Here is a 115,402-nt window from a genome sequence, read left to right on the forward strand (position 1 = left end):
GGCCAATTACATACTTACGTTATACAAATATGATAAGGACCTAATTAGCACTTAATTCCCGCGACATTGCGAGTAAATCGAGCGATATTATATGCGTCTGTCGCACCCGGCGATGCGTAATTTATACTTGATTTAATAAATCTCGATAACTCTCAATCTGTTTCAAACATCAACTCTGCATTTATTTTTCTATTTGAATAATTATTGTATTAAAATAAGTATTAAATAATCTACGTCTTATTTCAACGTGAAACATCAAGATGTCTGAAAAGTTCGGATTTAGCCGGCGTCTTGTTAATTTATTATTATTTGATTTTAATTTAATTGTAACAGTTTTATGATTTTTAAACTATAATTTGTAATATTCAATTATATTTAATTTGAGTTATTTTTATTTATTTTATTTTTAATTATTCCGTGGCGTCCGTTTAATCATGTCGCCACTGCTCCTACTCAATATGTCATTAATTTAATTAACATTGGTTTTTAACAATTTAACTAAAAAATGTATGTGATTAAAGTTGACGCAAATTTAGTATTTACTATAGTTTATTATTTCGCAGATGAATATATTAATATTAATACTATTTATCTTGAACTTAAACAACTTAAAGATAAAAATGGATTGATTAGATACAATTGTTTTAATCACTGTTATATATTCTGTATTAAAATACATCTTAGCACATAGAAGTATTGACATGTACAAGTTAAAAATAATACAATGTTATTACAAACTTAAGGAATTGGATGTACATAACATATAAAAGCATTACTAGACGAAAGGAAAACTTATTGTTAGTCAAACTGAAAATCGGTAAATATGCTCATTTTTTGCCGAACTCTGCTCTAATTCATAAAAAGCTCTTATTCGCGGAAATCTGTCAGTCATATGCACATATGTTTTTAAAATATGAATATTCTTCAAGTAACACGAAGAATTTCTATAAGCGAGATAAACACAAATAAACTAAATGAAAAACAAAACGTTATCTTTCAAAGAAGAGCTAATAAGAAATATATTATATTCTCTTAAAAGAATGTTATAAACGAGGAAGAGTGAATTAATAAGATATTACATATATCTCAGAAGAGTTAATTGGAAAATAATACATTGTCACGTACGGTCTTAATAATTTACGTTCCGGTAAACGAAATTATGATAAATATATTAACCCAACAAGTAGACATTTTTTTTTAAATGCTTTTTTAATGCTTTTTTAATAATATATTTTATTGAAAATACGTTTAAAAAATATTGTCTGATCATTGAAAAACGTCGCTTGATTTCAATTTAAAAACAATAATGTCTAACAGCTTTCACTGGAACCATCTGCTTCATTAAATACTAACTTATGGAAGAACACGTGAGTTTCTACAGATTGCAAGAAGACTTTGCACCGTGAATAAAAACAATTTTCAAGATCACATGTCAACAAGATCGTTGGCCCCATCGTTGATATGTGTCACGCATTCAAACGCGTCGCAAAATGAAATAAAACACTCTTTTTCTTTGTGTAGAAGTATTCTTATTTAATGTGTTATTTAATTTTCCAGAAAAATAAAATCAAAGAAAAGAAACAAAGTTTTTTTTTAAAAAATATATAAAAAAGAAAATTATTACAATGACAAGATACTAGTGTTTTCAATTTTCTAAAAAAAAATAACCATTAAAAAAACTATTCCATTTTTTCCGAAAAATACGACTGTGATAATGGTATTTCATTGATGAATTATTTATTTATTAGAGCTCTTAAATGTAGAAGAAATCTTATCATTGATGTAGAGAACAATAAGTTAATATTATAATAAGAAAACTTAAAAAATTATGACAAAAAAGAAAAGTTTTTCCCAAAATTTCCGAAAATTTTTTTCGGTTGAGAACTAATTTGCAACTCGCATTGGTGTAAAAAAATATTCTTCTTCTTTATTACACAGATGTATGTGTTATTTTCACTTTAATGACGTACGTTTTCTCCGTAGTGAAGAACGTAATATATGTTGATTAAATCTGGAATTTCAGTATTATGCATTTTCTAGAAAAGTAAAGCAGGATATTTACTGCTGTTTTTCCCCGGTTACATTATTTCTGCGATTGCACAAATTAAGAAATTGCTATAAGATACAATCTATTAAAATTAAGATCTTGGCCAAAAGATCTTAAAAATAACTATATTAAAAAAAAGAGTATTTAATACTTGTGACTTTAATTAAATATTACAATGATTGTTGTTCAAATCTTTATGTTCCTACTTATTACATCTATAATGTTAGTAATATTAACATATACAATGTATTACACTGACAAAAAAATGTCAATTACTTAAATATCACACAATTACTTAAATATTACAATAACTTAAATATAATTGATATAAAAAATGACTGTATAATTATACATTATCTATTCTTATTTTACAATATTTTATTATCTATTCTCATTTTACAATAATTTATTTTACTATATTGAAATAATATTTGTTGATAAAAATTGCATTTTTTGGTTAGTATACACATTGTATCCTATTGTTATTACTAATATTATAGCAGTAATAACTATAAAAATAAAGCTTTTAGCTATAATTGTTTTAACATTCAATTATAGTTATAATACCAAATATTTTTTTCTCTGTACAATGGACACAAAAGAACGTAGAAACGTGCCGACATTATTAAAATTAAATAACAAATAATACTTTACATTTGTTAAAATTTATGCTACGCAGAACGATTATTTTATTAATTGGTTCTATTTCAACTGAAATATAACGTACTAATTAAATGGAAATTTTTTCTCGTTTTTAACGAAATATATCATGCGTTGACACGTTACACATTTATGAATAATTCATAAAGATCAAACCCTTTGTTTACACAATTGCTTCTGAGAATAATATTTCTCTCTCTACTAGTCATACACATTTTTTCCTCCAATTTATTGTGTCGTCACCATGTTGCTGTTGATTTCTCAAGCCTATATAAGCGTGTAACTGCGTTATAAGCTGTGATAAAGTCTTCGATCCGGGGTAAGAATCGATCCGAAACGACCCCGGGAAAAAGTTATCTTCTTACGTTATCTGAAGCTCAAGCAGCCATTTCGAAGTGAAAAGGGAAAGCGACGTTGCCAGTGAGTCTGGAAATCTGTACTGTTCTATATAAAGTGACTATGTTATCAGACGAAACGACCAGTTTGTCTCGTCAACAGTATTGATTCTTTTCACGAAAACATCAGTCAAAAAACGTCATTTTGAGTGAGTATATTTTTTCTTATATATTAACGGAATGTGTTTCGAATATCCGAGTATGGTATAAGCATTTTAAAAAATTAAGATGCAGTTAAAATCGTTGAAAGGGTGGTGACAATCAAATTTCCCAAGTGCATAATGCGTCGCGGTGAGAGATAAAACGTGAAATATGTACTTACTGTATCGAATAAAATTACATACCGTTTGTGGTGAACACACCTGACGCCCCGACTGTTTTGAAACGTTAGATAAACAAAGTTTAGTTCTCTTTTTTAAAAATAAAAAATATCTTTTTTTAAATTAATAATTTATTAACTTAAGAAGGAGATAGAAATGCGCTACCTTATTAATGTTGTTTTTATTCATATATAAAAAAACCTGTTTCTCGTTTGTGTCACACAAAGCGTGTTAAAATCCGGATTTTGCGATCAAAATAATTTATGCACATAAATGGATATAGCCAAATCAGAAATAGTTTATTTTTTTCACTTGTTTATGGACGTTCATAAAATATAAGTGTTTAAATTAATTTCCATAGTCTACGTTAATTCTGCCAATTAAAAAGTACGGCTTTACTATTAAAATAAGACTTTTTTTATACAAATACAAAGAGAGAAAAGTTTCTTAAACATTTATAATTATTATAATGACTTATAAAAATGTTTGCATGTCTTTTTATTTTTAAACACAAGTATATACAATTTTCTTTCATCTACTCGATCTCATTAATGCAAAGTGCAAGTTTGTTCTTGACCTTTTCTGACATTCCGCATATTATATCTGGATGATTTATCTTAAGCAGATGTGCCAGTATATTACATATAAACTGCACATAAATTTAATTATTAAACTAACATTATGAGAATAATAAGAAAAAAAAATGTAAATATTTTTTAGAACAGTTTTAGTGCGTTACAAGCATCTAAAATGATCTAATGTCAATAATATACTCATTATTATAAAATTTTATAATTTACAAAAACAATTGTAAAAATTTTATTTCCGCATTTAAACAAATTGTTTTTATTTTTAGATTTCATATAGAAACGAGCCACAAATATATGCATTAGAAGTTTTGAAAGTTTTTATTTTTTTAATTACCTAAGCATATCATGCTTCTACTAATCTTAAGAGAATCTTAAAGTCATGTGATAGAACATGATTATTTTCTGCACGCTGTATTTCTAATTGCTTTTACGGATTTAAAAGTCCTTTTTATAATTAATTATAGGTACTAATATCCGAACACACCGATTTTTATATTGAAAACAAAAGTAAATTAAGAAACTTACATTTGCTTTACTTATTCTTAACTTAATATGGCGTGTATAGCTATTAACGTGTACCAATATTTGCTTTATACAAAAATTCTGCAGTGTATTTGTTCAAAATAAAAATAATTTGAAATGCGGATTACACGAAAATTCAATGTTGAGTTTTTAACATTATGTTAAATGTTTAATATAAAAGATTAGTGCATTTAAAAATTTGCATATGGACAATACATGCGTGCAATATTAATTTGATATTATAGTAGTATGTAGTGACGTATTGACGTTTCGTAAATGGTACGCATGTATTGTAAATCGCATGTGTGTAAGTCGCTATTCAGTCAGTAAAATTCGTGATTTTAGACTTCTCTTAATAAAATGCAACATTTATTTAAGGAGAAAAGAAGGTATCTCTTTAAGAAATCTATGTCAGTAGAGATAATTTTCTTCTAAATAGTTACATATACACTGAGAATAATTATAGTTAAATTATGATAATTGTAAATTTTTTTTTTTTCCAATGTAGTATTTTAATACGGTATACAGGATGTTCGATAATGGTTGTCCCCATGTTTTACCATAGGAGCATGATTTATCGACAGACATATATTTCTAACATACTATATTAGAAATTACAAATGCGTGTTCCTATGTTAAAACGTGGGGGCAACCATTATCGAACACCCTGTATACAACATATTTTTCCTTCCTAAATTTAATGAACTGAATTTCAATTTATGTGATAAATGCTTAAAAAGTATCTGTTTAAATCGTTAGATGACTCTGTAAGTCACAATGTAGTTGCAACAGGTTTTGTATTATATTTTCTGATTTCTTTTTTAACAAAAAAAAAACAATTTTTAAATAAGCTTCTTTAAAAAATTTTGTTTTATAGAAATTTGAAACATAATGAAATATAAAAAACAAATTAAAAAAATATTTTCTTATTAATCAGAAAATTATTAAAAGAGTTTATTAAAAGATTGAAAGATTGTAGCTATAATTGATTTTATAAATAACTTTATAGATGCATTTCCAGTTATCAAAATCAGGAGAAAATTATACTTCTATTTATCAATCGCAAGAGAGATGAATAATGAGTGAAGAGAGGAAGTAAAATTGTATAGCCGATTGATGATTTCTGAAAAAAGAAACAAAATAAAAAAGAGATTAGCGAAGAACAATTCACAAGAGCATCGCATAAAATGATTAATTAACACGGTCGTGTCACATGCTGGTCACCGGCCAAAGTCTTCATCGATCGCTTCTTGTTGACATTCCCAGCAATTATTCGCACATAGCGGTTAGATCGAGGCTGAATTTATTACGAAATCATTTTGTTCTCTTCCAGAAATATTTTTAATAGCGGTGATTAAAGGACCGATTTAATTCTATACTTTATTTAAATAGTTACTAAAAGCAACATCAACTCCAAAACCAAAAATTTGTTATTTAAACTAAAGTTACAATTTACTATTAAGGTAGCAAATTAAAATTAATGATTTTGTAACATTTTTCTGTATCAAAACGATTAGCATTACAACATCAACATCTCTGATACAAGTATTACATTAAGATTCTCCAGCTTATAATAATTCAAGGAAGTTACGTGATTCTTCAATGCTAGAATTTGAACACTTTTGTTAATTTTAATAATTAAATTTTTAAGAAAAAATAAATATATTTACTAAAAGTCAATATTTCTACAACAAAAGACTAATAATTTCTAACAAATTTCTATTTTTAGTAAAACTTTGTACTTATTTATAAAAATTTTTTTCTCAGAGAGCAAATTATTTAGAAACATGTGGAATTTGTAGTTTGTTGTAGTTTCACCGAGATATTCGTAGAAATCATAGAAACAACACATTACAAAGATACAAAAATTTACAAAAATTTAGAAAAATACTCCAATTTTGGTATTTTCGTATAGATTTTTTTAACATTTCTTAAATTTTTGTAGAATTTTGTAGACTTTTATAGAATAGATGCCGCTAAGGCATCTAATGCATAACCTGGTTTTCCTGCTGAAAACGCATGCGCCAATGGGGCATTAAAAAGCTACTCGACTGAGCAGGAGTAGGGTGAGAGAGATGAATAGGGTGATTGATGCGGTTTAGGATTCTCCATGGCTTGGACAACGTAACTCCGTTAAATCGAAGAAATTCGCAATTCCATGTCAGTTAGAATATTTGCCTGAGGGATCTTCGCGCAACGGTTCTGGAAATGTACGGAAAAGGGCGCAAAAGAGAGTAGACGCGCGAACCGGTAGCCGGGTATATTGATCTGGTGTGGACATTTGGCGTATCTACTATATACATAGCCAGTGCGCGGTGACGTGTTCCCGCGAGGAGAGCTTCGTCGCCGTCGATCCAACTCTTCCGCGAACAAGCAGGGCTCATCACGGCCCGCTCGACGTTTACTTCAGAGGAAAAAAGATGGGCATTGAGGTGTTCGACTGCTTGAACAACGATTTACAAATAGGGGGTTGCAAGAAGTCGTATCTAGGTAAGCCCGCACTCGTCAATGTGATGGGATGCGTCTTTGCGACGCGTGGAAGTTCTGTCACTCCCATTGATTAGTTGTCGAATTGTTAAACCAAAGTAAACCAATTTTTTTCCAAGAAGCTGTCGTGTAATTCTGTGTAGTTGAATGAGAGAAAAAGAGAGAATACAGCAATTAAGGTAAACTTCTTTATTAATTTGCTGTAATGTAATCTGAATGAACTAGGGGTTAAATGAAAAATGTGAGGAAAAGGTCTTGACTCTTCTAATTGGCATCTCTACTACCTCTGGTTATCCTTATAATCATCAACAAAAAGATAAATCGGGAAATGAAAATATTTACCAACGACAAAGTTCATCGAATTATTATTTATGTTGTATAAGCCGGTGTTAGTTGTATATCTATGGTATTAAAATATACTAGGGGAAATATAAATAAATCAAACCGCAATATTGTTTATGTAGGATTCACATTGAGATCTACGACGTATTAACGGTCCGATATCTAAAAGAAAATAGGATTTTTAGATAATAACATTTTTTTATCTCTGAAAAACGTATTCTTCTGGATATCTTACGTTGGATGTCACATTCAATATAAATCTTTCATTATAATTGATGTTATATTCCCGTCTATTTACGTGCATATGACATTGATCGCCTGCAGTTCTTTTTATATACTTTCCTCAGGCAGATATTGTTAAAGATGGATTGTTAAAGATCCGAATGCAAATTTTCGTGACTGATAAATAGACCCAGTGATAATTAAAGAACGATAACATTACGCCTGTTTTAGCGAGGATCATAAACTGCCACACTCAGACAACACATATATCCAAAATCGGCAGTCATTAAAAATATCTTAGAGATATCTTTAAACAAATATGTCTAAAATACATTTTAATGATGTCTTATATGTTCCAGTTTCTGAATGTGAGTGTGTGAGGATTATTGTTTGGGGATTGCGTTTGTTATCCTCCGTAAAGATAAGAAAATCGATAATGTCATCGTTCATTCTATAATGTTATCTGTAATCAATCGGTAATGTCATTCTTCAATTATCTTCAGGTTTCATCAGTCATGAAAATTTGTTTTTGGCCAGCTGTCTTTAATAACAATACCTCGTCGGTGCCTTAGATTAATTTTAACAGTTTTATCATCAAGGTCCTGCTTAATCGAATAAGTGCCAGAACTTAATATACATACTACTATTCTTTCATTAGTAATGATACCTTTTAATCGAGCCTTTATAATTTTCGCACGCACATAAATGCAACTGTCATGCGTGCAAAATACAGTGCTGTTTTATATACAAATCACTTAACAGTAATTTAATAAATTGTACCAACAATGAAATTGAGGATTTGTTTAGCCAATCGTGCGATAATGTCAGACATGTGGAGCAATTCATCTCGATGCCAAATCTAGAAGCGTCATTGAACTTATTTTGTTTAAAGATGCTGCTACTATTTTTAGAGTTTGTTTAGATCAAGACTAAAAATATACAAATGTCATCAGTCCTATTACAGTTTTATTTTCATCAAAGAAAAATTCTGTTAAAATTTGATAGAAACATTATTGTTTAACTGAAAGTACTGTGTATATTTGGAGTTTCTGGGACACCCTGTATATTTCTACGGCGAAAGTAGCGGAAAAGTACTGCGAGAACCTGTTGGGGATTGCACGAAAGTAACGGAAAACCTTTATGGGTCTCTCCATAAGAAGACCTAAAATAAATTGAAACCCTAAGACATATTATGTAGAAGCATAAAAGACAAAATCCCTTTCCATGTCTCCAACTAAAGATATAGATTTCATACAAAGTTGTTATTGCATATCTTATCAAAAGTCAGATGACAAATTTTAGCCACGATGGAACTAGCATACTCCGTTGAAAACAAGGATTTTGGCATATAATAAAAGTTTATTGTTTCCTCTTTTATCATTTCTCTTGTTCCTGTTTTAGATAAGATTTACAATTTAATTCTAATGTTTGATAGAAGCAATAACATTACAAATTATTTTTCAACGTTGAATATTAAATATAATATTATTGATAAAAGAAAATCCCTTAATTATATTGAAGTTAGAGGTGAGAAAATAAAAAGTATTTCGGCAGAGAAAAATAACGTCAATTATAAGGATATGTAAACTTTTAGGTATCTTTTTCGTATTCTTTTTTTTCAAGCATCTTACATTTAAACTTTTGGTTAAAAGAGTATTGTCAAAGTAAGAAATAAGAGCTCTTAACGGCAACGTTCTGACAGCCGGCACGCAACGAGTGGTGGAGGAATGGAGGTGGACGAGCACGTGCTCACCGAGTGATAGAATTTTTTTTCTGAGTCAAATAAGGCAACTCGCTCTTGGTAGGGAAGTGACGAGCCAATGGAAACGCGAACGAGTCATCACGCAAAGAGAGATGAATGAAAAGAGCGAAGGAGAGAGCGAGTTGGAAAACCTTTAAAGAATCAACGTGCGTAACGTGTGCACGTGATCGAGAGAGATCGATGGAGGAAAAGAGAGCGAGGATGGAGCGAGACGCTAAAGCGGATTTAAGTATATGAAGAAACGAGTAGGAAGATCGCGGTAAAACATGGAAAGAAATAAAATGGACAATATATATATGCAGAGTAACTCAGTAACGTATCTAGGTAGCATCACAGCTGGAGCTTTATCGCCCGAAAACAGAGTCTGTACCGTTCTATTGATTGAAATATCTAGATATTTAAAATATTATTGCCTATGGAAAAAGAGAGAGAAAAAAAATATTTATAGTAATTATTAATAGTAATTATTATGAGTATTTATTATAATATCCAAGTATCTGGGTAAGCGCGTACTCGAGTACTATCAGTTCTGATCAATACTCCAATTCAAGTCAACTCGCGTCGATCCTGAGATAAAGGAGGGAGCAGGATGGAGACGCATAAATAAATGAATGGACAAGATAGCAAGATGGTTCTCCACAGGCACGCGAGCGAGATGGAAAGGCAGGAATAGAGAGGGGAAATCCATGTATTCGCAGTATGAAACTTCATCGTTGTGTATCGCTACCGTTGAAGTGCGTCTTTATCGGTCGCCACGCATTCACCTTCTCGCGTACACTTGACGCAGGTGTATACTAACGAACTTAAACCTAAGGCGCGTCGTGAGTTTCGCATTTTGTTCTCCCAAAGCTGATAAATTCGCGAAAATCAGTGAAGCAGAACAGAACTGCGAGCTGTGTGACACGACTGTGAATCGTGCTAGAGAATTAATTAATGTGCAACCGTAACGAAGACCGCGTCTCATTGTACCTGGCTGCGTTATAGGAGAATGTTCCTCATCACACCGGTCGACAACAATCGTTGGGTCTATGCGATGCACGGATTAGAAAAGCCCATGGACCATGTGTCCGGTATGATTTGTCAACGTGTATTTAGAAGCACCGATAGGAAACATTAGTATCGACAGACTGGAGACAGTGTTGAGACTTAAAACATTTCTCCAAAAAATGTATAAGCGATACCACTATCGCTGATACATTTTTAATGTAAATAAATGAGGCTCCTACACCAGTCATTGAACAATCACCAATACATGCTTAAGAAAGATATTAAAATAATGAGAATTCAAAATGATGAATTATAACTTAATTGATATTGTTGAAATCCCATTTTCATATAGATTTGTTTAAAATATTATTTTTTATTTGAAACTATAATTATGTTAACTTGGTTTTATTCATTGACTGGTTTAATTCTTTATTTATTCATCAACTAATGTAATGGACTTTACTTTAATAACACAGTTATACAAACGCGGACTTTTTTTGACATCTGAATAAACAAAATGTTTTCCAATGGAATTGGAATTTGTTTTCAGCAACCAAAAGTCTATCGGAAAACAATTTAATTATTCAAGTCCCAAAAATGTATTGAACTGTGTAATCGCGAATGAAACTATGTCACGTCGAATCGTTCTTCAAAAATTTTGATCTTCTTCTTTCTTGCGCAGATACGTGATTACTAAAAGTAATCGACAAAACGCGATTCTTTTTTTATTTTAGTCATTCTTAGTTGGAATTTGTTTACCAGAATATGCTAATATTAGCGACGCCATCATTGCCGTTCACGTGTCTCGCGAATGCACGTCTTGCATTTGTAATCATGTTGTTTCGCTGGTCATAACAACGTATGGGTATATTGGGTATGCATAGAAAAGATTTCTATGACGATATTTGTCAGGCAGCTATAATTTACATATGTGTCACGTATCAGTATTATCACTGAGTCATGTAAAAGTATTTCTTTCTTTTGATACGATCGCTTCTGAATTCGGAGCAATTATGATAAGTTTGAATAGTTCGAATAGTTTGAATACTAAAAAAATGTGCATCCAGTTTAATTATTTTGGATAGTTCAAATAGTTCACATTTCAGCAGTGACAGTTCTGTATGCCAATTCGTTCGTATCGCATGCTCCAACATACTCCTACTCACTCCAACGCGCTCTAATCATTTACAACAAACGTATTGGAGCGTGTTGGATTCTCTCTGAATCTAATTTGTCGATCTGATTAATATTAGCCTTCATTGTTTAACTTTAACCTTTGAAACCAAGCAAGTCTTCCATTGTAAAATCGTAAAACCTTATTGTCTCGTTAAACGCGACGCGTTGTCATAACGCTTTTTACATGCGGCTGACAATGAGGAGCGCAGTATCAATGTGATAACGAACATAGCAAGCTACATCTCTGTAGCCGTGTGTAACCCACGTGAACAGTTGCACTGCGCGCGTGTTTACACATTAACGGGATATGGATAGAAACTGCACACAGACGCGTATCGTTTCGCTGATAGTCCCGCTAAAACGCGGTTCTATAAATAACTAGAGAAAACATGCACGAAGGTCGTAGTGAAACATAAAAGAATTCGCGGTTTGATATCTCAAGCGGATGAACCTTTCGTAAATTTGAACGCACCTTAATGGATTGTCTACATTTCACGTTGCCTTCACAAGACAAGAAATACTTTTATTTTTTAATTGTACTTGTGAGTTTTCACTAAAATTATGCACAGTTTTAAATCTATTTAAGTCTTAAATGGATATGTCATCGTTGTTTAATGGGATAATGATGTACTTCGAATCGTTACAAGTTCATCGAGGTCAAATGATTCTTGATTTTGCATCGCATTGCATAATTTAATGTCTCGAGAAGCGTACTGACAAACATACTTAAAAAATGCTTCCATTTTTATGCAATATAGTTCCTCATATACATTTTCTTTACAATTTTCACTGATAAATTTTATTAATTGTAAGTTGATAACATTACATAAGTTAATAACGTTTCGATTATTGTAGCAAAATCTTGGCAATATTTTTTTAAACATTGGCATTTTATCGATTAAAATCTCGATATTGAATGAACACGTGAAGACACAAAGAATATTTCTATCTTATGAATAAGAAAATAGAAATCTATTCTAAATAGATACACATACATATATACGTGGGTGTGAGTACAGATATAGCGTTTAAATGACACCAGTGCGATCACACCGATGAATGAGAGGAATCAAATTAAAAAATAAAACATATGTTTGTTATTTAAATTAATAAATTTAATGAACTTAAAATCTCCCCCTTTTTCCCCGCTCTCCCGGAAACAGATCTATCGTTATTATTTTTATATTATTATATTAATATTTGTATTATTATTTCTTTAATTTATATATATATATATATATATATATATATATATATGTATATCCGGTATTTGTTGATGGGAGAGTGGTTTCCGGGACGAGTGCTAAGCGGGGCGCAGTGACATCCTTTCGGACACAGCCGTAAGGTATTAATATAACATTTTCATTTACGACGAGACGTTCGTTCTCTTTAACCGTCGCGCATGCAAGTCAACGTGGAACGATCGTATGAGTCACGTTGAGATACAAGAAGAGCGTGTCTTGGCAATCTTACATTAGTCGCTTCATTCCGTTTTGTGCAGCCGGCAGTGTCATGGCGGGCTCCATTGCCACTTTGGCGATCCTTTGGGTGTCCCTACAGACGATGGGGCTTTTGGGTCACTCACATTCGATCGACACCTACAAGTTACCCGAATCTCTACATAATTACCTTGCCAGTTATACCGGTAAGTGACAATCGAATTTATGAAGTAGCAATAATAAATTTGTTGCCGTGAAGTAAAGAAAATCAAACGCAATTGTGCACAGAAAACAATTAATGTCAAATTAAAGTTGATACATTCTTTTTAACAATTATTATCATTCTAAATTATATTCGAATATATGAAATCTTTAAAGAATTTGATAATCTTAAATTTCAGTAATATAATATATTTTTATTTTAATATAATAATTATCCAAAGATCATAATATGAATGTTTTGATAATAATAGAAATTTTAAAAATGTCAATTCTTGATTTGAAGAATAAAAGATAGCTATCATAAACACTTCCATGAATACGTTAAAAAAGTCTCGGTGTACAATTAACGAAGTCGTGTCAAATTGCGCGTTAGACGTTGTATCATACATTAGATCATTCATCTTGCAGAATTACATGTTATCGAAGAAATAAGTTTGCAACTTTAACAGAATTTCGTCTATTATCTATCTTTGATCGCGATTTAGTAATATTTGGAAACAGTCCAGACATGCTCATGTAGACTTGGCTGGTTTATTTCGAAACGAAGGCCTACGTTAAATCCAAAAGATTGTTTTTTTCGGATTATATTCGGAAATACATATAATTTAGAATATTTTTGGATACCATTGCTGAAAAAAAAATCTGATTACATATTTGACATTTCGCAGATTGAAACGCTTACCACAAATGTCTTGTTAACATAATCAAAACATTTTTCTCAGTGATCGCATTCTTATTTTATCCAACGTTTAAATTATAATTTTATTTACTATTCCAAAATATTTCAAAAACATGCTTTCAGGACTGCCATCTAATTCCGAAGTCATCGTAGATACCGGCCGTTTTCAAAATCGGAGGTTTCCCAGAATAGATGGAGCAACCCTAAACAACTCGATCGCATTCGCGCGAACGTTAATCGGTCGCATGAGTACCCTTGAGAATAATATCGCGAATGCCGGTGTCGAACTCGCAGCACAAAGTCCAGCCGAGAAACAATTCTGGAATTCTTACCCTTCTACGGATGCTTTCGACAGGAGCATCGATGCGTTCGTAGCGACAAAGGCGTCTTCGTATCTCGTACAACAAAATTGTCGAAGGTATGTTTCTGAATAGCAGCTTCAAGTTGTTTTCTATTACCTTAAATCGTCACCTTAAATTATCTCTTTATTAACATATTCCGTACCGCGCTAATTTTAGGTAACTTGTCCGTTATGTCACGCGTGAATCATCGGTGATTCACGGTATTTTCGTTTGCATTTTATGTTTGTATTTGTTTATTAAAATGTGTTTATAACATTAAAATCTTTAAAAATTATTATAAAAAAGAAAGCTTAACATACCAATATTGTATCGTACATTAGTTATGTATCTATGCATAATATTAGAAATTATTTTGCAATTACGTTTCTTTTTATAGTCAGAAAATATAAAACGACACAAATAACCAGTAGATTATCGATGACCACGCGACACGGAATATATTAATTATTAATTATTAAAATTTGATCTGAGTCTATAAATCTCATAGAGTAGTTTCGCCACTAATATTTTAGAGTGATTGTGAAAGGGTTGTTAATGTGAATAAGCGCAGACACTTATAAGAGTAAACTTATCGCTAAAATTTTTAAAGAAGTTAACACGGATCTCGCGCTATACCTACAAGTTCTATTTCTATGTATTTCTATGAATCGACTATGAATACCAGTCTTAAACAGTATATGCTTCACACGTGAATTCGCATGCATTATCTTGCTTTTAACTCATGTTTACATGGTTGCATTTTTCCTTGACATGAAAAGAAAATGCGAATAATATTCTTGTATAAATTCAAACTTCTTAGATAATATTTCGTACAAAAAGCAAAGTAGTACAGTCCATTTACTAGCAACTTGTTACGTTGCCATTATAATGACAGAATTATTTGCTGAATTAAATTTTTGCTTGCATGTGTCCAAAATAATATTTTTACCTCTGATATTGAGTAAAGTTTTCATAATTTTGCCAAAATATTGCTATAATCATACACTTTTACCACATTTATTGCCGTAAAGTTCCTGTATTCGGTTTGCGCGTTTTATTTTGCTTGCAATATTGCAATATGTATCAAATGAGGAATCACTTTGTTAGCAACTTGCTTGCACAAATTGTCAGTAAAATGTCGATAAAATGTTGAATGGGTTGGTCATAATGTAATCAAAGTAACATGAAACATGAACAATGCTTTTGAAGAAGATACTGTAAATAATTGAACCACCAACCAATCACGTTGGTTTGAAAAGTTTTGCTGATGATACAAATCTCGATAATTTGCTTCACGGCTGTGCGTCATTAGTGATTGATGACAATGTCTTGAAATGGTTAAAGTAGACTTGCGTTTGAGTCGAGATATTGCATAGTTTGAGATATTGCACAGCATCAATATATTTACTATTTGACTAGCTGTTTCTTGACACTTTGAGGTCAAGAAGACAGTAAAAAAGCTTGACAAGTGAGTACCACATAAACTGACTAACAAAAGAACATTTCAAAGTGTAAAATTCTGGTTTCAATGAAATTTTGTACACGTATAGATTACATAAATAGATGAATTTAGAAAATATCAGTTGCTGCCCAAAAACTGCTGGTTTTAAGGGCTAAAATTACCCCTATAAAATTATTTTCGGCTTTTTTTGTTATATTTCAAAAACTATTAAAAGTATTCTATCTATCTGTTAAAATGGCGAGTCACTCAAAATGCACAAGCTCGATTTCCACTCGCTCTTCGTTACAATTATATTTCTCACTTGTTTCTTTCTATAATACAAAATTTAAAGAGTATGTAATTTATTTTACACTAAAAAAGAAGTTAACTTAACTAAATTTTTTAACTTTAAATTAAATTTCTTCAATTCAAGTATTTTCATGTTTAAGTGCAATAAATTAAAGAAATTTAATTGAGTTGAAAAATTTAGTCTAGTTAACAACTATTTTTTTAGTATAATATTACTAATTCATTATCTTAATCGGCTGTCACTATTACATAATTGAGTTTCAAATTGGTACTTTTTACTAAAGGGTTAAACTTCATATCTGATTGTATCCTATCACAGATTCGGCTTAGATAAGAACGACTGTGCCCGTTATATATCGACGCTGGGTCTGCAGAGCACCCCTCTCGGTGAGTCTTGTGCCGCGGTGCATAATGTAGAATGCGACTTGACGTCCAAGTACCGCAGCATCGAGGGCACCTGCAACAACATTGAAAATCCGAGCTGGGGCAGCGCAATGACCGCGTACACCAGAGTACTGTTCTCCCAATACTTTGACGGTAAGTGTCACATCTCATTACGCGGTCGTGCCTCCCTTTTTCTCTAGTCCGACACCCCCCGATTTGTCAACTGCATTAGCTCGCGATATGGCATCGTTCTCATCACTCGTCTAGGACTGAATTCCAGCCGTACGTCGCCATGTTCTAGGGAAGTAATTGCTAACCGCGCGTATCATACTTTCGATTCCCGTCGCGAAACCGTAAACAGCCCTCGCGCGAGAATTAATTCCCTTCTCCTCCCCACCCCGGGAAGAACTTTACACGGGAAGAAATTTCGTGATAAAGCGATTTATTAAAAATGCGCGTCTTCTTTGCGTAAAATCTTAAATATCATTAAATTTGTGTGGAATAATAATCCTATAATTATTTGCAGCCTCTGAACGTTTGGCGCTTTCCTTTCTCTCCCTCAATTTCCCACTCAACGCCCATCCTATCCACGAAGGAAAATTATTCCTTCTTGTAAGGCTTAGCTTCGAACAGAACGAGAATCTCTTTTAGGTAAAGTAAATCGCAGTTGTACGTGAGCTTTTTATCGAGTCAAAAAATGTTCTGAAACAATGGCGGCATATTAGAATGCATAATGCAAAAAAAGTATACCGGATTGCGATCATTACAGGAAAATATAATTTTTATCCTAATTATGCGCGGACTGGAAATATTTATCCCATCGCATACTGTGATGACAATAATCAGTTGAATGTTACATGAGATGTTTGTTCGCAGTTGCATATTAGATTACCACGCGTGCATCGAGAAGACGTAGCGATGGGAATGCGTCATCGTGTAAATGATACACGATGATAAAAGTTCAAACCGTTTAGTCACGCGCGGACTTTTCGCTTGCGAAAAAAATAAAAATAAAAGTAATAACGTGCAATGTATGTTATCGGCTAGGACAGTTATTGCAGTTGAATAATATAAACATGTGTTATATACTGCAATTCTGTTAACGCGAAGATAAAGAGAGATACACGGTTTGTTTTCACTCTCGAATCGGGCCATTCGGGTCAGATAATTCCGATCGTTATTGTATCCCCTTTCTGCAAACTTGCAAAATTCTCGAGCTTCTCGTTACGTGGAACGAAAAGCTTCGCTAAACAACACATTGCATTCCTCGCGTTACGTAAATGTCTTTCATATTGATAGCTTCTGCGTTTCTACATGCTCTTCGAGATATGATGAAATTCATTTTAGACGCATCTTAGAGCATTCAGGTTTCAATTAAGCGTTGCGTTACATACACACGCACACAGAGAGAATTTTCTTTGAAAATTTACCCTCAAAATGGTATTCGTGGGACTTGGGACAACGTATTTCGAAGATTTTTATAATTTCCTTTAATTTACAAATATCTATCACAATAAAATATATAAAATACACTGTTAAAAATAGGCAGCAAGATTCAACGTAATGTAACAAATCAATTTTTAAGCAGTTATATTAAAAACATTTACTTAATGTTGTTAAAAGTGCATTGCAAAATATCATACACATACTTTTCAGTTATATACATTAAATTTAATGTGTTTGTGTAACTTAAAAATACATTGCATTTTATGACATGTTTAACAGTGTATGATAACTTGGGTATTTACGCCGCATGAAGATTTACGCGGCAGAAGTCAGAAAAAAAATTAATGAAGATAATTTGCTCGCAAACACTCTGTTATGCTTATATGTCTGTATCGTGCTATGATTTCATTTTTTTACTGTTGATATTAACAAAATCATCGTAAATTGAATCAATTTATCAATATATTGTGAGAGGCGTAGCCATGTATTACAACCTAGATAAAATAATACATAAGTGCAGAAGAATAGTAAAGAATAAAGTCCAGTACCAAAATACCAGTGCTTAAGTCTTGTATTCTTTATTCCGTTTTATTTCTTGATTATCCCACTTGTAGTAAATTTTGCAGTAAAATATAATGAAAAATTCTCTTTGTGTACTTTAACTCTAGAGATATGGATTGATACGATCTCTGTCGGGACAATAATTAATATTTATATTAAGTTAAACAACCAATATATTACAAAATTTTTTTTAAACTCATTGAATGAGAATAACTAAAAATTATAGTAAATTATAATTTGCTATAATTAATTTGTATTCTAGAGTTAAATACTGATTAGTTAATCAGTCAACATCATTGTTTCTCTGTACCTCTTTTGTCTCTAATGTTAAAACTGTAGGTTAAAATGTCAAATTCACTCGTTAAAACGTAAAAATTAAAGCTATAAGAAGAGATTCAGAGATAAGACGTGTATTATCAAAAATATTGGATGTGGATGAATGAATTCGACATTTTACAAATATTGTACAATAGAAACGTAGTATTATTGTTTCAGTCATCGTGCTCACTAAAAGTAAACATCCAAGATATTTGACATTTTTATTATAATACGACTATAAATAGCGCAACGATATTGGAAAGTGTTAAAAGTTTTACATGCGCGGAACTCACGATGATAATTTGACCTAGAGAAGTTCGCGGAAAATGTGTATCTTATGGAAGATTATCACTTGCGCCATTTGCGTCACAACAAGCTTTTTATTTCTACTTTTTGAGTTTCGACATAATCTAAAGTTTAACGATTAGAAGAAAAGTCGCCGTTTCTTGTTTTGATTTTATAATCTGAGCACAACGGCGTCTTGGATGTCCAGTCTCATTAACCTCGACCTACTAATCCATCTACCCCACTTATCACGACACCTCTGTAATATACATTCACACATATGTGTATTTGTGTGTATACGTGTGTGCGAATTTGTGTGCGCGCTACACATACATCTACGTGAATGCATACACGTGTATACGTACATACATACAGAAATGTACACACGTACACTGATCCTTGGGCGCTAATGGATAAACGTTCGTCGATTGGCTTAACAAATTATATTCTGTGATTTGCATTACAGTTGTTGTGCGATAAGGCACATAGAGCATAAAATGCCTGAGTGTGGCAGTGAATAATACTGCCTACAATAGGGTGCCCCCGGTCGGGAGATTCTATCCAGCAGTAGAATGTGTATGTAAACTAATTCGGATATACCTAATAATGTATCATATTTATTATGTAACACTAGTTCGAGTTGTTTTTTCTGTTCAATTCGCGGTAATACGCGGCTCGCGTCAAGGTGTACCCGAACGAGGGGATTCGGCTTGGGAGTGTGCAATTCAGTCGCTTAACTCTTATCGTTAGATAGTTATAAAACTCAACATTTGACATGAATGCAACGCATTGTGACTTATAATTCTAAACAGAAGAAATATCCCGAATAGGATTCACTTTAGTCATACATGTAGCACAAACTTTTTGTTTTAATAATTAATCTATCATAGAAATTGCTTTTGAAAACTGCTAGCGCTTCCATCAAAGTCGCAGTGCATCTTCGATACATTTAGGTCGGTATTGATAGTCAGTTCTTATATTTAAGATAGTCTTAACTAGTGTTATAAAGCACAAGATGTCATAAAGATCCGCAGAGCCGCGTTAACATCTTAGGGCATTACTTAAGACAGTCTTGAAATAAGAATCAATTATAGGTGAATTACAGATACAATTAGCCTCCACAATTACTGTCTTCCGAGTCTTCAAAACTACTGAAATCGTGGTGCTCTGCCTCTCAGGGGACAGTGAACCATAGGGCATAGGAAGAAGAATCGACTATGAATACCGCCCGTAAAGTTACATTCGGAAATCTTCTCTCTCAGCTCAGTTTGCTCGTTCGTACGCCTTAAATCGATCATCTATAGATAAGTTCGCGGGGACGTTTCTGCGAGCGTTTTCGATTCGAGCGGCCGTAACTTCGATGCCAGGACGTCGATTATGATTATATCCGCAAGCCGTTGTTTCGCGCGCAGTCACACAATCGCATCTTTGCCATGCTTGAACGGCGACGCGACAGATAAACGGCTCGTCGTTCGATAACGCATCAGAACGTTGAAATCAATGTAGTCGAGGCGATTATATTTACTAGCACGGTCTCGCATTGCAGCACGAGATTTAGGATTCTTCAGGGACCGATCAGCACCAGGAGTTAAATTACCCGTCTTCCACGAATGCAAGAATCCCCGATAGTGACGATAATTTCTACTTACGGACGAAATTACTCCTCTGATCGTTCCCTGAATTTATCGCGCGGACGAGGCAGGTTGTAGGTGCAGTCAGGATGTCAAGATTAGCACAGCTGATGATACTCGCCTATTTATAGTTAGAACAGATTATTTGTAAAGCTATAATCATTATATGATTTCCTTTCGTGCTGCATTGCCAAGCGTACCACTTTGAAAGCGCGCGCGCGCGTCCGAGCTCGCTAAAATCGGAGTAATCACGACGATGCGTGGATATGATTTGTTATTTATCATTCGGCTGATCGATTAACGAATTACCGCGGAATCGTATTGTATCGTTTCCCGTTGTGTTTTTTATTTGCGTCATTCGACGATTATAATTTGTTTTATCTCGCAAGAAAATTCTTCGAAAGCACTACGTCGCGCTAAAATAGCACCGCTTTACTCCGATTTTGCGATTTCGAGCCAACTTAACGCGACAGAGATCTAATGTGCATTTTGGGAAGCAGGCATCCAAGAACCGAGGCGTATCGGACAAACGAAGAAACCACTACCAAGCCCGAGGCTCGTAAGCACCGCTTTGTCCACTGCAAACGATCAATCGGATGCTAGCAGAACACTGGCTGTCATGGAATGGAGCCAATTCATCGCTCATGACATGGCCCACACGCCAGTTCGTAAGATGAGTAAGTATGCCTGCGTGGATAAATTTAAACAATTTTAACTGACACGAATCGACCGACTTCTCATTTGTTGCGTAAGAAAAGTTATCTGCGAATGTTTAGCGATACGGCATAGTCTTACGATTAAATTGAAATGTACATATGATAACGAATTGTGTTACTTTTCTCTTCTATGAAAAGTCAGCAAGTCCGTATTGCGTAACGCATAAACTCATATAAAGTTCTTACTTCTTTAATATTGTTATAACTCAGAGACTACAAGATTATAGTATTCAAAAAATATCAATTTTTGATTCATATTAAAGGAACAAAACATCATAGAGATAAAATTAAAAGACGATTTAAAGCATTGAATTTTGCTCTTTGCAATAAATGTTCCAAAATATCTCTACGACTTTTTTTTCATCGAAATATTTAATTTTTCATGAGATTACAATTTCCAAACTTTTAACCTAGAGTGTCAGTTGTAAAGATAATTATTATTAACGTAATTAGATTGTTAAATATATTATTCTTTAATTGCAGTCTCAACTGGAAAACCAATCTCTTGCTGCCAGTCAGACGGAGACACTTTGTCACCGCGTCACATTCATCCAGATTGTTCTCCGATCAGCGTTCCTGATCACGATCCCGTTTACGGCGAACATTACGTTCGATGCATGAATTATGTTAGGTCGTTACCTGTCTTAAGATCGGAGTGTACATTTGGACCTGTGGAACAGGTTGGTGATTGTCATGTGTTGAATCGAAAATCGTTGAACTTGAACCTTCGTTTTTAGAAAGTTTAAGGAAATTAATTTAAAAATTCAAGATTGCTCGATTAAATAATCCGTTATAATTGAAAATTTAAGTGTAATTTTATACGAATTCGTGTATCATTTGCAGATGAACCAGGTGAGCCACTTTCTGGACGGTTCCACTATTTACGGTTCTATCATTAAGAAATCTCGCGAGCTTCGTACTTTTGAGGGCGGACATCTTCGCGTTGACGTGCGAAATAACCATACGTATTTGCCGAGAGGAGATGTCGAGCTCATGTCGCAATGTGGAGAGAATTGTTACAATTCTGGTGAGAGTCTTAATTCTACACACATTTGTCTAACTATATAATTAACTAACAATCAATTTGCAAAATTTGCAACGCAAACTTAGTTTACATAGTTTAAAGCGCAAACTCAGTTTGCCATAGTTTGCAGCGCAAAATTAGTTTGCATAGTTTGCAGCGCAAATTCATTGTAAATACACGTAACATTCGTCACAAAATATTTATCCATGGTCATAAAATTCTTGATTTAATTATTCATACAATAAGTTCTGTATAATTTCATAACTTTTTAGAACTTTGATTTCTTTATACGAATTGAAATACTTTTCAAAAGTTTTGAAAAAATCTATACCTTCTCTAGAATACTATATATGTAAATTTTGAAATATTTTAACATTTTTTATTTTATAATTTCTAAAAAAAACATAAAATGTAAAAAAATTTAAGTAACATTTTTTTTTTAGTGTAATGCGTTTAAATAAAAGTATTCTAATAAATTTAATGCGTTTACCAGGTGACGAACGAGTGAACGTTCATCCTCAGTTAGCTGTGATACACACAGTTTGGCACCGTGAGCACAATCGCGTCGCAGACGAACTTGCCCAGTTAAATCCAGATTGGTCAGACGAGATTTTGTATCAGGAGGCCAGGCGTATCGTAATCGCAGAAATTCAGCATATTACATACAAGGAATGGTTGCCCATTCTATTGGGCAGAAAATATACTCGCACCATCAGTCTCATCGTAGGTAATGGTTACAGCCGTAACTATAATTCCGATGACGAGCCGGCGGTTAGTAACGAAGCCGCCAACGCAGCGCTACGTTTTCTGAATTCGTTGATGCAGGGACAGCTGAAGTAAGCACACTGCAACGCGCCGGAAATAAATTTTACGATAATTTGCAGAGCGAAATGTATATAATCTTTTTGTGTTTTAGCTTACCGGACAATCTTCGCCAACAGAACAAAACGCTACAGTTGGCAGAGCATTTCTTCAATCCACGTATAATCGAATCGGAGGAGATATTTGATGGATTGCTTCGCGGACTTGCTACTCAAACTAGCCAAAAGATGGACATTAATCTCATTCCAGACGTAAGTATGCTTTTAAATACTTTTTCTACTACATACAAATGCTCATTGGATAAGCAGGGAGAATCTTTTTAATTCAATATTCAAAATAATTATCAGCCAATGTAATAATACCAATATTATATTTCTGTAAGGAATTTCTGAAAAATATTCTATTTTCAATTTATATAAAAATCTGAGAAATTTTCTAAAAGTTATAAAATCATACAGAAATTCGGAAAAATTCTGAAAGTTATATAGAAACGATCAACGTTATAATCATATTCTTCTTCGTTTACAGATGACAAGCAAATTGTATACCAGCAAAGGCAATAATTTAGGTTTAGATGCCATTAGTTTGGACATTGAACGTGGCCGCGATCATGGCCTTCCAGGTTACAATTATTACCGTAGATACTGCGGGCTTTCTACCGCTAAAACTTTTGATGAATTCCTAGATTATATTCCTGTGGAGGTAAGTTCGAAACAAATCACTTCTTTATTATTTAATATTTTTACGATTATCATCAATATGTGATTGTCGTTGTTCGATTATTAGATGGTGAGAAAACTACGCACGATCTATTCCCATCCTAACGACGTCGATCTTATCGTGGGTGGTATGGCAGAGAGACCAGCTGACGACGGCATGATCGGTCCGATCTTCCGCTGTCTCATTTACGAGCAATTCTCCAGATCCCGACGTACCGATAGATTCTTCTATGACTCTGCGACGCAACCGCATCCTTTCACACCTGGTATGCTGAATATTTATATTTTCAATGAACATTCTACTGAAACTTCTTATAATATTTTATCAGAATTTTTTACATAATTTTCTAACTTTTTAAAGATTCTCCTTTTATACGAATTGAGAAGAACATTCTTTAAAAGTGCTGAGGAAATCTAAGCTTTTCTAAAATTTTTTATATATGTAAATTTTAAAATATCCTAAGATTCTAGTTCTAAGATTTCTTTTTTTGTAATTTCCATAAAAAAAAACTTAACTGTAAAATATAAAAAAAATTTAAATATTTTTTTAGAAATTTTCATAAATTTAATTTTAGAATACTGTTGTGTGTGAATTCTCACCTAAGTTCTAATTTAAGTCATAGTGTGGATTATGTTGTTAAAATATGATCAGTTTAAGATAATATTTAATAAGATTTTGGATTTAAATAAATTCAAAAAGTCAGAAGCTCAAAATTGAGAATGTCGAAATGAATTTATTTTTATTCATTTCATTTTTGTTTGCAGATCTGATCGATTATTATTTCTTTTTACAGAGCAACTGGCTCAAATACGTAATGTCACTTTAGCACGAATATTCTGCGATAATGGTGATGGCATTACTCATATGCAGCGCAACGTGTTCCTCAAACCGCAGGCAGGGTAAGTTTAAGATCATATATGGTGTATAACTTAACTAATAAAACCTTAATTTAATTTCTTCGTAATACTTCAGGAACGAATTGAGACGCTGCACTGACTTTGAAGCGATACCCAGTGTAGACCTTTTCGCCTGGGCGGAGAGGGCAAAAGCATATCGTTGAAGTCCCTAATTAATTGACTGGTCACACAAGAAATGCATCCGTTTGCCCGTAGATGTAGTGCGGGTCTGAGGGAAAGAAGACTTACGACAAGCTCACTGAGGAAACAGGCGCATTGAATAAACGATTGTACGAGACTATGTAATAGTCTCATCAAAATCGTCGCGTATGAGTGTCACAATGTCACGGCGACGATGTCGCATACGATGAAGCAGTTGAGATAACTCGGAACAAAAGTCAGAGCAATAGCAAAAGCACGTGACTAGTCGATTAAAATAATATATAGCAACTGGAATGAGACTGAATGAGATGAAGAAAGTGTGAACCGATGACGACTGCAATTAAACCAACGGATGAACGATCGTTTCTCGGCTCGATCGAGAAAACCGACATTAAAGTTTATTTTGCGATTGGTTTCGCTTGCAGAACTGCATTTCGCTCTGCGGACGGTTTGATATTATAAAGTCTGATACATGTGTAAGAGCACATCCGTTTGTAGCCTTGTAAATATACTTCTTGAGATGAATGTGTGAAAATAGTGAGTGTTATCGATTAAATCATATTTATGATTTCGTAGTCGATTATAATGACAATAAGTCGAGGCTAAAATTGAATCTATTTATCAACTGAATTTGTGATGATTTAGGATATAGAAATATATATTATTTTTATTTCTGAGCAATAATTGCATTGTTGTTCTCATTATGTAAGATTGTAATGATTTATTGTAAGATTTGTAATCAATAAATATGGAATACAAAGACTCAGTATAAATTAAATATGAATATTATACATACAAAATATTAAAACAAATAATAATTATATAATATATTTACGAATGTAAATATACCCCAGCAAACGCCAAATTACATGTAATGCAAATGTTAGTTGTAATTTCTCACTCAACAACATGTAATTGTTACATAACACACTCATTATATAATAGTTACATTGTTGAGTAATGTAACTTGGTGTTTGCTGGGAAGATACACAGAACAAAGGCATGAAGTATTATGAAAGAAATGAGAAGCATTTTTCACTTTTAAAAATAACTCGAGAAATAGAACAAAGCTATAAATAGAAGCAATAATTTAATGAACGTATTATGTAACATAATTAGTATGAAAATTTTAACATTTTAAGATATAATAGAGGTCAGAAACCAATTTCTTACTTTTTATATAATTTTGTAAACGTTCTCAAAAGATATTTTTACATTAAAAATTTGCACATCGGGCAAAAATAATTACTCAACTTATTAAAAATTTACAAAAAACTTAATAAGCGTTACATAATCGATTATACAATCAATTTGTATAATCGATTTATGTACAACTATAATCAATGATTTTCAATTTTTTAATTTATACATTGTAGTTGTATGTATACTGGAAGATACCAATAATTTATTATTACAGTTACTTGAATCAGATCGAGCAACTTGTAAGAAACATTGTATTAAATAAATTACATTTTATCAATAAAAATATAACAGTGTAAATATATTTTACTTCTTTAATAAGCGCGGAGCATTTTTGATCTCGGAGTTCGCTAAATTTTTAATACGTTTAATATTATAGTTTTCATTCTACTAATACGCAGTAAAATAATTCTATCCAATACACAAAGATAAAAATGACTAAAAAAAACTAGGAATTTTGAATAAAAACTTCAATGAAAACAGTTTTTACTCTGGACTTAAAAAAATTTAGTCAGGGCCTGAGCAGAAAGACGATCGTCATAAAGTCGTAGTCGTAGACCGCATTGAAGGACTGATGCATTTTAAATGCAAATGGGTATGCTAATTTTTTTATCACTATGAATTTGTTGCTCTTTTTATCCATTTTTAATCTAACAATACAAGTATATGTGATTAAGTTTTCATTTTTGAAAAGTATTTTTTAAAATGATATTGATTGGATTGATCTTATATTTATTTTTGACCAGTTAATTTAGTAAATAAATTATTTTTATTGTTTTTTATAAGGTAAAGCTTTTTGTAGTCCTTTCTGTAAAGTCATTTTTTTAGGATATACTTGGCCTATTTAATTGATTTCATGTTCTTTTTTGACCAGGAAACTTCGGACCAAATAAATTTCTTTTGCAAACACAGATATGATTTTTTTTTTTTTTTGTAAGTTCTATGTTGTTAGGAAGATCTTTTTTTATTAGGCTTAGAAAACATTTATGGCTTATGTTTTTTACCTTTGTAAAGTCTTTTGTTTAGGATTTTACTCCTTTTTGATTTTTTTTATTCATTTTATCTAACTTTTATTTATTTACATATGTTTTTAATGTATAAACATTTATCAGTTCCTACATATGTGTGTGTGTGTGTGTGTGTGTGTGTGTGTATTTTTGTTAAACGCAGAAACATTCATATCATTAAGTGAAACAATTCCTTACGTCAAACAGCACTGCCCAATAAATTTGAATAATCTAAGTAAGCATGAAGAAACTTTTTTTATGTACTTAGCGTCGCGACGCTACCGTGACGCTCGATTATATAATTATTTAGACATATAATTCTACATAACATGTAAAAATATCTTTCTTTGATTTACATTTCTGCCGAGCTTTCGGCAGCGTGGGGGTGTCGACGAAATAGTATGTATCCCTTTACTTTCTCTTGTCATTTATAAAGTTTGACTCGTATCTGTTGCTCGTTCAGTTGCTCTCGTCAACACGTGTCGAAGCACCTAGAAATTATCGTTGTTAAGATTTACTCGTGATTTCAAGTAATTTTCGCATTTTTGTTGCCTTGTGAGATTGAATTAAACAAAACGTATGAGATTCGATCTGCCTCATTGTTCAAAGACGGAAATCAATAAAATTTTGGTGAGTTATATTTTTCACAGACGAAATTTACACTGTAAACAACAAACATAAGATTCTAATGTTTTCAACAAAAAAGTGTGAAATTTAAACGTATTATATCAATTTTAATCTATTTTTAAGTTATCGTATTTTGTCCGTATCCTAAATGAGCTTTAGATTTTCGTTTTTTGTTGCATGTAATATTTTTTATCTAAATCCCATTTTCTTTCTCATATGAATATTCTTATAATTAAATTTTCGAAAAATGTTGTTACTTAACAAATTGAAAGTTCTGAATATTTTAGAAACTTTTCTCTGTCAAATTAGCAGATTTCTATAAAAGTGACATTTAATCATGTTTCTTTATGGTTAAAGAGATAAAATTTTTTTTAAAAGATATATGTAATAAATTAATCAAAGTAATTAAAAAGATTGTGTAAAAATTATTGTTACTTTTTATGTACAAATTTTATGTACTACCAAGATACCTAAACAATTCAGTTGGACTTTGTAAATCTTTATGCGGCACACAAAGTAATTCCTTATTAGCTGATAATCACGTTTGATCGATAATTACAAAGGTACGTCGTGCAAAGCGTCAACTTTGTTTCCTACACATTTAAAATATTTTAATTACAGCCAATTTTAACGTTCTGATTCATCAAGTAACAAAGCAAGCTTTTAAACTTATTGTGAACGTAAAAAATTATTTTTATAATTAGTTTTAAACGTCAGAAAAGATGTTTCAAACTGATGTAAAGTATATAATAATAGTAATTGTTTATAATAAAAAATTGTAAGGATGTAAAAATTTCACTACGCTTAAGATTTTTTTACATTTCAGAAAAGTATCTCAGTAATAAAAAAAATCATGAAGAAATTTTCAAAAATGCATTTTAAAGAGCAATTCGTTTAACTTTGTTTAGTTTTCGTAATGTTTAAATTAATTTACATTAAATTAAATTTACTAATTTAAATTAATTAATATTAGCTTTCACGTTTTTGTACTAGATATCTCGGTTTGATGTAATTTATGTGATTTCCTGCCGTATGTTTTGCAATGTTTCATAATAAATTTTCACTTAATAAATCTTGAAGATGAGTAACCCGTTTACATTTAACTGTAGCTACTACGCATTTCCAGTTACCTCACAGTTTCTTGCTCGTTAAATGTAAATTTGCAAGTTCTCTAGTTCTTTTACGCGTGCATGAGCACGATTGAGTCGCTTACTCGAAATTCGCGCTCATTACAGGCTTACTGTCAGTTACTAAAAATTATATTTCTAACATTAGTTTATAGTTTAAAATTTTTATTTTCTTATTCCACTACGATCAAAAACATAGAATATGGATTGCGCCATCCGTGTGGTGGGTAAAATTATTCAGGACTCAATACGAATTACAATTCGGCCGATTTTCAGCTAGCGCTATTTTCCTTATTTCACTAACCCACACGCAATTCGAGTATCAATCGGCATTCAGATTGCGCGTGAAGTAATGAGGTAAAGGGAAAACGTCAAGCTGAAAATCTGTCGAAATGTGCAATTCGTTCCTGAAATTAGTCGACAAAAGTGAGAGATAGAACGTCAAGCGGCCAGTCTCTATCTCTTTTTATTCAACGGTATTACAATCTTAAAAAGAGGGATATTAACTGTCTTCACACTTTCTTTTTCTCATTTGTTAATCACATTTGATATATTATTTAGATATGGATGGCGCAGTCCAGGCTCTATGTCTTTGATTGCGATCATATTTTATCATTGATACATTTGAAGTAAGAAATTATACACCTTTTATTTGCAATATATTTATATCAAAATAAGTTAATTTCTTAGTATATACGTTATGAATCAACGATGCTGTAAAGAAAAAGAAGTTTCAAGTCGTTATAAATACTTAATTGAAATTTTTAGAAAAAACTTAGAAAATAATATAGAGTTGCACAGACTTAAAACAAATATTTTTATCTACTGTAAACGTATCATATAGCACATTATGAAATTTATATCTCTCTCGTACGTGATAACACCCTCTTTTATGAAACTATTCTGGTTATGATGATGAAACTTTGTGTAAAGGATGTTAGAAGGATATGAAAATGATCTGAATGGTTTACGAAAGTTTTAGAAAAATCTAAGTTTTTCCTTCAACTCTGATGTTCTGTATAATCATCGAAACTAAACTATTCGCACATTTTTATTTGAAATTTTTGCTATGAGTTAATGTGAGGAATCATAACTTCAAATATTTTGTAGTATTCAACGACCATGCTGTATAATTTTTTGCTTATATATGAAAAAAATCATCTTTTTTGTATACAATTTAATCTTCTTTAAAGATTTTGGTAATCTCACATTTCAGCAAAATTTGTAACATTGTATTCGTCTAAACAGCACAATATGATAATTTTGAAAATAATAACATTTAAAGTAAATACCATACATCTTGTCATTTAATTGGTTAAAATATTCGTACGGATTTCTAAAAAGTCCAGGTTCAAATCCTGGCTGAAATAATATTTTTCGTAACAAATTGTTTACACTATTTTGAGCTGGAGAAGATATTATATGTAGATGTTTGATGACTTCATTATTCTTAATTTAATTATCCATTTAAGATTGTATATTTTAATTCAATTTAAGAGCTGCGTTTGAAGATCAAAAGTCACGAAAGTCGCGGCAAATCAAAAAACTAAAAAATGTGTATTACACATGAAATATTATTTGAGCACTAACCATTGCTTTGAGCTTATTATATATTACATTTTTTTTCAAATTAATTGTATCACACACATACACACACACACACACACACACACACACACATTATCATAATCTTTTACATGCATATACTGGCAATTTATATTTATTATCACCGAAGAATGTTGCAAGTAACTGATAACGATTTTAGGAAACTTTTTTTAGTATTCACAATGATTATTTGTAGATTAATAGTCATTTTACTTTGTAATGCAATTCTTCAATTTTCGCAAACAAAAAGTGTCGAATAATACATGATAATATCTTCTAATTAAGAATTAGAACTTGTATATTGATATTAAATAAAGTTATAATTCTTAATTGGAAGATGTCATATCTTATTCTATATTTTTTTCAGTTAAACTCATAAAAATAATTGTTGAATAAATTAAATATATTTATCTTAATAAAATTATGTAAAATTTCTTTATCCAAACAAACTGTATTTATTTGTCGCTATATAATCTCTTCCCAATGTTTAATATTTTAAAAGTAAAGGTATTTTTAAAACAAGTACATTCTTTCCTTCTGTGGAAGCGTTTATATGACACAAAGAATTTGTACGTACGAGTATTTCGTTCGCAAAAATTGAAAAATTACACTGCAGAGGAAAATGACTGCTAATCCATGGATAATCATTGTGGTTACCTAAAAAAGTGTAGCTGGAATCAGCATCATTGCTATTCGCAACTAGCATTGGCCTTCGGCAATGAGATACGAGTTGCCACAGATTGTGTAAGTCATTGCCAATAAACAGAGAAAGCCAGGCGGTAATGCAGATTATTAACATGTACCTTTATATGCGAAGACTGGCGTTGCAATCGAAAGACAGAGCGCACCATTATGCTTCAGAGCTGTCAATTAATTGATATTTAAACGTTCTTTTGTACGACATTTTTCACGCATAGTTAAGTAATAATTAACTAAAAAATTAAAAATTAAATAATAAATTTAAAAAAATAATTATGTTTTTTATTAAACTTAGTTAATTTTTAACTTCAACTAATTATTTTTAAAACACCCAAACTTAGTTTATTAACTTTGTTTCTAAGTTATAAATATATTTATATAAAAGACAAAAATTATAAAAAAGATACAAGTAAAAAACAATATTTCTTTGTTATTTATGAATTTAATTTATAAATATAACATATTAAATTAATTTAACAATCCATGCAATTATTTTGTTATTTAGAGTAATTTAATTTTATAAAATTACGACATACTAATATAAATGTATAAAGTTCTTTATTTTAAATATATAATGTTTTTCAAAATTAACTTTTATACTTTAATTTAATTTAATCTTAATGCAGATTTTAACTCAATTATAAATTTTTGTTTACGTAACTCTTAATGTAATTAAGTTATTTTTATAAATCATTAATTTTAAATTAATTTAGTTAAAATAAAAAAAGTATTATCTAATTCAACCTCAGTTTTGCATAATATGTATAAAATAAAATATTAGCTTGAAAAACGTAATCTCGCATCTCTCTGTGGAGTGGATATTTTATATATAAAACTCTATCAAGAGAGAAAGAGAGAGAGAGAGAGAGAGAGAGAGAGAGAGAGAGAGAGAGTGTACCGAACATCGTTGAGCATCCAAACTGAATTTGGACATAAAATATAATTTAAGAAGGACTTTAATGCTGTTAAAAAAAGATACAAAAAACAATTGTTATCCCAATTGTTATATTGCGATTGTTTCTTATTTCTAGATTGACTATATATAACAAAATAACAACAGTAATAACGTCATGTCCTTCAAATCGCGATCATGTTATAAGAAATTAGACATTTTATATCATAGAAATATCAGGAGACAGGTAATGCACGATGTAGACTTTAATCTCTATTGTTACTGTTACGCTATTACGACACTAGTTTCTGATACCGTACGCGTAGTCAAGCGTTACTTACTTAGAACTTTTATAAATGATTTAACGCTGTCTCATAATGTATTGCAATATAATAATACGTAAATGTATCCTTGTAACAAAAATAACTCAAAAGAAAATTACGTATACTACACCTAATCAGTTGAATTTTTACAAGCTAGCATTAACTTTCCAATTCAAACACTAACTAAGCGTTTCTTTTTTGAACTTGCAAAAACACATTTTAATTATATATGTTGAAAACTATATTTCCAAGCACATAAAAGCATTATGCACATTGTATTAGCGCAATAAAAATCTACCGCGATTTAATTGTAATTAAAAATATAAAGTCGAAGCACGCGAGTCTCTATTTGCGTAATGTGTAATTAATTAAATAATCATTTTCCTTATACTGTATATTTTTAAATCTTCGTGCAGTAGTAGACAATAATCAATTTATTAACATAAAAAAAAGATATTATATTTTGATTAACAAAATTAATTGCACATATGTAAAGTATTATAAAATTATGTGTGTGTGTATGTAAGATGTAACAAAAATTTTTCTATATACATATTGATTAGATTCTATCGTATCAACTTAGATTAGAATTGGGTAAATAATATATATTTTTTTAATTACATTAAGTTAAAATTAATTGTTTATAAAATTAATTTCCTTATTGCAGCTACGCGAACAAAAAACTAATCCAAGTGAAAAAGATGTTAAATATAAATTATTGTTAACTTTTAATTTTTTAACTAATTACTATTCAACTTTAATTTAGACACACTAGACTACGTATAAAATTATCACAACAGTAGTAATTGTAGGCCAATTTAATAAATTTACGTTCATAAAAAAGGTATCTCAGTTTAATCTACCAATTTGTTAATAATTTGTACAATTACAATGATAATAAAGCAATATGCATGGATGGTGTAGCAATGTTCCATGCTCTTTACATACATATACGCCGCGTCATATTTCACAAACTCCATGATATGTACCATCTCAATGCATATATTAAGGATATCATCAATACCCGGAAGATGAATGCAATTAAATTTCTATATATTAACAAGAAATTGAATTATTGTCACAATGTCAATAAATGGAAAATTAATGTATAATAGAAAGACATAAATACTGTTAGGAAATTTCTTTCGCACAGCACTTGTATTTTTTTAATTTCTAAATTTACTGCAGATATTGAAATTTTTAATAGCAATTTAAAAAAGTGGAGGTTGAAATTTATATTTATGCTCCTTGCATGAGAAAGATATTCTAGAATATTTAATTTTACTTAGAAGAGTTGCGCGTGTAAGTCTCAGAAGATATCACCACATATGAAGATGAAAATAGTACCAAGGTAATGCAATGGCGTTTGTGCCATCTGCTTCATTGTATCGTAAATTTAATTACTTTTCGATGTACACGGAAATTAATATGCATTAGAGCCTATTTAATAGGAATGATATTCAACCGGTATTGTATAAAAGCAGCTGCTTAGCAAACTTCGTAAAATAGTTTTAATTGAAGATCATACCATATCATATGGAACTGCACTTAATTAATTTGCATAACGATTACATAACGTTTGATACATAATATTTTCACGACTAAATCAGTTAGAAGTTTAAAGTACTTGATATTGTTAATTATGTGCATGGAATAAATAATTTCTGACTATAATATTGCCAAAATATTATACCGTATTATATTTTAGTAAGTTTAACTAGTGTTATCCGGTAAAAGACAAATTATAAGTGCTAACAATCATTAATGATATCTAAGAAATATACAATTTTGTGTATAGTGTAATATTAGAGTGTGATTATTATTATTTCATTTATCTCATACATTTATTATTATTATAGCTATTAAAATTAAATATAATTTTGTTCTTACTATTTCAGAAACATGCAAGATCACAATAATTTCTGGATTGTAGTTCTCCTCATTGCAGTGCTTTTGCAAGACAGTTCGCTAGCAATTGTAAATACCGAAGATGCCACAACGCGCCCGAAAAAACAGACTGTTTCATCGCATATTGGTAATTTTTGCTTCTTTCTCAAGCAGAGAACTTATATCACAAAGTTTTATATTAATTTAATAAAAATTTAATAAATTCAAGTTTTAGTTTTGCTAAAATATATTTTTGTAATTTTTTATATTATTACAAAGAATATATATGAGAATGATTTGAACAATATCAATAGAAATTGATTCTTTAATGTATTGAAAATAAAAATTTAAATTATATATATATATTTATATATTTTATATTTTTATATCAAAAATATTCAATTACTTAAAAAAAGCATTACATTTATTTTACAATCTTTTTTTTCATTATAATTATTTATTGATTATAATTATTTTATTAAAACTTTTACAAAACATTTTAAATACAAATACTTAACTATATTAATTTAAAATCAAAAAAAGAAATTGTATCATATAAAACGTTCTCTGATGTAAAATTATGCAATTTACTTCTGGCACACATCAATCCTGAGACATTCTTTTTCCATTTATTTTTCAATTATGATCAGATTTACATTTAAGAGGAAGAAGTTTTCTTTTGTTTTCCACGATAACAAGAAAATCAGTAATAATAACGAGATAATAACAAGATCAATTGTAACATGCGACATGGCGTAGAGAAACTATTACTGTACACTGAGAGAAAAAAATTTTTTTTAATGAGAAAAATATCAAAATATAAGATTTCCTAAAACCATACATTTTGATGCAAACATTTATTTATTCTGTTTAAGTAAAAACATTTACTTTTGAGTAAAAAGATATATTACCCTATAATTTTGTATTATTACATTTTTTACATTGTAATAAGTGATTTTACAAATAAGCTAATGATATTATTAAATTTAATTGAATTGTATTCTTGGATTAAAAAATCTGATTATCTTAAATATGAAACTAATCTAATAATAAATTTTCTAGAACTGCAAGAAAACAGTACTTGATTAAAAATTATTTCTTCATTCTATTTATAAAATATTTCAATGAAAACACATTTTAATTTGACTGTAAGTAAATATATTATTAAGACCCACCACAAGAAATAAGTTTTTTAAATCAAGTCTTAATATTTCTTTTTGTGTCAAGTAAAATTCTTCTGTTTTAAGATATTCTTTCTCTCAGCGTATACATAGATCACCTCGCTCGTATAACAGGTAGGAGTTAATGGCAAGAAATGGCTCATGAGATAGAAAATGAGATACAAAACAAGCATACATGCACGTTCGAGTGCGCGTTCCTAAAAGGCATGTTACGTTTTCAAGAGAATGTCTATCAACGCGATGCAAAATCGAGTAAATGAAAGGTTACTCGAGACAATCAAGGATTCTCCATCTACGCGTAGCTATCTAATCGCACGAAATGCACTCATGTGAAATTACATGCGCAAACTCACTGTGAAAAGTGTAACGTAAACACAATTCGATTTTTTCTGCGACGTGTAACTTATTATACTAACGTATAAATACACGTACCATAAACATTCGGTATAATAATAAGAATCTTCAAAATGGAAGTATTATTAAAGTACTGTTTCGTCAAAGTTTTTCTATTCCTTAATACGGGAGGTAATTTTTCTGTAAAAATGTTCAAGGCATTACGTCTATATTGCAGTTCAACAACTATATTCCATAAACAACATTCACGAAATATTTACCGAGAAATTATTACCGTGTGACCCAAGAAATTATCGAATCGTGACGGTAAAGCCTGTCGCCAGTCTAATATTTAAACGGTGAACCAAGTGTTGCGAAAGATTATTCCCTTACCTGTCGTATATAGTTCATTGATTATATCACTGATTTTACAAAAAAAGTTATTTCCGGGAAAAAAGTTTTTTTCTAACTGGAGAATAACGGCAAAATCCGATTAAACAATTTAACAAAAAAAACAATGTTTCTGTAAATTAAACATTTTACACAAAAAAAAATACTTGTAAAAATACCTTTAAATAATTATCTTTTCTTAAAATATAATTTCCTAACTTCTGAAGAAGTAATTATTTTTCCAAAAATTTTTTTCTGGTAACAATAAAATATTATCTTCAAAGTCCATAATTTGTTAAGAAAATAAAAATTTTATTATAGAAAAAAATATTTTCTTGGAGCACACAAAAACAGTTAATTTTTTTTTTTTCATAAAACTATTCAAAAATAATAAGTCTAATTACTTGATGACGGGTTTAAAAATTATAAATAAATCTTGTTCTTTAAGACGTTAAAACTAAAAATAATTTATATAGACATATCTTTTTGTTCTAGGAAATGTACGATAGTAACAAAGAAATTGTTTTCTTGAATGCATTAAATATTTTCCAAGGATTATTGGAATTATTTCCTAGAAACAAAATAATTTTACTGAGAAATAGTAAATTTTTTTCTTGTACCAATGCAATTGATCTATGTACGGCGGCACGAACCGATTATGTCTGACGTCGATGTAACATTTAACGTTCACAGTAAACGGTGAAAGGTTCTCCCGCGCTCGTGGATCTGTTTAAATCATGAGTCTACCGGTTTTATTGGTGAATCTACATTAATCGTCCTAGCTGCTGCGATCACTGCCGTATTCGAGATAGCAGATACGATAAACGAAAGGAGAGCGCTATGTATCTGTACGAAGTTTAAGATAAATGTCTTCTGTCGCGTATAAACTGTTGTGATCGCCTTACGTGGGAAAGCTTTACGGGACTTACTGCTCGCTAGCATTATAAAAACTCAATGATCGTTTGTGAGGTTATTGCAAATAAACTTTAACATTGTCAAAAAATTGAGAACATTGATAAAATGAAACTATGGGCATATATCTCTGTTTTGAATATAATAAAAGAAAAATAGTTGAAATTTGTAACTATAGTTGAATATTAAGTTATCATGGGTATCTCCATTTTTTTCATGATGAGCTTCTTTTTTATATAGTTATTACTGCTGTAATGTTAGTTGTAATATCAATATAATGTGCTACAAAAAAAATTTACTCAGGGTGTAAATATAAATAATTTAATATCAAAGGTTTCTCGCTCGTAAAATCAAAACAATAAATAATAAAAAGCCAAAACGCGAGATATAATAAATTAGTTATTCTTTATAAAAAATATATAAATTTATTCTATTAATAACGTACTGTTGAACGTTTCGGCCTCATTACAAATTTAAATGTTTAAATATTCCTTCATAATATGTCCCTCGTAATTGTTTGATCGTATAATCGATAATAGTAATTAATCATGATCACGCCCGCGCTTATTTTATTATTTATGGCTATAAATAATATATTTGTTCATTGAAGCACGGAAACATCAAAGAACAGAACGTTTCGACCTGACTTGGTTTTTTATAAGCTGTCAACTACTTAAAAATTCAATTAACTTTTTATAATTAATTTATTAATAATAATAAATATTGTTCTTCACATTTTATGTTTACCAACATAAGAATTAAAACACAGGCACGTCAAAGTTCGAATAAATATGTAACACGTGAGTACAATAATTTTCTTTTTTTAAAATCAGACGAACTGTTTAGATTATGAACCGTTTCATTATAGATCTATTATAAAATGATATTGTATAAAACTGTTTTGTCATTGCCACGCAAGACTAGCTTGAGTCTAGGTAATGGAATTATAGATCACGTTGGATCAAATAATGTAATTTTTGTTTTCTAATTGATTTCTAGAGAAACAATGCAAATAGTTGGGTATTACATAGATTATGGAATTTTTTGTGTGAATTAATAAGTTAAGGTAAATTTCCATGGGTATAACTGTAGTGTTCGATCTGTACGCGTCTATTTCGGTGGGAGTCATGTACATACATAAGTGAAAGTATGACAATACAAACAAGATGAATGTAGTTCAATAATGAATATTTATTCCCTTGTTGTTAAATTCTCATGTTTTTTAATCTAGAAATTCTTGGCAAATCCATCAAGTATATCAAAATAAAAATTATATAACAATTTATATCTTTATTTAAGTTAAGACATTAGTCTGTTCCTTTATGTATATAATTTATAAAATCAATCTTTTATTATATTTAGGTTCAAAATCTAAAATTCTAGTATTGCTTTAATCAATTAAATAATCATAATTAATGTAATATATATTCTGAGATAACTGAGTTTCGAAGAATGGAATTCTGATTGATATTGTTTATGTAGTTTTTCAATCTTGTTCTTAATTTTTTTTTATTTGTTCTATATGTACGAAGCGTCACAGTTCTCACAACACGTATCTTATATATTATATCATTGTTACAATATTGTTATGTGGAGGAGTTTTTATTTTTTTGTAAATAAATCTTCCAAGTTTGTTCAAATACTTATAGCTTACAAAAAAATTGTTTATTTATTGTTAATGTTACTAATTTAATTTGAGGAAATTTTTATATACGTGATTGTTCTATTATTCGTCGATTTATTATCACCGTGAATTTTTCGACATTATTAATCACTTTTATATAAAAAGGTTAAATTATGACAATTGCAACCATTTCTTTGTCAATGTAATACTTTGATGTTATTATTACTAACGTAATAAGCATATAATATAATAACTATAAATGGAGCTCCAAACCATAATTATTTTAAATAACATTCAATTATAGCCATAAATATCAAATACTTTTCTCTCAGTGTGTTGGTTTATATGTGTACCTATAATTTAAACTAATTTACAATCTGTTTAGAAGAACAAGAAAAGAAACTTCCAGATTTAGAAACATCGGAGGCTACATATTACAACTCGTTTACAATTCAAAATCATCTCTCTAGTTCCTATCGTCCATCTGTTTATCATTCTTCAACTCCAACATTTATGTACTATCCATCCTCGCCAGACGTCCAAAATTCCATGTAAGTCAACAATTAAAGTAAATATAAACGAATATACAAAGAATTAGGTTTAAATGCAAAATATTAGAATGTTAAAAATTACTTAGCAAACAAAAATAAATTAAGATGCATAAAAATTAATTTTGACGTTTTCAAATTTATGTTTCTTTCTTTAAAATTTACTTGAATCCAAAAATGATATGAATTCAACATGATGAATAGCTCATTTTAAATTTCATTTTATTTGAATACAAAAATAATATAATGAAGACATGAATCCATCTAAATTCAAAATGATGAGCGCATTTGATATTTTAATCCATTTGAGTTCATTTGAATCCATAAATACTCGGAGACTTTAAAGCGCAAACTCGGATAAATTAAAATAGTCAGCAATTTTCAATTTATTTGAATTTATGTTTGTTTGCTAGGTATTTTTCATTATTGTACACGTGATAAGAAAATTGCTATTACTTGATCTGTACTTTTCATTCAAGTTACCCTTTTGCTTCTGGTCCAAATACGAGCTTCGGTATTCATGAACAAATTAAGTGTGGCGACACTTTTTCCCAAGTCTGTCAAGATTCCCGATATCGAAGTTACGACGGTTCCTGCAATAATCTTCAAAATCCCACGTGGGGCCTGGCCAATACAAGATATGGAAGGCTCATTCGTCCTCGTTACAGCGATGGTAAATTATATTTTATTTTATAACATTAATGCTATTTCTAATGTTTGTTTTATTCTTTGGTACACGAATATTCAATTTTTAATAACAATCATTTAAAAAGACACGTAACAATGTATGATTTATAAATGTTAAATATCTTCTTTCTCACTAAATTCTAAAGTAAAATCTTGCCTTAATAAAGACTAGAAGTTTTCAAGAGATTTGTAACTTATTAATTATTTTGTTGAAATAATTGTATAAGAGAAAGAACTGTATATTCAACAGAATGTAGAATTTTTAGGTGATAGTAAAGAAAGCCTTGAATCTTAAGAAAAGAAACTAAGAATAAGGGAAAATTACTGGTATACTATTGAATAACTAAAGTTCCTCAATAGCATATCGATAACTTTTTCGCATTCTTGTAGGTTTTTTCCACAAGGGAGATTAGATAATCAATTTTCATTCGTTGCGTCAATCCTATTCCCTTCTAAATTTTGATATGGTTGGTTCGGCACAAACGATAAACAACTCAGATAACATGAACATTTTCCATAAACATCCTCTACCCTATTCAGCAAGAAAAACCTTATTGATCTGCGAATATAGATAGCATAGTACAAAGGACTATCCAATACAGATCGAGCCCTAAGAGAGATAGACATAAGATAGACTCCACATTCACTCTTTTGATTCATTCAAAAATTGGAGCAAAACGGCAAGAGAGGCAAGATATCGGGATTTGTGAATATTTTTTTGTGTGAATATTTAAATTTTCCAAATTACAAAATCAAAAGTAATAAAATTGTAACAACTAACTTTGTTTTCTAATTATGACGTTTAAGTATTCATGACATTTAAATATTCTTTACATAAATATTTAAATATATAATTAAACAATAAAGCTTTAAACGCAATTTTTTTAATTTTTATTTTATTTTATTAATTAAAATTATTTCTTAAATCTTGTATGTTACTGACCTTGTATATAATACCGTATTCTAATTTCTTCAAAATTATTTTAGCTTTGATGTTAAAGTGTCTACTTTCATTGTGAAAATGATTAATATTACAATACAAAAATAATTTTTTTTCTCACATTTTTAAATAATTTAGAGTTAGAAAGTTCTTGTTATGACATTCTTATTCGGAAAAATTTGTTTCCAAAACGTTACCATGTATTATGTTTTGCTGCACTACGAAGCGACTAATAATTATGTAGGTCTCGTTATCTTCCACAATTTTATTTTACTTACAAAATAGATTTCACTAGAAGATTTCACCAATACATTTTGACGATAAACGCAAATGTGAAATAAATTCGAACGCGTGTCGATTTATAGAATTGCGCGTCGAACCGTAACGTGACGAAACTGAAACTAGTTTTGACGTTAATTTCCGATATGTCTTAAAATTTAATGCAAACACACTTTCTAATATAATTAAAAACTTTTTTTATTATTTCTTAAAAAATTTTTTAATTTAAATTACATAAAACGTTTTTTTTATTACAAGAAGTTTCTGTATTTTTTACATGTAAAGAAATTTTTTAAAAAACAAATTATTTTCATTTATTACAACATTTCAAATCAAATAAATCAAAATTCAATTCAAAATGTGCGTAGTAGTAAGTGATTGGTAAATAGAATATATTAGTCTTAATCAAACACTAATGTTTGATACTGTTATTTTTCTTTTCTTTTTTTTCAGGAATTCGAGCACCATCGGGATCAGTCTTCGGGACAAATCTTCCGTTAGCTCGGGCCGTCAGTTACACGATGTTTCCAAACAATGATGTCGATGATGCAATATGGACCCTATTAGCAATGCAATATGGACAGGTTATGACGCATGATATGGGTTTGATCGATGGCACAACTCAATCAAGTACGTTTTACATTTTTATTATATATAAGAACTGTGTATCACTCGTTAATAAATGGTAGCTTTGCGCGCGGATTCTCGTAACACTCAATAAAACTGAATTTTTCGAAAATAATTGTTTCCTTGTAGTTTCACGGGCTACATTCGAAACTGTTTATTAAATTATTGTATATATACATAATTTTAAGAAATAAGAAATTAAAGTCACAAAAAAAGATTTTAATATATTTTGATATATAATTACTTATACTAACTATGATATGTGACGTGTAGGAGATATCTTATTGTAACCAAAATGAACATGTTAAAAATTTTAATCCTTAAAATTTATTGTGTCGGTTATGATAATTAACGATTATGCTTAAGCTACCAAATTCTAACAGCACATGATATCATAGAAATATTACGATATAGTATAAATATTCATACAATATCATGATATCGTACGAATGTACATACCATGTGCTGTTAAAGAATGTTTTTTTTATTTATGTTATTTCACAATTATATAATCGCAGAATCGCACAGCACACGATGTTGCACGTTTGACGGTCAGATAGCATCAGACTTTGCGACGAATCCCCGATGCTTCCCAATATTGATACCTGCGAACGATCCGGTGTATAGCGGATCTTCCATTCATTGCCTGAATTTCGTTCGTAGTACAACTGACCTTGATCGTGGTTGTTCGTCTCCGCATAAATCATACACAGCAGAACAGGTTTCACATTTGTATTTTTTGTTCATTTATTTTTGCTTATTTATCGCTCATTATACAGATATGATAATGAAAAAACTACAATGTACTTATTCAATGTTATACATATTACGCGATAGAAGAAGGTTGCAAACCTGATATCGCATTATCTTTGACATTTTGGTTCTCTTATTTTTAAAATAAAATATGTTTTAGATTATATTCTACACTGACTAAAGAAGATACTCAAATCAAAAATTCAGAAGATTATAAAAAAGACTTTAAAAAATATTTGATAGTTAATAAATATTGTCTACTTACTCAAATTTATTCTAAACTAAGCCTTGATAATTGATTCACTTTTTGTCATTGTTTCATTATTAAAAATTACATTTTAATAAATTTTTTAATCAATAAATCTTATTAAAAGAAATATATTTTCCCTGTAAAATTTTGTTTTTTCTGTTTTTGTATGTAAATAATAAAGTAAAAACAAAACTTGAACCAATTTTCAGAAATCCTTTATGTGTTGTCAAAGTTTTGTAATTCTCTGAATTTTCAAGTTGAGGTTTTTTTTATGAAAAAAATATTTTGGATAAACTAACAAGAAAAATACAAAAATACATTCTGGTTATAGTAAAAATTTCTGATTATCGTGATTAAATTTCTGATTACCCTTTTTTTCCTATTTTCTAATTTCTACTTAATACTTATGTCTAGATAACAAGTTAACATTATTTGTTATCACTTTGATGTCGAAATGCTGTCTAAGGCCTAAACATTATTTTAACATTAAAATGACGATCAATAATATGAACTACCTAAGTAGATTCTACTTAATAAATATTTAATAATAAACTTAATTGTTAATACACAAATTTAATTTTCTATTCAATTTTACGGTCAATCTTCATTTTTCTGTAGTTGTTATAAATAATAAATACTTTACTGATAAAAAAAGTTTTACGTTTAATTATAATTTGCATCCATATAATTCTGATAGGTTTCAATTTAGAAGATTAATTAATTCGCGGTTAAAATATGCAATACTTTTCAGCTGAATACTGTCACTCATTATTTGGACCTTTCGCTCGTTTACGGATCGAGCAATGAAGTTGCTGCCAGTCTACGAGCCAATTTCGGCGGTCGTTTGAATGTGGAATTAAAACATAACAAGGAATATCCACCATCGGCTCCTAATAGAACTACTATGTGCGACACAGTATATGAATTCGAACCATGCTACGCTACTGGTAAGAATAAACACGCCTTTGCTATTGCTATGCATTTCTATATGTATAATATTCAATTCAGGAGTGAAAATCTCGTATCAGATTACACATTAAAAATTGACAATTGCAAATTGATGATTAAATTTGACTAAACAAATAATTTTAAAAATTAACAGTTAAAAACTACACATATGTTAACTACTTAAGTGAAATATATTAAAACAGTATTGAATCCTGAGATAATTTTGTATCGAAAAATGAGTTCCCTATTTTAGTATTTTCTCCGTATACTAAATTAACACAGTGTTATTATGATACTAGTCTGATATGTATAATATGAAAAACAAACAGCTAAATTATAAGCAAATTAATTGATTGTGTAAATTACATAAATAGCGGGCAATATGGGAATATACTAACGAGTAAGTACCACGTTCATTGGTAATGACAAAATGTGTAGATCAATACGTTTGACATTGTTATGAATAAATAAATTTACAATATTATTTATCATAATACGATTTATCATAATACGACAGTCTATCTTAAATAGCTCATGATATATTGTATTATTTTTCAAATAATTTTAACTGCAATTTGTTTTATTCCAATTGATTGACTTTTAAAATTTACAATTTACAATCCTCAATCTTTAGTGCGCAGTCTGATACCGTTCCTTTGCTACAAATAACATAACTTAAAAATTATAATTTCTTAGTTGTCTGCAAAAAAAGATAATTCTGATTGAAGAATTGAACATACCGAATAAAAAGTTAATAAAGCTTTTATTAATCCAAAATTAGTAGACCAAAATTGTATTTAAAAATAATATTACTAAATTTTAATAATTTTAACTGAAAAGTTTTGACTCTGTGTTGTTTTTGTAGTAGATGGGTAATATCGGTTTAACATGTATTATTTCTGAATAAAGATACGCAGTTAAAAAAAATTATAAAAAAGTAAATTTTCAGGTGATACGCGAGCCAATCAAAATCCACAGTTGACGATTTTACATATCGTGCTCCTCAGAGAACACAATCGCATTGCTGATTATTTGACACATTTGAATCCTCATTGGAACGATGAAACAACATTCCAAGAAACACGCCGAATTGTGATCGCTGAGCATCAAAACATCGCATATTATGAATGGCTGCCAATCTTCTTAGGTTCGAGCATTTGGATTCTTTCGCGAGCGTTTAGTATTCTTCATATTTTACATCACTAAATAATTTTTTAATAAATCTCTCATCAAACTATACCGTTTTAAAATAAAACAAGATTATAAAAAAAAATACAGTTTTCAGTTTTATTTAGAAATAAAATTATGATAGAAATGAAAATTAAAATAAACCCAAATTTACATATCTCTCTTCTTTAAAATGTATTTTTTTAAAACTTTTCTAATAATTTTCTTCTTCACCGAGATATCTTTTTGAAAGATGAAAAAATTTGTAAGCATTTTCTAATTTATGAACGGTAATATACAAATTTCAATTTCTTTCTACAATATTAATAATGATTAACGTACATTGCAGGTATGCAACAAGTTTATGAAAACAAAATCATTTATAATACTCAGGATTACGTGGACGATTACGACGAAACAGTCAACGGTATCGTGCTGAACGAACACTCGAATGCAGCGATTAGATATTTCCATTCAAATATTGCCGGATTAATTAAGTAAGTATTAAGTATTTAACAATTTTAATTAATGCACGCTATCTTAATATTATCTTTTATATATTATCTGCTTGAATAAACATGTAAATAGAAACGATTATGAGCAAATTATGATAATACCATTTGGTTCTATATAAATTTACAAGTCAAATTTCTAGATAAAAATATTGATCTTCAAATTTACTTTTTGTTTATTCCGATATTAAATATCAATCTTTTTACGAGATAAACTGTGCAATCAAATTATCAGTTGACAGTTACTTAAATTAACATATATATTACTTAAATTAATATTGAACAAATAAATAATGAACGGTAAAATATTCATGATGAAATTATCATAAACTTTGCTATTAAAATAATAAAGTTTATTTATCAGCTTAGTGTTGGAAGATCGATCCCCCTTCGCTGCTCTGAGATTGAGCGATCACTTTAACCGACCTGGTATCATAGAGAAGGGTAACAATCTCGACGATTTAACGAGAGGTTTTACGTATCAGCCGCAAAAAAATACCGATGTATATTTCGATAAAGAGGTATCTATAAATCAAAGATACATTTTTACTTTTATTTTTATACTAAATGTTGCTTACCTACAATAAAAAATGTAAAATATTAAAAAGGAACACTCCCTTAGAAGACCGGTTTGCATTCAGTAACTGTTGTCTGTTAAGAAAACTCTAATAAATGTTAGTGCAAAAATTCATTATGATCATCTTGCTCATTTAAAAGTTATTTACTTAAAATTTCAGCACAAATGAATTTTCACACTACATAAGACATTGTAAGTCAAATTATTTGTTGTTTTATTCTTTGTAGTGATCCAAATTTGAGTACAATCACAATTTTTATCGTTCATGAGAGAAAAAGAAGATTAAATCTAAGAAGCATGTGGCTTTTAAATTTTGATAACTTTTAATTGGTATTATACAGTCAAAACTCCCATAATAATAATAATTACTTGCAGATCACACAATACTTGTTCAGGAGAGGAAGGATTCTCGGATCTGACTTGCGAGCGATAGACATTCAAAGAGATCGCGATCACGGGCTCGCTTCATACAATGATTATCGCGAATATTGCGGACTGCCACGAGCGAAGACTTTCTATGATTTTGCCGATTATATATCTCTTTCGGTAGGTAAATCGAATTTCTCTGCACAGATGCAACTTGGATTACAAATTTGTAAAATCGTAGGATATACAAAAACTCTCCACGTTATACGTTAGTCCGGATGACGTCGACTTGACCGTCGGTGGATCCTTGGAAAGCCATGTTAATGGAGCACTGGCTGGACCAACATTTCTATGCATCATGTTGAAACAATTTCAACAAACGCGAATCGGCGACCGTTATTGGTTTGAAGCAGGAGACCCGAAAATAGCATTTACTATAGGTACGCTAATAACATACTATAAATTGTAGTAATACTGTACTGTAACAAAATTATTCATGTTTATTACCCCTGAGTGAAAATTTTTTTTAAAATATTCATATAATTTTTCAGATTTTCGATATAAATTTTAGAACTTTCTGAATACTTTTATAACTTTCTAAAAAATTTCTCAGATTTTTATTAAATTGAAACATTTTTTAGAAATGCTGAGATCTACATCTTTTCTAGAACTATTTATATATGTAAATATTGTAAGATTTCTCATTCTATGAAATTTTTGAAGAAACTTATAAAGTCTAAAAGGTTTAAAATATTTCTTCAGATATCTTAATTGATTTAAAAGGACGAATTCTTAAAAATAGTATGAGATGTTATAAGAATTTTTTTTATTAAAAACTGTGCGTAAAGATCACATTTCATATCGATTAAACTTTGATTAATAAGACATGTGTCAATTGTGTGTGTGTGTGTGTGTGTGTGTAAAAATTTTATGTGTTTTTGTACGTAGAACAACTGAACGAATTACGAAAGTCAAGTGTATCGCGATTACTCTGCGATAATGGGGACAACATTCAACACATGCAAAGATCAGGATTTGAACAAATCTCCGAATCGTAAGTGTACTTGATATATTTTTAGTTTAAATCAAAGTACGTGTAATCAGTTCTGAATTGTGTAAATTTCAGGAATCCACTCAGAAAATGTAACGAGCTCCCACAGGTAGATCTTTCTCTCTGGAAGGATTACGGCTCTCCAGAGGATCATAGCCATACATATCATATTACACCTTTATATAAAAAAAGATGAACAAGCAGATGTACCACTCTTCTTGAGCTAAACTGATTGACTTTTGTAAATTTTATAATTTCGGTATCCGAGTATATAATTAATAAATCTTCTTAATTTTCTTTATTTTTTTTTATAGTTTCAACAATTAGGCTACGTTGAAATAACCCTTCAATTAAAAATAATTAGATAATTAATAAAAAATTTTAAACAAAGCGCTATAAACATTCTCAAGTTATTATCAAAAAAGTAATATTATAGAAACGGGAATCTGGGCGATTGGAATTGTGCCAATTATTAAACAATACATTGTATCAATCACTAAAAATAAATACAATTTAATGTAATTACATGTTTAATGTATTAGTTTTAATTGGTACTAACTTTTAATATACGTAATATTGAAAGACATAGATTTACATTAAACGTATTACAAAACGTGTACGATTAATAAACGTTAAGGTTTTATTCAATTCTCTTTGTGATTAATCCTTCAACAAGTGACCGCAATTTAAAACTTCAATGTGACAATTGCACGATTATTAAAGAATTTAAAAAACCAATTACTCTTATAACTATCACTCTTATGACTATTATTAAGGGGACACCATATCAAATCTTGACACACGTTATAGAGACAATGATACTGATCGATTCTTTTCTTATAAATTAATCGACAATTTCGTATAGTTTTTGAGACATATTCGTACTTACATAAAGCTCACTTACAAAATTTAATTATTTTCATTATATGACATCTTATATATAATGAGCAGTGAATAAATATGCATTTTAGATTATAATTCACTAATTTTATACCTGTCATTATGTAGTTTTATTTATATTCTTGAACAAAACAAAGATCTTGTTTCGTTTGGTAAACAAAGGGATAAAGAATGAGACAGACATCGAACATTTTCGCATAAAAAATCGGAAACTTAAATGGAACAGTAAAGGAAAGCCGCAAATGTTGGCATCCATATTGCTTTTGGATAATACATCTTAAACAAAAACTAAAAGTAAGATTTTAAAAACGTAAGTATAAACTAGAAAGTATTTTTTATCAAATGGTATAATTTTTATACCATTTTGATTAATATTTTAACTTGCTTAGGTTTAAATATAATAAGGTTGTAAAATACAATAGCTATGAAAAAATAAATTATAATGACTTACAGTGTCACTTACTAAATGCTAAGGAAACGTAATCTTTTCATTATTACCTGTATGTAAATAAAACATGATTCAATTTTACCATATTCAGTTCCTTTCTATCCATATATATGGATACCGACGAGAAACTGTTATATAATCTCTCTTAATAGTCTCTCATCAGTGGTACGAGTCAAGAATTTGGAATTAAAAATAATTAAAAATTGTCAATCCATTTTAATTAATTTTTGAGGAGAATAATGTGATTTATAACAATATAAGAAATGTGTAAAAAAAAAGCTTTAGCTAAAATAACACATTTGATTTTGCAGTGTACAGGGTGTTACGTTCACATACGAGGTGTGTTCAAAAAGTATCGCGAATTTTGTGTTTTTTCAAAAGTTATTTATTTATTCATGAATATCTATTTTGTCCCCTTCAAAGTAATCCCCATGAGATATTATACACTTGTGCCAACGGTTTTTCCAATCTTCGAAGCACTTCAAAAAATCATTTTTTTTTTATCTTGTTCAGCTCCTCCTTCGATGCCGTCTTTATCTCGTCAAGCGTAGCGTAACGTCGTCCTTTCATGGGCCTCTTCAGTTTAGGGAACAAGAAAAAGTCACAGGGGGCCAGATCTGGGGAATACGGTGGCTGCGGCATCATTAGTGTGTTGTTTTTGGCCAAAAAGTCGCGCACAAGCAACGATGTGTGAGCAGGGGCGTTATCGTGGTGCAAAAGCCAATTTTTGTTCTTCCACAAATCCGGGCGTTTCTGGCGGATTGCTTCGCGCAAATTGCGCATAACTTGCAGGTAATATTCCTTATTGACCGTTCTACCCTGTGGCAAGAACTCATGATGCACCACGCCCCTGCAATCGAAGAAAACTGTCAGCAAAACTTTCACATTCGACCGAACTTGGCGCGCTTTTTTCGGTCTTGGTTCGTGCGGCAGCTTTCATTGAGATGATTGAGCTTTGGTTTCCACGTCATAACCATAAACCCACGATTCGTCACCAGTTATGACCCTCTGGAGCAAATTGGGTCGTCGCGGACAGAGTCCAACATCTCATTAGCAATGTTCATGCGATGCTGTTTTTGGTCGCAATTGAGCAATTTTGGTACGAATTTCGCGGCGACCCGTCTCATGCCCAAATCATTGATAAAAATCGAATGGCACGAGCCAATCGATATGTTTAGGTCCTCAGCAACTTCTCTAACGGTGATTCGACGATTGGCCAATACCATTTTCTCCACTTCATTAATTTTTTCGTCTGTTGTTGAAGTGCTCGGGCGTCCGGCACGCTCTTCGTCGTTCACATCTTCTCGGCCTTCTGAGAACATTTTGTACCACCGATAAACGTTGCTTCGGTCCAAGGTAGCTTCTCCGTATGCCACAGTCAACATTCGGAATGCACCCGCGCACTTAATTTCGATTTTCACACAAAATTTGATACAGGTTCTTTGATCCATTTTTTTGAATAGGTAAAAATCGAAGACGATCCAAAACACGTGCAAGCAAAGCAGCTGTCAACAATTAAGTGAACATTCAAAATGGCCGAGCTTGTCGGCATAAGTGAGAGACATGAGTACCAACATAACGCCACAAAAAGATCGAAATTCGAATATACGTAACCCGCGAAAATTCAAAATTCGCGATACTTTTTGAACACACCTCGTACATGTCGGTCTAACTGGTTGCCTACTCGTACAGGCGCGCATGGTGGTTCACAACTGCGTACGCTTGCAGGACATGTCGGCAATATCACTCCCATCACTCTTTTTCGGAAATGATCACTAACAAATCTTCCCTCTACAATATTTATTTTGATATATTAATAATTTATTATTAAATTGATATTCAATGTAATAAATCAATATAAACATTATACAATTCTTCATATAGCGCGTGGCAAAATTCCGGAACGGTCAAATATTTCGAAAATAAAGTATTATCAAGAAAAATGTTTTAGATAAAAGTTGTATGGTTTGGAGAGGGATAAATAATGGTAAAATTAATTTTTGACAAAACTAAAGTTTTTAACATTATATAGAGGTTATCGGCATTTTTCAAGAGAATTATGTTATATTTACACATAATATATATTTCTTATTTTGTATAAGTATTGTAAGCTGAAACTGTCGAAAAATAAATAGTTTACTAGATATTTTACACTTTATTCTGGCACATTTCGACATAAAGTATAAGATATCTCATAAATTATTCAGTTTTTCGTAATTATATCTTAATACTTTTATGCGTAGTTATTTAAATAGTGTGTAGTACTAAAATTACGAAACATTTATTTCAATAGACTTCAACATTAATCGGTTAAAATGGAAGCCACAGTGACAAGGTATGAAAATAAATTTTATGAAATAATAAATGTGATAAACAAGGTTTAGTAATATATGTGAATGTCTCCTATTTTGATGTAAATTTGTCGAAAGCGCAGGTATGAGATAAATCAATAGTCAGTAACATAAATATTAAATGTGGTAATCGATAACTTTATAATAATATTATAATAATATTAGGTAGACGTGTTTGCGATTCTTAATATTAGGGATAGTCAATAACTTGATTAATATTTTTATAACATTTATAAACTTTATTGATGAACATAAATTTCTAATAATTGTTTTTACAGTAGGTGTTCGAAATATCCCCCGTTTTCTTCCGCACATAACGCGATTCTCCTCATGATGCTTCCTCGAACGTTTCTCAACATTTCAGGTGTAATTCTCTGACTCGCTTCTCGTATTTTTGCAATTAAGTCATTTCTATCGCGTGGCAATGTTTGATAAATGATGTCACGCATGTAGCCCCATAAAAAAGAGTCCATTGGCGTAAGATCAGGAGAGCGCGGAGGCCATTCCTGACATGGGCTGTGAATGCCTATCCATCTCAGTTGATATTCACGGTTTAAAACCGTACGAGCGAGAAGAGACGTGTATGCGGGATGCCCGGATCTTGTTAAGAAATTATGTTCGGCATAGCAGCAACGTCACCTAACAAAACGGGCAATATTTCCTCCAGGAAATCGGAATAAACTTGTTCCGTAATTGTCACATTTTCCGGAAAGAAATGCGGCCCGATCACTCGATCATCCAAATTTCCCATCCACACATTAATGTGGAATTGTCCTTGGATGTGCGTTTCCTTTCGGCAATGAGGATTTTCTTCCGCATAATGATGTTCATTACGTCTGTTAATTTGTCCATCACTGCGGAAAGTGCACTCGTCTGTCCACAGAATTCTTCTTAAAAAATTATTCTCAGCGACGTTGTTTATGTCAACCTGATACAAAAAATTATTTCGATTATGTAAGATACTTGAAAACGTCAAGAAAATTGTTAAACTATAAACTATCATCCCACGATATCTTTAATACTTTAATTTTTTAAGAATTTTTTAAGCTGTAAACACTTGAAATGTGATTTTTAAGCTATTTTATAAAAAATCGTTATTTTCAATCGTAGTGAGAAAACCATTAATTGGCATACATCTTGCTCTTACTTGCTCTGACAACCACTCGCAAAAAGCTTCTCGGCGACGCAGATCTTGAGGATCTCATATATTTCGTTTAAAATAAATGCTGTCAATGTTTCGCAGATGAAATATATGTCGATAAGTAAAATACCGGGCCCAGTAATTTTTACTTATCGACATATATTTCGTTCGCGAAACATCGATAGCATTTGTTTAAACAGCTGGTGAAGAGTCACGTTTCTGTGTGCTTGACGATGGAGCGGTATAGCAACGAGGAATTAGCAAACATGTTGCTTATTTTTGGCGAATGTCATAGAAATCAAAGGCGAGCTGCAGCCCTGTATGCGGAACGTTATCCTGATAAGCAACACCCTGGACACGGGTTTTTTCAATCGCTATTTGCAAGGCTTTGTAGGCATGGTACGTTACATGCCCCAACACCTCGATTGCACGTTGCAGCCAGATCAGCGGAAACAATTAATGCTGTCAGAGATGCTGTCGTTGCCAATCCGCACACAAGTACGAGAAGTATTGCACAGGATTTACAAATGAATCATGTCACAGTGCACAGAATCATCAAGCATGATCTTAAATGGCATCCATTTAAGAGGCACACAACACAAAGATTATTTCCTCATGATTTGCCTCGCTGAGTAGCTTTTTGCGATTGGTTATCAGAACAAGTAAGAGCAAGATGATGTATTACCAATTGATGGCTATCGTTTCTTACTACACAGAAAAAAAATTATTATTAAATCAAGATTCTTTGTTTCACATATAAGCAAGTATATAACATCGTTATGCAAGTATATAGATCTTCTTGGAAGAAATTATAATCTTGAACAGACATAAATTATGTCTGTTCAAGATTATAATTTCTTCCAAGAAGATCTATATACTTGCATAAAGATGTTATATGCAAAGAATCTTGATTTAATAATAATTTTTTTTCTGTGTACGATTGAAAATAATAATTTTTTAATAAAATTTTTTGTATCAGGTTGACATAAATAACATCGCTAACGATCATTTCTTGAGGAGAATCCTTTGGACAGATGAGTGCACTTTCCGCAGTGATGGGCGAATAAACACGCATAACGAACATCATTATGCGGAGGAAAATCCTCATTGCCGAAAGGAAATGCACATCCAAGGACAATTCCACATTAATGTGTGGATGGGAATTTTGGATGATCGAGTGATCGGGCCGCATTTCTTTCCGGAAAATGTGACAATTACGGGACAAGTATATTCCGCTTTCCTGAAGGAAATATTGCCAGGTTTATTAGGTGATGATATTTTAAAAGTAAATCACCTAATCGATTAATAAAAATGTTATGCGAACTATCTCAACTAAATCAGTTTTACCAACCAACAGGTGCTGAGATACCAAACATGATTTTCCAGCAAGATGGACACCCAGCACATACGTCCCTTCTCGCTCGTGATTTTTTAAATCGGCAATATCGTAATAGATGGATAAGCATCCACAGCCCTCTTCAAGAATGGCCTCCACGCTCTCCTGATCTTACGCCAATGGATTTTTTTTTATGGGGCTACATACGCGATATAGTGTATCAAACATTACCACGCAGTAGAGATGATTTGATTGCTAAGATACGAGAAGCGAGTCAAACAGTAACGCCTGTAATGTTAAGAAACGTGCGAGGAAGTTTCATGAGGAGAATTGCATTATGTGCGGAACAAAATGGGGGGTATTTTGAGCACATACTTTAAAAATCATTAGAAATTTATATTACGCAATACTTCTCGTACTGGTGTGCGAATTGGCAACGAGAGCCTCTCTTATAACATTAACTGTTTCCGCTGATCTGGATGTAACGTTCAATCGACGTGTTGAGGCATGCAATGTCCCATGCCTACAAAGACTAGCAAATAGCGATTGAAAAAACCCGTGTCCAGGGTGTGGCTTATCAGGATAACGTTCCGCATAGAGAGCTGCGACTCCTCTTTGATTTTTATGGCATTCGCCATAAATAAGCAACATATTTGTCAATTCATACATCAATAAAGTTTATAAATGTTATAAAAATATTAATCAAGTTATTGACTATCCCTAATATTAAGAATCGCAAACACGTCTACCTAATATTATTATAATATTATTATAAAGTTATCGATTACCACATTTAATATTTATGTTACTGACTATTGATTTATCTCATACCTGCGCTTTCGACAAATTTACATCAAAATAGGAGACATTCACATATATTACTAAACCTTGTTTATCACATTTATTATTTCATAAAATTTATTTTCATACCTTGTCACTGTGGCTTCCATTTTAACCGATTAATGTTGAAGTCTATTGAAATAAATGTTTCGTAATTTTAGTACTACACACTATTTAAATAACTACGCATAAAAGTATTAAGATATAATTACGAAAAACTGAATAATTTATGAGATATCTTATACTTTATGTCGAAATGTGCCAGAATAAAGTGTAAAATATCTAGTAAACTATTTATTTTTCGACAGTTTCAGCTTACAATACTTATACAAAATAAGAAATATATATTATGTGTAAATATAACATAATTCTCTTGAAAAATGCCGATAACCTCTATATAATGTTAAAAACTTTAGTTTTGTCAAAAATTAATTTTACCATTATTTATCCCTCTCCAAACCATACAACTTTTATCTAAAACATTTTTCTTGATAATACTTTATTTTCGAAATATTTGACCGTTCCGGAATTTTGCCACGCGCTATATGAAGAATTGTATAATGTTTATATTGATTTATTACATTGAATATCAATTTAATAATAAATTATTAATATATCAAAATAAATATTGTAGAGGGAAGATTTGTTAGTGATCATTTCCGAAAAAGAGTGATGGGAGTGATATTGCCGACATGCCCTGCAAGCGTACGCAGTTGTGAACCACCATGCGCGCCTGTACGAGTAGGCAACCAGTTAGACCGACATGTATGTGAACGTAACACCCTGTACAGAAGAAGGCTAGTGTTCCTAGAAGTAGAGAGTCTGGACATCGTTCTACGTGATTGGATGCACGTGACTGTACGTCTAAAATGGCAGCACCAATACAGAATCCTGTTTAATCCTCTTTAGCTAATGCAACAACAGCATACAACCCGTACGACGGATACAGTGCACACAATGATAAACGTATACACACATAAAGCTCACGTACATACACTGACGTATTCATCGCTCACATTTTAGGGGGAGATGTCCAGACTCTCTAGGGACTTTTAGGGACTCTAAAGAAGGCTAAACTCACTAGATTAATAAAGTACCGCAATTCATAAGACTCAATCCGTTTGTTTTCTGTTCCTGAACTCTCTAAATAAGTGTACACTTAAAATGAAATAGATAGATGTTTCAAAGTTAGCAAAAGCAAGAAGGAACGTTCCAGTGCAGTCTAGTGCAGGAACAGAAAACAAACCTAATGTATAAGGATTTGGAGCCAAAATGGCGTCGGAAAGTGTAAAGAGTGCACACTTTCATAATGTATGTATCTACACATTAAGTACAATTATTTACCGTGAGATGCGTTAGATTTGTTGTGTTATTGTTATACTCTGAGAAATAAAACGATATTAAACGTTTAAAAACATGCCTAAATTCGAATAAATTAAAAGCTTTAGACTTTATTGAAATATTTTTAAATAATTGTTGTACAGACTTTGTGCCATCTTGCCACAATATTGTTTTTAAACTTATCAAAACATTTATTATAGCACGCATCTATTTTATCTTAAAAAAAAAATATTAATATTAACGCATATAGAATACGCATATATAATATTAACGCATATTGAACACATATATTAGTAAAAGCGTTGCAATAAAATCATATGTGAATAAGAACCATTGTAAATAAAATTAATTTATATAATTTATAATTTTCTTTCTTATTTAAATATATTTATACACATATGCACGTTTTAAATGTGCCGCATGTTGGAGCCAAAATGGCGGTACTTTATAAATCTAGTGACTTTAAAGAAGGCTGGAAACGCGCGCTAACGGCTCTAACAATAGGTTCCCCGCTAGATCGGCGGAATGACACAGTATAGACGTCCTTTAGAAGACGCGGACAATTTTTATAGAACGCTGGCTCTATATAAGTCTACGAGTTTTTTTTACGAATTTTGCGGGCCCCATTATAGCCCCGGGCCCGTGTGCACCGTACCCACTGCACCCCCGGTATTTACGCCACTGTCAAGAGCGTTTAAGAGGTGTCAATTAAACGTATAATAGGTTGATGTTAATTAAAGCCCATAAGAATAAAAATGATCGGAAAGCCATGGTCTCCACTATTCCTCGTTTCTTTGCAAGAATGGATGAAAGTCAAATGGTAAAAAAATTGTTCGTCAAGCCGTTATAACGAGATAAAGGTCAAGAAATAGCGGGGATCATGGCCTTCCGATCACTTCTTATTTCTATGGGCTTCAATTAACATCTATACGTATTTATTTTCATTTTTTTATCGATTTTATTAGTAATTTTATTTATTTAATTATTTATTTTTGTATTTGTGTGTCACTTTGTCCCTTGGACTCTTGCTCTCGTTGTAAATTCTGTAAATTTGCGACGATAATTGAGACGTCACTCTAAATCTAAACACATAATTTTATCTTCTGTTGCTCTCGCGATTTCTTCTTTGTTTAAAAACAAAGTTGTTATTTTATTTTTCATGCAATCTACGCGCTTCATGCGTGACTCGGAACGCATCGAATATCTGGGAAGATGAAGGCCATCAACCGAAAAGGATCTCTGTAGAAAATCGAAATCAAAACCGGTTTTGTAATTCTATTCAGATACATATAATTATTTTGTATTCTAAAATTATATTTCATACTTGTACAGCCACGCTGTAAATCATCGAATATTTCACTGTGCTATCTCGGATATTTTATCACTGTGCTATCCGAGATAGCACAGTGATAAAATATTCTTTTCAAGTTGTCTCTTTTCCTAAATTATAATTCTTTAGGAATTTATAAACGAATAATCATAGAGTATCAATATTTTTCGTAAATGTCTCGGAAATACTTCAACTAAAAACTGAAACATTTCTGGCCGGAAAAATTCTAAGAAGAAATAAAAATGTAATATGAAAAATGACAAAACAACTTAGAAATAATATTAATGTAATAAACGCGCTCGTGTAATAAAAGCGCGAATCCACTACAGTAGATCCGCCCGTTTGTATGCATGTATGTATGTATGTATGTATGTATGTATGTATGTACACATACATACACACGAGAACAGAAATGCCTAGCCATCTGAATTTGCACGAGTATCAAGGCTAGACTATCAAGACACGCGCTCCTTTCTAAATATTCGTGCATTACGACCAATGATTATTTGAAAAGCGATAATAATATATTTTAAATAAATAAATATTTTAAATATTTTATTTTTTTATAGCAAAGTTTTTTTAAATATTGTGTGCTGTCTGAGATGTTATATTTATAACTTATAAGATAAGTATCATTTAAATGATTATTACGTTTACGTAAATATCGTTTATTCAATGCTTGATTTGATTATATTAATTAATACGTATCTGTTATTTTATAATAATTTGTTTACTCTATATTTAATTATTAAAACTCAATATTTTAAAAAAATTTATACTTATATAATAATTATATATAATTAATATAATTCTGTAATAGTTCTTCTACAGTATTAAATTGACTAGTGATTGGTTATTTGTTTCAAGCATTGAAAATACTATTGTTAATATTCAAAATAAATAATTAATTACTGTTTAATTAAATTTTATCAGTAATTTACAAAAATATCTTTAGATTCTTTTCTGCCGTATAATCTCTGTTCGTACGGTTAGAAAAGAATTAGAAAGATAATTTTTCGCATCGTTTCTTTATAAAAAGTTAGTTTGACAAAATGTGAAAGAATCGCGGAATGTTTTATAATAACTTAATTGCGGTTTTAGAAAACAAATAATACTACACATTATTTATAAATTATTTATTTATTATTACGCTTAATTTGAGTTCAGTTTAATTTTAACTTAATTTTAGGTTTACTTTCTAGACTAACTTGTTGTTAGTGTTGTTCAGTTCAGTTTAGTTTAAGTTCAGATTAGTTTACTAAATTTAGTTTTACTTGCTAATTTTTATTTAATTTAAGTTTACGTTACCGTTTTTCGAACAATCATTGGTCATAATGCACAAATATTTAGAAAGGAGTGCGAAAAGAGTCTTGAACTTGCCTCGATACTCGTGCAAATTCAGATGGCTAGTCATTTTTGTACTACGCACCAGCGTAAGTTGACGAAAGGCGAAGAAAAAATAATCCTAATGCAAGCATATTTAATGTTGAACGGGCGCAAACCATTATTCTTGAAATATTCTCTAAAATCCGTTTTCCAGAATATCTTTCCATTTTGTTTTAAGAGTAATTTATTTTTTATCGAAGATAATTTATTCCTGACGCTATTTTAAGCATAAAATATTCTTGAGTTAAAGCATATTTGTACTTTTTAAGAATTCATTTTTTTTGTGTGTGCTTAATAGCGCATTTATTTTGTCAACCTTTAATGTGGCTTACTGCGTTTACCTTTACTTTTAATTTTACTTTTAAAGTTAATTTACTTTTACTTTCCTAAAAATGTTTTTTATAGACTTTATAATGTATTGTCACTTTCGTTTAATTTTATATCGATAAAATCTAACTAACGTAGAGGTAAATATTTTTGTAAAATTATAGTAAGCATTGTAGGCTTTATATTTCTTTTACTTTCACAGAATCATCTGTACAAAATGTAAGTTAATGTATATGAGAATTCTTAGAAGTTCCCGAGCAAACAAAAATGAATTAAAATGGATAAGGGTAAATTTATTTTGACATTTTCGATTTCGCGCTTCAGATGATTCGAATTTATTCCAATTCCAAAATAATATATACTCGTCAACAAAAAATAGAGAACACTTTTCAGACATCAAAACTTATTTCTGCTTATCTTATAAGATACGAAAAAGTTAATTACTGCGGAATTTAAAACGGTATTACACTGTGTTTACACTTTGTTATAACATCTAAGAGGAGACACTTTCTAATTTGTATTTGTTTCTATAGTTTTATTTTTATTAAGAAATATAATCCAAAAAACAAAGTGAAAATACTTGATATTGATAATCTTTCTCAACTATTAAAGAAAAAGGATAAAAATACTATAATTACTTTTCTTAAGTAATAATATCGATTTTTTTGTGAGTAGCATATTTATGGAGAGTTTAATGGGGAAAATGAGATTTTATTTTATATCAAAGCGACATGTATTTTTATTTTTTTAATAATACTTAATATTGTTGTATAAATGTGCAATATTTTTAATACTTCAATCCGTTTTACAATAGATCTGATTATAAATAATCTATTGTATTAATCGAGATTAATAAATAGATTTATTTTATAGAAGATCTACTTCGTTTTGTAAGAAGCACTTAAATAACTCGTATCCTCTTTCATAATCCGTACCAGCTGAAACAATATTTTAATATTTTATATTATACTTTAATGAGAAAAATGTTTGAGAGAATAAAAATTATGTAATCACAGAGTTCTGTATACGGATAAAAATCTATCTTGATCATTCTTAAAATTATGTTATGCTTACTGGTACGATTGCATGCACTGTATATTTCATTGAATACTTTTTGTGGTACACCTGGCAACATAGAAAGAGTTACCTTCCAGTCAATGTGTCCATCTGCATTTATCTGGAATACACATAGAGAAATTAATTTGTTATCAATATATTTTCTTAATAGAATCATTAGAATAGAACGAGTCACTTACAATTCCCCAGTTTTTATATAAACAAATAACATAGGAAACAAGTCTTTCGTCAATATAATCAATTATGTTTTCCATTTCCTTTGCTTTTTTAATTATTGCTGAAATTCAAATTAAATAATCTAATTATTCATTTTACTATTTTAATCACACACACACACACACATGTGCGCGCGCGTAAACGCACACAGGCACACGTGTATACATATATATATATATATATATATATATATACACACATAGCTACACTGTATATATATATATATATATATATATATGCAATTAATTTATTCTTTACTCACTCGTATCAACATCATATTTGTTCATACATAATGTTCTGTAGCCTCTTAATTTTTCTGTTTCCTTCTCTGTGAATGGACTCTACAATTAAATAATATTTAAATATTACTAGTTACACTGTAATGTTATATTTAGTAATTAATACATTAACGCATTTTTAAATATTTGAAATACGTATTATGTGTGGAACCAGAATCACGATGAGATAAATAAGCATTTCATATTGCACACAGGACGCGTGCAGGACGCGTTCGCGAGAATGCAAGATTTCGTTTCGCCAAGTGCGAACGCGGCGTTGTGACGAGTTTCGGTTGTTAAGTCGATTGATTGATTGCTATCTAATCTGCTGTTTAATCAATATTAATTTATTCGTTGCGAACGGTTTAAATCTCTTTTAATTATATTTTCACATATGCATCAGAATCTTCTCTTGGATCACCAATATATGCTTTAATCGAAAAAATGTTTCCATACATTCCGTGAAAACTAAATACGAGTATGTCGCGAAAGAAGCAATATGCAATTAAAAATTTTAAAAATTACGAAGACATTGAAGTTTTGACGAATAGTTTTAAGCGTAGAATAAAATACAGTAAAACAATAATTTAATTAAAGACTCTGAATATAATATTAATTTTGTTCTTTTCTAGATTTTGGCAACCCTATAACTAAACTATGTCATATGAGAAATATAAGTACAATATCGATTGTCAGTTGAATCCGAATCTTGATATCTTGTTCAAAAAGGAATGTAAATTGATCAACTAATCATGTATAGTTTTCTAACTACATTTGAAATTAATTTGGATTTAACATTTTTAATCCGAGATATAATAGATCTTGTCTTGTCTATATTTGACTATTTTTACTCATTAATTGATTACAAAAATTTATTTTAATTTTAAGAAAGACGTGAACAGTTATGAACATTTTATAAATATTATTTTTTACTATTTGACAATGATTCACTTACATTTTCAGACAAGTATGTCTCTTTGAAACGAGTAATAATAACAACCTGAAATAAATAATGAAGACTATGTAAATAAAAAAATAAGTTTCATAATTTTGCAGGAAAATAAACAAATAAAAAGTAAACAAATTATTAGATGCAATCTTACCACAAAGAGGATATATATTACCGACATAAAGATAGCAATAGCATGAGTACTTGCACTATGATGCATTTTCGATTTTATCACGATGATGTTCTTATTAGTGTGACAAAACTGTGACTGAGTGTCCCGTGAACGTTTCGACTTTTAAAACATGCGACTTCAACGCGGGTGCGTTGTTGCGCATTTTATATGCAGATTTAAAGAATGGAAGGGGAAAACAATAAATTCATTTTTTTATTATTTTTCTTTTTTGGTTCGATACTTTATTTAAGATTCTTATAGCAAAAGATGTAATCAACTAAATACTCTGTATATCAGTTAAATGATAACGATAACATCCGATGCGCGATAATAAAGTGCGTAAACAACAGCCCAAATCGTGAAATTATTGATCGTCTTACGTAACAAATCAATAAATCAGCGACACCGTTTTACCGATTTATTCCTATAAACGCTAGAACTCTTTCTAGAACTCATCTAGAACTATAGATCTTTTAAAATGCTAGAATTGGGTCTGGAAAATTACACAGGACAAACTGAGACGCAGCGTGAACATGGCGTCTCACTTTGTCCTATGCGTTTTTTTCGCTTTAAAAGCCAGAACTATTTGTTTTATCTATCAGGAACTGTAGAACTATTCAAAATAAACCCAGAACTGTCAATGTTTAGTGAGTTTCCACCAAATGATATGCCAGCTTTACACACATTCTTATAAGATGTGTACGCTGAATCACATGCGACAGTGTACGATAATAGCATATATGTTTATGGAACACGATTGTATGCACCTGATATATCGATTCAATATCAATCGCAAATGAAAAAAACACTTGAGAGTCATATCTTGCTAACGTTATGTAACGTTGCGTTATACGATGTTTTGCGTTTTTTCGCATAAATGTTCGATAAATGCTGTTCTACAATGAGTTGAAAACGCTCCGTCGCCAGTTGCAAAGAATGGCAACTAGCGCTATTTCCGCTGACAAGAGAGTGTCGCGGTTGCCAAACGAGAGTTGGCCAACTTTTAACTTTGACGATAGCAACTGGCAATCGCACTACCTTAACCTTATAAAGTGAATTGAAAGAGCGTAGCGAAGCGCGGCAAAAATTACGACAAATGTGATTTATGGTAGGACAATTTTTGGTAGTAATATCTTAAATGTCTTCTGTTTTCTTAGCAGAATCAAACGACACTATTTTTGCTCGATGCTTGATAATGTGTACTACCAAAATGTGCAAATCAAGGGTACAAATTCTTAAATTGCACATTTTGGTAGTAGAAATTATTACGCATCGAGTAAAAATAATGTCGTTCGATTCTGCTGAGGGAAAAGTGTACTTTATTCTTCAAGTTGGTCTAGAATATAAAGGTGTAAATTGTTTTAAAGCTGATTATATTAATTAAACTTATATTATTAATTTATCTGCAGTAGTACAAAATCAGTACTAATTATATCTACTTTATTTTTATTTTTTAATTTTTTTTTTTGTTTTGCTGGCTTCATATGAATCTAGCAAGATCACAAATTTCTTCGAAACGGCATAGGGTACAAAATTATTTTTTATGATACAAATTAGTACAAAATGAGTACTAAATATTCCACTAAGTTTTATTTGATTCTGCCGATTTGATTTCGCTAGCTTCATAGAGGTTGTAAAGAGATAAAACGTCTCCTTACAATTTACGCTTAATATTATATATTATTTCTTATGCTTTTAAAAAGCGAGGTACTAGTCAGTTGACTACAAGCAAAAAATAACTTTTTCTCTTTATCCATGAAAAATAATTTCTGTTTTTCATAATAATCTATAATTTTTAATATACTTTCTAGCAAATTACTTAATCTCTTTTGATCCTCTCTCACAGCATTGTACGTTTTTTACGAATGCGCGAAAGAAAAAAGCACGCATGGTTACAGCACAGTATCATCATTTTACTTCCATTTTTTTGACTTTTTTCAAAATTAATATTATCTACTGGATCATAATTTGTAATTTGTACTTTTAATTTATAAATTCCGTCAGTGATTGACCCACAATCATAAGTTCTGTATTTATTTGATAGAGCATTGAAAGCTGATACGGTTTTCATGAAACCGTAAATCACTAAGAAAATAATTTATTTTAATTAATATATTTTAATTACTTATTATAGTTAATATTAATATATTAACTTAATGTTAATATATTAACTTACTAGATAAAAATATTTTTAAATGAAAAAATGTTGGTAATTTGTTTCACTTTAGGATCTCTTTTAAGACATCTTAATAGTCATCGTAGTAGAAATATTAAATTGTCATGTTATAATTAAAAAATAACACGTTGAAATTTCTAGCAGATTGTTTATCAATAAAGCGAATTAAGATAAAACAAAATATTATTTTAAAATAATTATAATTTTATTTGAAAATAAACTAAAATTATTTTTATTATTTATTTTGACTGTCAAGAAGAAATTAACAATAGTTTTGGTTCATTTTTATAAACGTTTTAAAAGTGATTTTATTATTTTGTTTTATTTAAATTCATTTATTTAGAAGTTATGTATAAGAAATTTTAATATGCTATTTTCTATTTGACATCATAATAAATATAATTGCCCAAATAGCAACAAAATATTTATAAAACATTTACTAAATATTTATAATATTTATTTTAATACTTTATAAACATTTATCATAAACATTTAATAAATGTTTTTATGGCCATAGATTGGACTGATCATAAATATTTATCATAAACGTTTCAAAAATATTTATGATAAATATTATGGTAAATGTTTTGAACACGTTTATTAATTATTATGATAAATATTATAATAAATATTTTGAAAATGTTTATTAATTATTATGATAAATGTTATGGTAAATATTTTGAAAATGTTTATTAATTATTATGATAAAAATTTGTAAAATTTTACTTTTTTTATTAAATTTATATAAAATTTTTTAGTATTAAAAATCGCATCAGCAAACAATATTTTTTAAATATTTATTGTTGTGTATTTTAAATATTTAAAAAAACATTGTCTACTGATTGGGAATAGTAGAATCTAACTAAAAATTATGAATTAATTTTAATTTTATTTATTATTTAATAATTACAATATTAATATACATAGACAATTCTTATGTCTATGTATCATTCTTGATTAAACGTTAGCGGGGATAGGTATTCAAAGGTTCCTTCCACATGTTCTGGGACTTAATTCGTGCGTAGATATCAATAAAAACGCCGCCGGCAGACAAAGTTCAGGCGCCACAACTCTCTTAAATTTATTTTTTTGAGGAATATATATACCCGGCATACACCGCCTATTTAATGTACTAAACCTCAAGGATTACTAATGGATTATACTCAATTTACTTAAGGGTCTCAAGGGCTTTCAAAAGGACCCATGTGGTTTTTCCCTTAGAACATATAGACATGGAAGGAAAATGCCTATTATTCTCGAAAGAAAAATATGTCCAGAGGAAGTGAGAAAAAAAATTATAGTTGCCTCTCTCTCTTGTGAGTAACTGCTCAACAGTGCGCATGTGTAGCTTACGTTTGCTTGGCCGGTTTTATCCATGAAAATAGGATTCTTTAAGGTTCCAAAGTTGTTAAACGTACTCTTTCGCGAACTGTCAAAAGTTAAACAATGGGCTTATATTGCATTTTATGTAGTAAAAAAGACAAAAATATCTACATATATCTATATCTACAGATACGATGCTTGTATGCGTCAAATTGGCGCGCATGCGCATTTTCGAGCAGTTACTCACAAGACAGAGGCAACTATGATTTTTTTTCTCACTTCCTCAGGACACATTTTAGTCTGCTATTCTGTTTTCATGTTATATGTTCTAAGGTTTTTCCACTCTCTCGGGATAGACAGAGTGATAAAGTGAACGACCCACCTAATGTCCGGTAGGGGCACTCTAATAGCGTTTTCGATTGGGAAAAAGTTAGTGCGCACCAGTGCGCACTCAGTTCACGCCAACACTGGACAAGTTCCATGAGTTGCACTGAATAGTGCAAATGCAAAAGAACACGCCCAAATTTTCAGTGCAAGTGTCACTTGAGTTAATTATAATATATAGATCACGCTAAAAAGAAAAAAAAGTAACCTCGAAAAAGTAATCTCGTGCTCAATAAGTAATGATTTTTACTATATGTAATTAAATAGTATATAATCATTAAAAAAATGCTATTAAAATGCTATTTTAAAAAAGGTATAAAATTGATGTACTTGTATAAAAGATATAACACTTACGGTGTCATACGATTATCCATTTTTTTTCACACATGCTACATAATTTACAGTTTTTGGAATTATTCTTCTAGTTCGGAAGATTGCAATTATTTCTTCTTCCTCGCTTGAACTAGAAGAAGATTCCAAAAATGTCTCCAAAATATTAAAAAGATCCAAATCCGGATTGCTCATTCTTTCAAATTTGAAACTTTGTTCGTTATTGCTTATAATAATGCACTGATGCTTGCATGCATCCAGTGCACTGAACTGGCACGGTCAAAATATCTCGTGCCACTTAGTGCGCACTGAGTACGCACTATGCGAGTGTCGTGCGTTCAAACGAACAAGTGACACTAGCCAAGTGCGCATTGGCACTGCCAATCGAACACGCGCCTGACACTGAATGCAGCTAGTGCATCCCAATCGAAAACGCTATAAGAATCAATGCACACAGAACGCGTCAACGCGTTACGGCGGATTTCTTATTTCTTTCTTATTTCTTTCCATAAAAGCAAAAAAATGATTGGCTACCTCGCCACACGTAACGCATTGACGCGTGCTGTGTGCATTGAGCATAAAGGAATCTGAACGCTCTTTAGGTGCCTGGGTGCACTCGGGTAAGGAATCTGAACGCAGCCTAATAAGATAGTTTTAAGTCTGTTCTTATTTTCAATAAGATCTGTTTATGAATCATGTCGAGACCGAACAAGACGGTTCCAAACAAGATCGTCTTGGACAAGTCTTGACTTGAGATTTTACACAAGCATTTGCTTGATTCATGACTATGGTTGTGTTCCGATATTAACTGCCAGTACTGAAAATGTATAGTATATGTGACGTGAACTATAAATTTTCAGTACTGCCAGTAAAAACGGAACACAGCCTATGAATCTAGAGGGTAACTTAAGACCGTACTTAATAGTGTTTTTCATTGGGAAAACTAGTGCGCACTGAGTGTGCACTCGCCGCTGGCAATTGGACGTTTCGGTTTGCGCCAATGACGGTGCCAACGGAAATGCCCAATTACCTGTAGCAAGTGCACTTTCCGTGCGCACTAGTTTTTCCAATGAAAAACGCTATAAGACGATCTTGAAAATAAGTCACGACTATAAATACGGGCCTATGAATACCGGTCACGATGAGCCTTATAACGTATCACCGAACATACATTGGCTTAAATGTTTTATTTTATAACAATCTATAATTATAGCAAATCACAAAATGATATAAAACTTTTTTGTTCCTTTTGATCACCTCTACGTTCCCAAAGCGACTTGTTGTTCATTTGTGGGACACCCTGTATAAAAATTCTACCTCATCGTCCGCTGCCAGCCAATCGATGCTCGAGTCGTGAAAGGGGGGTTTCGAACCCTCGACCGAAGTCTATTGACATTCCGGCGTAAATTTGTTTTGATTTTACGGTGTGAACAGTATTATTCAAGTACGGATCGCGCAGCGGCTGACGATACCTTATATTTTAGGTACCGCGTTCATGCATGTCAAATAATTGGCAATTCGGCATCGAGATCAATAAAGCGTTCGTATGTTGTATGCCTCTTTGACTTTCGCGTTGATTCTAACCTTGCCTCGACTTAAGCCGCAACACAGTGATTGCGGTAAAAGCGGTTTCGTAATCCTTTTTGTTACTCATTTTTAAGCTAAAAATCAATTTGTTTTTTCCACTGTTTGCAATTGCGATTTCCATATTTTTCCCGTGCCAAGTTACGCTCTATTACTCACGGGCTCGTAACTGGCAGTTAGAAACTTGTTCTAGAGAACGATTTTTGTTCTGTTTCAGTTCCAAAGAAGTTAATTTAGGGCGATGTTCGAGTGGGCATACGATGGTGTAAACAGCTCCATTCCACGCAATGTTGGTCCGGAATGTGCAAATTATTTAACATTAAAGCGCCGATTAATAGAAACCTTGTTTATATCTATATTCATCATATCCTGCATCATATGGGGTCTCAAGCGAATAACCTTGCCAAAGGAGCTGGCCTACGTCGGCCAGGACCGCGTCGGCAGACGAGTCCTGCTGATCGTGATGTCACTAGTCCTAGGTATGGAGATTGGCTTTAAGTTCACCAGCAGGACTGTTATTTATTTGTTAAACCCATGTCACATTACAACTGCATTACAGGTAAGCTTAAACCATCTGTAATAATTAAATTTGTTCTCACAAATGTAACCTATTTAATACATTTATGTTTTCTGTTACAAAACAGTTGTATTTGCTGGCTGCGGATCCTAGTCCAACAGTCACTGCTATTTTCAGGATACATCTGAATCTATTGAATGGACCTGTATTAGCATACCTATTTCCAGAAACAGAATCTCGGGTTGTAAGTTATTATTATAACATAATGAAACATCAAACAAAATAGAATTTGAAATAATAAAAGTTTTCTTCTTAGATATTTGCAGACAAAGCAAATTATTATATTCAACATGGTTTGATGCTAGTAATACCATATTATTTGTTGAGGATTGGAGGTAATTATCTATGTTTGAATAGAGATAACAGTAGATAATGAATAACCTTTGCTATTCTTAGGTGTATATAATATTGAGCCCCTATCTGATATGAGCTGGTCAATCCTCGGTTATGGCCTTAATGCAGGATATCACTTTTGGATTCTTCAAAGTGTTGCCTTGGTTCGTATATTGTGTCTTGTTATTTACATATTATGTACTTGGGTTTGTTTATGCCGATTAAATTAATGGAATGTTTACTATGGAGAAAATTATCAGAGTATTAAATTTTTTATCCTTGAAAATCATGAGATCAATTTCATAGGATTTTATCATTTATATGGGATTTTACTCCAGGAGAAATTTTTAGGAAATTTTATTTTTTAATTTAATTTTATCTTTTTCTGACAAAATTGTTTCTCTAATCATTTTTTATAATGTAAAATTAATTGACAATACATATGGCATACGTATTTATATATCTTATTATAACTCGTGAAGTTTTATAAAAAAATTAATAATAAGAGACAATACATCGTTCTAAATTAGCATCTAATCACTTTTCAAACTTTAAACTTTTGATGCGTTCAATTTGATGAGTTAATCTATATATTGCGCACAGATCGTTATATAAACGTATTTAGTTCATTTTATTTCTTTTTACTATCTTCCAAAATTTAATTCAAAATTCAAGTGACTTTTCTTTGTGCATGATTAAATAGCATTACAAGATATAATAAAATGAATTTATTTCAAAGCTAATTAAAAAAATTTTCTAGTCTTACCTAGAATTTTGACTCCTGAAACATCCAAAAATTTTTGGATAATTTTTTTACAAAATTTGAATAAAAACACTGTATTTAATTTTTATTTAGCTCACTATCTTTTGCTAATGGTTAGAACTAAAAAAAGATGGAAAGTAAATTAAAACAGAGATTAAAATTAAACTATACTAGTGTAAACGAGCCTAAATCTTCCCAGCAAAAAGAAATGGATTGAAATAGATAAAAATTCATGTGATTATTACCACAAATTCAAATCCTTGATTGTTTATATCTATTTCAATCCAATTAAAGTTTAAAAAATTTTTGAATCTATTTTATTCCCTGAATATAGTGATTTCTATTTTTCCTTCCAAAAGAAGTTTTGGATAGTCACGTAATCCATTTTAACCTGTGACTTAAAAAGTAAATTAGAATTCATTTTCTTCATTACAAATTTTGAATTATTTAAATCCATTTCTGTTCACTAAGCTTTGACTTATGTTATTATTAGTATAGAAGATTTATTTTATTATAATTATTTGCACTTATTTCAATTTAATTTATTATTAGAATATCATTAATTAGAATTATGTATTTTTTTACAGCCTGTACAAGTGAATCTTAGTCATATGTTGTGTGCAGCTGTCTTGGATCCATTTGAAGGTCAAAATTATCGATTATGGGCAGTGACTCATCAATTAATGTTATGCCCCATTCTGTGCAAACTGTTCTGTTATGGATCCAACTTTTTCTTAACTAAGTTTCCACCGACCAGGGTTAAGCCGTTGTTAGAATGCGCTCTCCCGAAAAAGAATTGTGCATATGAACAAAATGAGAAGTTACACGAAGAATCTAACACCTCAGGAAACGGCCATACACATTTTGATTAATTTGGAAAAGAAAATTATGTATTAGATGTGTCTAAACGCCTCATCTTGATTAAGTGAGTACATAGTCACCATTGTAACATCTAAGGTTATGTGAGATACTTACGGATTGATACTTACGGATTTGTAATATTTTTACATGATGTGCATTTGCGTTGGCAATCGCGCAGATATTCTATCATACATTATAAAAATGTCGGGTTTTTCTTCCTTGCAGACTACACAATTTATAATTTATATCTGTTATATCTTCTAAATATGGTCTACAGGGAAACTGAAATGGGACATAGGAAAAACTAACTTCTACAGGTTTAATACCTAATTACAGTCAATGTATACAATGATTAACATATTTTCACTAAGAACGTTTGTTTAAAAAAGTCAAGGAGGTTTTTATTTTTTAAGAATTGAACTCTTTCACACATACATTCTACCAAATAGATAATCTTGGTACAATCGTTGTGATCATATTAGTTTTAATTCAATAGTCCATGATACCAAACGATAAGAATAGTCAATTTGAAATATGAATTTCTGTCCAAATGCTTATCATGCCTAGCGCTGTGCATAGATTAAGAATCTCAAAGATAGTGTGAGGTTTAAGCTGACGTTTAGTAACAACAGTTACTCATTAAAAATATAATTGCATCTTTTATTAGATAAAAACGCATTGTAAACGAATCACTTCTTGCGTTTTTATATTCATTTTTACTTGCGCAGTAGAAATGAAGATATTCAAATAACGAAACTGCAATATTTTATCTGTATATTAAACGTAATAAATAAGCAGAGAAAGTTTACGAGGTTTTACGGTAAATCTTCTTAGTTGCACTAGTCTGAGATACGTTGAGACATACGAATCTATCTTAATATCTCACAAACAAAAAAATTTTAGTAATTTTAATTTGTCAACGACAAGTGTTTGTGTTTTAGAGGACCAACATTTTATTGAAGAAAAAGTGATTTCAGCAATAAGAAATTTATGTTTACCTTTCTATTTAATTATTATTTTAAATTATGAATTCTAATTTGCCTAATTACTAGACATTATAATTATTTTAAGTATTTATTAATTACATCAAGGATGTAATAAAATTCTTTTTAACTTTGTTTTTAATGTTACTTTTACAAGAGAGAATTTTGAGAAATTCTTATAGTTTATACTTTATTTATCATTCCATTTTATACTGTATTTCTCTGTCAAGTCTAGATTTGAGACTTGGAGTGATTGTTGTCGATAAAAGAGAAAGGTCATTATTAATACTGCCTACTTTAGAAGGTAAATCGTGAAACTTCGCGGACTTCTTTTAGAAATGCATATAATGTAGTATAAGTATTTTGGCCACAGGAATCATCTTCGGTTTGAACATTAATAACCTGGAGGCCATAAAAAGTTGACAAAGCATTTTGTGACACATATACGATACTCTTATTTTGATAAATCCACGACTCTATTTGCGAAACTAGTCGTATATATGGAAATATTTTTATATGACAGTTCCTATACTACTTATACTATACGAATTCTCGCATGCGGACGTATATCCTCGATAATATAATATAGCGAGGAAAATTTTAGAATTTAGAATGTGCTTTTTGCGAAATGTATAGAACGTTATGTGATAAATGATTAAACGCGCAGATTATAAATGAATGCTTTCGTCCAAACAGAAATTAAATTAAATTTCATGAAAATAGTGCTCTCACATAGATGAAAGCTAACGTCCATTTTACGTCCTTTCAATATAGAACATCTTTCATATAGAAACTATCTTTGATAGTTAGTAAACATTTCTGTAAACATTTGCCGCAAGTTGATAGAATAGAACGGCCTATGTTATTACTTGTACAGAATTAGACGAAAACAAAACTTACAAAGTTCCATAATTTCAGTAAGCTGCCATTAAAGAAAGAAACTTATTTTTTGATGAAAACAGCTTGATAGTACAGAATTTATGTTATCAATATCTATATAACAACATTGATAATAATATTAGTGACACTATATGTATATAGAATTGATTTATAATAAAATAATATAAAAAAATCTCACTTAGTGATCTTGTAAATTAAATATAAGAGTTCGATTACATAGATATCTTTGTAGGATATTATGAAATATACCGCAAATAACACGCATCAATCTTAAATTAAAAATCAGATGCTCATGATTCTTGCACGAGAATGTTCCAATTCTTGGATTAGATATATACAGTAATTTTTCGCAAATTAAATTAGTAACAAATAAGATTGTCTTTAGCATAGTACTACTAAAAACACTCTTATAATACTTTTTATTAAAGTGGCCTAATCGTGTGAAGGATTCTTTCAAAGAGAGAATAGGAACTAAAAGATCAGTATTTAAAATAACGCGATTGATTAGGTTATCGTAAAGTACTTTAATAAAAAATAAAAATGTATACAGATTGTATTGAGTTTTTGAAAAATAATATAAAAATTGCTACTATTTAGTAAATACTTTTCATTAGTTGCAACGTAATCGAGTAATCTAAAGATTTTATTGTTATATAAAATTTTTTATTCATTAACTAATAGTGCAATAAATTTATATACGTTTCGAAACGATGTAAAATTATAGTAATAAATCATCGTATTTATATAGATATATTTTGTTAACAAGTCAACAAAAATAAATATGTAAATATAATTCAATAGTTAAATAAGGTTCATTAAACAGAATGTTCAGGACGATACGTTAATTGTTAAATGATATTTACATATTTATTTTTGTTAACTTAACTCTTCTTTATTTATTTGCAACATGACATACAACTGTAAGATTTGCCTAACTAAAATATTAAGGAACTATTTACGCGAGGAAAAATCTTCACTTATCAAGATATACCTCATTTGTGTAACCTTAATGTAATTATTGTGTTAAATAAGAGAGTACAGCAAAATATATAATATATTAAGGAAACTTAGATAGAGCTATATTCAAGCATACTATACCAAAGAAATTAATTTGGTTTATTAAATGAGTTATAGATATGATATTTTTATAGTGTCGCTAGTGATACTTGTATTAATAGTAATTTATTGTTATTTAGAAATCAAAAGTGTTATTGCGTACTCTTCTATTTAAATGAGGTTCTGATCAATTTCACATGGCAGTTGCAATATTATTTTAAGAGTCAAATTATTATATATTTTCCTAATGCGCGACGAAACAAATTTGCAGTTTCGTTGTTTGTATAGCTTATATTATATGAAGAATATTATATAAAAGAATAATAACATATACGTAATATGCAACGTGTGTATGTGTGTATGTATATATACATACACACACACACATACACGCACGTAGTATTTATCTTTGCGTACTTATTTTTAAATTAGCATATTAAATGTATCCATTTATTATTGTTGTTATCATTTATTTTCTCAATTTAATCGATAATGAAGTTTTCGTCAGTTTCAGCCTCATTTATATAATGGTATTGTACGAATACCTGGCTTGTGCAAAATGCGTTGCCAGTAAACTGTTCACGATTTTGTACATGATATACTTCGCGCGCGTTGCCTTTATACATATTCTGTACAAAAAGAATACATTACTTCTTATTCTCAACGTAGAACATACAATACTTGTAAATAACGTTGACAAAGCCGATTACGCGGAATGACGCTCCGGCAAGTAAACGAGTAAACTTTGCGTTCCATGGCGAATCAGTTATATTTTAATAAAACAGGCATCTTCTCTGCGTGACACGCGAAAAACCCCCAAAATTAGTCGAATTTTATTTTAATAAAACGTTTGGCCGAATATATTTGTACTGACAAAAATGTGATCCAATGCATTCCGCAATACATACAATGTTAAATAATTTACACTAACCATTTTTTCAATCAAATTGTAATTTGAGGATGCGATTGAAAAAGGAAATAATATGAAGATTAATTCATTACATCAATGCTGGCTATTTACGCACAGCCTATATATAAAATATATAAATTATCACTTTATACACATGTGTGCAGATTATCTCATCATTATTCTTCTCGAACATTCATTTTAAGTTTACATATTCAATATCTCAATTATAAAGGATTAAAAATAAAAAAATAAATTAATTTTTAGAGATGCAAATACAGATTGTTTCAACAAGAGGTTTATTTGTTTTTTGAAATGAAACAACAAACAATTGTGATAATCAAGATTTCTTTATAGAGTATTCTAGAATAGAAACATGTAAAGGTGTGGAATTAAGTACATCATCATAAATGAACATCTCGACCTTTCTTGCAGATCCTCATACATTTCTCAAAGTTTTCAATAACTTTTTCGGAAAAATACGACTGTATTTTAGCATTAGCGGTTTCGATTTCAATAGCGGTTGGCTTTGAGAGCGTGAATTGTGGATTATTGACACAGTTTTTCCTTTTAACGTATCCCCAAAGAAAAAAATTAACTGCGTTAAATCGCAAAACTAAACGACCAGAGAACTTTGAGCACAATAAAGCCACTTGTTTCGCCACTTATGTGGCATGTGGCCTCATCTTGTTGAAAGTAGAGGTCCATATTTTCCAGTTTAGACCGTAAAGTTGATCAACATGTTTCTGTAGCATACTCACTATAATAGTCTTTCCAGTGTAATTTTTAAAGAAGTATAGTCCAATGACATTATCCGATCAAAATCCACACCAAACTGTCACACATTCCAGATGCATCTTACATTCCACATGCTTCTCCTGGGTCACATGCAAGTTTTTGAAGCTCGAGATGACAACTTTGCTTATTAATATAATCATTTAAGAAAATACGCCTCTTCGCTAAACATGATTTTTTTGCAAAAATCATTTGTAATAAAATTCAAGACACAATTACGATTATGTAGCACTCCATGAAAAATTCTATTAGTATTTATAAATAATAGTTGTGAAATAATAATTGCTTAACAAATGATAGTACGATACAAAAAACATGTGACAAGTGAAAAATGCTGCGCAATTAAAATTCTACACCAAAAAGGTGTCTTTTTGAAACATTCTACAGAAGAAACAAAATAAAAATTTTTTAGTTAATGTAAAGGGAATTTTATTTTAGTATTTTGCATTTGATAAGCATTTAAATTGTGCTAGATTTTTAATACAACTTTAAATTCATAGTGTTTCTCAAGAATAAAAAGACAATTAAAAAAAATTAAAAAAATACTGATGAGACAGTCTATGTAAATAGATGAATAATATGAAACCACTGCTCTTTATTAATTCGTTCATTTAAAGTACACATTAAATAATAATTCATGTCACGCGCGTAAATACCCAACATTGGCTGCGTCTAGTGGACTGCGTACAAATTTGCACACTGAGAATATAGTATTATTGTAACTAAGTTTCTTTGTCACTCTGTACAATATCACTCTCACCAAACAACTGCGCCTATTTAACAAGATTAAATGACATTTTTGAAATTTGTAAACTCTCGCATTTGAAAGCATTTCTCCACTCGAACAGAATTAATAAGAAGAGAGGCAGTCTTAGCATCAGTACTTAATTATAAAAGGCTTTTGATTTGATGTATCGCCATGGTAATCTCTCAAATCCACGAGTTAATATTCAGGTACTCAGAGATATCTGAGATAGATATATGTGTAACATTGTTACACTATCACTAGCGACTTCGAGTTGTGAAAACATTGTAAGATTTTGGGTAAAAATGAATAAAGAATTTGTCTGGGTCTAGCTGCGACTTATTTATGTCATACGATTTATTTATTTATTACGCCTATTTAATTAACAACGGTTAAAATGCAATGGAATCCTTATCAGAGACATGAAGGCTGCTATAAAAGTGAACGAACAAAACTCACAAGTACATACGAAATAAAGTTTATTTCCCAAATATTTATAATCACTATGTACACGATTTCTGTACAAAAGTTTAGAAAAACTAATTCACGAACACTACATACAGCAAACGCAATCATTACAATAAATATGTACAATTATAAATAATTGTCTTACTGATCACACCTAGTTTCACTCTAACCATCAGTATTCAATTTTATATTAAAAACAGCATTACTTATAAACACAGATTGTAATATACAATCTGTGTTTATATAAAATTTTATCTGTATTTATATATATTTTCATATTTATATATGTATAAATATATGTCATTAACATAAAAATTCACTAGATAATAAATGAAACGGACAGCCTTTAAAATATTATGTATTAAGTATCTTTTTTGTGTCATTCATTCATCCACAATAGTGGCATAAAAATTTATATAGCATATACACAAGATATTAAAATGATATTAGATTTCAGTAGTAACGTAGAATAAAATATATGATGACTTGAAATTCAAATCATATCTCTTTAATGTAAGACGTAAGGGTGTTAAATATTTAGAAATATGTAAAAAAAAAATGTTGCATTAGACAATGCTTTACGGTTATTGAAGATTTTCTCTTTCTCCTTTCTTTTTTGTATTTTTTTCTAATGAAATTATGTTAATGAAATTGTGTTTCTAATGAAATTATGTTAATTACAAAAACATGTAAATCATTATTTTAGAAACGGAAAACGTAAAATTTAATTATTTACTTAAAACAAGTAATTTTTATATCTACTGAATAAGGCCTTAAAAAAAAGCCTCTCAGTTCACTATTTGATTTTATTATGTTACATAATTATTTTCATAATTTAATCTTGTACAAAAAATAATGTAGCTATACTCAATGAACACTTGAAGTGGACACACCCTGTATACTATTACATGAAGAAACATTTCTGAAAGCCATTTTTAATTGTAATATAAAAAAATATAATCCATCATAAAAATTCTTAGTTTTCTATACATGAAGATGAACACACTAAATCACAAGAAATAAGCAAATCATATATTGAGCTTTACAAAGTAAGATTTTCTTATTGTTTTTTCTTTGGCTGGTGATGTATCATTTATAATATAAATTAATTACATAAGTTATATACATATACTAAAAAGAATATGAACATTGAGGAAGAATATAACGAGTTCATTAATTCTAGAAATAAAAAAGTAATGATATAACGAATGTCTTGAAATTATTATAACAATACCAAGGAACAAATGCAAACAAATGCAAAAATTATTTAAATATTTACAGTTATTTAAGGACAACTGATTGAAATCCTATTTGAAAGAAATCTTCTGAAAATATTATAAATTACATAAATAAACTGAGATTGTTATAAATTAATAAATATAAAACATTGCAAACATTTTGTCTTTCTGTATAATTATATAATAAAAATAATACTACATGGAGGCATTAAGTATAACAAATTTATATATGTACTTTAATTGTAGATTAATTCCCAATTTTATTTGAATGTAATGTAATTTTGTAGCATCTCATCTGACAAAAATATTTTAGTAAAAATAAAATAGATTAAATAATTAAAACATTTTGATAAATATAATGTATATAATAATTTGAAAACTAATGTCACTTAAAACTTCCATGTATAACATATACAATTACGTCAATCAAGTGATTGATTTAATCGTTTAAACTAAATGTAAATTTTGCAATTAAGTAAAATAAAATTTCTATTATTTACAGTATCGACCAAGTAATCTATATGCACACATACTCTGTAAATATTGTACAGTTTGTCATCGTGTGCTTTTTCTACTTAAACGTAGACAATTTCGGTATAGTGCAGAAAACTTGGCATTAAGAATGCAATGTACAGCCTCAAATGAGCTTTTTGAGGATATGTTCTTTTTAATATAATGTGTTAGCCATCCAATGGTGGTCCTAAATATACCATAGACACTTCTGTATTTCCATAAACCGCCGATACCGATGGATATAATCTTTTATCTGGTAACCCTGTTTATCAAAGTGACTCGTAAAAGCTTACATTTATATTATATTTAAATTTTAAAAATAGTGTGGTAAATTGAAAATGATATAATTGTCTTAAACCTTGGCCATTAACAACGATAGATAATAATAGATAATATATTGAAAAATGTAAAATAATAGATGAAATGTCATACCTCTAAAAGCGACACCCAGGAATTCATAATTCTTCTCAAAAGATAACGTATTATCATCACAATCTAAAATTACTCTAATTCTCTCCCCAACCTGTAAACAAAAATTATCACACTTTAAGAATATTTCTGGGGATCTATTCTGTAACTCTTAACAATAATCATAATGTTGTCATTGAACAGGTTTTTTATCATATAAAATATTTGTGCAATAACTATATTGACAGCGTCGTTACAAATTACAGAATAGGGACCCTGAAGAAGCTGAAAAGTATATCAATTCATGAAAAATATATGATTATATTATCATGGATATAATTTGTGACAGATTCAATACCTGATATTTTGGAGCATTGTTGAGTAAAGGATAATTTCCCTGTGGATCCCCATTATGTAGCAAATGATTATCGACAAGGTTCCAGCCCCAGGAATGTTCATCGGAGCCAAGCAATGCTACGTATCCATGACATAATAAGGGTGCTTCCTTAGTGGCTATTCCTATTACCGCTACTGTTCCTAATGGTCCTTCCCAGATAACTTCCCAGGCATGACGTCCATGTCGAAAGCCTATTTTGCCTCTACATGCATCTGTACTCTGCGCTACAGGATTTCTGCAATGATATGGTAACTGATGCGAGACATTTTGGATATTGCGTTTGTCTGATTAGTTCATGCTTCTATTGTAATTTTCATTTGTTGCTTGAGAAATTACATTGAGTTTATGTGTTACTTTCACAAAAATCAACTACAAGTCAGCTCCTTTAAGCAGAGAATACCTTTAAAGAGTCATTTTCCAACTACATAGTCTTACAAAAATATTTGTAAATTCTTTGTCTTATATGGCTGTTTGTTACATTAATTAACAGTTTATTTACAACAGAAAATAATACTAAACTGCAACTTGCTTTCAAAACGTATCTGTGTTAACCCATGAGTAGTCACTTGGAGTTATTTTAACATCCCACTAGCAAAAAAATGAAACTTACAATCAGTACAGTAGTTTCCGTTATCTATTTTCTAAACCAATTTTTGTATTTCTCTTTACGTTTTTTAAAAAATATCGAGTATAAATTTATACACACAATAATCTTAAATAAATTATATAACAGTTGATAGTTAACATAAAAAGTCTAGGCAACTTTCTCGGGTTAAAGGTACAGACGGAAGGTTTCGCTTTTGACGTGCGAGATGCGCGGCAGGATAACGTCGCCAGACACCAACCTGTGCAGGGTGAATCCGTTGGGTTTTATGTAAACGTTCCGCGAACAATCGTTCGGATTCCACGCGTGATAGAACGCTCGCAGCTTCGACTTGTACGTGGGCACCGACGACAACAAGTCGGAGCTGAGGGCCTCCTGGGCGAGCTTTCTTATGCAGTGCATTCGCCACACGTCGTTGTTCTCGTCGTTGAGGAAGCGATACCACCGCTTGCACACCAGCGAGCAGTTCCTCAGCGTGTGCAGGTCCAGATACGAGAATATCACCTCTAAAACATGATCAGACGCCCGCAGTGCTATATCGTCCATTTTGCCGGGTCTGTCTCGAAAGGAACGAGCGTAAACATACGCGGGCACAGAAGCACCGTCTGTTAACGTCACAAACTACGCGCATGTTAGACAGACACGGACAATCGACGTCGGCGACGTGCACCGGCGCGGTCTGGTTCTAGGGAATGTAACGGGATCCCTGGTTCAAAGAATTTCATTCAAATTTTATCTAATTTTATCTAATTTTATTTTATAAAGTTATTATTTCAATTGAAGCTAAACTCATTTTTTTTTTAAGTAAAAATGCGATAGTCGAGCTTGGCTTACAATCGAAGAGTCGAGAAGATATATGAACGGTCAATATCGTAGGAAGCCACAGACTACGATATCTTAAATCTTAAATAATTAAATTATAGATTAGATTATGACTATATTATACGTACATGCTAAATAACATGAAGAAGATAACAAATCTGATATTTATTAACCAGAAACACACTAGGATTATATAGATATTTTGTTATTTCTACCCGGATTTTTTAAACAAAAATATCAACAAGAGTATATTTTGCGCTTCAACGCATTTTAGAACGTTTTCTCCCAATTAACTTAAAATAGATAATTAGAACCAAGAAAAATGCTTTATTTATTAAATAGTGCCCTTATGGTGTAAGATTACATATAATTTTTCAATCGATTGTTAATATTATTGCATGTATTACGTGCCGCGAGGAGGTTTCGTAAAAAGATATACTTAAAGATAACATGAAAATAAGTTAAATAGTTAATACATAATATGAGTTAATATATTGTTTCAACTAAATTAAAGTTAATGGCTTATAGAATTAATTAGTTATGTTAAAAATGACATAAATAAAAAACTAACTAGTTAAAAATTATGTTAAGATTAAATTAAAGTTAATTAAAAATTAATTTTGAAAAACATTATTCATATTAAATTAGAAACTCGTAAGGTCTTAAAGTTAAATTAGCCAAACAAATATAATAACGATCATCAAACAAATTTAATATTTTATTCGTAAAGTTTACATGAAATAACAAAAAAGTAAGACCGAATTGAGTTCGGCGCGCAGTTCATAAAATTGAAAAATGTTTTCGATCGATCTAACCGTTCTCTCAATTTAAATTTATTTGATACGCCCATATTAAGATATCGTATTAGGTTATCATACAATAACTATTAATATAAAGAACCTGAGTTGAATAAATTCACTAAATTTATTCTATTTATTTTTATTTAATAAAGTTTTTAGAAAATAAAATTAAGTGGGCCTTATTCAGTTTGCTACTTTATCATAATAATATATTTTATTTATTTTACGTATCTCTTTAAACATATGTATAAATATATATATATATATATATATATAAACAATTTATTAGCATCTATAAATATATATATATATATATATATATAAACAATTTATTAGCATCTACACAAAATACAAGATTTATAAAATATATATATGTATAAATATTTATGCTTAATATATATTAGAATAATATATTTGATATCATTGTAATATATAAGTTGCACAATAAAAATCTCACTTATCGTTTTCCTCGTTCATGTATTGAACTCTATTAGATTACGATTTAGTAAGCACTTTTTTCGGCGGACCGTTATACCGTTTTGTTAACTGAATAATTCTCTCCGCTTCACGAATGCCGCTGATCCTTGCACCATGTACTGTGCTGTAGTGTCCTGGTATAGTAGCTTCACCCGCAAATAAGAGTATGGGTGGTACCGCTTCGCAAGAGTCTGAAAAACGTAAAGAAAATGCCGAAAAAAATAGTTATAAACAAAATTGTTAATAAAATATCAATTTGTAAAATTGAATATAGAACTAGATAAAGTTCTTTCCTCATATATCAAATTTCAGAAGTATTAGTATCAGGAATATCTAAATCGTACTTTCTTCTAAGCTTTCCAAACCTTTTAAACTATAATTGTTAATAATATTTATCGGTTTTTTCTAAATTAGGTGCACGACTAAAAATCCTCCATATATAGAATTTTTGAATTACGAACATTCTAAGAGTCAGGTTTTAAGCTATTCAAGCCATAATCGTTAATAACGTTTGACGTTTATTGATATTAATATTAAATTGAGGAAAAAAAAAATATATATATATATATTAACATATAAGATATCTGAATATTATAAATCCAGAACGAAGCTCCTTTTAAGCAATTTAAATAGATGTTTGCGAACAAAAGATGGAAATACCCGGTAACGGATTCGCCAGGTCACACTGGTGACCAACGGTACTATCCATAGCCATATAACTGTAAGCTCCAGCAAAATATTGGTCCATACACCACTTGCTTCTGAGAATGTTGATTGGATAAGGTAGCGTCGGATCGCCGGTGAATCGACGAAGAACCGTCGTCATCGATTCCACCACCTCCTCGTCAGAACACAGTTCCATGTCCGTCGATTCGGGTCCACACACCCAGGCGCATAACACATGTTGAGAATTAGGCAATTCTTCTACATTTGCTACACCTAAACGCGAACACTCACGATTCATTGATTTTTTTTAAACCATGTTATACCGTATATCAACATCATAATATTAAACTCGTAAGCAACAAACCTTTCACCCAATCGCATCTATCCGTCAGTTCTTCAGCGGACCAAGCCAACTTGATCGCACCCTCTCGCCAGACCCAAAACGGTCTTGCATATTCCAAGAAGATTTTATTAACGTGTCCATACCCAAGCTTGTTGATCGCCTCGACTTTTTCGGCGGGTAATCCTGGCAAAAACAATTTCGCATGCTGATTTTTTAAAACACCAAGTGAAGCAGTCACGATCACGTAATCAGCAGGAAACTCTTCGCCGTCGCTGCACTTCACGATAGCTCGTGGACCTGTGTCGCTCACTGCGCCCCACCGAATGCAATTAACTGGTTTGCAGTACCTTGAAAACATTAAATGACTCTATTATTTATAAATAACTTTTAAACAAACAGTTATTAATAATTAAAATTTAAATGCTTAAATCAATCAAATAAACTTTTTATAAAATTAAATAATATCGCAATATCGCAATCTTTTGTTTAAAAATGATTTCAAAATACAATTTTTCTACGCGAAACTGTATCCTTTAAAAGTTAATTTTTTATTTCTTTTTTCTGTGTAACATCAGATATAGTGATTCATAACATTCTGAACTCAATCGTGTGCACTTCAATGATCAATTTTTGCGTCATTCTTTTTTTAATATTGTAGTTTAATGTTATTTTTCCAAAACATAGAAATCAGTTGGTGAAGATTATTAGGCACGTTTTTGTACGAACTTGACGCTACAACTAGGTAAATCTCGAAGCAAGGGAGCCAACACCCCGACAAATCCCAAAGGTACTCTGATATTTCCACCGGGAATCTCGATATAGCTGCCGAATTGATCAGCCGAAATGAGCGAGAGATCAGCTCCGCATCGACATCTCACGCAATTCGTCATGCCGTACATCACCCGCGCGGCATCATATCTGCGAATCACATTCACATTATCATTTCCGATTACAAAAAAGAACTTAATTAAGTATTAATTAGTTATGCAGCGATGTAACGATCATATTTTTGCGACCCGAGTCAAATTCATTTATCTTATCAGGAATGCTCTTCAGAATGATTGCTTACATACAACTATACGATTAACTTCATTTACACCAGCGTTAAAATTCAATTTTAAATTTAAAATAAAATGCATATATATATATGTCAATGCATGTATGCATTAATTTGAATAATATTATCATATGCATAAAATAATCAATACTGAAATAAGATAGTTTCAAAGGCAATGTGCCTATTAAAAACAATTTTATTCTCTGCAGCATATTACTATTTATGTATTATGGTATCACATGGTTCCCTTTTATTTAACTTTTTAAAAATTTTACTATGCATAAATAAATAATTACCCTGGCAAAAATCGGGGCGTAAGTCGAATGTAAAAGGAGAATGACTAAAGCACAAATAAAACTTCTAAGGAGCGAAAATTCAGACAATGAACATAAAAAAGGTGTTAACACATTTTCTATCGCTCTCATCTTACATTCGACTTACGCTGTGATTTTTATTCTCGCTCTTTACATGTAACAATCGTATCCTTTTGCTCGTGCGTTCAATTCAAATTATATCTATATAATATTTTCTGAATTTTCTTAAGTTTTCACTTAAAGGACAAAGCTCAGTTCATGTACTTCTAATCAATTATAATGAGAAATTCCCATTCATCTAGCCGCCCACAAGCAAATTCTTACATCGCTGCCCATGTGACTTTACGGTTGATCTGGGCAACTGTACCGTTGCTCCTCTGGGAAGTTGTGGAGCTCCTGTTGAATTCTGATGCCCATAAAATTCAGCAACGTACCGTGGGCACGGCCGCAGCCAAGGGCGAAGAGAGCCGCTGCCTGCTGCTCGATTTGCCGGAAGGTGTGATACGCCGCGATGCTGACCGGAAAATCGATGGCCCTACCGTCGCTAGTGCAAAAGAACCCGCGACTGAGATCCGGCCTGAAAAGGGGTGTCTTTAGCAAACCTTCCTGTGCCGCTAAAGTGAACACTGGGTTCGCCACGCAACCACCCTCGATCCACGTGGCACCCATTTCCGCTACCACATCGCCTAACCAGCAAGAGTGGATCCGTCCACCTGGCCTGGAATTAAAAGTGCATTAATTATTACGTACAAAAGTAAAATTTCAGGACAACATAAGTCTATTATATTTTTGGGAGTCGGGATTATATAAAATGTATTGAAATAATATTAAAACAGTACAGTTTAATTTAACTATATATAATATATGTTGCTTTAAAATACTATGACATTTATTCAAATAATATAATATCTTTATATATTTTATAATTATCCAGTTTAATAATTACTTTAGTTTAATTTTTTAATTTGATATAAAATTTCAATTTGTATTTAATAATTTTGAAATTGTTTGAAATACCTATCTGTCGCTTCTAAAACCGTAAAATTACGGAGGCCACACTGAGCTAATCGATGTGCTGCCGATAATCCGGCCATGCCAGCTCCTACAATCACAACAGCTGGTTCTGATATACATGGATCTATCATACAAGGATCCACCTGGTACGTTTCGTATTTTGACGGCTTCGTACATTCCGGTATATTTTTTTTACTTACTCTACCTTTATCCGAGAATAATCTGTAACGCGCGAGACCATCTCAACGTTCAAATAATTAGTAGCCTTTTAATTGTAAGTAGTGAAATCTAATTTCGTTAGAAAATTTATCATTAATAACATAAAATATAATTTTATTTGACTCTTGACTAGTACCGTTCTCCCATACCTTGTGAGAAATCGTTGCAGCTTACAGGATGATACTTTAGATCTCAAGAGCATTTCATTGATTGTACGGTATTAAAATCAATGGATTTATTAAAAAAGTTTATTATTAATTATTCGTAAATTTAGACATGTATAATTCAGAAGCGGGTTGCTACGAGAAAGGCATGTCATTCATAAACAAACAACTTCGCTCATTTTGACCGTCTACTGTTGTCCCAGGTTACAGTCCATTTGTCACCAAAGAGATTGTATATATTTGTCACTATACTTTAAAGCATTTTTTGATTTGTTAATTCATAAAATTCTTTATTTTAATTGGTCAATTAAACGTTTTGAAGCATGTAACGTCAAGTAGATCTAAATTGATAAAGGGTTGATAACAGGTTGATAAATCAGTTTATAACAGCTTATCTCAATAAATATTATACAAGTATTAAGCACACAAAAAAATAAATTCTTAAAGAAATGCATATCCAAGATTTTTAATCCAAGAATATTTTGTGCTTAAAATAGCACCAAGAATAAATAATCTCCGATAAAAAATAAATTACTCTTGAAACAAAATAAAAAGATATTCTTAGTGGAAAACAGATTTTACTTCATTTAAAGAATAGTAGTTTGCACTCATTCAACACAAAGGTCCGAATTCATAGGTGTTTCTCAAATTTCAGATCTCAAATCTGTCTTTGCTTATTACATTGCCATACGTGAAACAAAGATAGATTTGAGATTTGAGATCTGAGATCTGAGATCTGAGAAACGTCTATGAATTCGGACCTAAATATGCTTGCATTAGAATTATTTTTTCTTCTCCTTTCGTCAACTTACGCCGGTGCGTAGGACAAAAATACCTAACAATCTAAATTTGCACAAGTATCGAGGCAAGTTCAAGACGCGCACTCCTTTCTAAATATTTGTGCATTATGAACAATGATTATTCGAAAAATGGTAACGTAAACTTAAATTAAATAAAAATTAGCAAGTAAAACTAAATTTAGTAAACTAATCTGAACTTAAACTAACATGAACAACACTAAGTCTAGAAACTAAACCTATTTAAGAAGAAATTAAATTAAAATTTAATCAAATTAAACTTAATAATAAATAAATAAATTTTAAATAATGTAGTATAATATTTTTAAACCGCAATTAAATTACAAAACATTCCGCGACTCTTTCACATTTTGTCAAACTATTTTTTATAAATGAACAAGCGTGGCTGTACACGCACAAAATATAATTTTAGAGTACGAAATAATTATATAGTATTTGAGAGTTACAAAACCGGTTTTGATTTCTACTTCTATTTCTAGAGATTCGATTGATGACCTTCACCTGCAGACATTGACTAAAGATTGTATAATTGCGACCGGTGACGTTACCGAAAAAAATCTCAAGTTAAAAGTCACCAGTGAAAAGGTTATCATACCGATGTCGAAACGGCGCGGTTTGCCGAAATTAGCTCGATAGTGTTGACAAGAGTAAAAAATTTGATGTTTGTTTAAATTTTAATTTATTTTCGAGTTACTTTGAACAATTTGACATAAATAATAGACAAACGAATCTATTTTGTTAAATTTTACAAAAGGTCACTGCCTGCATTTTTGTCCTTTTTAATATTAAATTGTAGCATATACCTTTCGTTGTTGTCTGTATGTACTTTCATTCTGTGAAGAATTTTTCAATTCATGCCTTCAATAAAAGGATTTGTTTATTCAAAAATATCCACGTATATAGACGATTCCAGCATCATCTTGATATGTTATATTTCAGCACAAAAACCAGAAAAATGTTGTAAAGACATCCAAAAAACGTCTAAAGAATATCTTTATGACGTCTTTTCAAATTTTGTGCTGTCAGAGATGTTAAGCAATAACGTTACCCTCAAAGAATTACAATGAATACATTATGGATAAGGATAAAATGTTACACAAATACTCCGTAAAAAGGGCGATACAACATTTTTCGAAATTTGCAAATTATATAACGGATTATTTATTGTTATTATTGAAAATTATACGTGATTTATTGATTTCACATCATGGTTTTTCGTAATTACAATAAATATGAATATACTGCAATTTCAAGTATATAATTTTTACACACTCAAGTGCATAAAACCTTGTAGTCACTTTTTACGCAATTGTATGCGTGTAATTTTTGACTTCTTTCTAAGTTTTTATTGATGTGTTTACTTGATACACCTATTAAACGTTATGGGTATTCATCGCCAAAAATTAATAACAAAATTTTAAAAGCTGATAAACATATTTTTGCTATTATTGCCAGAATTTATTGCTTCCTCCGTCCACGGAGGAATAACGGACATGTTTCGAATATTCCCCCCACTCATAATGCCAGGAGATCGTTTTTTTGGAAACCCGTTATTATATCATAAACTATAAAAGCTGAATACTATCTTGTGACCAGCCAGTAACTCTTTGATCACGGACTTGAACACCATCGTATTTAAAACAGAAATCAAAGATGAAAACAATCGTTATCGTGCTCACCATTTCTTTCATCGCCGTTTTGGTAAGATTACATCTCTACTAATAATTTGTTTAATCTATTTTTCTACAAAATATTCTACAAAATTATGTAACTTATTTTTTATCTAAACAATCTTCATTACTTATATTAGGGCGTTCATACTTATTATTTCAAAAATTCAGTGCAAAACTAGAAAATTGATGTAAGTAAATTGTTATCAAATCGTTAAGAACGTTAATTATTAAAACATTCATAACTGTTCACGGCATTCTTAAAATTAATATAAATTTTTGTAATCAATTAAAGAGTAAAAATAGTCAAATACAAGTATATCTTGCACATTATAAGATCTATTACATTTTTCGTATCTCGAATTAAAAGTATTGAACCCAAATTAATTTTAAATGTAGTTAGGAAACTATAAACGATTAGTTGATCAATTTACATTACTTTTTAAATGACAAATCAGGATTCAGATACGACTGTCAATTGATGTTATATTTTAAGGATATTTTAATTATGTAATATGAGCTAAAATATATTGTTTAAAAACTGGAAATTTTTTAAATTTATTCTTTTCTTTTTCCTAATCAACACAAAATTCTGGCCACGAATACTCGAATATTAGCTCTTAAACAAGTTGCAAAGAAGAGAACAACAAAAAATTTTGTTTTATAATATAGTTTTTGCAGGAAAAATAGTATTATATTTTGTTGCAGTTTTAAATAAATTGTTTTTAAACAAATAAGTAAATTTAAATAAATTTTTATACGTATTTTAAACATTTATTAGAATTTTATTAGTGCATAAGTGTATGTAAAAATTTTGATTTAATTCATAATGCTACATATGTATTATACGTATGGATTTTATATAAAAATCAAGAAGCTTTCAAAACCAACAAAAGAATTGTGCTTTTACACAAATATTCAAACAAAATAATAGAATAATCTATGAAACTTTTACATTTTTATAATGTTTTTAGATATAACACATACATCGTTAAATGAGGGCGGTTACGTAATGAGTATATAAATATGAGTATATAAATAATAATCCCCTAAATAGCGTATATAATTGTACTATATTCATTTTAAAGAAAACATACTTTTCAATTAAACATATTTTTAATTAATTAAAGTTACAAAAATTGCACATCAGAAATCCAGTTCCTCGTATACATTTCATATTTATTTGTTTAATTTAGAGGGTGTATTCCGAACACGATGTTAGTTTATCTTAATTTTTTTAGACGCTTGCGCAGCAACGTCTCGTTAACTAAACCGAAGGGTTTCAAACCAATATTATGTATCATAATGAGGAATAACTTGTAAATAGCTTAACCATTCCATAAAGAAGATTTTTTTCAGAACTTTTAAACAAATTGAATATAAAAAGAGATTGTAGATTTTCTCAGTATTTCTAAAAATGTTCAAAATTCGTTAAAAATTCTTTGAAAACATTTTACCACGTTTGTACAGACACTGTGTTGATAGTAAAATTAAAGAAAAATATGTAAAAATGACATCAAATGTGTCACTTTTAAAGTAAATTTTCAAAATTTTTACGTAAATTTTAGAAATTTTCTAAATTTCTATGCAATTTTCGAATTTTTTAGAAAATGTCTTAAATTCTTTTTATTTCTTAGAATATTTCAGAATTCATATGAAAAATTCTGAAAAAGGTATATTTTCTTAATATGTCAACAAAGTATTAGAATTTGAATAAAAGTTCTGGAAATATTTTCATAAGGGAATGATTGAGTTATTTAAAAGTTATAACTGGTTATGATATATAACATATGGATTCAGAATACTTCTCGGTTTAGTTAAACGGTTGCCAATATCTAGAAAAAAACCAAATTAATATTGTTTAGATGATACCCAGACCTTTTGATTAAACTATTGTATAACTACTTTTATTCTACGCTTAAAACTACTTGCAAAAACTCCAATTTCTTCTTCATTTTTAAAATTTTAAATTGCATATTGCTTCTTTAACGATATGTTTAATTTTCACAGAATGTATGGAAATATTTTTTAATCGATTAAAATATATGTAGGATCAGAATACGCAAAAATATATTACATAAGAAATTTAAACCGTCTGCATCAAATAAATTAATATTAATTAAACATTAGATGGCAATCAATCTATTGACTTAACAACTGAAACTCGTCACAACGCCGCGCTCGGGCTTTTAAACAAAACTTGGCGTTCTTGCAAACGCGTCCTGTGTGTGCAATATGAAATGTTTAATATCTGGTCATCGTCATTCTGGTCCTACACATATATGTATTCCAAATATTTAAAAATGCGTTAATTTATTAATTATTAAGTATAACTTTATAGTATGACTAATAATATCTATCTAAATATTATTTAATTGTAGGGTCAACTCACAGATGAACAAAAAGCAAATTTGAGAGAGTACAAAGAATCCTGTATAAACGAAACTGGTGTTGACACTGGTGAGTGAAAAATAAATTAACTGCATATGTATATATACGCGTATGCCTGTGTGCGTTCAAGCGCGCGCACGTGTGTGTGTGTGTGTGTGTGTGTGTGTGTGTGTGTGTGTGTGTATTAAAATACTACAATAAATAATTACATTATATAATTTGAATTGCAGTTTTAATTGAAAATGCAAAGAAAGGACAAATAGCTGAAAATGACGAAAAGCTTGCTTGTTTCGCTACCTGTTTGTTAAAGAAAGCCGAAATTGTAAGCAACACTCATCATATTCTAATGATTCTATTAAGAAAATATATATTGATAACAAATTAATGTGTATTCCTCTATGTGTATTCCAGATAAATGCAGATGGACACATTGACTGGAAAGTAGCTCGTTCTAAATTTCCAGTACCACGAGAAAGACTCGATCAAATTTATAATGCATGCAAGCACATTAGTAAGTATATAACATAATTTTAAGAAAGACCAAGATAGATTTTCATCCGTATACAGAACTCTATAATTATATAATCTTTATTCTCTCAAACATTTTTCTTATCAAAAATATAATATAATATATTGAAATACTGTTTCAGCTGAAACAGGCTGTGAAAAAGGAGGCAAACTGTTTAAATGTTTCATGGACAACAACATTTATCTTTTACAATAGAATGAAACCAAACTTTGCACGAAAACTTAATTAGATTAATCGGATCTAATATTCACTATCTGACACAACAGATTAAAACATAATAATTTATATTTTAATCTGTTGTGTCAATTAGTAAGAGAATAATAAAAGAAGTAAAAGATGTATTAATGAAAAAATAAATATTTATGTCGCTTCAGCATAAAATAAGTCTCTTTTTCCTAAACTCTTCACAAATATATGCTACAAAAATCTATTTTATTACTTAAGAAAAATAATTATACTTAATTTACCTTTTCCCTTTAACAAAGATTTTCCCTCTGACGTAGGAGCAGATTATCGATGTCAACATACTTTCACTTTGTGTGTGTTTTGGATTATATTTCTTAATAAAAACTAAAAATAAAACTACCAAAATAAATATAAACTAGAAAGTGTCTTCTATTAGACGTTATAATAAAGTGTTTTCATAATGTCGTTTTAAGTTTCGCAGTAATTAACTTTTTCGTAAGATGAGCAGAAATAAAAATTTTACTATATATATATATATATATATATACAGTAAACTTCATATTCTCTTTTTGCTTCTTTTGATTATTAATTGTAAAAGTTGATTATTAATCGTAAAGATAGCCATGTATTTATTTTCGAGTATTTTGGTTGCCATAATTAGTCGCTCATCAAAGACGGATCAAAAATATAAATAAAAATAAAAATTAATATAATACAAGAAAAAATACAATTTCAACAAAAACAATATTACATAGTACATCACATTAATATGATAAAGAACATTAAAAATTTGAATATAACCAGCAAAATAGCAATTTTTCGCAAACAAAAAACAATTTGTCCAATAATTTGAAAATAAAAACGGTTTCTATTTTTAATAATTTCAAAGAAAATTGACCGGATTGATAGAAACTGGATTAAGATAGAACATCGTATACGTTTATTTGTTTCTCCGTCCTTGAAAAATAAACATGCATCCTCATACAAATGTCAGGAGGTCAAACATTTTTTCTAAAACTCTAAAACCATGTTGTCACTCTCGTCAGTCTCGTTTTCACCACTGTCTTGAGAACTTTATTGTGATTAATAAAAAAGAAAATGAATCGTTGTCGTACAATCAATATTTTTATATTCGTAGTTTCATTCATCATTGTTACGGTTAGATTACATCTAATAATTTTTTTATTTTTTTTTATTTATCTATTTATCTATAAAATACTCTACAAAAATATATAACTTATTGTTTATCTAAACAGTCATTATTTATTTCAGTTCATTTATATTTCTGCTATTAGAGAGTTCATACTAAAGTTCTATAAAACTGTAAGTAAATAATTAAGAATGTTAATAAATAATTAAGAATGCTAATTATTAAAATGTTCATAATTCTTTACGTCTTTCTTAAAATTAATATTTTCTGTAGTCAATTAATGAGTAAAAATAGTCAAATATATCTCAGACAAGACCTATTATATCTCGGATTAAGAATGTTAAACCTAAATTAATTTCAAATATTGTTAAAAAACTATATATGATTCGTTGATCAATTTACATTACATTTTAAATAATACATCAAGATTCAGAGTCAACTATCAACCGATGTTGTACTCTTATATAAACCAATAATTTTGTGGCAAGTGATAATCTAGTCACCAACAACGTCACTCCGATCAGTTATATGACCCTGACATTGATAATCGTGTCCAACAATAAAAGTCCTTTAAAACATCATATATATATAAATTAAAAACTAAAATTAATTAAATTAAAATGAATAAATTAAATTAAATAAATTAAAAAATAAATTAAATATTAAATACATATAAAAACTTTGGAGTAATGAGCCGTAATAAACTACACAGTATAAAACGAGATGGTACAATTTACATTAATAATTGTAAATAGTTTGCTAATGGTGCGAATTTATTCTTAATTTTAAAAATTTTAAATTTTGTATTGCTTCTTTCGTATTGTTCGCGACTGTACACTAAAGAGAGATAGCGTGCGCGAACGGGATCACTTAAGTGAGCGCGAGTGAGATGCGTAATTTTAAAAGGCCGGCGACACGCCTATTGTTCCGTCTCTGAGCGCGACTACATAAGAACGCGAGAGGCCGAGAAAGAGAGACAGACGAAAGGATCTGCGGATCCGCAGGCGAGAATTGATCAAGAGCGAGGATTGAGTGGTGTTGGATCACAATGCGCATTAATATTCTGGTTGTACAGAAAAAAAAAAGATTTTATTCTTTCAAATCTTAGCACAATATGCCACAATCGCTCGCAATAACTTATGTTCGTTTATACAATATCTCTGATCGTTTCCGAACCGTGTCGGTTAAAGTCCGTTCGATAATTGCCTAACAGCGATCCTTCGTTCGCGAATACAAATTCGAATAAGCGACTGTCTCTCGGTCAGAGTGTTCGGCTAATCTGCCGGAGCGACGAGAAATTCAGAAGCGCCCGTGTGACGGGAGCAAGCCAGGAGAAATGAAATTTTCGTGCAAAATTGTCCAGTTGGCTGAAGCCGTTCTGACGAGATGTAAAGTTGACCGTTAAAGATCGGATCGACGAAAGATTAAATCGTCGTGTTTCCCACGATGTCGACCGCTAACTTGTTCTCGTGGTGCGCGTGATACACAAGAAGCACGACCGAATATTCGAGTCGAGTATTTCTCACAAATAATAACAACCGACTATTATGCATTTCGATCAAAGTATAACGGAATAATCTAATTGTAATCCTTAAAAGAATCACTCACAGAGTCTTGATTTATTATAACACAAATTTTAGATATATTAAAAAAAACAATTAAATTTAAGAATTATTGATGAAGCGCTTAATTTACGAGATAATGCAGAAAATTGAAATTTTACATTTATTTTGCTCGATCGCAAAAACGTATATTTAATTTTCACAAAATGTATAGAAATACTTTTTAATCGAGTATAGCATATATGTATTCCAAACTTTTAAAACCCTTGCGTTAATTTATTAATTATTAAGTATAACGTTACAGTGTGACTAATAATATTTAAATATTATTTAATTGCAGCGTCAAGTCACAGTAAAACGAATGAACTTTATAAAATACCAAGACTTCTGTATCAATGAATATGATGTCCACAATTGTAAGTGAAGAATAAACTAACTGTATGTATATGCGAGCGCGCGCGTGTGTGTGATTAAAATGTGTGTGAGTAAAATAAATAATTAAATTATGTAATTTAAATTTCAGCCCTAATTAAAAACGCAGAAAAAATAGGTGACAATGTAACTGATGATAAACTTGACAAAAACATTGCTTTTTACGGCATTTGTTTACTAAAAAAAATGGGAATTGTAAGTGACTCGTCCTATTCTAATGATTATATTGAGAACATTTATTAATAACAAATACATTTGTCTACGTATGTTCCAGATAAATGAAAATGGAGACATTATTTGGAAAGTAGCTCGTAATGAATTGCCAGGATTAACACAGGAACGAATAAATGATATTTATAATGCGTGTAAAAACATTTGTAAGTACACAAGTTGAGGAAAGATGGATTTTTATCCATATACAGAATTCTGTAATTATATAATTTTTATTCTCTCAAACATTTTTCTCATTAAAAATATAATATGAAATATTAAAATATTGTTTCAGCTGGTATGGATTATGAAAGAGCATACGAGTTATTTAAGTGCTTCTTACAAAACAAAGTAGATCCTTCTATAAAATAAATCTATTTATTAATCTCGATTAATACAATAGATTATTTGTAATTAGATCTATTGTAAAACGGATTGAAGTATTAAAAATGTTGTACACAACAATATTAAGTATTATTAAAAAAATAAAAATACATGTCGCTTTGATATAAAATAAAATCTCATTTTCCCCATTAAACTCTCCATAAATATGCTACTCACAAAAAAATTGACTTTATTACTTAAGAAAAGTAATTATAGTATTTTTATCCTTGTTCTTTAATAGTTGAGAAAGATTATCAATATCAAGTATTTTCACTTTGTTTTTTTGATTATATTTCTTAATAAAAATAAAACTATAGAAACAAATACAAATTAGAAAGTGTCTCCTCTTAGATGTTATAACAAAGTGTAAACACAGTGTAATACCGTTTTAAATTCCGCAGTAATTAACTTTTTCGTATCTTATAAGATAAGCAGAAATAAGCTTTGATGTCTGAAAAGTGTTCTCTATTCTTTGTTGACGAGTATATATTATTTTGGAATTGGAATAAATTCGAATCATCTGAAGTGCAAAATCGAAAATGTCAAAATAAATTTATCTTTATCCATTTTAATTCATTTTTGTTTGCTCGGGAACTTCTAAGAATTCTCATATACATTAATTTATATTTTGTACAGATGATTCTGTGAAAGTAAAAGAAATATAAAGCCTACAATGCTTACTATAATTTTACAAACATATTTACCTCTACGTTAGTTAGATTTTATCGATATAAAATTAAACGAAAGTGACAATACATTACAAAGTCGATAAAAACATTTTTAGGAAAGTAAAAGTAAATTAACTATAAAAGTAAAATTAAAAGTAAAGGTAAACGCAGTAAGCCACATTAAAGATTGACAAAATAAATGCGCTTAATACAGGTATTAAGCACACACAAAAAAATAAATTGTTAAAAAAATACAAATATGCTGTAACTCAAGAATATTTTATGCTTAAAATAGCGTCAGGAATAAATTATCTTCAATAAAAAATAAATTACTCTTAAAACAAAATGGAAAGATATTCTGGAAAACGGATTTTAGAGAATATTTCAAGAATAATGGTTTGCGCCCATTCAACATTAAATATGCTTGCATTAGGATTATTTTTTCTTCGCCTTTCGTCAACTTACGCCGGTGCGTAGTACAGAAATGCCTAGCCATCTGAATTTGCACGAGTATCGAGGCAAGTTCAAGACTCCTTTCGCACTCCTTTCTAAATATTTGTGCATTATGACCAATGATTGTTCGAAAAACGGTAAACTTAAATTAAATAAAAATTAGCAAGTAAAACGTAATTAAGTAAACTAATCTGAACTTAAACTAAACTGAACTGAATAACACTAACAACAAATTAGTCTAGAAAGTAAACCTAAAATTAAGTTAAAATTAAACTGAACTCAAATTAAGCGTAATAATAAATAAATAAATTATAAATAATGTGTACTATTATTTTTTTCTAAAACCACAATTAAATTATTATAAAACATTCCGCGATTCTTTCACATTTTGTCAAACTATCTTTTTATAAAGAAACAATGCGAAAAATTATCTTTCTAATTCTTTTCTAACCGTACAAACAGAGATTATACGGCAGAAAAGAATCTAAAGATATTTTTGTAAATTACTGATAAAATTTAATTGAACATTATTTAATTATTTATTATGAATATTAATAAGAGTATTTTCAATGCTTGAAACAAATAACCAATCACTAGTCAATTTAATACTGTAGAAGAACTATTACAGAATTATATTAATTATATATAATTATTATATAAGTATAAATCTTTTTAAAATATTGATTTTTAATAATTAAATATAGACTAAACAAATTATTATAAAATAAGAGATAAACAGATACGTATTAATTAATATAATCAAATCAAGCATTGAATAAACGATATTTACGTAAACGTAATAATCATTTAAATGATACTTATCTTATAAGTTATAAATATAACATCCCAGACAGCACACAATATTTAAAAAAACTTTGCTATAAAAAAATAAAATATTTAAAATATTTATTTATTTAAAATATATTATTATCGCTTTTCAAATAATCATTGGTCGTAATGCACGAATATTTAGAAAGGAGCGCGCGTCTTGATGGTCTAGCCTTGATACTCGGGCAAATTCAGATGGCTAGGCATTTCTGTTCTCGTGTGTATGTACGTACATACATACATACATACATACATACATACATACATACATACATACATACATACATACATACATACATACATACATGCATACAAACGGGCGGATCTACTGTAATGGATTCGCGCTTTTATTACACGAGCGCGTTTATTACATTAATATTATTTCTAAGTTGTTTTGTCATTTTTCATATTATATTTTTATTTCTCCTTAGAATTTTTCCGGCCAGAAATGTTTCAGCTTTTAGTTGAAGTATTTCCGAGACATCTTCGAAAAATATTGATACTGTGTGATTATTCGTTTATAAATTCTTAAAGAATTATAATTTAGGAAAAGAGACAATTTGAAAAGAATATTTCATCACTGTGCTATCTGAGATAGCACAGTGAAATATTCGATGGTTTAAAGCGTGGCTGTGCACGTATGAACTATAATTTTAGAATACAAAATAATTATATGTAGGTATCTGAATAGAATTAAAAAACCGGTTTTGATTTCGATTTCCTACTGATCCATCCTTTTCGGTTGACGGTCTTCATCTGAAGTGCCTATTCGATGCGTTCCGAGTCACGCATGAAGCGCGTAGATTGCATGAAAAATAAAATAACAACTTTCGTTTTAAACAAAGAAGAGATCGAGAGAGCAACAGAGGATAAAATTATGTGTGTTTAGATTTAGAGTGACGTCTCGATTCTTATCACTGCAAATTTACAGAGTTTACAACGAGAGGAAGAGTCCAAGGGACAAAGTGACACACAATTACAAAAATAAATAATTAAATAAATAAATTTACTAATAAAATCAATAAAAAAATAAAAATAAAAATAAATACGTATAGATGTTAAATGAAGCCCATAGGAATAAAAAATGATCGGAAGACCATGATCTCCGCTATTCCTTGACCTTTATCGACCGTTACAACGGCTTGACGAACGAGGAATAGTGGAGACCATGGCTCTCCGATCATTTTTATTGTTATAGACTTTAATTAACATCTACCTATTTATTTCTATTTTTATTTGTACTGATTGACATGGATTTTATTGATATATTTATTTATTTAAATATTTATTTTGTATTTGCGTGTCACATGTTGTTCCTTGGATTTTTGCTCTGCAAATTCATAAATGAGATGTCACATTATTTCAAATTGATCCTTACGTATATCATTTTTAATGTAACAGTTCATATTTTGATTATCTAACAGTTGTATTTTATTTTGTAAATTAATGCGTTTAGACAAGTTAAAGTTAATTATTCATATGGCTAGATAAGGCAGTCTTTTGTTATTGGAATCGTACAAAGAAAGAGAAGAACGCAGCCGTTACCTAATGATTGTATAATAGTTACCGGTGACGTTACCTAAAAAATGTCAAATTGAACATCACCAGTGAAAAGGTTAATATCGTACCGATGTCGAAACGGCGTTTGTTTGAGCGAAATTAGCTCAATAGTGCTGGCAAGAGTAAAAACTTTGACGTTTGTTTCAATTCCAACTTATTTTCAAGTTACTTTGAACAATTTGACATAAATAATAGATAAACGCTTCTATTTTATTAAATTTTACCAATATTCTTGCATTTTTTTGGTTCTTAATATCAAATTGTACCCTATTGTTATTGTCTGTACCTTCATTCGGTAAGAGGATTTTTCGATCCGTGTCTTCAATAAAAGGATTTGTTTATTCAAAAGTATCCATGTATACTGACGACGATTCCAGCATCATCTTGATATGTTATATTTCAGCACAAAAGTCTTCAAAACGCGCACTCCTTTCTAAATATTTGTGCATTATGAACAATGATTATTCGAAAAATGGTAACGTAAACTTAAATTAAATAAAAATTAGCAAGTAAAACTAAATTTAGTAAACTAATCTGAACTTAAACTAACATGAACAACACTAAGTCTAGACAACACTAAACCTATTTAAGAAGAAATTAAATTAAAATTTAATCAAATTAAACTTAATAATAAATAAATAAATTTTAAATAATGTAGTATTATTTTTTTTTAAACCGCAATTAAATTACAAAACATTCCGCTATTCTTTCACATTTTGTCAAACTATTTTTTGTAAATGAACAAGCGTGGCTGTACACGCATAGAATATAATTTTAGAATACGAAATAATTATATAATATTCGAGAGTTACAAAACCCGTTTTGATTTCTACGGAGATTCGACGGATGGCCTTTACCTGCAGACTGACTAAAGATTGTATAATTGTGACCGATGACGTTACCGAAAAAAATCTCAAGTTAAAAGTCACCAGTGAAAAGGTTACCATACCGATATCGAAACGGCGCGGTTTGCCGAAATTAGCTCGATAGTGTTGACAAGAGTAAAAAATTCGATGTTTATTTAAATTTTAATTTATTTCCGAGTTACTTTGAACAATTTGACATGAATAACAGACAAACGAATCTATTTTGTTAAATTTTACAAAAGGTCACTGCCTGCATTTTTGTCCTTTTTAATAATAAATTGTAGCATATACCCTTCGTTATTGTCTGTATGTACTTTCATTCTGTGAAGAATTTTTCAATCCATGCCTTCAATAAAAAGATTTGTTTATTCAAAAATATCCACGTATATAGACGATTCCAGCATCATCTTGATATGTTATATTTCAGCACAAAAATCAGAAAAATGTTGTAAAGACATCCAAAAAACGTCTAAAGAATATCTTTATGACGTCTTTTCAAATTTTGTGCTGTCAGAGACGTTAAGCAATAACGTTACCTTCAAAGAATTACAATGAATACATTATGAATAAGGATAAAATGTTACACAAATACTCCGTAAAAAGGGCGATACAACACTTTTCCAAATTTGCAAATTTTATAACGGATTATCTATTGTTGTTATTGAAAACCGTACGTGATTTATTGAAAAGTGTTGTACCACGATTTTATCACTCTTATCAGTACCAAAGTCAAACGGTATATAATTTTTCAATCCTAGCTCATCATATTTATTTTCGTTTCGTATTTATTATCATTTGCAGGGTTTTTACTTTCGCGTTAAATTATATTGACAAGTCTGTGTTTATACGGATACCGTCTTGTATTATGTTTCAAATAATCATCCCAAGATTATTACGTCAACGTGAAATGCGAATCGATCGGTGGTTTCCGGAGGGATGAATTTCGGGACTCTCCACGTTTCCCTCTCGTGACATCTAAAGACATCTAAAAGACCATCTAAAAGACAAACGATCTCGTTCCGTTTCACGGAGCGCGGGAACTTTTCTCTAAAGCCTCTATTTATACGTTTAATTGACACCTCTTAAACGCTATTAATATTCATCGCCGAAAATTAAAAACCATCGGCAAAATTTTAAAACCTGAAACGTATATTTTTGCTATTATTGAGATTTATTGCTTTCTCCGTCCACGGAGAAATAACGGACATGTTTCGAATATTCCCCCCACTTATAATGCTAGGAGACCGTTCTTTTTGAAACCTGGTAAGATGTCGTCAACTATAAAAGTCAAAATATTATCGTATGACCAGCCAGTAACTCTTTGATCACAGACTTGACTCCATCGTGCCTAAAAGTGAAATCAAACATGAAAGCAATCATTATCGTGCACATCATTTCTTTCATCGCCGTTTTGGTAAGATTATATCTCAGCTAATAATTTGTTTAATCTATTTCTCTACAAAATATTCCACAAAATTATGTAACTTATTTTTTATCTAAACAGCCAGCCATTATTTATATTAGTGCGTTCATACTTATTATTTCAAAAATTCAATGCAAATAGGTAAAATTGATGTAAGTAAATTATTGTCAAATCGTTAAGAATGTTAATTATTAAAATATTTATAACTGTTCACGGCATTCTTAAAATTAATATAAATTTTTGTAATCAATTAAAGAGTAAAAATAGTCAAATACAAGTATATCTTATACATTATAAGATCTATTACATTTGTCGTATCTCGAATTAAGAGTATTGAACCCAAATTAATTTCAAATGTAGTTAGGAAACTATAAACTATAAACGATTAGTTGATCGATTTACATTACTTTTTGAATGACAAATCAGGATTCAGATATTATACCTGTATATTGTCAACCAAAGTTATACTTTAACCCTTAAACACATAAGTGGGTCTGAGACACCCCATATGAAGTTTCGAACGCTTGCTGCGTGAAGATGGAACGAGATAGGAGGTTCGGACCAGGATGTAAAAAAAGTTTGAAATCTCCTCTTTCGATTGATATGGTTGATCAACTTTTTTGGTCAACTAGAATTCCGACGGCACGGCAACAAAGTTTTGTTAAGGTCAATGGGACCTTAATGTATAGTGTGTGAGTGTAACTTTTTTGTGAGTAATCTTATGTAAAAAAATTGGACAAATCACGTTCAAACGGATCCGTACGCGTATGTTACTCTGTCTAAAGTTAAAATAATATAGTGCCGTGAAAAAGAGGACTTCTGCATAGGGTCCTAAATATATTATCAAACGCATGAGTTTTCAATTTTAATCAAAAATACCTCATATTCGCCTTGTTACATAAATACATTTTTTAATAGAAATGACAATAATATAATTTTTTTTGAAAGTATGAATCTTTACCTTTAAAACGCCGTATTGTAAAGTCCTTAAAAGTTTTTTGTTGCAAAGATATGATTATTTGAAGGAAAATTGGATCTTTGATCAATTTCTCATTTTTGCTTAATGGTTTTTCCTTTATAACTTCAGAATAAATTATTTTTCGGTAATGCCGATTGTGCAGTCTCACACTCCTGAGATTCTGAACCTTTATTTAAAAAAAAAAAAAATGTAGAAAAATATTGATTGTAATCAAAGTTACAGCTTCTCAAAGTTGAAAAAGTCTCTCAGACCCGAAAATGTGTTTTCGTATTTTAGAGGATCGATGTGTTTAAAGGTTGAATAAATTATTTTTAAACGAATAAGTAAATCTAAATAAATTTTTATACAAACATTTATTAGAATTTTATTAGTACATAAGTGTATGTAAAAATGTTGGTTTAATTCATAATGCTACATGTGTATTATACATATAAATTTTACATAAAAATCAAGAATAAACAAAAAATTAAGAAGCTTTCAAAGCCAACAAGAGAATTGTGCTTTTACACAAATATTCGAACGAAATAATAGAACAAAATCTATGAAACTTTTACATCTTTGATAACGTTTTTAAATATGACACATACATCGTTAAATGAGGGCGGTTACGTAATGAGTATATAAATATGAGTACATAAATAATAATCCCCTAAATAATGTATATAATTGTACTATATTCATTTTAAAGGAAACATACTTTTCAATTAACTAAAGTTACAAAAATTGCACACCAGAAATCCAGTTCCTCGTACACATTTCATATTCATTTGTTTAATTTAGAGGGTGTATTCCGAACACGATGTTAGTTTATGTTAATTTATGTTAATTTTTTTAGACGTTCGCGCAGATCATTAATTAAACCGAAAAGTTTCAAACCAATATTATGTATCATAACGAGGAATAACATGTAAATAGCTTAATCATTCCCTGAGAACAATTTTTTTCAGAACTTTTAAACCAATTGAATATGAAAAAAAGATTGTAGATTTTCTCAGTATTTCTGAAAATGTTCAAAATTCGTATAGAAGTTCTCCGAAAAATTTTTACCAGGTTTGTGTCAGACGCTGTGTTGATAGTAAAATTAGAGAAATATATATAACAAATGACATCAAATGTGTCACTTTTAAAGTAATTTTCAAAATTTCTATGCAATTTTCGAACTTTTTAGAAAATTTCTTAAATTCTATTTATCTCTTAGAATATTTCAGAATTCATATGAAAAATTCTGAAAAAAGTGTAGATTTTCTTAATATGTCTAAAAAGTATTCGAATTTGAAACAAAGTTCTGGACGTATTTTCATAAGGGAATAATTGAGTTATTAAAAAGTTATTACTGATTATGCTATATATATAACATATGGGTTCAGAATACTTCTCGGTTTAGTTAAACGGCTGCCAATATCTAGAAAAAAACCAAATTAATATTGTTTAGATTATACCCAGACCCTTTGATTAAACTATTGTATAACTACTTTTATTCTACGCTTAAAACTACTTGCCAAAACTCTAATTTCTTTTTAATTTTTAAAATTTAAATTGCATATTGCTTCTTTCGCGACATATTTAATAGAACGTATTTCATAAAACGTACGAAAATATTTTTTAATCGATCAAAACATATGTGTATTACAAATATTTAAAAATGCGTTAATGTATTAATTATTAAGTATAACATTACAGTGTGACTAATAATATTTAAATATTATTTAATTGTAGGGTCAATTCACAGATGGGCAAAAAGCAAAATTGAGAGAGTTCACAGAATCATGTGTGAATCGATTCTGTGAAATGAACGAATATGGTGTCGATAGGAGTGGGTGAAGAATAAATTAACTGCATACACATATATACTCGTGTGCCTGTGTGCGTTTGTAAGTATAACATAATTTTAAGAAAGACCAAGATAGATATTTATCCGTATACAGAACTCTGTAATAATATAATCTTTATTCTCTTTCTCAAACATTTTTCTCGGAAAAAAATATATAATATTATTATATAATATATTGAAATATTGTTTCAGCTGGAACAACTGGTTGGAAAATAAGAGACAAGCTAAATGTTTCATGGACAACGATATTTATCATTTACAATAGAATAAAACCAAACTTTGCATAAAGACTTAATTAGATTAATGGGATCTATTGTTTACTAGCTGACACATCAGATTAAAATATAATGGTTTATATTTTAATCCGTTGTGTCAGCTAGTAAACAATAGATCTAATTACATCTAATTAAGACACAATATGCCAATATAAAGATGTATTAATGAAAAAATAAATATACATGTCTCTTCAGCATAAAATAAGTCTCTTTTTTTTAACTCTTCACAAATATATGCTACACGGAAAAATCAATTTTATTACTTAAAAAAAGTAAATGTACACTATAAAATTTAAAATTGAAAAATATGCCATAGTAATCTTATCACTCCTATCAGTACCGTGTCACTCTGTTTTATATATGATTTTTTAATCCTTAACATTTATTTTCGAGTATTTCGATTTCCACATTTAGTCGCGCGTCAGAGACGGACCGAAAATAGAAATAAAAATTAATATAATAGAAGAAAAAATAAAATTTCAACAAAATCAAGATTACGTAACATACTGGATCACCTTAATGTGATGGACATTAAAACTTAGGTAGCAGGTGATGTACGTAACTAGCAAAACAGCAATTTTTCGCAAAGAAAAAAACGATGTGTCTAGTAATTTAAAAAAAAAACTATTTTTATACTTTCAATAATTCAGAGAAAATTGAGACCAAATTGTTTAAGATAGAACATTTTATACGCATATATGAAGAAACAGGCTTTAGAACGTGATTTCCTAATGCATAATGTCAGGGTCAGAGAATCATTTAAAAAGTCGAAACGTTCAGTCGGGGACAGTCAGTCACAGTTTTGTCACACTGATTAGAACATCATCGTGATAAAATCGAAAATGCATCGTAGTGCAAGTACTCATGCTATTACTAGCTTTACGTTGGTAATATGTATCCTCTTTGTGGTAAGTTGTGTTGTTGCATCTAATAATTTGTTTACTTTTTATTTGTTTATTTTCCTGCAAAATTATGAAACTTATTTTTTTATCTACATAGTCTTCATTATTTATTTCAGATTGTTATTATTACTCGTTTCAAAGAGACATACTTGTCTGAAAATGTAAGTAAATCATTGTCAAATAGTAAAAAATAATATTTATAAAATGTTCATAACTGTTCACGTCTTTCTTAAAATTAAAATAAATTTTTGTAATCAATTAATGAGTAAAAATAGTCAAATATAGATAAGAGAAGATCTATTATATCTCGGATTAAAAATGTTAAATCCAAATTAATTTCAAATGTGGTTAGAAAACTATACATGATTAGTTGATTAATTTACATTCCTTTTTGAACAACAAATCAAGAATCGGATTCAACTGACAATCGATGTTATAGTTATATTTCTCATATGACATAGTTTAGTTATAGGGTTGCCAAAATCTAGAAAAGAACAAAATTAATATTATATTCAGAGTCTTTAATTAAATTATTGTTTTACTGTATTTTATTCTACGCTTAAAACTATTCGTCAAAACTTCAATGTCTTCGTAATTTTTAAAATTTTTAATTGCATATTGCTTCTTTCGCGACATATTTAGTTTTCACAGAATGTATGGAAACATTTTTTCGATTAAAACATATATTGGTGATCCAAGAGAAGATTCTGATGCACATGTGAAAATATAATTAAAAGAGATTTAAACCGTCCGCAACGAATAAATTAATATTGATTAAACAGCAGATTAGATAGCAATCAATCAATCGACTTAACAACCGAAACTCGTCACAACGCCGCGTTCGCGCTTGGCGAAACGAAATCTTGCATTCTCGCGAACGCGTCCTGCACGCGTCCTGTGTGCAATATGAAATGCTTATTTATCTCATCGTCATTCTGGTTCCACACATAATACGTATTCCAAATATTTAAAAATGCGTTAATGTATTAATTATTAAATATAACATTACAGTGTAACTAGTAATATTTAAATATTATTTAATTGTAGAGTCCATTCACAGAGAAGGAAACAGAAAAATTAAGAGGCTACAGAACATTATGTATGAACAAATATGATGTTGATACGAGTGAGTAAAGAATAAATTAATTGCATATATATATATATATATATGTATACACGTGTGCCTGTGTGCGTTTACGCGCGCGCACATGTGTGTGTGTGTGTGATTAAAATAGTAAAATGAATAATTAGATTATTTAATTTGAATTTCAGCAATAATTGAAAAAGCAAAGGAAATGGAAAACGTAATTGATTATATTGACGAAAGACTTGTTTCCTATGTTATTTGTTTATATAAAAACTGGGGAATTGTAAGTGACTCGTTCTATTCTAATGATTCTATTAAGAAAATATATTGATAACAAATTAATTTCTCTATGTGTATTCCAGATAAATGCAGATGGACACATTGACTGGAAGGTAACTCTTTCTATGTTGCGAGGTGTACCACAAAAAGTATTCAATGAAATATACAGTGCATGCAATCGTACCAGTAAGCATAACATAATTTTAAGAACGATCAAGATAGATTTTTATCCGTATACAGAACTCTGTAATTACATAATTTTTATTCTCTCAAACATTTTTCTCATTAAAGTATAATATAAAATATTAAAATATTGTTTCAGCTGGTACAGATTATGAAAGAGGATACGAGTTATTTAAGTGCTTCTTACGAAACAAAGTAGATCTTCTATAAAATAAATCTATTTATTAATCTCGATTAATACAATAGATTATTTGTAATTAGATCTATTGTAAAACGGATTGAAGTATTAAAAATGTTGTACACAACAATATTAAGTATTATTAAAAAAATAAAAATACATGTCGCTTTGATATAAAATAAAATCTCATTTTCCCCATTAAACTCTCCATAAATATGCTACTCACCAAAAAATCGATATTATTACTAGAGTAGATTAAGAAAAGTAATTATAGTATTTTTATCCTTTTTCTTTAATAGTTGAGAAAGATTACCAATATCAAGTATTTTCACTTTGTTTTTTTGATTATATTTCTTAATAAAAATAAACTATAGAAACAAATACAAATTAGAAAGTGTCTTCTCTTAGATGTTATTAGAACAAAGTGTAAACACAGTGTTAATACCGTTTTAAGTTCCGCAGTAATTAACTCTTTCGTATTTTATAAGATAAGCAAAAATGAGCATTTTACAAAATACAGTAAGCATTGTAGGCTTCATATTTCTTTTTCTTTCACGGAATCATCTGTACAAAATATAAATTAATGTATATAAGAATTCTTAGAAATCCCCGAGCAAACGAAAATAAATTAAGGGATCAGGACCCTTTGAAGGGTAAAAAAAAAATGATTTTTTTTCTAATTGCATTTTATGAAAGCACATACTTTTGGGAATCAACCCTTAAATTTTTATTAAAAAATTTGAAAAATTACGGAAGTTATAACATTCTATTCAAAGCGAAAAAAATTTTTACATGTAGTATTTCTTTTGGATTTTATTTTATCATTTTTTATTATAATAAGTACACTTTACATCAAAGTGCTTGATTAGCAATACTTTTACACAAAAATTACAGAAGACTAATTTGTAGAATAATTTCTCCATTTTCCTAAAACATAAATAACTTAAAAGGGCAGGACTCTTTGGAGGTTCAAAAAAATGTCTATTTTTATGAATTTTTTTAACGGAAACTATATGAACAATTGATTTGAAGTTTTGTACACTTATTTATATATATACTTGGTTGTTAATTAGGATTTTTTACGAATAAAAATAACAAATATTGTAATAATTATAACATTTTTTGCGCGTCGTGTCCGAGCGCGCATCGTCTCATGGTGACCATAAAATCTCGACACTCAGTTATCCGTAACAAGAAATCCAAAAAGAATCTTAATCAACAGATGTTTGGCTATTGGGACTAGAATGATAAAAGTCAAACTATTTTTATAATTATTATGCATGTAAAAATAATTCTAATCAGCAATTCCAGGCCATATAATATAAGCCTAGAATTGCTGATTAGAATGATACTTACGTAAGTAGTAAAAGTATATGAGTAAATTGTATATTTTTATTCAAAACTCAAAACGCATTTTTTTTCGCAAAACGCAAACTATATTGTTCAAACTGGTGACCACGATTTTAGACAAACTAATAAACCGATTGAATTCGCCTTTTACCTACATATTCGAAACACTTCTCTCTCCATCGTTGGAACTAGCGAAATTAAATTATAATACTGGGTTAAATTTTTTTTGTACGTTAAACTTTCAAACCTTCTTTATAATTAATTTTTTACATGCATAATAATAATTTAAAAAATAGTTTGATTTTAATCATTCTAGTCCCGACGATGGCCAAACGTCTGTTGATTAAGAATCTTTTTGAATTTCTTGTTTCGTATAAGTGTCAAGAAGAGTGTCAAGATTTTATGGTCACCATGAGACGATGCGCGCGAAAAATGTTATAATTATTACAATTTTGGTTACTTTTACTTGTAAAAAATCAACCAATTAACAAGCAATTATAGATAAATATGTGTGAAAAATTTCAAATCAATCGTTTGCATAGTTTTTGTTAAAAAAATTCATAAAAATTAACCTTTTTTACCCTCCAAACGGTCCTGCCCCCTTAAAATGGATAAGAAATAAATTTATTTCGACATTTTTGAATTCACGCTTCAGATGATTCAAATTTATTCCAATTCCAAAATAATATAGCATGGATATGAATACATCTGAATTTAACATGACGAATACATTCCGTATTTCAATTTATTTGAATCGAAAAATATTATAATGAGACATGATTCCATCTAAATTCAAAATGATAAATAGGACATTTCGTTTTATTTCAATCCATTCGAGTCCATTTGAATCCAAAAATATTTCGGGACTCTAAAGCGCAAACACGGATAAATTAAAATAAATTGCAATTTTCCATTGATTTGAATTTATTTTATTTTGCTGGGCCTTTCACTTCGATATAAAGCATTCTTTTTTTCTTTATATAAGTATTTGGATTTTAAGATTTAACCCGTTTACATATGTATATTTATATTACATACATATCTTTACAATTTGTGTACAACAGTTTTAATGTGCATCAGTGCAAACAATGAGTCCAATCGAATTTGATAAAAAATTTTTATGTAAAACTAAATGTGCAAATTTTCAAAAAAATATTTATGTGTCGTAAAATGTTTTACAAATTTTGCTATGTTCCGAAAAGAAATGCGAGCGACTAACATAAATTTTATACATCAAGATAAAAATTACGATATTTTCTGCGAAATTTCTTTCGGTTTTAAGTTCAAACGTTCTATCCTTGTCGCAATGTCATCCGTCGATTTCACGATCTTCTGGATAGATTCTTCATGAAAGTTTTCCCGCAAAATTTCTGTCATCCGACTACTCGTTTCATTCCTCGAGAAAGCAATATCTTCTTCTCGACATAATCGACTGCATACGACGAATCTAGCGACAAGTTTGTGCTGACGCGTGCTGACAATGGGATAAATTTATTTTCTAGCCTGCAGACAGTCTAAAAGTTCCTTTGTCAAACCGTTATAACCCTAAAAAGAGAAATTTATTAAATTTCTTATTGCAAAAATGTTAGAAATAATACAGTTAGGTTAGAACTAAAATTGTAACATAAAAAGGAGTGCATAACATTTTCTATAAAAAGTGATAATTTGAATATTCGAGATATAAATACAAATTTATTTAATTAAAACTAGAAATCTATAAATAATTAAGATAAATTTTAATTTGTGTATTGACAAAAAAATTAATGATTAAAAGATACCTTGATACGGAAACAGACTAGACCCGTAACTACTTCGGTTCGGACTGTTTCGAACTTATCATCCGATCTGACGTAGTTCTCAAAAAGCTGCGCTAGCTTTATGGTGCTCCTGAAGTCCTTGCACTCCATAAATACTCCATGACGAATCATAATTTTAGTAAACGGAAACATCGACCTAACGGTCTAATCTGCCAATTCTGTATCAAGAAAAATTGAAAAATTATGAAAACGAAAATTATTTTTAATTATATTATCAGATAATTTACTAAGACGAGAGTTGCGTCAGAAAAATTTAGAAAATCTTATTCTATAATCCTTATTCTATAAACCCTTCTTTATCTTTAGAGATAAAGATATATTCTGTTAACACTGCACGCGCCGGAGTATAGAGTTGTTGATCGGAGCGATCTGTATCTGTGAGCGGTGAAGTACGGCACGTACTCACGTCTACTCCGCCGACGCGCGACGGCGGAAATAGCGATGGGTATTCGGATACGGCGCAATTGTAGATTATGTGCTAAACGTTCGTTTATAAAAGTGATCTCGGAGCCTCGATCGAGGAGCGCGCGCGGCGACTCGTCGATCCGACGGCGACGGCGCGCGGCGAGAGCACGGTTACGCGAGCCGTCGCGAGCAAGACGCGCGATCTCGTGCAAGTATCGTCGAGATGGAGAAGAGCACAGCGGCTGAATCGGGCTGCCCGAGACTCGAGGAATTTTCAAAACTTATGTGTAGACTAAACTAGATGTAGTTGACGAAGAAGACGACGATGTCGAATCAAACGTGAAGCATCGAGTGATGCTTTTATTCTGGCCCGAGCGGCATGGACACGAAATCGACTTGGACACGCGTGCACTGCGTGTTTATAGCTAAAACAATTAATATATCGCCTGGTCTGGTCTGGTTTAATTATTTCTAATCGTTGATTCGGCGTCTTCTTTACAAATTGCGGGCATTTGTTTATAAAATGTGAGGCAGCACAGAGCGAGCAGGCTGATTGTGAGTGAGATGCGGTCATCGCGGAGAGACCCTTGAAACCTTCGGAACGCGAGCGAGTTTTGAAGAATTCTGAGAGCATAATTCCTCGAGAGAGCGCGTACGCGAGTTTCGAGGAACTTATCGAGAGCCTCGTACTTCGGTACTGCTCACATTCTCACCGGTTTTTTAGTCTCCACGCTTTTCGCGTCGCATTCGTTCGCATCGAGACGCTGTGTAACGAGAAAATCGCTAACTAAGCATTTCTTCGGGTGATCGGTTCGCTCTATCGCGTAGTTCGTTTATTTCAAGCGCGAATTCGCGAGCGACCGTCGGCGTCGGAAGATTGAATGAGGCTGCAACGTGAACGTCGCTTAGTGTCGTAACGTGAAACGAGAGTTCTCCACGCGATTTCAAAATTCACGGCGGTGATTGGAATTGATTTAATAACATCCAGCGCGCGAAAGCAGTGAGATCGGAATTTTGTATAATAAGTGATGAGAACCTATCGCGAAAATTCTCCCATTCGTCGAGATTTCCGGAGAACGGCGGCAGCTTGCTAGGCGGCAAATGATCGAGCGAGTTTTTACTAATTGTAAGACGAGAATTGTGTCAGAAAAATTTATAAAATCTTACTCTACTACATAATCCGGTGCAAATCCTTCCTTGTCCTTATCATTGGCAAGATATATTCTGTTATACAGCACTGAACGCTTCAATAAGTCGTCTCGAATCTTTTACCCTAAAAATATAAATTATTACATAAATACTTTATTCTATAAATTATCTTATTATTACTCTCTCACGCTATTCTTTATTGAATTTACATTTTGATAAAATAAATTTGTTTCTACTTAATAAAAAAAATTTATTTAAATGCTATTTTTTCTCATTCATTCAAATTAAATTTAAAAAAATCTAAATTCAATTATATCTAAATTCTTTTCGTTAAAAAAATGTAAATGTAACGCAAGTATAGATAGATTTAATATTTATTTATTATAAAAGCAATGCAGTGAAACATTATTGTATAAAAAAGTTTACAAAGAGAAATTCACTGGAAAAGATAATCAAATAAATATTTTTGTCTAAACAACCACAAAGTGGTTGGTTCGAAAAAAGTCCAAAAATTTTGATTGGCTAAACACAGCTAAAAGCAATTTTATGTTGGGCTATCATAATAATTATATAAACTGACGATAATCAAAGTATAATCAAAAAATTTGGATATTCTAATAATCAAATTGATTATCCAATATAATTATTTCAATAGCGTAACAATTATCTTCACATCTATATTTAGCTAAATTTCTAGTTGCTTCAACGAAACAACTTATTACATATAAATAACTGAAAAAGTATCGAGTAACGTACTTGACGCTTTCTCAGTTACTTTAAGTGTGATTACACTTAAACAGCCTGGGGTGCCTGGGGGTGCAAAAAGATTATCATTCTTTCCGTGGAATAATATTATTAATATACGTACCACACACAATACCGAAGCATCGAAATTTAGGTAAGTAACCACTTGTGCGCGTTCACGTTAAAAGAATCCGCCGGACATCAAATGACGGAATTCCGGACAAACGAATGCTGCACCTGAATTAATATAATTAAAGCAGTTAATTTTGTTGTGATGTTTATTAAAAATAGAAATAATTATTATATAATCTTAGCTCCAGTAATTACTCAAATAGCGCGAATCTAATCTTTTTCTAATTCTAATAAATAACGATTATTTCGAATAATGTATTTTACATCCACATTATGTAAGATATGCAAAGTTAACAAAGAAGAAATAAATTCTATCGCGTACGCACCTGCGTAAGCAGCGTCAATGTACAACTATACGATGATATTCTTTGCATATTGGCCTTATCTCGTCGATATTGTCAAAAGCACGAGTGCCAGTAGTTCCTAAAGTATCGACGGCGTAAGACGGTACAAGGTCTTTCTCCAAATCTTCTTCTGTATCGCTTTTTTCCAAGTTTCTCCGCGTAGAGAGACCACTTATCGTCCACTGATAGTAACCTCATTGGCATTGATCCTCTAAAATTCCTGCCTTCTCCACTGAAGAATTGGACTGACTTGAAAATTAATAAAAATATATGTTTATGTAAATATATCCCATATATCCCATAGAATCAACCTAAAGATGTAAGTAGTTAATTTGCGAAAAGTAAAATCAATATAATAAACGTATTTATTGTATTGTCTTATTTGCTAGATAATTAAAAAACATTTTAAAGTAGAAAGATATTTCACCGTTAATGTAACATACAAATCTAAACAAGAAGGCCTTTCACGGTCGTAGCTAGATCTCAGTGCTTTATATTTATTCGCGTTCGATTTTATATAGGTATTTTATATAGGCTCTCTTTCTCAGATTCAACACAAACTGCGCGCCGTTACTTTCGGTCATAACACAACTACACTCGAACAAGAGTCAGTAATATTTGTATAAAGCTGCGTGGGACGTTACATAAATTTTATTCCATCAAGATTATTCTAATTAACGATTTTGACTTAAACTTCGTACTTATTAATTTACCAAACACAAAATAATTCCTTGAACACTTAATATCACATTAGCATTTCTTTTAATCCTAAATTACAAGTACTTTACAGAGAAATGCAGTATCGCGAGTATACAATACACATATTTTCATTTTTATATAATATTTTTAAATAAAATTATCATATTACACAAGCACACAGAATTCTCTGCACCGTTATATCATGAGCGATACTCTTACAACAGCAATTATTTAACTGTTAAAAGATTGACGCGAAAATGCTTGATAGCGAGAGAAAAAGATTTTCCTACGTACAAAACGCAAGAATAAATCCCGATAAAATCGTTCCCCGTGTTTTTCATTCTACTTGCAAGACGAATATTTTTATTTTGTTTTTATTCGTACAATACACAATCTATTATCGAATCTGTACCTTTATCATCTACGCGAGTCGCGTTTTGCACGAAGCAGCAAAAATTTCACTTTGTATGCACTACAAACATCGTTATATGCCAACGATCTTTCACTCGTATTTCACTGTCACCATCGAATCGTGCACAATATGGTATGCGAAGAACATTTAACTGACTGATCTGTACGACTCGAGATAGACGCGCATACTGATGGACGATTCGGAAGTCTTTTCGGTCGAATACCGTTCTCTAACGTTAAATACCATCACCCCCAGAAAACTTTCACCTGCTTTCACTGTAATCACACCAAATTTGACGGTCGCGGAAGCAATTCTTTTCTAATGCTCCGAATTCGACATTCCTTCGCTTTAAATGACATTGCTTCTCTCTCAATCGGCAACAACTCGTTAAGTCCTTTAATTTTAATTGAAGGATACATAAAAATAATAGACTTATTTATAATTAATTTAATTGACTAATTGTTTACGTTTTAGGTTTATCACGATGAATTGTTTAATTACATAGGCCCACATTCTCAACTCACTTTTCAATAGTGAGTACATTTATTATTGAGATTTCGTGTAACGTAAAAACTGTATGCATATTTATCGATAAAAATAAATTAAGAACAATGAATCCTTGTCATTATTCGTTTAATTTAAAATTGTATGAGCGATAGAGTCTCAGAATATATTAGCAATAAGAATCAGTTAATTAAATTGCGTAGATTAATAAAAACTTAATAAAATTAAATGTAATTAATATCCAGCATTTTTTTAATTGATTAATTTATAAAATTCTTTATTTTAATTGGTCAATTAAACGTTTTGAAGCATGTAGCGTCGAATGAACTAACTAAATTGATAAAAGATTGATAACAGGCTGATAAATCAGTTTATAACTGATCAGCTTTAATTTCCAGCAGTGCGCATTTATGTAGTCCAATTGTTAGAAAGTAAAAGAATAGTCAATCAGTGATTGCTCTGCGCTGATTATTAATAATATTATAAAATTTATTAATTGATTTGATAAATTTCGTAATACTATTAATAATCAGCAAACAATCAGTTGACTATTTTTTTACTTTCTAACAATTGGATTTCGTTAGTGCGCACTGGTGTAAATTAAAACTGTTATATACCGATCTAATATAATAATTGAACGAATGATCACTTTTGAGAAAAAAGTATACGTTAGTTGTACGTGTTAATTGTAGTCAAGTTGTAGCTTTTTTCATCAGAGTGTTAATTGTAACGTGAGACGTAGTCTTAGTGAAAAGTTTGTAGTAAAAACGGAATTTAAAAATACAAAAACTTTCAAAAGTGTGCTAATTCTATCATTTTCATGTAGACTGTGGCATTTTTTAAATTTGCGTAGAATTTCATAGATTCTGACCGTTATTTTGTAACAAACGTAAAATTTGAAAAAGAACAATTAACGAGCGTACAACAGATATTTATATATACCTTCAGTTTTATTTAATTATCCTCAACCAAATTTAACAATAATTCAAATTTACCTCTACGTTAGTTAGATAATTTTATCGATATAAAATTAAACGAAAGTGACAAGACAGTATGAAGTCTATAGAAACATTTTTAGGAAAGTAAAAGTAAATTAACTATAAAAGTAAAATTAAAAGTAAAAATAAACGTAGTAGGCCACATTAAAGGTCGACAAAATAAATGTGCTTAATATTGTAGGTATTGAGCACACAAAGAAAAATAAATTCTTAAAGAAATACAAATATGCTTTTTAACTCAAGTATATTTTATGCTTTTCGAATAATCATTGGTCGTAATGCACGAATACCTACAATATTTAGAAAGGAGCGCGCGTCTTGATAGTCTAGCCTTGATACTCATGCAAATTCAGATGGCTAGGCATTTCTATTCTCGTGTGTATGTATGTACATACATACATACATACATACATGCATACAAACGGGCGGATCTACTGTAATGGATTCGCGCTTTTATTACACGAGCGCGTTTATTACATTAATATTATTTCTAAGTTGTTTTGTCATTTTTCATATTATATTTTTATTTCTCCTTAGAATTTTTCCGGCCAGAAATGTTTCAGCTTTTAGTTGAAGTATTTCCGAGACATCTTCGAAAAATATTGATACTGTGTGATTATTCGTTTATAAATTCTTAAAGAATTATAATTTAGGAAAAGAGACAATTTGAAAAGAATATTTCATCACTGTGCTATCTGAGATAGCACAGTGAAATATTCGATGGTTTAAAGCGTGGCTGTGCACGTATGAACTATAATTTTAGAATACAAAATAATTATATGTAGGTATCTGAATAGAATTAAAAAACCGGTTTTGATTTCGATTTCCTACTGATCCATCCTTTTCGGTTGACGGTCTTCATCTGAAGTGCCTATTCGATGCGTTCCGAGTCACGCATGAAGCGCGTAGATTGCATGAAAAATAAAATAACAACTTTCGTTTTAAACAAAGAAGAGATCGAGAGAGCAACAGAGGATAAAATTATGTGTGTTTAGATTTAGAGTGACGTCTCGATTCTTATCACTGCAAATTTACAGAGTTTACAACGAGAGCAAGAGTCCAAGGGACAAAGTGACACACAATTACAAAAATAAATAATTAAATAAATAAATTTACTAATAAAATCAATAAAAAAATAAAAATAAAAATAAATACGTATAGATGTTAAATGAAGCCCATAGGAATAAAAAATGATCGGAAGACCATGATCTCCGCTATTCCTTGACCTTTATCGACCGTTACAACGGCTTGACGAACGAGGAATAGTGGAGAC

The 115,402-nt window shown here is 30.3% G+C and overlaps 9 protein-coding genes, 1 long non-coding RNA gene and 1 pseudogene across 19 annotated transcripts; 7 read left to right on the forward strand and 4 right to left on the reverse strand.

Moving 5' to 3' along the window:
• The first annotated feature begins 3,012 nt into the window (after window positions 1-3,012).
• LOC105197217 (peroxidase) lies at window positions 3,013-25,675 on the forward strand. Of its 3 annotated transcripts, none has more exons than XM_011163494.3 (13): window positions 3,013-3,251; window positions 13,012-13,155; window positions 13,974-14,268; window positions 16,261-16,478; window positions 21,067-21,243; window positions 21,766-21,962; window positions 22,126-22,309; window positions 22,800-23,142; window positions 23,223-23,379; window positions 23,657-23,830; window positions 23,915-24,113; window positions 24,642-24,747; window positions 24,821-25,675. In XM_011163494.3, the coding sequence occupies exons 2-13, from the start codon at window positions 13,023-13,025 to the stop codon at window positions 24,906-24,908; spliced, it is 2,271 nt and encodes a 756-aa protein (XP_011161796.1). In that variant the 5' UTR covers window positions 3,013-3,251; window positions 13,012-13,022; the 3' UTR covers window positions 24,909-25,675. The 3 variants fall into 3 exon arrangements, with proteins under 3 accessions (XP_011161796.1, XP_011161795.1, XP_011161794.1); XM_011163493.3 differs by lacking the exon at window positions 3,013-3,251 and adding an exon at window positions 6,531-7,024; XM_011163492.3 differs by lacking the exon at window positions 3,013-3,251 and adding an exon at window positions 9,821-10,417.
• A 1,567-nt stretch (window positions 25,676-27,242) lies between these two features.
• On the forward strand, window positions 27,243-48,063 carry LOC105197218 (peroxidase). 2 transcript variants are annotated; one of them, XM_039446449.1, is made up of 14 exons: window positions 27,243-27,743; window positions 34,285-34,421; window positions 39,102-39,264; window positions 39,741-39,934; window positions 41,621-41,797; window positions 42,313-42,515; window positions 43,549-43,744; window positions 44,695-44,892; window positions 45,262-45,409; window positions 45,789-45,945; window positions 46,377-46,547; window positions 46,609-46,807; window positions 47,316-47,421; window positions 47,494-48,063. In XM_039446449.1, exons 2-14 carry the CDS (start codon window positions 34,289-34,291, stop codon window positions 47,612-47,614), a joined length of 2,166 nt encoding a protein of 721 aa, XP_039302383.1. In that variant the 5' UTR covers window positions 27,243-27,743; window positions 34,285-34,288; the 3' UTR covers window positions 47,615-48,063. The 2 variants fall into 2 exon arrangements, with proteins under 2 accessions (XP_039302383.1, XP_011161797.1); XM_011163495.3 differs by having other exon boundaries at window positions 27,244-27,743; window positions 39,099-39,264.
• A 4,428-nt stretch (window positions 48,064-52,491) lies between these two features.
• LOC120357432 lies at window positions 52,492-54,288 on the forward strand. Its single transcript, XM_039447637.1, has 2 exons — window positions 52,492-52,800; window positions 53,238-54,288. The coding sequence occupies exons 1-2, from the start codon at window positions 52,492-52,494 to the stop codon at window positions 53,562-53,564; spliced, it is 636 nt and encodes a 211-aa protein (XP_039303571.1). The 3' UTR covers window positions 53,565-54,288.
• A 5,230-nt stretch (window positions 54,289-59,518) lies between these two features.
• LOC105203183 lies at window positions 59,519-61,703 on the reverse strand. Of its 2 annotated transcripts, XM_039446521.1 has the most exons (6): window positions 61,493-61,686; window positions 61,345-61,389; window positions 60,374-60,452; window positions 60,075-60,172; window positions 59,893-59,995; window positions 59,519-59,756 (listed from the first exon to the last, which is right to left on the reverse strand). In XM_039446521.1, the coding sequence occupies exons 1-6, from the start codon at window positions 61,556-61,558 to the stop codon at window positions 59,686-59,688; spliced, it is 462 nt and encodes a 153-aa protein (XP_039302455.1). In that variant the 5' UTR covers window positions 61,559-61,686; the 3' UTR covers window positions 59,519-59,685. The 2 variants fall into 2 exon arrangements, with proteins under 2 accessions (XP_039302455.1, XP_039302453.1); XM_039446519.1 differs by lacking the exon at window positions 59,519-59,756 and having other exon boundaries at window positions 59,763-59,995; window positions 61,493-61,703.
• A 5,349-nt stretch (window positions 61,704-67,052) lies between these two features.
• Window positions 67,053-75,558, forward strand: LOC105197219 (transmembrane protein 164). 6 transcript variants are annotated; one of them, XR_005574267.1, is made up of 7 exons: window positions 67,053-67,207; window positions 67,525-67,866; window positions 67,952-68,068; window positions 68,141-68,219; window positions 68,281-68,381; window positions 69,568-69,905; window positions 70,067-75,558. XR_005574267.1 is itself a non-coding variant. In XM_011163497.3 (6 exons), exons 2-6 carry the CDS (start codon window positions 67,549-67,551, stop codon window positions 69,850-69,852), a joined length of 900 nt encoding a protein of 299 aa, XP_011161799.1. In that variant the 5' UTR covers window positions 67,053-67,207; window positions 67,525-67,548; the 3' UTR covers window positions 69,853-75,558. The 6 variants fall into 6 exon arrangements, 4 of the variants coding, with proteins under 4 accessions (XP_011161799.1, XP_011161801.1, XP_011161800.1 ...); XR_005574268.1 differs by having other exon boundaries at window positions 70,119-75,558; XM_011163497.3 differs by having other exon boundaries at window positions 69,568-75,558.
• On the reverse strand, window positions 74,741-79,488 carry LOC105197220 (F-box/SPRY domain-containing protein 1). The gene is made up of 4 exons (XM_011163502.3): window positions 79,097-79,488; window positions 78,213-78,486; window positions 77,879-77,969; window positions 74,741-77,708 (listed from the first exon to the last, which is right to left on the reverse strand). Exons 1-4 carry the CDS (start codon window positions 79,399-79,401, stop codon window positions 77,614-77,616), a joined length of 765 nt encoding a protein of 254 aa, XP_011161804.1. The 5' UTR covers window positions 79,402-79,488; the 3' UTR covers window positions 74,741-77,613.
• Window positions 79,489-80,860: 1,372 nt separating this feature from the next.
• On the reverse strand, window positions 80,861-84,588 carry LOC105197257 (spermine oxidase-like). Its single transcript, XM_011163553.3, has 6 exons — window positions 84,352-84,588; window positions 83,702-84,052; window positions 82,690-82,881; window positions 81,985-82,310; window positions 81,615-81,893; window positions 80,861-81,145 (listed from the first exon to the last, which is right to left on the reverse strand). The coding sequence occupies exons 1-6, from the start codon at window positions 84,477-84,479 to the stop codon at window positions 80,973-80,975; spliced, it is 1,449 nt and encodes a 482-aa protein (XP_011161855.1). The 5' UTR covers window positions 84,480-84,588; the 3' UTR covers window positions 80,861-80,972.
• A 2,554-nt stretch (window positions 84,589-87,142) lies between these two features.
• LOC105206244 (general odorant-binding protein 56a) lies at window positions 87,143-90,511 on the forward strand. Its single transcript, XM_026136863.2, has 5 exons — window positions 87,143-87,250; window positions 89,601-89,679; window positions 89,841-89,932; window positions 90,022-90,121; window positions 90,261-90,511. The coding sequence occupies exons 1-5, from the start codon at window positions 87,203-87,205 to the stop codon at window positions 90,332-90,334; spliced, it is 393 nt and encodes a 130-aa protein (XP_025992648.1). The 5' UTR covers window positions 87,143-87,202; the 3' UTR covers window positions 90,335-90,511.
• An 8,472-nt stretch (window positions 90,512-98,983) lies between these two features.
• On the forward strand, window positions 98,984-103,019 carry LOC120357208. Its single transcript, XR_005574383.1, has 3 exons — window positions 98,984-99,852; window positions 102,557-102,711; window positions 102,864-103,019. It is a non-coding gene; the product is annotated as an uncharacterized LOC120357208 (long non-coding RNA).
• Window positions 103,020-103,468: 449 nt separating this feature from the next.
• On the forward strand, window positions 103,469-105,717 carry LOC105197259. The gene is made up of 6 exons (XM_026136862.2): window positions 103,469-103,854; window positions 103,965-104,009; window positions 104,896-104,974; window positions 105,121-105,218; window positions 105,298-105,400; window positions 105,537-105,717. Exons 1-6 carry the CDS (start codon window positions 103,789-103,791, stop codon window positions 105,605-105,607), a joined length of 462 nt encoding a protein of 153 aa, XP_025992647.1. The 5' UTR covers window positions 103,469-103,788; the 3' UTR covers window positions 105,608-105,717.
• Window positions 105,718-107,444: 1,727 nt separating this feature from the next.
• Window positions 107,445-112,873, reverse strand: LOC120357433 (annotated as a pseudogene).
• Between the last annotated feature and the right edge of the window lie 2,529 nt (window positions 112,874-115,402).

This window comes from Solenopsis invicta, chromosome 3 (assembly GCF_016802725.1).
Source record: "Solenopsis invicta isolate M01_SB chromosome 3, UNIL_Sinv_3.0, whole genome shotgun sequence".
NCBI lineage: Eukaryota > Metazoa > Arthropoda > Insecta > Hymenoptera > Formicidae > Solenopsis > Solenopsis invicta.

What these genes read in the sequence shown, in the direction of transcription:
- LOC105197217 (XM_011163492.3), top strand. Translation starts at nt 10,336, where the DNA reads ATGTTCCTCATCACACCGGTCGACAACAATCGTTGGGTCTATGCGATG. An exon ending in GCCCATGGACCATGTGTCCG is followed by an intron (nt 10,418 to 13,011) that starts GTATGATTTGTC and finishes CGTTTTGTGCAG; the next exon opens with CCGGCAGTGTCATGGCGGGC. An exon ending in CACGCCAGTTCGTAAGATGA is followed by an intron (nt 21,244 to 21,765) that starts GTAAGTATGCCT and finishes CTTTAATTGCAG; the next exon opens with TCTCAACTGGAAAACCAATC.
- LOC105197218 (XM_011163495.3), top strand. Translation starts at nt 34,289, where the DNA reads ATGCAAGATCACAATAATTTCTGGATTGTAGTTCTCCTCATTGCAGTG. An exon ending in CGAACCATGCTACGCTACTG is followed by an intron (nt 43,745 to 44,694) that starts GTAAGAATAAAC and finishes GTAAATTTTCAG; the next exon opens with GTGATACGCGAGCCAATCAA. An exon ending in TTTGAACAAATCTCCGAATC is followed by an intron (nt 47,422 to 47,493) that starts GTAAGTGTACTT and finishes TGTAAATTTCAG; the next exon opens with GAATCCACTCAGAAAATGTA.
- LOC120357432 (XM_039447637.1), top strand. Translation starts at nt 52,492, where the DNA reads ATGGAGCGGTATAGCAACGAGGAATTAGCAAACATGTTGCTTATTTTT. An exon ending in TACAAATGAATCATGTCACA is followed by an intron (nt 52,801 to 53,237) that starts GTGCACAGAATC and finishes TTTTTGTATCAG; the next exon opens with GTTGACATAAATAACATCGC.
- LOC105203183 (XM_039446519.1), bottom strand. Translation starts at nt 61,558, where the DNA reads ATGCATCATAGTGCAAGTACTCATGCTATTGCTATCTTTATGTCGGTA. An exon ending in AGACATACTTGTCTGAAAAT is followed by an intron (nt 60,453 to 61,344) that starts GTAAGTGAATCA and finishes ATTTAATTGTAG; the next exon opens with AGTCCATTCACAGAGAAGGA. An exon ending in CAAATATGATGTTGATACGA is followed by an intron (nt 60,173 to 60,373) that starts GTGAGTAAAGAA and finishes TTTGAATTTCAG; the next exon opens with CAATAATTAAAAAAGCAAAG.
- LOC105197219 (XM_011163497.3), top strand. Translation starts at nt 67,549, where the DNA reads ATGTTCGAGTGGGCATACGATGGTGTAAACAGCTCCATTCCACGCAAT. An exon ending in TTATTTGTTGAGGATTGGAG is followed by an intron (nt 68,220 to 68,280) that starts GTAATTATCTAT and finishes TGCTATTCTTAG; the next exon opens with GTGTATATAATATTGAGCCC. An exon ending in TTCTTCAAAGTGTTGCCTTG is followed by an intron (nt 68,382 to 69,567) that starts GTTCGTATATTG and finishes ATTTTTTTACAG; the next exon opens with CCTGTACAAGTGAATCTTAG.
- LOC105197220 (XM_011163502.3), bottom strand. Translation starts at nt 79,401, where the DNA reads ATGGACGATATAGCACTGCGGGCGTCTGATCATGTTTTAGAGGTGATA. An exon ending in ACAATGCTCCAAAATATCAG is followed by an intron (nt 77,970 to 78,212) that starts GTATTGAATCTG and finishes TTTTGTTTACAG; the next exon opens with GTTGGGGAGAGAATTAGAGT. An exon ending in CCTGGGTGTCGCTTTTAGAG is followed by an intron (nt 77,709 to 77,878) that starts GTATGACATTTC and finishes TTTGATAAACAG; the next exon opens with GGTTACCAGATAAAAGATTA.
- LOC105197257 (XM_011163553.3), bottom strand. Translation starts at nt 84,479, where the DNA reads ATGATAGATCCATGTATATCAGAACCAGCTGTTGTGATTGTAGGAGCT. An exon ending in TTACCTAGTTGTAGCGTCAA is followed by an intron (nt 82,311 to 82,689) that starts GTTCGTACAAAA and finishes AATGTTTTCAAG; the next exon opens with GTACTGCAAACCAGTTAATT. An exon ending in TAGATGCGATTGGGTGAAAG is followed by an intron (nt 81,894 to 81,984) that starts GTTTGTTGCTTA and finishes GTTCGCGTTTAG; the next exon opens with GTGTAGCAAATGTAGAAGAA.
- LOC105206244 (XM_026136863.2), top strand. Translation starts at nt 87,203, where the DNA reads ATGAAAACAATCGTTATCGTGCTCACCATTTCTTTCATCGCCGTTTTG. An exon ending in TTTCTTTCATCGCCGTTTTG is followed by an intron (nt 87,251 to 89,600) that starts GTAAGATTACAT and finishes ATTTAATTGTAG; the next exon opens with GGTCAACTCACAGATGAACA. An exon ending in TAATGCATGCAAGCACATTA is followed by an intron (nt 90,122 to 90,260) that starts GTAAGTATATAA and finishes ATACTGTTTCAG; the next exon opens with CTGAAACAGGCTGTGAAAAA.
- LOC105197259 (XM_026136862.2), top strand. Translation starts at nt 103,789, where the DNA reads ATGCATCGTAGTGCAAGTACTCATGCTATTACTAGCTTTACGTTGGTA. An exon ending in TAATATGTATCCTCTTTGTG is followed by an intron (nt 103,855 to 103,964) that starts GTAAGTTGTGTT and finishes TATTTATTTCAG; the next exon opens with ATTGTTATTATTACTCGTTT. An exon ending in CAGTGCATGCAATCGTACCA is followed by an intron (nt 105,401 to 105,536) that starts GTAAGCATAACA and finishes ATATTGTTTCAG; the next exon opens with CTGGTACAGATTATGAAAGA.